Raw genomic sequence first — 133,456 nt, forward strand, 5'->3', positions numbered from 1 at the left:
CTCCTAATCTTTCTCAATTTGCTCCAGAGTTTAATCAAAACTGGGTAAATAGAAGCAAGCTTATCAACCCTAAAATGTTAATTTGTTCTCTCCGCCTGGTGCTGCCAGATCTGCTGAATATTTCTAGCATATTTTGTTTTTATTATCAGCAAAAAGGACAATCAAGAAAATATAACACAAGCTGTCCCCTATCACAAGTAATCACTTACTGCCTGGCGTGAGTCAGCACTTGGAGTTGTGCACACGTACAAAGAATTATTTAATATTAACTGCCCTCATTTTGCATTCCTTAAAAAAAAGGTTCTCAAGAGTTGTACTTGAACAAGTCATTGCTGGAGATTGTGGCCCATGACCAACATCTGATGAGTAATTGGAAAGATTTTTGATCTTTCTGCATTCATCTACCAGTAAACATTTCCTCAAATCCATCTTGTTCTCTATAGCCCACTTTTCCTTATCCTCATTTATAATGTTGTCGTTTGTCCTTAACTGACCGTTCACTGCAGCACTGAGAATGCTGCAATATTTGGAGGAGTTGCGATAAAATACCAAAATCTAGTACCTGTGATTTATTAAAATTTCACATTTTAATTTATTAACATTTAAAAACAAGTATAAAAACATATTTGGATTGAACAAATTGACAATAAATTATTCATTAGTCTTACTCGGTATTGATGGCAATTTACCAGAAACTATGTTCTTTTTAACCTTAATTCGGGGAGTCAGCTCCCTGGATTTAAACAAACTGTTTTTTGAGGGTGAGCCAGCCGCCAGTTTGGATCCAGTTAAGTTTGCAAACAGCCTTTTAGCTGTTTGCACTGGCTTTTCAGCTCGAGGTGGCTTTGTAGAGAGAGCAAGTTCTTCCTGGAGCTTGGATACCACGTTTTGTAGTTGCTGGATTTGGTCAACATGCTGTTCTTTAATTTCCTTAAGCATTTTCTCCTTAAGTGTGTGGACAGCACAAAAGAAAGTGTTTTAAAAAATACAGTATAATTCAAAAGAATTTGGTACCTTAACAGTTCTCGGCTGATGCAGAATACAGACAGAACTCCCAATTTTCAAATCTTTTGTATGGAATTATTACTCAAAATAATTGCTGATTTGTGATTAAAATACCAGAAGCAAGCAAATTATATATCTGCACTTCTCCTCCAAACAGCAGCTTTTAAAAAAGAAAGCATGCAAAAAAGAGATTTGTTTAATTTGTAACTGCAGCATCTCATCAAAATGAATCAATCTTATTTAAAGAATAGAAATCTTGGCAAGCAAGCTACTAAACATGAACTCAAGTCGAATGCTGTTCATTCAGAGACTACACCAACTGGACACGTTGAAATTTCTGAATACACATCTACTAGAGTGACAAATACTGCCCTAACCATCCACATTCTTCAAAAGTAACTTTCCCCAAATACAGTACTCCACAACTCTGGAATAATTATTACATTTTATCATTGCATCATTGATGTAGCCTGATTTACATTTAACTCAAAATAGTACTGTCCAGAGAAACACAAGATACTATTGGAGGTATTCCTGACATACTTCCTGTAGCTGAAGAAATCCTCCCAGGTCTTTAGACCTTCCAGAGGAACCTATGGATGTTCAAAAAGCTTAATCACAATCCTGCATCTATTTCATGATGACATCCACTGCAATTGTCATGAATGGAAGATCTGAAACAGACACTGCAAAATCTAGACCAGGGTCAAGCAAGGCTGTGTGACAACTCTCATATAATTTACAATCTAACTCAGCAGTGGTCATTTATCTCACAACTGTCCTCTGGAGTTTAGATGGAAAACGGTAACTTTTGCAGCAAAATTAAACTGATCACTTTGGATAGGCGTGATCTGCAGTTTGCAAATGACTGCAATCAATTGCCCAGGCTGCAGCAGATTTTCAACTCATTCAATCTCTTCAATTCTGCACACAGGAAACACCAACTGCCTTCAAGATGTTGCTAAACCAAACCACAGCTGGTCAGCTCATGTACATCATCATCTGGACTGAGAATGTGGGGGGAGGGTGGAAAGTGAAGAGGGAAAAATGATCCTGGAATATATTGTGAGCACTTCAACCACCTCTCAGAAAATGTCATCCTTGACAAGAATGATCAGCCACAGCAACAGAATTTAACAACCGTTGCAAGTCAACCAAATCCTACTGTAGAGCAATTGCCATCACCACATAGAGCTGCAATGATGGCCTGGACTGTGGATCAGCAACATGAGGGGGCTAGAGAAATTCTATCAGCAATATGAATGGGAGGACTTCCGAACAAACGCTAGTTCCCTTCTTAAAGCCAGCTCCACAAGCATGCATCGAAACTCCCATTAAAAGAAATGGGCTGGACAGTCTCCCCCACCAGGTCCTGGTTCCCAACGCGAAGGACCAATGTTCCATGGGAGACAAATAAAATGCTTCAATGACACGGAGTATTAATAACTGGAAAGATCTTGCTACTAATTGTATGGAATGGCGACAATTTGTCCAACAGGCCAAGGCATTATATTCCAGATCCCACCACCACTTCGGACATTCTGCCTCATGCTCCCAAAAGTATGTGGATTAAGAATAGGCTACTTGTTCAGTCACAAGACCAGCCTCGGTGGAAAATTGCATGGGGCCTATTGTAGCTCATAGCTTCTTTCTCCTTTGTTTCTGCGCCAGCTTTAAACGTTTGTCCATCTTTCCATTAAATTTAATCTGCCATCTCTTTGCCTTTTACCAAATCTGTCACTATCCTCCTTTTTGTTTTCTGAATTGGTTTCATGGCATCAGCAAACTTTAATTCGAGAAATAAAGTATTTAAAAGTATACCTGCATCATTATCTTCCGATTAAGTTTCTTCACCTCTTCATTTCTCTCTTGACAATTTTTCTCTGCCTGCTGCAAAGCTATATGCATCTCCTTCATCTCCCTCATCAAGTTCGTGGTCACCTAACAGTGAACGAAGGGCAGTTTCAAATTAAAGGCATTGTGTATTTCTTTTTAATAAAAAAGGTTAGATAAAATAGATACATAATCAAATAAAATATTTAGGTCTAGTTATGATTCTACATGACTTTTTCTCCTGAATATTACTATTATGAATCTTGGTCCTTCATATCATGTCATTTGAAATTGAATGGAAAACATGGTACACAATACCTTATCTTTTTCTTCCAGCAATCTTGCAGACCGTTCTTCAGATAAGACTTTATTCCCATATAATTCTTTATATTGGTTTACCTCTGCAGAGAAATATACTTTTAGTTCTGTCTTGTAAAATCAATAATTCATTAATGATGTATCCAACTCTGGATGTATATTATTAAGTGATTTAAAAAGTCTAATTGCAAAACATCAGCTGCCGGAAAAGGAAGCGCTCATTTAAGACTATTAGAGGAAGAATTCTTTCTCTCAACAATGTGGTGAATCTTTGGAAGTCTTTATCCCGGGAAGCTGTACAGGAAGAGTCCTTGAACATTTGTAATGCTTAGATCAATAGGTTTTTTTAAAACCAGTAAAGAATTAGGGGTCACAGAGATAAGTCAGGAAAGTAGACTCGAGTGTGAGATCAGCCAGGATCTTATCAAATGGTGGAGCTGAAGGGCTGATGGCCTATTCCTGTTTCTTATGGTCTTATAAAAAATACATTTTAAATCACAGAAAATTGTTCATCTTCATTGGCCTGACATTCTGCAAGAATGGGTGTTTTCCATACTCTATCCCGGAGAAGGGTTCATGCAAAGACTCTGGTTGCGGCTGTTCCTGGAAAAGGCGGCATTTTACAAGAGAAAGTAATTAAGCAGTTTTTAAAAAGCTGGAAACATCCTGACCCTGATGAACTGTTTAAAAAATAAAAGGGTGATTTATGGCTATGGAAAAAAAAAAATCATGCCTGAAAAACATAACGTTTTACTGTTTGGGTAAAGAACATACCAGCTCCTCAAGTTCCAGACTCAGCCGCAGCCCCTTCCTCAAAGCAAGAGTGAATGCAAGTTACTCCGAAACCTTTACTGACTCAGCTAATCCTGCTTCCGCCTAAAAAATGGTTCAAGAGTCATCAATTGTTTCGAAGACCAGTGCTGAGAAACCAACCATATAATACGGATGCCATTTCGAGGACTCCACCATCTATACTTTTCCCATGAACCATTGATTTTTAACCTTTTGGCTCAGAATTCTCTACTTTTATTGGTGTGAGATTGTGAATGGGGCGCTTGCTTCATCCTCAGGATCTCACTTGAATCAGGGTCAAAGGAGAAGAGGGCAATGCACATATCAGTTGCAGACTTCAGCCAGTGCCTTTGTGCCATCTTCATATAAACTGAGAATCCAACCTCACACATGTAGGTCATCGTGAATGGCAATACAACAAAATATTTGTTTCTCTCAGCACTGGATACTGGGAGAGTCGACTCCAGAATGCAGACTGTGTATCACATGTAAGCTACAGCAATGTAGAGTCAGATCCAAGTTGATAACTGACTCTGGGAACCTCATGTTCACTCAATGTGCCAGCATATAACAAACATGGGCTTTGTATCCTTATTTGCATTAGCACAATTGACAAAACTGTACCTTAAGAAATCATCTTTCCTGAATTAAATTTCTTCTTTGTAGGCCGTTAACCAGAGGCCCTGGAGCTCTGCACAGAGATAACACTAGCAATGCTTGACCCTGCCTTGGACTCTCCTGGCAGCTCTCTCCAACAGATTCTGTTGTGAGATCCTGTCCAGTAGGTACACTGCCTCTCTGGCTGTCTCTTTCTTGTAAGAAAACAATCCATCTTTCTCTTGCCAGTAGCTGTAAAATGGAAGCAACACCACTCTGATTTGATGGTAAATGTACATACAAGGCGTTCAATATTAGGTGTACCGTTCGCTGCTGCTACTTCTGGCTGGTAGACTCCACACAGCCTGATTTCTTTGCATTATAAGGTGGCAGCGAACCACCATTCTCAATGTAAAAGCAGGTCACGACCATTGGGTGCTTCTCCCACAGTCAGGACCACCGCGCGAACAGCACAATTCATTGCTCTGACAAATACCCACGGGTCAGGACCCGTACTTTGAAAAAACCTTGTGAGGGCATTTGTAAAGAGTAATTATTGCAATTTCATGTTGTATATCAATAAGCTATACTTTTCTTTTTAACATGTCCAATTTTACAATAAACTAATAACTTGGTTTATTGAAGAAACTCGAGCATTCTGATTCATAGATAAAGCACATATTTGGCCAGATAGTTAGCTGGAAAAAAAAAAGAACCTCATCTTTTAACAAACGTGCCACATTTTTGTTCATTCTAACTGGGTGTGTCCCTGAATGGTCTCATGCACTGGATGTCCCTAATTTGGAATGCTCAGTAAACGTTCACAATGCCCTCTCTGAAAATATGGAGAATTGATCCATATCTGGTCAATCTAAACATCTATTTATTCTAACACATATCTATGCTGTATCAGTCTCAAACAGTCCAGCAAATACCATTGTGATTTTGAAACAGAGTAATAGTCCACCTATGGCAGGGGTGGGCAAACTTTTCCGTGCAAGGGCCGCATTCAGAAATTCACAATTCACAAAGGGCCGCATAGTATATTAAGTAAAAGAATTACTTCACCCGGTTATGATTCTGGGCGCCTCATATAGAACATAGAACAGTACAGCACAGAACAGGCCCTTCGGCCCTCGACGTTGGGCCAAGCAATGATCACCCTACTCAAGTCAACGTATCCACCCTATGCCAGTAAGTAATCCAACAGCCCCCCCACCCATTAACCTTTAAAAAAAAAATTAAAAAAAAAAAAATTTTTTTTTTTTTAGAAAATTTTTTTTTTTTTTTTTTTTTTTAATGACTTGGTGGGCCGCAGAAATACCTTTGGCGGGCCGCATGCGGCCCGCGGGCCGTAGTTTGCCCACCCCTGACCTATGGCATTCCCTTCACCCATGGGCCAGATGTTTCCCGTCATTCATAGCACCGAGAAAGACCCCCCCTATCTAACAGGACCCTATTTCTTTGCGACCTCAGCAGAGAACACCCTGCACTTCGCCTCAATTTCCTGCACTGAGGAGCTTTGCTCGTCGGTGCTGAAGAGATCGTGGCACCCCAAACGAGACCCCCCTCCCCCGTGACGCCTAGATGCCCCCGCCCCCCAAACACACCTAAAAAGGAGGTCATGGAGTCCTCCACACCCAATCTAATAACGGCAGAGCATCCCCAGCACCCAATTCCTAGCTCAAGCAAAATGCAAGTTGGGCATCTTGGCACTGCCAGATTCCTGGCATCAGGGACGCCAGGGTATCACCAAGGGACCCCCCCCCCCCCCCCCCCCCCCGCACCACCAAGGGACCCCCTGATCCCCCGAGAGACCCTGCAGCACTTTAATATTCAGATTATCCCGATCTGAATCCAGATCGTGACGTATCGTTAGATCTGGAGGTGTTAGGAGCTGGGTAATCTCACAAAAGACTTCTCGTGAGATTTACCTGCCCCACCACGGCATTAGATTTTGCCCCGTATATGTTCAACAATCTAGCCCACTAGAACCTTAAACAAATCTGTGTTGACCACCTATCTCAAGCCCAAGTGCTCACAATCGTCCGCGAGTTAAAGTCTGTGGCATTGCATACAAAATGATCGCCAATGAAAAATAATTTGCAGTACATGGAGCCTTAAGATTAGACAAGATGCTCATCAATTAAACCCTTTGAGCAGTTCACCTATTACTGTCAAGGCTAATTGGTAATAATTTATGTAGCGCAAGTATGCCCAATGCAGAAAAAAGTACAAGGTTTGTGAATCAAGATTGGAAAATTTGTTTGTAATAAAATATTAGGTTTTGTACAACGCAATATATTTCTCTACAAGATGTTTTAGATCAGATATGCATTGTTTACCGTTGCCATTTATAGCAGCTTCTAGCTGAAGACTCTGCAGCTGAGATTCCTTTTTTGATACTTCCTCTTTGAACCATGCTAACTCCTCCAGCAGTTCATCAGAATGTGCAGCAGCCGCAGGTTTGCTTTGGTTTTCATCAAACATGGTTTCCAGCTCCTCATTCAGCGCCGCCACCTTGGAAAAAAATGTTCACAAGCTATTTGCTGCGAAGCATGTATGCTCACAATTTATAGTGTAATAGAGACTTCACATCCAGATGACTAGTATACCTCAAACTTGGTATGGAGGGAGCACCAAGTTCAAAACTCATCTACTGTACCGTTTGGTGCTGTGTTCAAAGCCCTGCTCAGGTTAAAGATGGTACTAAATACTATACCTCAAAAAAAAGTGCATCACTTCCCGATATAATACAGGCTCTCAATTTTATTCACTCTGAAATTCTTTCAGCTAGCCTCTTCAATGTTCTTCCCTTTTTGTTCAACTTGAATTTAATCATCATGAATACGTAGCATTGATTTTAATCGAAAGATTTTTAAAAACATTTCCCTCCAAAGAATTAGAGTAAGCGTGGCCATAAAAGGAGAGTGATGAGACTGCTCTGACATTGCATTTTCAATTACCCGCATGATTTAACCACCGCGTCGCACCCAGTGCAGATTTGGGCGCACAGATTAAATAGTGGTAAAGGCATGATTTACGCTGGGCACGAATCAGTTTGCTATCTGACCAGCCCGCTCCAGATGGAGAGTTCTGGATCACGCCCAAATGTGACGAAGCATATCAATTAACCCTCATTTGCATTAATCTCCATTTCATTAGCAAGATTGAAGTCGAATGCAGCAGCCTCCTGAGAATTAACCAGCTCTCCAGTGAGAAATCACGCAGGTGTTGTTTAGTACTCCTTTCTAAGAACGTGAAGCTGGTGCAATGGCTGGTGAGGGAATTGGAGGTGGTGACTAGCCATTTCCAATATGCAACTCAAGGGGCAGTGTGTCTTGTGAGGCCTTCAGGCCATTTGTAGATATTGTGGGGACCCATAGCAGGGGGCAACCACAGCTGCTGCCTGTCCTACCAAACAGTCCCAGGACAGAGCCCTGCTCTTGGTTCTATGCTGAAGGTCACTTTAGGTTACTGTTGTTCTTTCCTTCCTTTTCTGTAACCAGAAAGAAAGACAATTTTTTCTAAGATACCTGGGTCCTGGAATACCGGGCTCAGGGAGAGCCCAGGAGGCAATCTGATTTGAAGCAAGGTGACGCTGCGGGACCTGTTGCGCAACATTGATCTAAATGGGCCAACTGATGATGCCATTGAAGAAAAAAAGTGTGGGGATTTGGATCAGGAAAGGCACCGGAGCACAGTCTCCCTAATGTTCCCGGCAGGGGTCTGGGGTCTAGGGGCTCCTGCTGTGGCTGAGGGAGAGTGTGCAGAGCGAGGTTCTACGCCATAACTGATCTGGTGGATGGCATGCAAGGGTGGGGGTAGGCTTGGGGTCCCCATTGGATGCCCAACTGATTGTCAGGTTTCTCTCCTTCTCCAATGTCTTACATATATATGTCTGGTGTTGCCAGTCCTGCAGAGGCTGCCCTTGCGGTATTGGTTGCAGCTCAGGTGGCCAGATACTGGAGAAGGCGGCAGCAGCGTTGACACAGCCTAGAGGCAGCACACCATGTGCAGGAAAATCTCAGCAGGTCTGGCAGCATCTGTAAGGGAAGAAAATAACTAACGCTTTGAGTCCAGATGACCTTTTGTAAGCTAAAAGACAGAGAAAGTGGGAGATATTTATGCTGCAGGGCGAGGGAATGAAAGATTTAATTTTACAAAAATAAATTTAGAGCACCCATTTCATTTTTTCCAATTAAGGGGCAATTAGTGTGGCCAATCCACCTCTCATGAACATCTTTGGGTTGTGGGGGAAAAACCCACATAAACATGGGGAGAATGTGCAAACGCGACACAGACAGTAACAAAGAGCCGGGATCGAACCTGGGACCTCAGCGCAGTGAGGCAGCAGTGCTAACCACTGCATCACCGTGCTGCCCAAGGGAATGAAAGATGAGTCATAACCACAGAAACCAAGGGAAGAGAGTGCTAATGGCAGACCCTAGAGAATAAAAGGTGTGAAAGGCCAACAGCAGAGAAACTAAAATCAGAGATAAGCTGCAACAGATGTAGATGTGGGGGGAGGGGGACATGGATGGCAGAGGGGCAAAAATGAGGAGGGGGGGGGGGGGGGGGAGGAAGGGGAAGCAAAGGGGAGAAAAGGTAAGGAAAGGGGGGGGATAAGTTAGGGGAAAGAGTGGGGGGTGGGAATATATATATATAATATATATATATATATATATATATATATAAAGAAAGACATGAAAGAAATAACATGTAAAAGATAGTTAAAATGAAATGGAATGAAAACAAGGAGTCAAGGTGGGGTAGAGCTAATCGTCTGAAGTTGTTGAATTTGATGTTGAGACCAGAAAGCTGTAGCATGCCTAACCGGAAAATGAGATGCTGTTCCTCCAGCTTGCATTGAGCTTCACTGGAACATTGAAGCAGGCCAAGGACTGACATGTGGGCATGGTAGCAGGGTCGTGTGTTAAAATGGGAGAAGGTCAGGGTCCTGAATGCACACAGACCGAAGGTGCTCAGCAAAGCAGTCACCCAGTCTACGTTTGGTCTCTCTCTTATAAAGGAGACCACACTGGGAGCAGCAAATACAATAGACCAAATTGAAAGAGATGCAAGTGAAACGCTGCTTAACCTGGAATAAGTGTTTTGGGCCTGGGATGTTAAGCATGGAAGAGGTAAAGGGGCAGTGTTACACCTTCTGCAATTGCATGGGAAGGTGCCATGGTTGATGGGAGAGGTGTTGGATACAGTGGAGTGGACTAGATTATCCTGGAGACAGAGGGAGTGGAGGGAAGGTGTTTGGTGGTGGCATCACGCTGGAGATGGCAAAAATGGTGGAGGATTATGTTTTGCATACGGAGGCTGGTGGGGTGAAATGCGAGAACGAGGACTCTATCCTCGTTTTGGGCGGGAGATAGACCGCAATGTGTAGAGGGCCCAGTCAACAACTGTAGGTGGTGGGAAATCACAGTCGAGGAAGAAGGAACACATATTCAAAGCACCACTTCGGAAAGTGCCAGCATCGGAACAAATGCGACGGAGGTAAGGAGCTGAGAGAAAGGGATGGAGTCCTTACCGAATGTTCCATACACCCCATAAAAAGGCAAGCGTAGCCCAAGACCCATGCTGGTATCCATAGCTACACCTTTGATTTGGAGACAGTGGGATGAGTTAAAGGAGAAGTTGAGAGCTCAGCCGGGCATAGGAGCGTGGTGGAGGATGGGAATTGTTCAAGCCTCCTTTTGAGAAAGAAGCGGAGATCCCAGGCCATCCTAGTATGGAAGCACAGAGAGATTGCACATCCATGGTGAATAGGAGGCAGTTGGGGCCTGCTAACTGGAAGCTGTCAATATGATGCAGGGCATCAGAGGAATCCAGGATGCAGTTGGGACCAGAGGAGCCAAGATAAGATGAAGTAAGTTTGGCAAGGCAGGAGCATGCTGACACAATGGACCTACTGGGACAGTCCTTTTTGTGGATTTTGGGAAGTAGGTAAAAGCAGGCTGTCCGGGGTTGGGAGACTATGAAGCCGGTGGGGGGGAAACATCCGGGGGAAAAGAGGTCAGTGGAGATAATGACTTGATGTTCAGTGATCTGGTCATGGTCCAGAAGGAGGTAGGATCTGAGAGTTGGCACTCAGCCTCTGCGAGGTAGAGGTCAGTACACCAGACAATACCAGCACCCCCTTTGGCGGCAGGTTTGATGACAAAGTCAGGGTTGGATATGACAGAAAGAAGAGTGGAAAGTTCAGAAGGAGAGAGGCAGAAAAATTAAGATGGCCAATGTCTTGTCGACAGTTCTCAATGAAAAGATCAAGGCCAAGTAATTGTCCAGGCGGGTGTCTAATTGGAGGCAGAATGTTGGAGGCGCATGAAAGGATCTGTGGGGAAGGGGGGGGGGGGGGGGGGGGGGGGGGGAAGAGAGAAGAAAGAGGTGGGCACGGACGTGCATGGAGATTTAGTTTCTCTGCCGTTTGGCCTTTCACACCTTATTTATTTTCTGACATTAGCACTCTCTTCGCTTGGTTTCTGTGGCTATGACTCATCTTTCATTCCCTAATCCTACAGTATAAATATCTCCCACTTTCTATATCTTTTAGCTTTGACAATGGGTCATCTGGACTCAAAACGTGAACTTTTTTCCTCTCCCTACAGATGCTTCCAGACCGGAGATTTTCCAGCATTTTCTCCTTTGGTTTCAGATTCCAGCATCCGCAGTAATTTGCTTCTTGTGCAGGGATCCGCCACACACCCTGAAGACCAAAGCACCCAACAATCAGAGGAACTACTCCGAGGGGGATGCCAGCATCAGCCCAGGGCGTCGAGGCATCGTAGAGATGACGCGCAGCTGGTGCCCACACTGACAGCGGCTGCCACTGCCTCCCAGGCAGTATTGAAATGAAATGAAATGAAAATTGCTTATTGTCAGAAGTAGGCTTCAATGAAGTTACTGTGAAAAGCCCCTAGTCGCCACACTCCGGCGCCTGTCCGGGGAGGCTGGTACGGGAATTGAACCGTGCTGTTGGCCTGCCTTGGTCTGCCTTCAAAGCCAGCAATTTAGCCCTGTGCTAAACAGCACCTGCTGCTGGTCCTCCGATCCCTTTGGAGGAACAGGTTGTCCGGTCTCGAGAAGCCTGGCCAGGTTGGCATCCCCAAAGTGAGAAGCAGGTCTGCGGGCTACCATGAAGGTGTGTTGACTGGGAGCCAGTTGTGAGGCAAAGTTTAAAAGCAGCTCGCTCCCCCTCGTTAGCAGTGAGACGCTGAGGCACGAGTCTGGCAGATCAGACGGCAAGATAGCCAGTAACAGAGAGAAGCTATTGGGGGCTCATTTCCAGCACCGAGACTCGCTGGCTATGGGCCACGATCTCGCCAATGCAGCCTGCCATTTGCACCCAGAACATTTTCCATTAAATCAGGTTCTAAATTCATGTCCAGGCTGCAGGCAACATGTATTATTCATCCACGATTGCCCAAAGTGATTATAGATCTTTTGAACTGTCAACGCTCACTAGCAATTGGTGCAACTGTGCAGTTGCTGAAAGGGCAGTTAAGATTCAATCATATTGTTTCGTAGGACTGAAGTGACATATAGACTGCAAGATGAGCAGATGTTCTGCACTGAAGACCTAGTGAACCAGCTGGGTTCAAAGACAATCCAGTACTAAAAACAGTTTTTATTTCCAGATATGTAAACGGATAGTGGAGTGGGAATTGCACCAAATTCAAGAACTTAAGGTTCAAGAACTCATGTGAGAACATGGCCACACATGGTTTAGTGATAACTCATAGTTAAGGAAGAATCTTGTAAATATTGACCGTAATGGGTTTCCTCCTTTCAAATTTGATATCCAATACAAGATTTAGAAAACAAGGTAAAATTTTATAGAGATGAACAATAATGTATCACAGTAAGCTTCTAATATAGAACTACTTCCTTCTCTTTGACTCTGACTAGGCAAAAGCTATGCCTATGCTTCCAGAATATATATTTTCCTCAACCAGATGATCCGCTTTCCAGGTGAAATAATTTACTCTTTTGATTAAGCACCCTTATCGCCTTCCAGTTTTATTGAGTGAACAATATCAGATCATAACCTCTGCACCCATTGCTGGATGGCATCCTTGGTAATTATTCTGCATCTTCCCTTGTTACTGCTCCTCCAGACAGTCTCTTCCCCCCCATCCCCACAATCCTGCCTCTGCAATAGGTTTATTTCTAAGTCTCAGTACTGAAGCAAGGCAATTGACCCAAAACATTATCACCACAGATGGAGCCAGACCTGCAGTATATTTCCAACATTTCAGCCTGTTTGTTTTTATATCTTGCAGTGAACAGTGTGCAAAACAAGCCAACTATCGTCCAGTTGCTTTAAATATACCTTCACTTTGTGTCGCACAGAGGCAAACTCGTCTTTTGCAAGATATTTCTCTTGAACGTCTACCAAAGCACATTTATATGCATGTCGCCGGATTGATTCTTTGTACATGTGGAGTTTACTTTCCAATTGTTCTTCATAGATCTCCTTTAGTTCTTCAAATCGCTCACTGTAATGGGCAGATAAAACATGCAAAGTTTTATACTGACAAACATAGAATTTGGCATATAGAATTCAGCACAAATCCAAGGCTCATGGACGGCAAAAGGTCAGGGAGCTATACTGAACCCAAATAAATAGTGCAGCTCCAGCTTGAGTACACTATCCATTTTGTGGCAGCACCATATTTTAAGAGGGACACAATGGAAAGAGTATGGTTTCAGGTCAGAGAGATTAGTTACATGGATGGACAGGAGAAGCTGGGGTTGTAATCCTTAAAAGTCCAAATGGTGAACAGCAAATTTGACGGAGCCATTTAAAAACAAGGGATTACATAATAGTAAATAGAGAGAGAAACTGAAAGACAAAGAACCGACGGAATGTGGATCATACAGACCAATTTCTCTGCTCAATGTGAATGCGACAATACTTGAAAAATTCCTTGCCAAGAGAGAACTGTGTACCTACCAGAGGTGGTCACAGAGGACCAGACAGGCTTTGTCAAGGGCAGACACCTAACTACAGGCGGCTGCCGAATCGGATACTGACCCCCATCCAGGGCGAAACAGCAAAGATGATAGTCTCCCTGGACGCAGAAAAGGCCTTCGACAGTGGAAGTACCGCATTGAGGTACTGGAGTGGTTTGGGCTCGGGACAGGGTTTACCTAATAGGTGAAGCTCCTGTACAACACCCCCAAGGCGAGCGTTTGGACCAACACCACCAGCTTTGAATATTTCCAGTTGCAGAGGTACATGGCAGGGAAGCCCGCTGTCCCCGTTCCAGTTTTCCCTGGCAAACACCCTGCAATATGCGAAGGGCTGGAGGTGAATCTGAAGAGGAGTTGTAAAGAGGCACAAGGCAGGGATGCCTGCTGTCCTTGGTCCTGTTTGCCCTGGCAATTGAGCTGCCGGCGATCGCCCTGCAAGACACGAGAGGCTGGAGGGGAATCTGAAGAGGGGGCAGAGAGCACAGAGTCTCGCTCTATGCAGATGATCTGCTTCTCTACATCTGGGACCTGAAAAACAGCATGAACAAAATCAAGCATCTGGGTGGGTGCGGAGCCTTCACAGGCTACAAACCTGAGCAAAAGCAAAGTTCCTAGTGAACCCCAAAGAGGAGAAAGGGCAGAGCTGGCTACCATTTAAAATAGCTCGAAACAAATTCCACTGCCTGGGGATCCAGAGAGCCCACAACTTGACATGGATCCAAAAAATGGAATCTGGCGGAGAAAGTTGAAAAGGATTGACAGAGATGGGATGCACTCCCACTTTCCCTGGCGGGGAGGGTGCAGACGAACAAGATGAACATACTGCCAAGGTTCCTCTGCCTGTTCAGATCCATACTGATCTACATCCCCAAGGCTTTTTTCCAAGCAGTAGATAAAATGATTATGGCGTTTGTGTGTGGGGTTGGGAGAATCCAAGAACCCCTAAAACAACACTGCAAAGGAGAAGACGCATGGGAGGCCTGGCCCTCCTGATCTTGCAATATTACCACTGGGCAGCCATGGCCAAGAGAGTGAGGGGATGGGTGAAGGAACCAAACTTGGGTAATGGGTAAGGATGGAGTCATCGTCCTGCCCAGTATTGACCCTCCAAACCCTTGCCATGACAGCACTCCCAATCCCGCCAGCAAAACACTCAACTAGCCCAGTGCCAGTAGCAACACAGAACCTGGAACCAGATGATGCAGCACTTCGGTCTAACCGAGGTGCCCATCATGGCCACCCCAGCTGCAGCAACCCTGCAAGGAGATGATAAAGGTACCCCAAGGCCCCGAGAGACAGTGATAGAGGGGTTACTGGACACAGACAGTCTGGGAAAGGGGATCTTCGTGGTCATTTATGGGCAACTTTTAGAAAGGTCACTCTCCCCACTGTACGAAACAAGGGAACAATGGGAGAAAGAGGTAGGGACGGAAGTAGGGTGGGGACTCTGAAGCAAAGCACTGAACAGGGCCAATTCTATCTCTTCCTGCACAGGGCTAAGCCTCATGCAGTTAAAAATAGTGCACAGAGCCCGAATGAGCAGGTTCTTCCTGGGAGGTGAAAATGAAATGATATGGAAATCGCTTATTGTCACGAGTAGGCTTCAATTAAGTTACTTTGAAAAACTGGAGGGAAGCCTGGCTATGTTCTGGGCTTGCCCCAGACTTCTTGGGTTCTGGACAGCCTTTGAGGCAATGTCCAAGGTTGTGGGGGTGAGGGTGGAGCAGTGCCAGAGAGAGAGTGGTAGTCTTCGGGGTTGTGGTGAATGTATTGCTGTAACAATTCACCATATGATTATCTGTATTACGCTGTTGCCCATGTGGGCTCCACCTATGGACCATAGGTATTACCTATAATGTAGCATGCTGGGGCCTGTGTGGGCTCCGCCCCTGGCTCCACCCCTTGAGGGGAGGTATAAAGAGCAGTCACCCTGTAGGCGGCTCCCACTAACAGACAAGTCGCAGGCAGGCACGGTTCTAGTTGATTAAAGCCAAGGCTTCTACTCCTGGTTGTGTGAATTGATGGTCGCATCAATTTAATCAACTGCAACGCCACTATGGAATCGGCCTTCAAACCTGGCCGACTGGAACTCGATCCGCAGGCCGCGGAGGCGAAAGGGATTTTTTTCGTACTGGCTCCGCTGTTTCAAGGCCTACCTCCGACGACGAACAGAGGCTGAGTCTCCTCCACGCACGGGTGAGCCATCAAATCTCTGTTCAACGTGAGGAGGCCTCCACCTACGCAGATGCCCTCATGATGCTAGAGCACTTCTATGTAAGGCCCGTGAACGAAGTATACGCGCGGCACCTCCTCACCACTAGTGTCCTGGGGAAAAAAATAATAAAATCACTGGAAGAGTACCTACGCGACCTCAAAGTCCTTGCACAAAGCTGCAATTACCAGGCCATTGCGGCCACTCAACATATGGACCTTGCCATCTGGGACACCTACGTGGCTGGAGTCAGGTCCAACTAAGCGAGACAGCACCTGCTCGAAAAAGGTGTCCTAAACCTGGAAGAGACGGTGAAATTAGCCTCCTCTCTGGAAGCAGCGTTCCAAAGCCTTAACGCATTACCGTCTGATCACGCAACCCCTTTGGGGACCCCCAACCAAAGAATACCCCAGGCCTGTGCCGCACAGCAGCCCACTCACCATGGGGGGGGTGGGGGGGGGGGGGGCTACCCTGTTATTTCTGAGGCCAGCCTCAACACCCCAGGCAACGCTGCCCGGCCCGGAACGCGAACTGCAGCGACTGCGGGAGAAAAGGACATTTTGCTAAAGTTTGCCGAGCCAGTCCAAAAACTCTAAATCGCAGGCCCAACCCTCGGACCTACAGAGAGTGTCTGCCGGCTCCGCCCCCCCCGGACACGTCATCGGCCGCGTGTTGTCCATGGGGGCAGCCATCTCCAAGCCCGCACAACACGTGCGACTCACGGGGGCCACCATCTTGGCTGCCCACGCGGCCCACCACGTGCGATTCATGGGGGCCGCCATTTGCAACGCCGCCCGACACGTGCGACCAACGGGACCACCCCAGCACCTTCGACCACGTCGGCTACCCGCAACTACCCGGTCACCCTTGACCAGTCGCGACCCAAACACCTCCGGAGCTCTATGATGACCGCCCAGGTAAACGGACACGAAAAGCCCTGCCTCTTCCGACTCCGGGAGTACAGAGCTTCATTCATCCGGATATGGTAAGACGCTGCTCGCTCCCAATCTTCCTGGTGCATCAAACCATCTTCCACTTCCTTTGGCGTCACAAACGGGGTCTCGGTTTTCCAAAGAACGATGGACCGAATGGTGGACCAGTACGGGCTGCGGGCCACATTTCTATACTTGGACAACGTCACCATCTGCGGCCATGATCAGCAGGACCACGATGCCAACCTCCAGAGATTTCTCCAAACTGCCCGAACCCTTAACCTCACTTACAACAAGGAGAAATGAGTCTTCCGCATGACCATACTAGCCATCCTCAGCTATGTCGTGGAAAACGGGTTCCTAGGACCCGACCCCGACCATATGCGCCCCCTCCTGCAGCTCCCCCTTCCCCAAGGCCCTGAAAAGGTGCCTTGGGTTCTTTTCATATTACGCCCAGTGGGTCCCCAACTATGCGGACAAAGCCCGCCCACTAATCAAGGCCACCATCTACCCGCTGGCGGCTGAGGCACGCCAGGCCTTCAGCTGCATCAAGGCAGATATTGCCAAAGCCGCTATGCACGTGGCGGACAGGTCCGTCCTCTTCCAGGTGGAAAGCGACACATCAGAGGTCTATGAACCCTCACCACGTCCGAAATTCGACACTCCTCAGTCGAAAAGGAGGCCCAAACCAACGTGGAAGCCTTGCGGCACTGGAGGCACTACCTCGCTCGTAGGAGATTTACCCTCGTCACCGACCAACAATCGGTAGCCTTCATCTTCGACATTACGCAGCGGGGCAAAATCAAGAATGAGAAGGTATTGAGGTGGAGGATCGAACTCTCCACCTATAACTACAATTATAGAATTTACAGTGCAAAAGGAGGCCATTCGGCCTGTCGAGACTGCACCGGCTCTTGGAAAGAGCACCCTACCCAAGGTCAACACCTCCACCCTATTCCCATAACCCACTAACCCCACCGAACACTAAGGGCAATTTTGGACACCAAGGGCAATTTATCATGGCCAATCCACCTAACCTGCACATCTTTGGACTGTGGGAGGAAACCGGAGCACCCGGAGGAAACCCACGCACACACAGGGAGGATGTGCAGACTCCGCACAGACAGTGACCCAAGCTGGAATCGAACCTGGGACCTGGAGCTGTGAAGCATTTGTGCTATCCACAATGCTACCGTGCTGCCAAAATTAAAGCCCTACATCGCGTCTTCACCCGGTTTGGTTTCCCCACATACGTCCACAGTGACCGGGGCTCGTCGTTCATGAGCGACAAACTGCATCAGTACCTGCTCAGCAAAGGCATCACCCCGAGCAGTACTACCAGTTATAACCCCAGGGGAAACGGGCGACAGACCCATCCCCACCAGTATTGTACCCCAGTGTTATAGTGACAGACCAGTCCCCAAGAGTAATGTGCCCTGGTATTATACAGTGACAGACCCATCCCCACCAGTACTGTACCCAGTGTTATACATTGACCCGCGACTTCATGACCGATGCCAGCACGGATGAGTTTGACGCCCGGGCCAGCAGCGACACCAGAGTTTCGACATTCACAGCGCACAATCTGTGCGCCGGACTGGCTGAACTTATGAACCCGTCACCCCCGCCAGACTTCATCTTTTTAAAATCAGTGGGTGAATGTGGTCAATGTATTGCTGTAACAATTCACCATATGATTATTTGTATCACGTTGTTGCCCATGTGGGCTCCACCTATGGACCATTGTATGGTACTGCCTATAATGTAGCATGCTGGAGCCTGTGTGGGCTCCACCCCTTGAGGGGAGGTATAAAGAGCAGTAGCCCTGTATGCGGCTCCCACTAACAGACCAGTCGCAGGCAGGCACTGTTCTAGTTGATTAAAGCCACAGTTTACTTCTACTCCTGGTTTCGTGTGAATTGATGGTCGCATCAGGGGTATTGGACCAGCTAGAACTTCATATGGGCAAAAGAGGGCATATGTCCTTGCCTTTGCTTCCCTAGACCGCCTTCTGGAGAATCCTGCTCGACTGGCGATCAGCAGCACCACCCATAGCTGCAGACTGGCTGGCAGACCCATCGGAATTTCTCCACCTGGAGAAGATCAAATACACCATCCGAGGTTCTGAAGATGGTTTCCACAAAGCGTGGGGGCCATTCATAACCTGTTTGAAACCAACAACTGATAGAGCTGGGGCGGGAGGGGGGAGAGGAGGCTGAAGGTTAGAGACTGAGGAAACACCAAGGGGAAGGCCAGAGAGAGACCGACACGGGGACCAGAGGGCCCAACACAAGGCCACATGAAAAAGAAGCCCCAAAGATAAGCAGCCAACAGATGGGGGAAGAGCAGAAAAGGAGGGGAGGGAAGCCAAGCGACAGGGAGAGGGAAGGTAGAAGGAAGGCACTGTCCATAGACAAGACCAAATAACCATCCTTGGTGAAATAAAGTACCTCGGATATGACCAGAAACAGCAGAAAGGGTCTGAAAGGAACATGTAAACTGTAATTGTCTCATCTATTTTTATGTAAAAATGTAAAGTTTAAATCAAAATATTTTTAAAGAGAAACTACACCCCAAAGACTGAAGGGTCATAATGAGAAGGCATAGATTTAAAGGTGACCGAGAAAACATTTAGTATCCTTAAAAAAAAAGGATGGAGAATAATGCTTTGCCCGATATATATTCATGCATTAAACTTGGGCATACAGGGCACAATTTCAAAAGTTACAGAACTTGCAAGCACTGTAAAACAATGGGGATAAACTTAGAAAAGGACAGAGAGAGAGGCAATATGAACAGACACATTGCAATGAAATTTAATGCAGTAAAGTGTGAAGTGATACAGGTGAAGCAACAAAAATATTAAGGGTGAACAGGAACAGAGAGACCTGGGCATATACAAACACAGGTTAAAGGTTGAGAAAATAATGGTAGAAGAAATCCTGAATTTTATACAGTGTCATCAAGTTTCTGATTAATCTTTTTTTTTTTAAATACTACGGCGGCCTCAACTGGAAGGTTTGTGTGTCCATTTTAGGATGATGTGAAGGATTCCTGAAAATGATATCAGGGTGAGGGATTTCAGGAACATGGAGTGGAGAACAAGAGAAAGTTAGGGTTTAGACTGATTACATAGAAAAACTGTTCCTTTAGTGGAAGGGTCAAGAACCAGAGGACACCAATTCAAAAGAACGGCAAAGAACCAATGGCAATCAGTTAGGATTTGGAATGCAGCAAAGTGCACCAAATTGGCAGAAAAAAGCAAATTTCAAGGAAAAGCCAAACCAGGTAAAATGTAAGCAAACACAGTCAGACAAAAAAAAGGGAAACTATTGCAGGACACACTAAATATTCCCAAGAAAACGCAGTAAAAGCAGGCATTCGTTGAAAGAAGCTGAAGCATGATGTAATGGATGGGGCCTATGAGGAAAGAGGTGCTACAAAGAGAGTTTGAGGAGCTAGGCACTCTAATGATATGTATATAGGAATACAAGTAAAGGGTTAATTATTACATCTCAGTGTAATACAAACACTAGAGGGCACCACCAGTTCCCAGTATAAATATAAAAACTCAGGGAATCTTGGGTAGTTAAGTGTTAGCAGGGGAGAGAGATTGATCACAGCTCAACGACTAGTTAAGATTAGATAGAAGTGGCATGCAGTGTTCATTAGTTATTACTTAAATCATAGATTACTATTTAACAGACTCAGTCTTACTTTATTAACAGTTACAGCTCCGTAGAGTGTGCAAACTCAATTTAATTTAATCATTATGCAATAAATCAGTTTTGCTTTAAGTTCGAGATTGATGGTATCTTTATAATCACACCATCAGACCATTCTGGATTACCAAGCAAAGAGTAATGACATATTACCACAAAGTGTAATATAACAGGCACTAAAGTAAAGAATAGAACCTCCAATGTTATTATCATCGATTATTACCAGAGCCTTGTGCAAATTGTCATAGGGTACATAAAATTAGAAAAATGAATACATGGCTCAAAGACTGGTGTCGGAGAAGTAGGTTTTGGTTCACGGGGCAGTAGCATCAGTACTGTAAAGGATAAAGTGGGGGGCTGTGCTGTGAGGACAGCCTACATCAGAACAGTGTTGTGGCCAGTGTTCTTGTAAATTGCATAACTAGGGAACCAGGGTGGGTTTGAAATGGGGGGGGGGTCAGTTCTGTAAAGGGGTTATGTAGGCTTACAAGAAAAGGGATAAGGATATTTTCAGGATGGCAACTAGTGGAGTGCCACAGGGATCAGTGCTGGGGCCACAATTATTTACAATATATTTTAATGACTTGGACGAAGGAAGTGAATGTACTGTTGCCAATAGTTTTCAAACAACATAGCACACAATAGTGGGAATGATTGCCTGCCAAACAGATTTAGTCTTTTATTTTACAGAAATAAGCAGCACCAGCTAGACCCATTTTACTCAAAACTTTGAACCAATATTTGTCAAAAATTGATCAGGTGAACCCAAGTCCCTTCAAAGAGCTTAATCAATAACATTGAGGAGAAATTTATTCACTTTCTAATAACTGGACGTCTCAAAATTACATATGCAGCCCCAGCCCCATCAATCCATCAAGTACATGCTCAATATTTTCCAGGTTTCCCGATATTGCTTCAGCCCTGTGGCATCCATGTGAAACAACAGCCAATTCAAAATAGTTCATCCATGTACATGCTCATAAGAATCTTTTTTGTAGTTAATCTTATCCTAACCATCAATTACCTCCACACCTCTTCTGTACGTAGTAGTTGATTAAACATAGCTTCTCCCATCTCTTTACGAACCCAAATTTCCAAAACCATTTTGTGCTGTCTTTCAGCAACTAGTTTTTGTTTTAGGTTTTCCATCAAGGCCAATAATTCCTAATCAAATTGAGAGAAAAATATGGCATCAAGCAGTGACAAGGTGAAGATCAACACACAACAGACTCATTAAGCTAATGCTTTCCAGCTTCTACATAATTCTCAAAAAGTAATGCATTCATTTGAAAACATCCCAAATACCTGATCAGGCTTCTCAACTCTTTCAGAATCCTGTGCTTCTCATTCCCCTCCAATCTAGGATCTATTTGCTCGAATAAAATTTCCCCAATAAAATGGAAATGTTCTTCAATTATACAAAATATCTATTATTGATGCTCTTTACCCATCTAAGCATGCATTTAAATTTTAATGACCAATTACTAAAGTGCATCTTCAAACAATACTACCTTCCCTCTTCTTCAGGTTTAATTTTCACCTTATTTGGGTCTTGCCCTTTATGCATTTAATTCAATTCTGATGCCTGGTTGAATATGCCTGTTGAAAGCTCAAAGCAGTGACTATTCCTCAAAGTGCTTAATTGGTTGCAAATGCATTTGGACATCCTGAAGTTGTGAAAGGCGCTAGCAATACAAAAAAAAACTTAACTGCTTGGTTGCTTTTCTCAACTAAATCAAGTACATGCTCAATTTTTTCCAGGTTTCCTGATGTTGTAGGCAGCATTTGCCTGCAATCTTCAATATATTTTAAGTGCTGGATAATTTCAAAAAAGTTGACTACAGCAGATGCACAAGCTCAAGTTAAATAGAGAACATTTTTGTAAGGTTACTTCATAGCCCAAGGTGGCAGCATCCAGCTCTTCATTCTCTTGCTCCTCTTCACCTTTGGAAAATAAATTTTCAGCAGACAGTGTTTCAGAGAGATCAGTGCATACCATCATACTGGCATCACTCCCCTTCATTGGATCAAAAGGTTGCAGATCTACTTTTGGGCGAATTATTTGAACTATCTAAAAAAAGAGAGTGTATTTATAAACAGCTTATATCGATATGTATATAGTAACTAACCCTCAACTTTTCTTGGCAAAAAATGATCAGAAGTATCATCACAGGACGATAAAACAGCCAAAATTAGGAATACAGCAGAACATTACAGCTTTTAAGAGTATATAAAGATTTAAATAGTGCGACTTTGTCAGTGAGTTTTGAAATAGGTTGGAAAGGGGAGGGTTTTGTTGTAAAAGCCAACTGTGGCAACAGATATTTGTGAGTATGTATATATTCAAAGTGCCTTCAATAAAATGTATTTTTTTAAATAATTGAAATGTCATGCATGTGTGCAAAGCTTTCAAGCTTTCAAGAACATTTTCAAAATAAAACAAACATTTCCCCCTTTTAAAATGCAAGATACCAGCAAGATTTAACTGAATGGGAACTATGACCCATAGTGAGCCCATTTAGCTGTGCGTTTCCCAGCAATTGCAGCGCTGAAAAACATAACGCAATGTAACGCAACTCCAGTTAGGTACGGGGCCTTAGCAGGGATGGTGCAGCTGAGGCGTTTCCTGCACTAAGGAGCCTCGCTCACCGAAACACAGAACACAGAACAGTACAGCACAGAACAGGCCCTTCGGCCCTCAATGTTGTGCCGAGCCATGATCACCCTACTCAAACCCACGTATTCACCCTATACCCGTAACCCAACAACACCCCCTTAACCTTACTTTCATTAGGACACTACGGGCAATTTAGCATGGCCAATCCACCTAACCCGCACATCTTTGGACTTGGTCCAGGAGTGGTGCAGGAGTGGAGTGCCAATCTCTTAAGCCTCAACGTGACCCCCAAACCTTAACTGACTGTAATGGGGTCCCCAGGACCTCACCCCACGATCACCTCAAAATGTCAGCATGGCACCCTGGATGTGCGCCTGCCAATCCCACTTGGGCACCTTGGCATTGCCAGGCTGACACCCAGCCGGCACTTCCAGGTTGCCAGTGCTAGCATGCCTAGGTGGCACCAGTGCCAGGGTCCCATCCCACCAAGAGGGCATGCACCTGGGGGCCTCCAATCCCCTTGTAGATGCTCTTCCATTTGTGGTAACCAGTACTGAACGACGCTCACCAAGGCGAAGGGGATAGATCCAAATGCCTTGGTTACCTCAGGGAACTGCATATTAAAGTGAGATAGTGTCTCGCTCTAATATGCAGACTTGCCAAAAGTGATCCTGCCCATAATGGCAGGCTTCACATCTCTACATCTCACGAGATCGCGCTAGATCTCATGGCGAGCCGATTGATCCCGGGAGTGGGTCATTCACGGGCCATGTTGTGTCATGGTGCACTGCATTTCAGGCCACAGCATGGCTGGTAGATTGCACCCAACATCTTCAAAGTCAAGTCAAAAAGCAATGAATGACACCTTACCTGCTTAGCAATTGCTGAAAATTTCAGAACATGGAGAGTCTCATCATATATGGAAGCACACTGGTTTATATTAACAATCATACAAGCTTTGCCTTTGCCGCAGAAGAAAGCTTGAAAGAGACGTGTCAGCTTGCTCTCTCGGAAAGGGACAATAATTGATTTCAATCTAGGTGGCAAAGGATAGGTTGTTTAAAAAAGTACACAATGGAGATTTCAGAATTCAAATACTTGCTCTGCAAGTAGAAGGACTTCTCCAAAATAAAAACCAGAAATTAAAAATAACGTAGCATTACTTTGCCGTTTACTGCCTATTGAATCCAATCTTGGAATTTAGGAAGTCTTTCACTGGGAAAAGTAAGCATTCACTTTTGGAAGCATGCAAGTTTTCTGGGTAACACTATTTCGTCCTACTAAATCAACATCTTCAGATGGTGAACTTCACAACTGGAAATTATCTATTTTTGCCAATGTTTCAGAAACAAATGTCAAAAAAAGGAACAGAGACAAATCTTTACCTACACAAATTAGAACATAGCTATAAACAAATTAGAAATTTACAGCATGGAGAACATAGCAAGGCTAATTTTGTTCAATAATCAAATACTTACCAGACTTTATTTAACCTGATTTTGTGAAGGAGACAATTTCCTTCCAAAAGACCCAAGTGCTATGTATTTATTGGCTTACTGCCACATGACATTGCTGTAAGCAAATGAAAAATCACCACCTTTGTGCTGTGCAAGTATAATCAAAACATTTCATGAATTAGATGCAATCCCCATGTGGGATTGCTTATAAAAAATATGTAGAGTCATAAGGAATCACATTGCCTGTTTAAAAACAAGCCACTTGCCTTAAATTGGTGCCTTCTGGTTATTAATCCATTCACCACTGGAAACGGTTCATGTTTTCAAAATACTTCAGAATTGTGAACACCTCTAGAAGCTTAGAATAATGAGGAGGGATCTGATCGAGGTACATAAAAAAATACTAAAACAGATTGATAAAGTAGCGCAGGCCAAATGTTCCCCCTTGTGGGGCAATCTAGAACAAGAGGTCACACATATAGATTGAGAAGCGGTAGATTTAAAACTGAGATGAGGAGGAACTACTTCTCGCAGAGGGTGGCAAATTTATGGAACTCGCTGCCCCATAGTGCGATGGAGTCTGAATCATTAAATAGTTTCAAGAGGGAGACATATATATTGTATTTTATTTTAAGAAAAAAAAGTGTTAAAGGGATTATGGATCAGGCAGGGAGGTGGATTTGAGTCCAGTGATCGGTCATGACCCGATTGAATGGTGGAGCAGGCTCAAAAAGAGCTGAATTGCCTACTTCGGCTCCTAATTCCTATGTTGCTATCAAATCTCCCCTTAACCTTCTCTACTCAAGGACCTACACAAATGTCAAGTCTTTCATCCCTGTAAATGTTCAGAGTATCCTCTAACGCCTAAGCTTGGATCACAAAATTAACAATAATATTAAAAAAGAAACCATGGTCAGTGGTCAGTAACTTTTTTGCTTGGGGACAGAATTAAAATTGTGGTCCAGAAGAGGAAGGGAGTGCTACATCAGTTCCCTTGCTGATTCCCATACTGGGAAGCACATGAAATCTTCCCCACTGCGTGATTGCCAGTGGTGAAACCCACCATTAGCTGACAATGCAGCAGGTATAGCTGAGCCCAAGGGCCTCTGGGATGAGGCTCTGCTACACAGCCACAACTTGCCTGTCTAACTCAATGCCATTAACAGAAGACTGATGAGCGCACAAAGGTGCCATGGGTTGTTTTCCAAATTTACATTTTGCACATTGTGTAGGTTGCACTTTATTTATGGGTACATCATAGTCATTTGTAAAGACTAGCTTAGTCAGAGTGCTAAATACTGGCATGCCTCATGGTTGGTGCACAGATGGTTACAGGGAGAGTTGGACACATTTCTTTACTGTGGAATAAATGTGGTGTTCAGTCTTCATTCACAGTCCAGTTTAGCTCCATTGGTTGGACAGTTGGTTTGTTTTGCATTGAATTTACAGTGTAGGAGGCCATTCGGCCCATCATCATGTCTGCCTCAGCCCTTGGAAAGAGCCCACACCTCCACCCCATCCTCACATCTCCCCTATTCCGACCTAACCTTTTTTGGACACCAAGGGCAATTTAGCATGGCCAATCCACCTAACGTGCACATCTTTGGACTGTGGAAGGAAACCAGAGCACCCGGAGGAAACCCATGCAGACACGGGGAGAATCGCACAGACAGTGACCCAAGCCAGGAATCGACCCTGGGACCCTGGAGCTGTGAAGCAACTGTGCCACCTTGCTGCCCCAAAATAGCAGAAGAGGCAGAGCAAGGCCAACTGGATAGGTTCAATCCCTGTTGCTCACAAAGGTACGCATTCGCGACCTTGGCCTTCGCCCGAGGCGTGGTGATCCTCCGGTTAAAATCACCAACAGTCAGACCTTGTCCCTCGCCTGATGCATGGTGATCCTCTGGTTAAAATCACCACCACCCAGCCCGCCCCTTCAAAAAGGGGAAAGCAGCCTCTGGTCATCTGAGACTATGGTGACTTTACTTCATGCAAAAGAGTAGTGTTAAACTCACCACTCTGGCTGAACTTCAGGCTCCGACCCTCCCTTCCAATTGTCATTGCCCTATAGCACCCTCAAACGGGATAATAGAAATGTTAGAGGAACTCCAAGCCCTGCAAGGACCCTGCGCCAGCTGACATCCTGAGATGGACCGACATGTGGGCAGTATGGACACCATCTTGATGTGCCCTCAGTTAAAACTCTTATCCACGAGGCCTCTTATTTTTTTATTTAAAAAAAATCTTATATTACTACACCCATCACCCACAACATGCCGAGGATAGCAGAATTTTTCCCATTTCACAACCTCCTCACCATGACTTGGAAATGGAACTGTTGCTTGGTCAAAATCCTGGAATTCCCTCCCAAACAGCACTGGGGGTGTACCTACACCACAGGGGCCGCAGCAGTTCAAGATGGCAGCTCACTACCACCTTCTCAAGGGAAAGTAGGGACGGGTTGGAAAAGCTGGCCTAGCCAGTGGCACTCACATCCCATGAATGAATTTTTAAAACTGATTCGCCATTGCCAGCCCCGAGGCTCCACACAATCTGCCACTGCCCAATTCCCCTCCATTATGCTGCAGATTAAGAAATCCATTAAGGTGGCATACATGAACCACATGCCACAAGGTTCACATATGCCATGGATTTTATCTTGAAGGATGGACACAATTTTATAAAGTTTTACGTTAATGAGTACTCATGGCAGGCAAATGCATTACATGTAGGAAAGAGATCCGACAAACCAAACATTTGCATCACAAGCCACCTTCAGGAATTAAAACAGTAGTTCCCTCTTAATTCAGTCACCTCACATGTCACATTCTGATCTTGCAGACTCCATAAATCCACTTTCCTATGGCTTAAGTCTTGGATTTCATTAACCTTAGTTATGGTTAATCACGTGGATTCAAAACTGCTGGAGTTTCATCGATTGTGATTATATTTGTTCTAGCTCTGCACGTGACTGATGGTAGATTGTGCATCCAGGGTACTACATCTTACTGCAGTCAGGTGCTGAGCAACATTCTCATCAGATTTCTTTTTATTCATAATGTCTCCAACTTTTAAATAAACTGAACACTTTTCCTAATTCTATACCTTTTTATTTTTGTTCATGTTGTCAGGTGTTCCTTCATCTTCTAGATTGGACATTAATAGCAGCACGATGAGTTGACATGTGTGCTACTTCTATGTGTAGTAGGAGTTGGGTTTGATGTTGTGGCACTCGTTGGGTACAATGTTCTCTCCCTGGTTTGTGAAGTTACTGGCATCGTTGATTATCTTTTCTGCTTAAGTGTAGGTCTAATATGGACTCCAGAGACCAAAATCAGTTAGCATTTCAGAAGGAACAAGAAACTCTGCTTCAACAACTTTGCTTGGTTTCACTGCTGCTTTGCCTTTACATTTAACACCACTGCAAACAATTTCATGTCAGCCTTGAGAGGTGCAGATCAGAGTGCCAATCGGGCATCGTTTGGGTCTTTTTTCAATCAATATATTACATAGAACATAGAAAAGTACCACACAGAACAGGCCCTTCGGCCTACGATGTTGTGCTGAACTTTTGTCCTAGATTAAGAACAAATTAATCCACACCCCATCATTCTACCATAATCCATGTACCTATCCAATAGCCGCTTGAAGGTCCCTAATGTGTCCGACTCAACTACTTACACAGGCAGTACATTCCATGCCCCCACTACTCTCTGGGTAAAGAACCTACCTCTGACATTCCCCCTATATCTTCCACCATTCACCTTCAATTTATGTCCCCTTGTAATGGTCTGTTCCACCTGGGAAAAAGTCTCCAACAGTCTACTCTATCTATTCCCCTGATCATCTTATAAACCTCGATCAAGTCGCCCCTCATTCTTCTCTGTTCTAATGAGGAAAGGCCTAGCACCCTCAACCTTTCCTCGCAAGACCTACTTTCCATTCCAGGCAACATCCTGGTAAATCTCCTTTGCACCTTTTCCAAAGCTTCCACATCCTTCCTAAAATGAGGCGACCAGAACTGCACACAGTATTCCAAATGTGGCCTTACCAAGGTTTGTACAGCTGCATCATCACCTCACAGCTCTTAAATTAAATCCCTCTGCTAATGAACACTAACACACCATAGGCCTTCTTCACAGCTCTACCCACGACTGGCAACTTTCAAAGATCTATGAACATAGACCCCAAGATCTCTCTGCTCCTCTACATTGCCAAGAACCCAACTGTTAACCCTGTATTCCGCATTCATATTTGTCCTTCCAAAATGGACAACCTCACACTTTTCAGGGTTAAACTCCATCTGCCACTTCTCAGCCCAGTTCTGCATCTTATCCATGTCTCTTTGCAGACGACAACAGCCGTCCTCACTATCCACAACTCCACCAATCTTCGTATCATCTGTAAATTTACTGACCAAAATCTTCAAAGCATCCAACATCTTAATCATTCAACGTATCAAAAAACATTGGCATAAATCCAATTTTCCATGCTTCTGATTGAATGGTGTTTTTCAATGTGTTTACTGTCTTCAACCCTCTGTCACAGCATGAACATCATGGTTTAGAGATCAGCTGTAGCCCTTCATAACTAGGTCAACCCCAGCAGGACCATCTGTTTCAGTGATGCAGAGCATACATTGTATATATCTTTTCACTCACTTTTATTCCTTGGATTGGGTTGTTTTGAGCTACAGAATCTCCATTGCCCCATGTGTCATTTGTTCGGTTTCAGTTCCAGAGCATCTTGGGTAGCTGTTAACATCAAGTTTTCAGAAAAAAATCATGTGGTATTGGATGTTGTTACTCTGTACTCTCAAGCTTCTGACTTTTGGTTGTGGGCTTATTTCCCATCTTCTCACTGATCGGAAAGTTGCACATTTTTTTCTTCTGGGAACATCCAGTCATTGCAGGCAGTTGCATGGTTCAAGTGCCTAGTGTTCTCAAAATGTCATCCTCCTAGGTATGGAGATTTTGGTTTCTTTGTTTTTAATATATTCAATGCCAAACATAACAAAATTACATATCCATCCAAAAAAAAGCTAAAGTACAAACAGTTCATCATTTCTCCCTTTTCAACCATTGCCCAACTTAACCCCCCTCAGAAAACCTCCCCCACCTCCCCCCCAAACTTACTCGCCAGTGACCACGATCTTCAAAATGTCTCAACGATTGATGTTCAAAACTCTACTAGTTTTGGGCAAGACCGGAACACGTGCACATGATTCGCCAGCATTCGCTAGCACTCCCCCCCCCCCCCCCCCCCCCACCCCCTCCTCCTCCTCCTCCTCCTCCCCTCCCCCCCACCCCCACCCCCTCCTCCTCCTCCTCCTCCCCATTTTAGTTTCTTTTTAACCTCATTTGCCTTGCTGCTGTCAACCATTGCTCGTGTACTTTACTTTGTTCAGCGCAATTTTTCCCCAGTGATTGGGCATTCCCCAAATTCGACAATTTGAATCACTTGCAAGACATTTCATTCTGCAAACAGTTCCTTGCACAAATTTCTCTCCATCTGGTGTGCATCCTTTGTTGCTGTTTCACTGCATCGACCCGCTTACAGAGTTTGGCTAGTCAGCACCTTTCACCAATCTACTCATTGCTTCATGTGCTCTGACAGCATCTACAGTCTTCATAGGAGAGTCTGACCCTTCAAATTAAATCTTTGAACTTCAGGGGGTCCAGAGCCCCAAATGTGCTGATTCAACAGCCTTTCATCAGTGTCCTCGAATTTATATTCTGTCAGGAAACAGTCAATAGATGCAGCTGGTTTCTGCTTCAGGCCATGAAACTCATTGGTAGATCCAATTATTTGATTTTGGCTGGATATGTTCATTGAATTTTTCCAAATATGAATTTTGTTTGGATTTTTTGCTGACATTCTCACTCACCCAGCTGTTAACCCTTTCTCTCCTGCACACTAAAGGATGCAGATGATAGGCACTGGGGCCTTTTTGAAAGCTGTTCAGTCCACATTATGGATTAAACTTCCCAAATGCCTCGGACATCATCAGCCTCAGAAACCATCGGCTGGAACAGAGCATGTGTTGCTAGAGAGGCCCTTGTTTCCCACACTATTCAGTTTCTCTCTGGCACAAATTAAAGCTGATTTTTTTCAATGTAATTCAGAATTAAGTCAGTTTAAAATGTATGGATTTTAACTCAGCCATATTACATCTTCGGTTTCCCATGAGTAAGAAATTTGAAACTCGGGCATTTTGGATTCCATCAATTGTATGTCTTTTTTTTTTTAAATTTAGAGTATCCAATTCATTTTTTCCAATTAAGGGGAAATTTAGCGTGGCCAATCCACCTACCTGCACATCTTTAGGTTGTGGGGCGAAACCCATGCAAACACGGGGAGAATGTGCAAACTCCATACGGACAGCGACCCAGAGCCGGGATCGAATCTGCTAACCACACTGCCACCATGCTGCCCCTCACCAATTGTATTTCTTACAGCTCTGCCATGTGGCTAGCGATTCAGCACCTGCCTGAATCCAGCAGTAATGTTGCACTCCAGATGTACATCCTCATAATAACTAGTTCTTATGCTAATATAAAACAATTCTTCTCAACTTGCTTTGCCACATTGCAAGACATCCAAATACCCGTTTCTGCTTCCCTTTTAAAATGGTAACATTTTATTCATAGTCACTCTTCCCCTTTCTCCCAATAGGAATTCACTATTTGGTCTACATCCTCCTGATGCTTGCTGCCATCTTCTTCACGGTTATGACAATGTAAAGTAGTTTCAGCATTGATCCCGAGGACCACTCCATAGTCAGAAAAATGACCACTATTATTCTGCTTTCTTCCCTCAGCCAACATATCATCCATAGTCATTGCCCTTTTAATGTCAGCAGTTGTGATTCTGCTGATAAGTCGATTACATTTGTAAGAAATGCCTCTTGTAAGTCAATATATGCGCGTACAGTAATACCCTTGCCAATCCCCATTGTTACTTGGTCTATAACTTAAATCCATGCAGTCTTTTTTCCAAATACCAATTAATTTTATTCCAAGGTTTTCCCCACATTAGGATGTTTGGCTGGCCTTTGCTGGGCAGGATTCTCCCTTTGGGAGACTGGGGGTGGGTTTCTCCGTCCCGCCAAACCAGATTTCTGAGATTCTCCTTCTTGCCGGCTGGTCAATGGAGTTTGCCATTGTGGGGTCACCCCACGCCGTCAGGAAACCTCCAGGCTGCCAGCAAAATTGAGCATCCCGACGACAGCCCTGGGTGTTCCTGCTAATTGATGTTCCCATTGGGGGAGCTATTTGGTAAGCTACTCAGGACATGCAAGCGGGCCAGCACGGCCGGAGTGAATTCAGAGCAATTCCCAGCCCAGTTGGCATTGTAACCTCTGGGGCTGGAGTTAACAGGAGCCTGCTTAAGCACTCCACCTACCACATGCTACAGCCATGGTGACCCCCTCTAGAGGTCACAGGTCAGAGGTGGACCCACAGCTCCATGCAGTGAGGAGCAGAGGGACATCCTCCCAGCTGCAAACTAAAGCCTGCCCTCCTGAACAGTGCATGGGAGAGGCAGTCAGCACTGCCAGCCTCACCAGCAGCAGAGAGCTGTGATGTAGAGGGATGGGGTTCACCTCTGCCCCAAGAGGGGCACAGAACCAGGAAGGATTCCAAAGGGCACAGTGCAGGTGGGCGCTGGCTGGGCTGAGGTCTGCTGATCCCCTGTTTCTTCTGCAGTGGAGCAGCACTTCCAAAACCTGTTGGGCTCCTGATGCACTTGGCCACACCCATCCCCCTTGAAAATACAGCTGGGTATGAGGGCATCCAGAGGGGCAGCCTGGACAGGCTCCCAGATGACCACAGGCTCCCTGAGCATTCAAAGGACAGAGCAGCACACAGCTGTGAGAGTAGCCTGGAGCCCAAGTAGCTCAAAAGAGACTGCAGCAATGGTAGTCTACGCTATGCTACCCTGATCCCAAGAGGGACACCCAGAGTTCACAGACTTGGCACCAAGATGCTCCCCACTACTACTCCCAGCCCAGGCTGCTACTCCCCAACAAGCTCAACGATGTAGGTTCTGACTATTTGTTTAGACTTTCGCTCCCCATCCATAGCACCAAGGCCCCACTGGTCAATACTTGCACTAATTTGTGCCTGTAAGATCTCCATGCAAGAGGGGTGGAGCAATTAGGAATGGGCAACAAATGCTGGCCTAGCCACCAAAGCCCACATCCCGTAAAAATCTATTTGGGTGGAGCATGAAGTGTCCAACCCTCTAATGATAATGCAAATGACAGTTTTGCATGGATCTGCTGTGCAGGTCGCAACACATACCACAGCCAGTGATGGACCGGAGTTTGGAGTCACAATTGGCACTGGGCACAAAGCTCTGCCCGATCGCAATCCCGGAGTTGCAAAGAGAGGAATCCTGCCTGCTAAGTTTAACCACTTTTTTTGTAACAGCAGTGTAACATCCTCCAGTTTTCTGGCCTTGTTCCTGCATCCAAGGCGGCTTGGAAGATTGTGGTCAAAACCTTTTCAATCTCCATTCATGTAGCCCTCAACAACCCTCAACACCTGAGGCCTGGTGATTTTTCAACTTTTGAACACGGACTACCTTTTCCAAAAAGAAAAGCTGTTTGTTTATCCTATTCAATTCCTTTACATACATAATTAGCATCCTCATTATACTGACCACAGATTCATTTAGATATGCCCTGCATCATGACAAGATAGCCTTTTTGCTCCAGATCAGTCCCAGCATATTATTTGCTTTCTGTGCCCACACGTTATTCTCATACTTTGTAATTTTGGTGTTTCCCTTTTCCAATCTCCTCTGTACTTTGTATTCTGCTTGGTTTTCTAAAATTGTGCAAATATCACAAGTCAAAAGGAAAAGAGACAAGAAATGCTGGAAATACTGAGCAAGATGGGCAACATCCACGAAGAGAGAAACCTTTTTTTTGACCATTTCAGCTCAATGAATAATGTTCAAAATGTTCCCTGGCCCAAAATGTCAACTTTTTGCTTTTTCCACAGATGTGGACTATGTCCAGCATTTTCTGTATTTGCCCTCCAGTTTTGGTTTTATTTCAATCTCGATTGGATTTGTTATTGTCACGTGTACCGAGGTACAGTGAAAAGTATTTCTGCGATCAGGTCAAACAGATCATTAAGAGATCGCGTTGGAGCGCAGTCGGGGGAGGGGGAAGGGGAGGGGATGGCGCTGCCAAACTTTTGCAACCACTACTGGGCGGCCAATATAGCTATGATTAGAAAGTGGGAAATTGGGGGGGGGGGGGGGGGGGGGGGGCAGCGTGGGAGCGGCAGCAGTGGAGGCAGCGTCATGTGAAGGTACTAGTCTGGGATAACAGCTCCTTTGCCGTTCGCGCTGAACCGTTACTCCACAAGCCCGGTGGGTGGCGACACTGTAGATCTGGGGACAGTGGAGGTGGTACAAGAAGGTGGAGGGAGCTTTGGTGTGGACCCCAATATGCAACAATCACAGGTTTGCCCCGGGTAGGATGGATGGTGGGTTCCAGAGCTGGCAGAGGGCAGGCATCAGAAGGATGGGAGATCTGTTCATAGACAGAAGCTTTCCCAGTTTGAAGGCGCTAGAGGACAAATTTAATCTGCCGCCGGGAAATGCCTTTAAATATCTGCAAGTACGAGCCTTCCTTAAAAAAAAACCAGGTAGTGGCCTTTCCGACACTGCCGCCACTGAGGATACAGGACTCGGTGGTCTCCAGCACCTGGGGGGGGTGGGTGTCGGATATCTACCGGGAACTACAGGACGCGGAGGAAACCCCAGTGGAGGAGCTCAAGGGCAAGTGGGAGAAGGAGCTAGGCGAGGAGTTGGAAGTGGATCTGTGGGCAGAGGTCCTGGGCAGGGTTAATTCCTCATCATGTGCCAGACTCAGTCTAAGTCAATTTAAGGTGACGGCAGTGAGAATGAACAAGTTTTTTGGGGTAGAAGACAGTTGTACGAGGTGCAAGGGCAGCTCTGCAAACCGTGTCCACATGTTTTGGGCACGCCCGGAGCTTAAGTGTGTTCTGGCAAGGGTTTGCGAGGGCAATGTCCAAGGTGCTTAACACACGGGAGGTGCAGAGTTCAGAGATAGCGATCCTTGGAGTGTCAGAAGCCCCCCCCCCCCACCACCGAGTGTAGAGACTTGGGTTAACGATATGGCTGGGTTTCTCAGCCTCGAGAAAATAAAGTTTGCCGAAGAGGGTCTACGATAGGGTTCTCTCGGAGGTGGCAGCCGTTCGTCACTTTCTCGGGCAAAATTAAAATGTCAGCAGCAGCAATCCGTCGGGGGTGGGGGTGCTTCACTGGGATGGTGTGGGAAGACTGAGTTGCGTGGGGTAATGTCTATTTCATTGTTATTGTATATTCTCTTTTTGCACCATGTTAATGTTCACTCGTTTGTTTTATTATCACTACTGTTTTGTGAAAAATTCTGCAAAACCTTAATAAAAATACTTTTTAAACAAAGAACAGATCATTAAGTACATGAAAAGAAAAGAGAAAGTTTGGTTATCCAGGAATATGCACTTTTTTATGGCAATAGGACAACTGTTTCAAGAAGAAGTTTCAAGTGATCTCTAGTGTTAGAAATAATTAGAGATGTAAACTTGGTTTAATTTAGTGCTTCAATAGTGCTGAGAGAGTTTACGACAAGTACATAAAAAAGCAGAGAAAAAAAAAAAGTGAGCCATTGCTTGGCAACCAGGGCCACTTTTAGGGAAGACCTTTTTTTAAAGTTTAGTTTTAACTGCGACCAGAGTAGAAGGAGCTTCATGACAAGAGTGGGAGCATCAATTTTGCTAGAAGAAAAGCCATACAATGGAGTAATAGGTAAGAGCCAGAAATCTAAAGAGTTAAAGAAATTAAGTTTCCAGGAAGTCTGAAGTTAAAAGGAGAGGGGTAACTGGAACAGGGTACTGTTCATTGAAGTCACAGAGCCTAAGAAGTTGGCTAGTGAGAAGCCAACAAGATATCTAAAGGTTTGAGATATTTTACCACAGCCTGTGAAACGGTAGTTAAAGTTGTAATTGTGGGGACATCGGTGGCTCGATTTTATAAAGCATTCAAGACGAAAGGACTACTGAGAAGAATTGGAAAAACTGGAGGCAGATCCTCGATGGAAAAACTGGAGGCAGATCCTCGATGGAGTCAGCTGAGGGAAAGCATTGTTTAAAAATATTTTAAAACAAGTCTTGGAGGCGAGAGTTTGGAAACACCCGTGAATCATCTGGGGGAAATCCATAGAGAATCGATTGACAGTTATAGGGACTGCGTTTACTGAAAATCTTATAGAAGACATATTTTGTAACCTCTGCTAGATCGGTGTACATTTGTGAAGCTAAGTAGTAAAGGTGTGTGTTTTATTTTAGTCAAACTTTTAATGTTTAATAAATTGCTTTTGCTGTTAAAGCCAATTGATTATCCTGTGACTCTTCATCCATGTGTTCTAAAATGTAAGCGTTATGGTCTTGAGCCAGGGTTCCATTCTGAGATCTTCCTGCCAATAGTATCAACTGGGATCATAACATCAGTACCTGTACCTTTTTTGAAAGTCTCCCACCTCAGATTAGGAAATTAGTAGATAAACTGAATCCTCCAGTTTTTCCAGAAGTATGCATCTTCAATTTAAAATATATATATATATTTAATGAGGCAAATAACTAAATTGGTTTTAAAATGACTTGCAAGAAAAGTCAGAATCGGGTTCTTAAGAATTTGAATGCAAGCTGCAGTGTATTCATTTTGCTCTACATAATAATTAGCCCACTGTTTTGATGAGGAATAAAAAGTTATAACCAGGTTTCAAAACACAATAATAACTTGTCTATTGATTCCACTTACAAAATTCATTCAAGAGAGCCACTTTACTTTCATACTTACTTATTCTGCTGCTTCTGCCTGAGCGCAGAAATACATTTACCAAGAATAAGGAGAGAAGTATTAATGTTTCCTGCTTCTTTCAGTCGATCACCAAAAGATTCTGCCTTGTCACATCGTTCTGACCCGGCCAAATCGCATAAGGAAAGCCTATGTTCAGTAAAATAGAAATTCTTAGCCATTGACAGAAGTTCATTTCTCCTTCAAAGCCAAATATTGTCAAAGCTATGAACTCATTTACTCTGTGTCAGCCACAGCTGTGTCAAGATTCTTGCAGAAACTTGTAGTTTCAAGCCTCAGCCTGCTGTACAAAGTTCACACAATAACGTAGGAATGCAGCACTGCTGGAGATGCCACCTTCTTGATGGAGACATGAAGTGTGCAAAGGGGTGTGTTGTTTAAGTGGGTTTCAAAATATCCCATGCTTTGATTTTGAAGGAATAGGGCAATTTCCACCTGCATCTTGACCACTATTTATTCCTCGACCAACATCATATACAGATAGTGATCATTCAGCTGCTTGTAATGTTTTTATATAAATTTAGTGTACCCAATTATTTTTTTCCAATTAAGGGGCAATTTAAACATGGCCAATCAACCTAGCCTGTACATCTTTGGGTTGTGGGGGCGAAACCCATGCAAACATGGGGAGAACGTGCAAGCTCCACATGGACAGTGACCCAGAGCCGAGATCGAACCTGGACCTCGGCGCCGAGACTGCAGGGCTAACCCACTATGCCACCATGCAGCCCTGCTGCTTGTAATGTTGCACACGTGACTAGATTTCAGAAGTACTTTGCAGCTTTTTGAAAATTGTATCATGCATTTTGTCCATTAAGGCAACTGTGCCCATATACCAGCAGAGGGAATCGAAGGAGAAAACAAACAGTTGGTGCAGCTCTGATTCTTAGTTTCTTAATTGTGTAGAAGAGGATGAAATATGGGAAACATATGGAAATTTTTGGAAGCAGTTTGTCTACTTTCTGCAGACAGCATTTTAGTTGCAGATTTTGAGAACACCGAGGTTGCAGGCTTTTGGTAAATAAAAATTGAGGTACTCCAGCTCATGAACAGCAAGAGGAAGGTCTGCACAGTGTGGACACACCCTGCAAAAATACATTTAAAAAATCAAATCTATGATCATTGCGGATCCTTGGTCATGCATCTGCATTGTTCAGAGAAGTTGGAATTTGACCCCAACATCCCAGAGGGTTGAGATCTAGAACATACTAACTGAAAAGTGTAGTGTAGTTTTTAATTATTCATTTTACGGGATGTGGGCATCGCTGATTAGGCTGGCATTGGTGAGCTGCATTCTTGAATCACTGCAGTCGCAGAGGTGGAGGTACACCCACTGTGCTGTTACGGAGGGAGATCCAGGATTTTGACCAAGTGACAATGAAGGAACATTGGATATTTCCACATTAGGATGGCAAGTGACTTGGAGAGGAATCTCCAGGTGGTGGAGTTCCCAGGTATCGCCTGCTCTTGTCCTTTATGATGGTAGTGGTTGTGGGTTTGGAAGCGGTGAAGGAACCTTGGTGAGTTACTGCCCTGCATCGTGTAGATGGTACACATGGCTGACATTGTTCGGTGGTGGAGGGCATGAATGTTTGTGGAAGGTGGAGCAATCAGGAGGACTGCTTTGTTCTGGCTGGGTGTGGAGCTTCACGAGTGTTGTTGGAGCAGCACTCATCCAGGCAAGTAGAGAGTATCCCATTACACTCCTGACTGGAGCCTTGTACATGGTGGACAGGCTTTGGGTGGGGGAAAATCGGGAGGCAAGTTACTTGCCGCAGGATTCCTAGCCTTTGACCTACTCTGGTAGCCACAGTATGAAGGCTAGCCCAGTTCAGTTTCTGATCAATGGTAACCTCCAGGATGTTGATTATGGGGGATTCAGCGATGGTAATGCCATTGAATGTCATTGGGTGATGGTTAGATCCTCTCTTGTAGATGGTCATTGCCTGGTCCTTGTGGTGCAAACATAACTTGCCACTTGTCAGCCCAAGCCTGGAAATTGTCCAGGTTTTCCTGCATTTGGACACAACTGCTCCCCTATCTGTGGACTCACGAATGGTGCTGAACATCATGTAGTCACCTGCTGTGCAGTCATTGAATAGAAACATAGAATCCCTACAGTGCAGAACGAGGCCATTCGGACCATCGAATCTGCATGGATGCTCTTAAAGAGCACATTTATCAAGGCCCACTCCCTGCCCTATCGCGGAACCTCACCTAACCTGCGTGTCTTCAGAGGAAACCAGAGCACCAGGAGGAAACCCACGCAGAGAGAAAGTGCAAATTCCACAGTCACCCAAGGCCGGAATTGAACCCAGATCATGGCACTGAGGCAGCAGTGCTGACCACTATCATCCCATCTGCAAACATTCCCACTTCCGACTTTATGATGGGAGGTCATTGATGAAACAGTGAAGATGGTTGGGCCGAGGACACTACCCGGAGGAACTTCTGCAGTGATGTCCTAGAGCCGAGATGTTTGACCTCCAACCACCACAACCATCTTCCTTTGTGGCAGGCATGACTCCAAACAGCTAAGTTTTCCCCAACTCCCATTGACGGTTTTGCTAAAGCTCCTTGATGCCATACTCAGTCAAATGCTGCCTTGACGTCAAGGGCAGTCATTCTCACCTCAGGCATTCAGCTCTTTTGTTCATGTTTGAATCAAGGCTGTAATGAGGTCAGGAGCTAAGTGACCTTGGCAGAACCAAAACTGAGCGTCTGTGAACAGGTTATTGCTGAGCAAGTGCTGTTTGATAGCGCTGTTGATGACTCCTATCACTTTGCTGATGAAGAGTAGACAGATAGGACAGGAAGAGTAGACGGATAGGGCGGTAATTGGCTGGATTGGATTTGTCCTGTTTCAGTGTACAGGATACACATGGGAAATTTTCCACATTGCCAGGTAGATGCCAGTATTGTAGCTGTACTGGAACAACTTGGCTACAGGTGCAAGTTCTGGAGCACATGTCTTCAGTACTATTGCCAGAACAATGGTCAGGGCACATAATCTTTGCAGTATCCAGTGCCTTCAGCCGTTTCTTGATTTCATGAGTGCATCATATTGGCTGAAGACTGACATCTGTGATACTAGGGACCTCAGGAGACCGAGATGGATCATCCACTCGGGATTTCTGGTTGAAGATTGTTCAGAATGCCTCAGCCCTGTCTTTTGCACAGATGTTAGGCTCCTCAATTATTGATGATAGTAATATTTGTGGAGCCTTCTCCTTCAGTGAGTTGTTTAAATGTCCACCACCATTCATGGCTGGATGTGCAGGATTGCAGAGCTTAGATTCTGATGTGTTTATTGTGGAATTGCTTAGGTTTATTACTTGCTGCTTATGCTGTTTGGCACACATGTAGTCCTGTGTCGTAGCTTCACCAGGTTGACACCTTATTTTTAGATGTGCATGGTGTTGTTCCTGGCATGCTCACCTGCACTCTTCGAACCAGTGTTGAATCCTTTGCTTGGTGGTAGGGGGAAACATGCTGGGCCTGAGGTTGCAGATTGTGGTGGAGTACAATTCTGCTGATGTTGATGGCCCACAGCACCTCCTGATGCCCTTAGATCAGTCTTAGATCGGTTTGAAGTCTATCCCATTTAGCACGATGGTAGTGCTACACAACACAATGGAGAGTATCCTCAATGTGACTTGTCCCCAAAAGGACTGAGCGGTGGTCACTTCCAAGGATATGGTCATGGACAGATGCATCTGCAGCAGAGAGGTTGGCCAGGATGAGGTTAAGTTTGTTTTTCCCTCGTTGGTTCACTCACCATCCGCTGCAGTCCTCCCAGAGTAGACTCCTTAGGGATCGTCATAAGACAATTGCAAATGTGGTGGTGTGTCACAGATAACTCTAGGGTCTGGGTCTCTGGGGTAATACATACCTGGATGCATTTTGTCAGGAGCCATAATAGTGGCAGAGACTCCAATATTCTTTCCATCACATGGCTGAACAGGATTCTCTCCCACTCTGCCATTGGCATGTTGGAAGGATTTGCAGGCTAATAATTCACCTGTTCGGCTAGGTTACAAACGCACCTTCCTTTGGCCATTAGGTTGCTGGGTGGAATTTAAACTCAAGAGCTTCAGACTCAGGGAGGTAGGACCATTACCCACAAGACTTCCACAATTAGACATATACTCGGAGATAATTATTTTGCCAGGCTATGAGGCAATAGCATGGAAGTAACAGCTCTTTCAAAGCCAGCAAAAGCACGAAAGGCTAAATGGCTTCCTGCCGAATGGCTTCCTTTGGTGCCAAGATTTCAATTGCTACATTCCTAAATTACCTGTTGACAGAGAAACATCCTAATATGATGTCCTGCTACAGAAGCATACAGATTCAATTGCACCCTTTGTTTCAGCTTCAATATACAAAGAAAGTCCAAAGGCAAAATGATGTGGAAATTGAATAATTATGATTTTTTTAAAATAACTCACTCCGAAGTCCTTATTACATGGGGCTTGTCTTCACCAATTATTTCCATCAGTCGAATGGAAAATATACTGTGACTGGAAGAAGAAAAATTACCAAGTGATTTTAAGATCCCCAATTTTTCTTGACAAATTCCCATTTTAATTTTTCATTCGTTAAGCAATTCTTCAATTTCAAGTAGCAACATTCATACGTATACCTTCTGCTGGATTGTTGGTTTATTTTGGTGCAAGCCAAACTTCGATTTTTATTTCCTATTTTTAGGAATTTGAAAGCTTCATCCAAACATGTAATGTTGATCCACTTTAGATCTAAAATTTCAAACAATTAAAAATTAGATTTCCGCCACAATACAACAATTAGTTGCTGGAAACTGTTAGAAATGCATACATTTTGAATTGAAATCAGCTCATTGAAAGAGCAGTTTTTCAAAGCCCCCTACCCTTGATTAACCAGGTTCCCAGAATTCCAACAAATTGATTTTTATTTTACTTATGGCCCAGATAACCCTACCGATGTCAGTAAACTACAAAGAACATTTGTACCCTTTCTAACAAAAATCAAATAATAATCCTGAACAAGAAGTCTGTCCAATTTCTCCCAATCCTAATGGTCATGTTGAATTAGCCAATAGCATTATCAATTGTGTCGAGGACTACTTTTTAAAAAATCCTGGGTGTCTCGTGAGGACCAGAGATGGCGTTGGTGCGAGACAAAAGGCCCCATTCTGCTGGTTCAAATTATTTGAAGAAAACTAATTTCTCCTAATGTTTCAATCAACATCCACATCAAGCAGTACTACCATAAACAGATCATTCATACCAAAAAGCAAAATTTTGCAGATTACTATAAATAAAACTTTAAAGAACTGCTACTCAGCAGGTCAGGAAGCATGGGGTGGGTGGGGAAGAGAGAGAAGTAAAACCAAGTTAACATCCTTTCATCAAAAAAAAAACAATCCAATCGATTTTAGCCAGTTGATGCCATATAATATGGTCCTGATACATGTGCTAATTTTAGATGGGAGGCGAAGTACTACTTGCATCAGTTAAGTTAAATCAGAACCACATGCATGGATGAATTATGTGCTCAGGAGATGCTATGTCAAGACTATGATTCATGGTCACAATTGACGAGTTATTAATGCAAACTCTGTTTGTCTGCGTGGTTTCACCCCACAAAGATATGTAGATTAGGTGTTTGGCCACGTTAAATCGCCACTTAATTGGAAAAAATAATATGGGTACTCTAACTTTATCTGCCAGTCAATAAATAACAAAACACAGGAAGAATTCCCAGTTACAGAGGATAAAATGAATGGACTGAAGTTTGTTGCACCAATTTGAAGATGGCATCAGAAGAGACAAGAGAGAAAGCATCATGAATACACTAAAGTCAATGGGAACCCAGAACCATCAGAACTAGATTGTTTTTTGTTTAAGATGATGGAGTCAGAGGTTTCAACCTAAAGTTATTGAACCTTGAAGTACAGAATCAAAAGTGAAGGCGCTGTTCATCAGGTTTGCATTGAACCTCACTGGAACACTAGCAGACCATGGGCAGAAAAAGGTCAGAGAGCAAAATGGAGAAAAAAATGACAAGCGACAGGAAGCTTGAGCATACTTCCCATTACTGGCTATTTCAATTCTCTATCTTGCTCCCACTCTGACCTCTGTCCATAGCCTACTTTGGCATTCCAGTGAGATTCAACACAAAAACTTGGTGAAAAGCATCACTCAGCATTCTTACAAGCTTTTGGACTCAACATTAAACTTCAGAACCTCTTTTTTTCATTTTTAAGTCTTCATCCCTTTACCTTTCATGTAGCCATTCACATCTCATCTGGAATCATCTTTTTTCTCTTTACTACATCCACCCCCATTTCCTTTGAAGTTTATTTACATTCGTGTCTCTTCCACCCGATGACAGAGATTCCCATTTGTTCTTCCTGCCCCCTCCTTCCCTTGGCTTTGACACTCAAACTCTTTCTTCAGTTCTAATGAAAGGACATCTTGACCTGAAATGACAACTGTTTCTCTTCACAAACCCTGCCTAACCCTATAAAAAAAACTTATTCACATTAAATGCCATTTTCAGGACCGAACAAAACTTGTCCGCCTTTCGTTAATTAGTAACCCTAGGAAATGGGGACTTTTTATTTGTATGATTTACTACTGTATTTAATGGACTTTACACAACATATCCTAAGATAATTTAAATGCATTTTATGTTGACATTTGCTTTTGTGTATACAATAAATGATTAGGATATACCTTTAACATAGCTATTTCCTTTTTGATCTTCACAAACTCGCAAGTTTTGACGTTTCTGGCTTTTCAAAGTTGGTATTGCATCTAATAGGTCATACACATATTCATTGTAAATCTCACAAAAAGAAACCCATACTGAATATTTCAGTGGTCTTTGATCAGCGAGACCTGCATTGGATGCTGTCAAGAGGAATTTAGAGTGATTAGTCATAAAACAAGTTTCAAACATTTAAAATCGGCTACAACAGTAAATTAGACATTTACCACCAATAACCTTATAGTAAAGGAGTGTCATGGCTGTATCCTTCAAAGTCAGTCAAAAATAATGCAGGATAGTGTGTTGTTCATCTTTCTACAGCATGGTGGAAGATAAAGTATCAATTTATTGTAATCTGCTCACCCAAATATCAAAATATCTCTTTTGATTTCTCAGCCATGATTTTAGTTCAAGACCTATGGATGGCATTGTACAGAAGTGCAACATCACTCGGGCAATTGGAACATTTCCAATACAGTGAAAAAGATGCATTAGCACAGGAATAAAAGCAAACATTCAATTCTGGCCCGTCCTGTCTAATGCTGAATTACCCTTATATTTTTGCGTTCTCGTCCAAATAACGCAATTAATCGAGCATTAAAATCAATACTTGTGAACAGCATATCAAAAACTGAGTGTTTATTCTAATCTTAGTGTTGATTACAGTCTTTTGTTCTTAAATTCCTACCAATTTGTATTTGTCCATTCCTTTATAAATTTTGAAAATGTCTCAAATTTTCTCAGTTCAAGAAAAAAAAAGAGAATAACAGCCTTAGCTTTTCCTCATAGCCTTTAGATCCTCACCTCTGGAATCACCCTGGTAAATTGCAACTCCAGGGCTATTTTTACTGTATGTATGGAAAAATTGGAAATAACAGACAATATTTAAAATGCCTTTGCATTATGCAGTCATCTCGAGATACAATTACTCACCTTACATCCATTTGCATCCTTCATACATTTTTAGGGCTAACATTGTTGGATACCCCTTTATTTAAAAAAAAAAACCCCACAAATCCTTTACTGCACTCACCACCACTAGCCCACCCCTTTTTTCAGATTTCCGATCATAATGCTTGTTCTCCAAATTGCATTTTGTTTTAATTAATTAGAAGTAAATATTGCAGAAAGGCCGGTGTTCATTATTTATCTCCCATGAGAAAATGGAGTGATTGCGGAGTTTCTCCTCATTCTCCTGTAATATTCAGTATTCTTTTGGCAGTTTTCAGTTCAGAGTTGGTACAACAACAACCTTTCTTACCCAAGAAGCATTCATTTAATGCAAACTTATTAAACAACCACTTGCCCCTTTATGCTAGTCCCCTTTTTTCAACCAATATCTTTAAAGGGACTCTGTTAGGACAAACTGTATTTTTTCAGTCCTTATGTGCCATAAGGTTCTATCAGGTTATTCAAACATGATCTAGGTGGAATGAGAAAATCACACACTTATTCCTCTGTCTTTTCCATATCCTATTCATTATTCATTTAAACCATAAAGCCAAATTTTCTTTTAAAAGCCATTATGGATTTATTTCCCCACTATGGCTTTTGTAGGCACTGCACTAATAACTAGCGAAGACATTCGCACTTATTATTCGTGCAAGGCAGCGCAGTGGTTAGCGCCGCTGCCTCATGGCACCGAGGGCCCGGGTTCGATCCTGGCCCACTGTCTGTGTGGAGTTTTCACATCTTCCCAGCGTTTGCGTGGGTCTCACCCCCACAGCCTTAAGTGTGCTTCTCGGAGAAGCATTCAACTTCCTGCAGTAATTCTTCATAATTAAAATGGTTATATTCCTGGTACTCGATTATTCAATCAGCACCCTCGGTGACATCTTTCCTAACTTTTAATAGCAGCATAACTGGCAATAACATAAGAGTAACTATGTTAAGGAGACCATGATGGAAGAGTGGCATCAGGAGTCAGATGACCAGGTGCGAACTAGGTGCGGTATAGCCTGCGTCCCTAATACCATGTGCTTACCCAGATCTTTTAAATTGTTCTAAATAAATAGTTTAAGTTAAATTATCCCAACTATCACAAGTCTGTTATAGGAGAAGCAAAGCCTAATTGATCAAGGTATAGTGAAACAAAAGGGTAACAGTAAAACCTCACTAAAGCTGGGTAACAACACAAAGAATGGTGGCAATACTGAAAGCCACAGTAACCCACAAGTGACAAACGGTACTTTGTAGCAACAAAGATCAAAACAGAAATGTACCATGGCGCATCACAGGAGGAGATTATAGGGGCCTTCGATAAATACTTTGGCCCCAAGGTGAATGATTATAGAAAGACTAAAAGTCAGCCAGAGGCCAGGTAAATCCATACAAATTCCTTTGTGATTACATTGTTGACATCATGCTCGACAACTCTATCAGATTTAATTCAAATAAAATTTGCCCGAGAGAAAACCAAGGCTTGCAAAGCAGGTGGATTTGTGATGATAGAATCATGGTGCAATTCAGGACAACTTGAGGGGCTCATCCACTACAAATCAGGAGCCCCATCCAGCTCTGCTCAAATGCTCCAGATGCAGTGCCAATGGACAACAACATCACAGACTACCCAGCAGGGGGAGCAGAATGCTTTCTATGCAGCAGGGCTGGTCATTTAAAAACACTTCTGTTTAAAACCGAGGACGTGGTTTTATACCCGGGTTGGCCACAAAGTGGATGCAAAATATCACCAATAATCAGAAATGAAGAATCTTGTAGGCAAGATTTAGTTTCGATTTTCCTCTCGCCATGCTAATGATGCAACGACAGGAACCTCATTGCAATACTGTACATCAGTGGGCTTCCCGGCATATCTCACCACCAACCCCAAACAAAAGGTCACGACAGCAATGTTTACAACAGGATTTGCAGAGCGTGAACCAGGTGAAGGGAACCCACCCGGGGCACAAACCCCCACGCATGTCTGATCAGCACCCTGGCACTGTCCCCAGTGCTGGGAAGAGGGGGGCATCTCAGCAGGGTGGAGGTCCTTTTATTAAATTTAAGAGATCAGGGCACTATTTAGAAATAGCACCCCGATTTCAGGATTCCCAGTTTTGCTTTTTCCTGGTCCCACCATGCCAGTGAGATGGCCATGCCTCCAGCAATTCATTCTTTCTTTCCCCCACCTTCCCCAAAATTACAATGCTTGCTTTTCCCCCCGTTGTAATTTCAAACACTTTATTGGCCGGAGTGGAATTGCAAGTCCAAGACTACAGAATGGATTTGCAACATCATGCTTCAGACAGATTGGTTTGACTTCAAAATTGGTTTAAAAGTCAAAACCCAACCATCTGATTAAAATCTACAAGGGTATGGAGGCACAGATCACTGCAACCTTTAGGCATGAAGAAATGAGCAAAACCCACTAGATATCGTAGAATTTGCGTGCAGAAGGAGGCCATTTGGCCCATCAAGTCTGCACCGGCTCTTGGAAAGAGCACCCTACCCAAGCCCACATCCCCACCCTAGCCCCGTAACCCCACCCAACACCAAGGGCAATTTTGGACACCAAGTGCAGTTTAGCATGGCCAATCCACCTAACCTGCACATCTTTGGACTGTGGCAGGAAACCGGAGCACCCGGAGGAAACCCACGCACACACGGGGAGAACATGCAGACTCCGCACAGACAGCGGCCCAAGCCGCAAATTGAACCTGGGACTCTGGAGCTGTGAAGCAGTTGTGCTAACTACTATGCTACTGTGCTGCCCAAATCTTATGGAACCAACTAACTGCTCTGCTGCGCAGGTCAATATGTTTAAGACTTGACCAAAAACTGGTTGATGAGGCATCAATAGAGGACAGCAAAGCAACATCGGAGGATGAATTTCCAGAGTTGATTAAAGGGACGACAGTTCAATACAGCAGCAATTTGTTCACTCTCTAAGTGATATTCTTTAATATAGAAACATGACAGGGGGAGACTGCATCTCATTTCCTTTTTAAAATAATCTTTATTGTCACAAGTAGGCTTACATTAACACTTCAATAAGTTACTGTGAAAATCCCCTAGTCGCCACATTCCGCTGCCTGTTTGGGTACACAGGGGGAGAATTCAGAATGTTCAATTCACCTAACAGCATGTCTTTCGGGACTTGTGGGAGGAAACCGGAGCACCCTGAGGGAAGCCACGCAGATACAGGAAACCCGCACAGACACAGGGAGAATGTGCAGACTCCGCACAGACAGTGACCCAAGCCAGGAATCGAACCTGGGACCCTGGTGCTATGAAGCAACAGTGCTAACCACTGTGCTACAATGCTGTCCCTCACAGGCAAGCTGGAAGGTATGGAAATAGAAGGCATTATAAAAGATGGTTACTATCCACTAGGAGAAATTCTATCTTGACAGGTGTTCATGAGAATGTACCATTACAGAAGCAGGTAATCCATCAGAAAACACATCCTAGATTGTTATACCGACTCCACTGCCAACGCAGTTGGAAATCGGTCTTTTGTGAAATGAGCACGATTCAAAGAAGTGAATCATCCAATTTCTGGCAGTTTGGGCGAGTAAGGGAGTCTCTTCTGAAAATTGTGTCTGTGTTTAGTATTTCACTAAAAATTTACTGTCCAGGGGGTTTCGACATAGGGACTTTGGGGTGGGTGCACATGTAGGGTCGGTCTGGGTCTTTAAAATAGTTACAATGTTAGAAATGTTTTTCTTCCTTTGAACTCTTTCAGGAGTATCTATCAGTGAAACACTAACCACCTGAAGTTAGTAATTTGAAGAGTAATTATCCAGGGAAAGTTAGCACTTCTGGACAATTGCTGCGCAAATCCTTAGCTGGGAACGTCCCAGAGGGATTTCCCAGCACATCTTTGGGATACCCCCCAAAATCCAACGCTGGGGCATCAGGAAGTTATACAATAAGCACAACAGGGCAGATGATGTATCAAGGCAGCATGTGGGAGCTCCTGGATGCCAGCATGACACAGAGCAAACACCTGTAGCAAGTGTTTGTGGCTCGAGGAACTTTTGTCTGCAGCTCATCCACCAGCTCAAGCCAATGAGACACAGAGGGGGGCAAAAAAGAATGCAGTAATAGGGGACAGTAGTGATGGAGATTGATACAATGCTCTGCAGAAAAGCGAGAGTCCAGATGGATGTGTTGTCTGCCTAGTGCCAGGGTATATCTGCTCAGGGCTAGAGAAGAACTTGCAATCATGCTCCATGCAAGTGCTAATGGCATAAATAGAACTAAGAAAAGAGGTAAAGAGGTTCTGCATAAAAGTAAGATTAGCTTAGCAGTAAATCACTAGGTCTTTACCCAAGCCCCAAGATATAGGGCAAATAAGATTAGAAAAATGAACTTGGTGACGCAAAGGCAGGTATGGGAGAAGTGGGTTCTGGTTCCACGAGTCAGTGGCACCAGTAATGGTGAAAGTAGGATTTTACCGTTGGAACAGTCTACTTCTGAATTGTGCTCGGATTGGTGTTCCAGTGAGTGCATAACTAGGGAGGTAGAGAGGGTTTGAAACTAATGAGTGGGGGGGGGGGGGGGGGGGGGTCAAAAGATGTTCAAAAGTGCTAACTTCCCCTGGATAATTGTGCTTCTAATCACTAACTTCAGATGTGCTAAACCAAAGAAAGTAGAGAAAAGGCATTAATATGGGAAGTGACAAACACAACATGATAGGAAGGGATAGAGAGTACAAATACAAGAGTAAAATGGCAGTCAAGACTAATGGTTATAGAAATAACAAAAACAAAAACTAAAGGCTCTGTATCTGAATGAAAGTAGCATTTGAAGCAGATAAACTGAGAACCAAATTAAACTATACCAACTATCTCAAGTCGGTTATAGAAGCAGCAGTTCCAGTGACGGGGATGTGCTGAGCAGACACAGAAAAGGTGGCTCTCCTCAGAGGGACTCCTAGGTTCTTTTATCCAAAATAACCTACAAGAACCGGGGAAAAAGCATCCCCTTAACCTCTCCAATAGAAGCACAAGGAGCGATGCCGAACAACAGCAGTTCCAGAGACTGAAAGGAGGCAAAAAACAGACGTCAGAAGATGAGAGTGAACAAGACAGCAGATCCACGAGGCGAAAAAAACACCGGCCACATCCGAACAAGAGGGACCAACAAGCTGCACACAGAGCTCCTCCTCACAGGATGGATGGAAGATTTTCCTCACCAGGAAGCACAAAGATGACATCAAGGCTGCAGTCAGGTTGGTGGTCGCAGAGGCCCTGGCCATCATGCAGATGGCCCTGGACAAGGCAGAATGGCAACTGGAAGCCATGGGGAACACCAAAGAACTGGAAAGGGTCTCAATAGACCAGAGCAACTGGATCGCTGCCCTGGAGATGGTGAGGCTGGTGTAGACACAGGGAAGCCTAAAGAGGACCAGGAGAACTGGTCGCAGTGCCAAAATCTGAGGTGAGCCTGCCGGAGGGAACCAAAAGCAGGAACCCCATGGACCAGATGCTGGGAACCTGGTGGGAAGGGACAGCTAATCCAACCGGCCGGAGATAGACAAAGCCCACAGGTCGCTCTGGCCGAAACCCAGGGAGCAGCCGAGGGCCATAATGATGCACTAGTACTCGGACTGGGAATGAATCCTGCACTGGGCCAGATTGAAAGACCTGCAACTGAGGACATCAGATTAGGGTTTAAGATGACATTGGAGCCAATCTGGCCAAGTGCCAAGCAGGGTTTAATAGAGCAAAGGCCCTTAACAAAAGTGGGGTGACATTTGGGCTGCTGTACCCTGCCAAACTATGAGTAACTTTCCAGAACAGGGAGCATTACTTTAAGGCCCCTTTGGACACAGACAAACTCGCCCAAGAGAAAGGGCTGGGAAGACAGCAACAGAAGGCAGAGAAAAAAGGTCACCCGGAGAGACTAAAGCACTAAAAGACAATTTGCATGGGACTTTGCTGCCTCGCTCTAAACCTGGGAGCCAAAACACAGGAAGGAAGGGGCGAGGGCAAGGAGGAGGAAGAGGGGGAAGTAGTTGCTGAAGGGTAGGTTTAGACAGACTCCTGGAGAGGGGCCACCACACTAGCGCCATGAGGTACAAGTGAAGTGGGCACCCAGTTGGGTATCCCCTGGGCAAAGGGAAACCCCAGAACACAGGGGCTCAGCGAGTACAGTGACCCTGACCATTTTGTATGGCCCCCTAACAAAAAGGAAACCCTGGAGTGCAGGGGCGCACGGTAGCAAAAGGGTTATCACTGCTGCATCACAGCGCCAGGGATCCGGGTGCAATTCCCACCTTGGGCCACCGTCAGTGTTGAATTTGTACGTTCTCCCAGTGTATCAGGTGTCCTCAGTCCAAAGATCTACAGGCTAGGCGAATTTCTATGATAAATTGCCCCTCCCTTAGCATCCAGGCATGTGCACATTGGGTTATTGAGTTGCAGGGATGGGGGGCTTGGACATGGGTGGAATGCTCATTTAAATGGTCAGTGCAAACTTGATGGGCCAATTCCATGATTCTTTCTTTCTATGATCATCAAGGCAAGTATGGTTGATCCAAGAGGGCTTAAAAAACATCCAGTGAAAAGATCCAGAATCTTCACCCACCTGTGAAGTAAGAAAGCCAACATAGGGAGAAAGACCAATGGTACGGGTAAGAAAAGGGTTGGGTGGGACAGATGTACCATTGTTGCTATACAGTCCCAGAGGGATGGTTCGTCATGGTCAGCAGTGTCCTGAAAAGGGCACCAGTGGTTCTGGTAAACATGCATGCCCCCAACTGGGGTGACACAGAGTTCATGAAGAAGAGGGTGGCTAAGCAACAGCTGGTCAACTCCATACTGGAGATGGACCAACAATACTCCCAAGACCCCGATCGTAGAGCTTCTGGCTGAGTGAATAAAGCTACAAATGGACTTTTTGACCTGCTCCCCACTAGGAAGGCAGTGCGCCAACTCCACCAGACACGGGAGACTTTTTTGAACCCAAAGACAAGTCATGGGAGAGCCTGCTGAAGAAGTGGACAGCCATGGGGGAAATAGAACAGATTAGGGACAAACACAGTCTAGTAACAGAGCCAGTAAAGATCAAGAAAGCATTCAAGGCTTTCTACCGGGAGCTGTACGCCTCCAAGCCCCACCCCCCAAAGGAGACGCACGAATGAAGTAGCTCCTCGATGGATTGGACATATGTCATAGAATAGCTAAAGAATACCTACAGTGCAGAAGTCCCACTGAGCCTGCACTGACCCTCTGAAAGAGCCCAAATGTCCCCACCTTATCCCCATAAACGAGTAACCTCACCCAATCTTTTGGACACTAGGGGTAATTTAGCATGGCCAATCCACCAGACCTACACATCTTTAGACTGTGAGGAAAGCAGAGCACCTGGTGGAAACCCATGCAGACACGGGGAGAACGTGCAAACTCCACACAGTCACCCAATGGTCAGCATTGAACCCTGGTCCCTGGCACTGTGAAGCAGCAATGCCAACCACGGTGCCATCATAGGGGAGGATAGAAAACAGGGGCTGGAAGCACCAATGGATAAGTCATGAGAGAGCATTAACTCCATGCATCAGGGAAGACACTGGGACCAGATGGAGTCTTCATGTTCAGATCCATACTGATCCATGTGCCGAAGGCCATTTTTAACAGTAAACAAAATGATCATGGCGTTTGTCTGGGGGTGGGCAAACCTGAAATAGTACTACAGGGCCACCACAGCAGAAAGTGAGGGGGGCTGGGCAAGGGAGCCAGAAACAAAATGGGTTAGGATGAAGGAGAACTCCTGCATATGGTCATCCCTTGGCGCCCTTGCCACAGCAACACTGCCTTCCCCATCTGCCAAGCACTCTACAAGGCCAGTGGTAATAGCCACACTTCGGACATGGAACCAGCGAAGGAAACACTTGACTGAAATGTCCAGCATGGCCCCCATCTGCAACAACCGCAGATTCGCACCAACCACAATGGACGCACAGCACCTTTAAAAAAGGTGGAGACGACAGTTAGGGACCTGTACTTGGATGATACACTAGCAACACTGGACAAGCAGCCAGAGGTTCCAAATGTCCAATGGGAACAAACAAATATCTTCTTCCATAAAGAAACAACAATATACCCACGGACGACAGGACACTTCACTGATATGATCCATTGGACGCAGGCTACTTAGGAAAGGGGAACTGGATGGGCGATCGTTAGGGGAGGAATGCTCCCTGCTGGACAAGACCAGGGAAAATGGAAGAAAGAACTAGGGATTGAATAGGGTGGACACTCTGGAGCAAAGCACTGAACAGCGTAAACTCCACCTCCACATGCACAAGGCTCAGCCAAATGCAACTGAAAGTGATGCAGAGTGCACCTAGCGAGAACCTGAATGAGCAGGTTCTTCCCGGAGGTGAAAGACAAAAGTGAAAGTGCCAAGGGGACCCGGCTAATCACACTCTCATGCTCTGGGCCTGCTTCAGGCTTTTTTAAGGCAATGTCCAAGGCTGTGGGGGTGAGAGTGCAGCCAAGGCAATCTTAGGGGTATGGACCAGCCAGAACTCAGAGGGGTGGGGGCAATGCCCTAGCCTCCCGAATGACCCGCCGAAGAATCCTGCTCGGCTGGTGATTGACAGCACCACCCAAGCTGCAGACTGGCTGTCCGACCGGTAGGGGACAAGTCCTTAAGGGCAAATAGAGGACCAGAGGGAGCAGTATTATGTGGGGAAACACATGTCAAGGTCAACAATAGGCAGGGCAATTCAGGCAATTTTGCCCCCAGCCACAGAATGGGGGCAAAACAACCAAATGTAAATATGCACAGTGATCCTAGTCTATTTGTTTTTATTTTCTCTCGTGTAATTCTAACTTTGCATTGATTGCTTTTGTAAGATATATGTGGATATGTCACATGTAATTCTATGTTCAAACTGAAATTTCTAACATAAAAGTGCGAAAACCATGGGTGGCACTGTGGGTTAGCACTGCTCTCTCACGGCACTGAGGACCCAGGTTCGATCCTGGCACTGTCCGTGTGGAGTTTGCACATTCTCCCCGTGGGGTCTCACCCCCAAAACCCAAAGATGTACAGGATAGGTGGATTGGACACACTAAATTGCCCCTTAAAATTGGGAAAATAACAGGGTACTCTAAATTAATTTCAAAAAAATGAGAACCAATACATTTTTTTTTATAAAAGCCTCAAGGTATAGCAAGACAAGAAGTCATGGGAACTCTAAAGCTTCACTGAAGCTTAGCAACAACACAAAACGGTGTGGTTAGCCTAATCTTTTCCTTTACATATGTTCCTAATTGTAATAATCTCACAGCTACTTTTGCACTTTGTACAATTTTATCAACATATCATCCATTTGGTGCAGCTGAACACCATCGTCCTTTATTATTCAAGTCCTATGCTTTACCAATCCTGTTGAACCATCTCTATTCTATCTATTCCCTTTTAGCAGTTGTTTATTATTTCTCCAATTATGATATCTACTCATTACCTACAACTAACATAAGATTACATCAAGAAAATAAAATCATTTAGTTCATCTTCTTATCCCGTTTCAAAGACTGATACCTTCCAGCCCTGTGGCATCATTCCTGCCCCTAATGATTCTTCTTTTAAAATAATAATTCCAGAATTCTAGAGCATGTACGATTTTGTACTGATTTAATTATTTTGATTTTTAATTTTTAACGCCTTTAATAATATTTCTACACATTCACATCAATTGATTAACTTCTACTACCTCACATCCAGACTTATTCCTCGTCCCAAAATAACCAGCAATACTCACCTTACATGAGGTTTAAAAAACCATAATAACATTAAATTTAATGAATCCTTTCATAGAATCTACAGTGCAGAAGGAGGCCATTCGGCCCATCGGGTCTGCACCAGTCCATGGAAAGTGCACCCTACTCAAGCCCACACCTTCACCCTATCCCCGTAACCCAGTAACCCCACCTTTTTGGACACCAAGGGCAATTTAGCATGGCTAATCCACCTAACCTGCACATCTTTGGACTGTGGGAGAAAATCAGAGCACCTGGAGGAAATCCCCCGCTAACATGGAGAACGTGCAGACGCCACACAGTCACCCAAGCCCAGAATCAAACCCAGGTGCTGACAAAAACTTGTACGAATATATATCAAAACCTTGCAAATAGATAAAAGGAGGTAATGGGAAGGTACCTAAATGATTAGAGGCTACAGGGACTGCCGGAGTGATGGAACTAGGCTGTGCCAGGTCCTTTTGGCTGCTCTTGCTGATTGGCATCTTCAAAGGACGATATTCTGTCTCCTAGACGAAGAGGAGATGTTAAACTCTTGACAATATCATTCCGATATCCATTCTTGTTCCTGTTCCGAAATATGCAATGCCTCTGGCATTCAATCAATATAATGGTTCTATCCAATAATCATGACTAACCTGGTAAATCTATCCTATATTCCTACAATGTGAATCTTGTAATCAACTGGAAATTTAACCCAATTGGATAATCATTACAGGACGAGTACAGTATTAAATAAATTTTGTTGAACTTCTTCAAAAAGAAGAAAAAGTGGCCTTGAAAGCTCATGCTCACCCCGTTCTATACAACTTTGACACTTGGGTTTTCAAATAGTTCCAGAAATTTTGCCCCCGTGAAGGAAAGATGGAATATTTCCATGTCAGGGTGGTGAGCGACTGGAGGGGAACTTCCAGGGGGAGGGGCTCCCAGGTATCTGCTGCTAGTGTCCTAAAGATGGTAGTGGTTATGGGATGCCCGGAACCTGGGTGTGTTACTGCAATGCATATGGCTGCCACTGTTTGGTGGTCAAGGGTTTGAATGTTTGTGGAAGGAGGAGCAATCAAGCTGGCTTCTTTGTGCTGGATGGTAATGAGCTCGTGTTGTTGGAGCTGCACTCATCCAGGCAAGCGGAGCGTATTCCATTACAGTTTGACATGTGCCTTGTAGATGGTGGACAGGCTTTGGAACCCCCTTCCAAAGCCTGTCCACCATCTACAAGGCATCTCAAGGGGCAATGGTTAGATCCTCTCTTGTAGGAGATGGTCATTTGAGTGGCGTGAATGTAACTTGCCATGCCAAGCCTGGATATTTCCCAGGTCTTGCTGCAATTGGACATGGACTGCTTCATTATCTGAGGAGCCATGAAGGTGTTGAATATTGTGCAGTCATCCACAAACATCCCCACTTCTGACCTTATGATGGAAGGGAGGTCATTGATGAAGCAGCTGAAAATAGTTGGGCCAAGGAAACTACCCTGAGGAACTCCTGCAGTGATGTCGTGGAGCTGAGATGATGGACCTCCAACCACCACAACCATCTTCCTTTGGAATCATACCAGCAGAGAGTTTTCCCTCCCCGATTTCCACTGACTCCAGTTTAGCTAGCTCCTTGCGCCATACTCAGTCAAATGCTGCCTTGATAAGGGCAGTCACTCTCACCGCTGGCATTCAGCTCTTTGTCCATGTTTGAACCATGGCTGTAATGAGGTCAGGGGCCAAGTGAGCCTGGCAGACCTAAGCTGAGCGGTGAGCAGGTTATTGCTGAGTAGGTGCCGCTTGATAGCACTGCTGATGACTCCATCATCAGCAAAGTGATGGAAGGAGAGTAGACGGATAGGGCGGTAATTAGTTGTGTTGAATTTGTCCTGTTTCTTGTGTACAGCACACACCTTGGCAATTTTCCACATAGCCAGGTAGATGCCAGTGTTGTAGTTGTACTAGAACAGCACGAGATCTATAGTTATATCTGTTAATGGAATGTAAATGCTACATTATAGGTTTTATAATGTCCAAATTAGAATTTCAGCCCATCCCAATAAAGTATTTGAAGAGTACTACAAGAAGTTATATAGGTCCGAGCCACAGAGAGAAGCAAGAGATGAGGAAGATCCTGATATGTTGGAGTACCTGAGGTTGGGTGAAGAAAAGAGGGCAGGCTTGGAGGGGAGGATGCAGCCAGGGAAGGCAGCAGGACCAAACTGGTTCCCAGTGGAATACCTTAAAGAGATTTAAAGATAAGTTGGCACCACGGATGGTGGGAATATTTGAAGATGCGATAGGTAGGGGTGTCTTGCCACAGACGTTGAGACAGGATTCGATTTCCCTGCTGTTAAAGGACAAGGAATCAGTGGAGTCTGGGTTGTATAGGTCCATACCCCTGATGAATGTGGATGCCAAAATATTGACAAGGGCTTTTGCAGCAAGGCTGGAGGGGTGTCTCCCAAAAGTGATGAGAGAATCACAATAATAATCTTTGTTAGTGTCACAAGTAGGCTTACGTTACACTGCAATGAAGTTACTGTGAAAATCCCCGAGTCTCCATACCCAGGCACCTGTTCAGTGAATTTAGAATGTCCAATTCACCTAACAAGCAAGTGTTTCAGGACTTTTGGGAGGAGACTGGAGCATCCAGAGAAACCCACAGGCACGATGAGAACATGCAGACTCTGCATGGACAATGACCCAAGCCGGGAATCAACCTGGCATTGTGAGGCAACAATGCTAACCACGGTGCTAACATGCTGCTCAGACGGGGTTCGTGAAGAGAGGTCAGCTGTTTTCAGAATGCGAGGTGGTGCTAAATGTGATCCTGCCTCCGGTGGAGGGAAAGGAGATGGAGATGGTGGCAGCACTGAATGCAGAGAAGGCGTTTGACCGGGTAGAGTGCAGGTATTTGATGGCAGCATTGAAAAGATTTAGAATTGGGCAGAGGGCCACGGTGTGGGTACGGCTATTGTGCAAAGAAACGATCGACGGTGAGCATTCACACTAGTTTGATACTTTTCTCCACCCTGCTGTTTGCACTGGCTAAAGCCTTAGACCGTCAGACCAATGAGCTCAGGATTGTGGAAGGAGATAGTGAGGGGGGGGGGCTGTAATTTTGTCTGACGGCAACGCACTTCAGGTACTTGGGGGTGCATGTGGCTTGGGACTGGGGTGGGCTCCGAAGGTATTGGGATAACCTCATTGTGGTTGACGGGCCAGGCAATTAAAATGAATGCGCTACCGCAATTTTTGTTCCTTTTTCAGTGCCTGCCGGTCTTTCTACCAAAATCCTTCTTCAAGGGGGTGGAGAAATGGATTTCCTTGTTTATTTGGGGGATAACCAGGTTTAGGAGGATGATCTTGTGAGGTGAGTGACAGGTGGTTGGAGGGGCAGACCCAATAGGTTAAGATGGAGGAGGATTCATGTAGGGGATTGGGTTTGCGACTGCTGGCAATGCGCCACTCCCAATAGTTCCGGGTAAATATGCTGAGAGTCCAGTGGTGGTGGCCACTTAGAAGATCTGGTGGCAGTTTAGGCAACACTCAAGCTGGGAGCGGGGTGAGGGGGACGCCAAATTTCAGAGCTGGGATTAAGGATTTGTTTCTTGGGGGATGATTCACGAGCTTGGAGGTGTTGGCAGGGAAGCAAGGGTTGACAGGTTTAGATACCTGCAGGTTTGAGAATTAGCAAGGAAAGCTTTCCTGACCTTCCCGATGGCGCTGACCTCCTCGTCGCTGCTGTCAGCTTGGGGGGGGGGGGGGGGACCTTGGGAGGACAGGGTGTATGTGGAGGGGATTAAGGGGAAGCAGAAGGAAGAGCTTGGGGAGAGGGACACGATGGAATATGGACTGTGATGCAAGGTGTTGCAGAGGGTAAATGCCCCAACCTCATGTGCAAAGCTGGGGCTGATACAGTTGAAGGTTGTGCATAGGGTGGACCTCAAAATCAAAGATGAGCCGGCTGTTTGAGGGTTGGAGGATGTCCGGGAGTAATGTGGGAGCGGCCCCACAAATCACATTCACATGTTTGTCCTACCCAAAGTTGGAAAGGTATTGGAGGGAGGTATTTAGCACTATCTCAGGGGTTCGGCATACGGACATGGAGCCCGGTCCCCATGAAACCATTTTTTGGGGTCAGACCGGCCCGAGGTGCAGACGTTTTAGCCTTCGCCTCGTTGATCATTCATAGGCAGGTGCGTTGCAGCGGAGGTCAGTCTCTCCGTCCCATGCCTCATCTTGTGTGGGGGGGGGGGGGGGGGGGGGGGGGGGGGGGGGGGGGGGGAAGAGAGAGAGCCTGCTGGAGAAGGTGAAGAGTCGAGGGGGACGAATGAAGGGTTCTTTCGAGAGTTGGTCGCCATTGAATGCTAAGGGGGAGTGGACTGCTTTTTTCTGTTCTATATTGTTGGAGTTGTTCTGTTTCTGGCGAAAATGTAAATATGGCGAATAAAAATATTTTAAAAAATAAATTTCAGACCATCTGAGAAAAAGACCCAAATTTCATTGAATTTGGGTTAATTAAGATTCCGAGCTATTGTGCTTTAAATTCATGAACATTTCCATGGGGCACAATATCAAAACTTTTGATTTGGAAGGTAACTATGAATGCTACTTCCTTTTCAGGTAGCAATCTCGATTAATGAAGGGCCATCAAATAACAGTTTATGGCATGATGTTACTGCAGGGCAGGTCCCAAGTCTACTTCAGCCAGAATGGGGATTTAGTGCCAAGCTGTTGGTTTAAGTCTAGCCAGCTCCCCATCCCCAAACAAATAGTACAGATTTCACAAACAGCAATCAGATATAATTTCCAGAATCAGTCACCTCTCTCAGCATGGAAAAAACTGCAGCCTTGATGGTTTCTTCTTGCCAGGTTTGGTACCTGTCCAGCTTTAACACCTCACCACCAATATGTGGCTTTAAATCCATCTTTCGATATTGTCTGCCTTCTACATGATCAAAGAGCATGCCCAGTGCTCTTGGCAAGATACCAGCATCTTTAGCAGTACCTGTGGTTGACCAAGAGGATAAGTATCTGAAGGAGGCAACAATATCTACATTTTACAGAGATGGGCAAGTCAAAACACCAGTTTCTGAAAATCTTTGGCAAAGAAACTTAATTTTTGAATATCAAATTACTGGTTTCAGAAACTAGGGGCTTCAGTATTCTAGTTTTCATAGATGGACATCAATCTCATCTCCTGCAGTTTACCACTTGTGCTTATTGAAAGCGAAGTAGAGAATGTTGCAGCACTTTCTGGTAAACAAATTCTAGATTATGAGGACACAAAGTCTGTTTACAGACATGGCGAGTGATGTTGAAGCAGCATAGAAAATGTGATTGCAACTTAATTCAACAAAAAGAGCTCCAAATTTCAATACTAAAGTCTTTAAAGGCCAGAGGAAATCTTTGATTGCAATCTACATGCAACATAATCTTTGCACTACAATAGTCATGGAGGAATTCAAACTTTATCCTCAAAGATTTACTCAGTAAATCAATAGGGAGGGAGGCAGAATGTGGGAAATTACTGTTAGTAGGAAATTGTTAGAATAAATTGTCCAGAACATAATACATCAGGACATTTGAAAAGCCAAAAGCACTACCCATCAGAGTCATCATGGTTTTATGAAGGGCAAATTATGTTAGACTCATTTGCCAAGTTCTTCAAAGATGTAACAAGCAAAGTGGATAATCAGGTTCCTGTAGATTAGTATGTCTGGACTTCTGGAAGGTGTTTGATAAGGTGCCGCACAGAAGTCAATTTGCATGGGATTTCGGGTAATTTATTAGTTTGGATAGAAGACTGGCTGACAGACAGGAGACAGAGTAGGGATAAATGTGTTTTTCTGGATGGCAAGATGGAACAATGGGGTGCCACTTGATCCTTGGTCCCAGCTATTTATAATCTATATTTACAAACAAGATGATTAAAAAAGGTATGGGTAAAGTAGATGTGGTAGAGTAGACATGGAGTGGATGCTGCCTCTTATGGGACATTCTAGAAATAGGAAGTCATAGACTTAGGGTAAGACAGGTCAGGAGAAACTACTTTTCCCAAAAGGTTGTGAATCTGTGGAATTCACTATCCAAGAGGGTAAGGAACAGTTAGACAGATTTTTATTTGGTAACGGGTTGAAGGGTTATGGTGAACAGGCAGGACGGTGGAGTTTAAGACCAGGATAAGATCAGCCATGAGAATGGTGGAGCAGACTCAATGGCCAAATGATATTCTGCTCCTATATCTTGTGAACAGGGCAAATAGTGTATGGCCTTCTGAATATAACCAGCTCAAAACAATTGAGTTTTAGCCCCTCTCTCTAATCCCCATACCTTGAATCGTGTAAGTCTTTCCAGCATTGGTAACTCCATAGGTAAACACCAGACCATTTTGCCCTTCGAGATATTGTTCAACCAGGTTCTTTACTGTGCCGTCAAATAACTCTTTTTGACTTGTTTCCTGCCCAAAAATCTACAAGAGATGACAAAAAGAATTGGGAAGGAATGCAACACTGTACTGTAAACATAATCCAAAATGTCAAAAGAAATCTGGAAAATAGGATCAGAATTCAGTCCCTCAAGCCAACTCCATATACGTTTTGTTCATCATCCTTTAATAAAATTTGCACAAATTATCAAAGTTAGATCTCAGTTTTTTTAGACTTTGTTATAGTACCAATGTGTTAGCAGAAGAGTTCCAAATTTCTACCACCCTCCTGTGTATATGTATGAGGTGTTGCCCATTTTACTCATGAAAACGACTCCTCCCCCAAAGTCCTGGATGCTAACCAACAGAAATAGTTTTGCTCTTCTCTTCCTGTTGGTACATTGTAAACATCAATTCAAAATCATCCATCAATCTTGTTTTCTAGGAAAACACAATTAATCATGATAAATTAAGATACCTTTCTTCCATAGAAAAGAGCAGATTATCGAGAACTTGGTACCATAAATACTAGGTAGTCACCTTTCTTCCATAGAAAAGAGCAGATTATCGAGATCTTGGTACCATAAATACTACGTAGTCATTAACAAATTGACTATAGGAATTCAAAAGAAACTTACTCTGGAAAATACATGAAACTTGTTGCCACATGGGAATGATAAGTGAAGTGCATAGGTCCATTTGTTTTCTGCCTGAAGACCAGTCCTTGGTGATTATTCACTAAACCACAGTAAACAACTGCGATTTTTACCACAGATTGGGCAAGGCAAGGGGAGGGGGGCAAATCTATCTTGGCCAAAAGGGAAAACTACATGTGACATGCACTAATCTGACAAACATGCCAGTCATCTAGCCAACTGGCCCCCCTATGGATACCCAAGTAAAACAAATGGATGCTGGAAATACTCAGCAGGTCAAGCAGCATCAATGGAGAAAAAAATATGTTTCAGGTCTGTGGCCGTTCCATGGTTTTAAAAACTTAAATACTAGTAGTACATGAAAAGGGTTGATGGAGCTAGATGAAGCAAGGAGGCAGCTTATTTGGAGCATAAAACCAGTGTCGACCCATAAGAATAAGTGGTTTGTTGCTGCATAACATTTTTGTTAAAGAATTTTATTCTCCACCATTTTATGCAATGGCACCAATTTAAAACCAAAGTATATGTGGTGCTTGAACAAAATACAAAGCAAAATAAAAAGTAAACAAATTTTAGTTATAAAACTCCACATGGACAATGACCCAGAGCCGGGATTGAACCTGGGACCTTGGCACTGTGAGGCAGCAATGCTAACCACTGCCACCGTGCTGTCCTTGTTATCCACTAAGTGTTGAAGGGGTTAAAACTCTTCTGTATTACACACACAAGCTGTTTAGCTGAAGCTGCCAATTGTAAGACACACCCAAGGACACAATCTGCCTGGGCCAGTTCTTAAGCAGGAACAAGACAGGTGGTAGCTCTCCAAGGCATGTAATAACAATGTAGGATATTCTATCATTTACTCGAGTCTGGAGATAATGGAAGAGAGGATCACAAGAGATGTTAGTCTATTGTAGCATCTATACCAAGAGGAGCATTAAACAGCAGGGATTCCCAGCAGGTTGAGCAATTGGTGGACAAAAAAAGATAATGGACCACCAACATTAGGAGACAGAATGTCCGTGTCTTTGCACTGATTAGATACTATAATTAAGAAAGTATATGCTTGTTTACACATGTAAACCTAATCGATAGTCATGATTAGACACAGATGACTAGTGACATTGATAGCTCATTTCTTGTAACCAAATCACAAAAGTATATCTGTCTTGCTAAGACACACTGGGCTAATGCAGAGTCAATTCCAGCCACTTGGACCCTGGAGTCCCAACACAAGTTAATCAACCAATAATTTGCTTAAAGTTTGCAAAACAAGGGCAGCACAGTTACGCAGTGGGGTAGCCCCACTGCCTCACAGCGCTGAAGTCCCAGGTTCGATCCAGGCCCAGGTCTCTCTCAGTGTGGAGTTGGCACATTCGCCCCATGTTTGCATGTGTTTCGCCCCAATCCCCAAAGATGTGCAGGCTCAGTGGATTGGACACACCAAATTGCCCCTTAATTGGAAAAAATGAATTGGGACTATTTAAATATTTTTTTCCCCAAGTTTGCTGAATATTTGGCCCTTCGATTGTTCAATAAGCTACAGCCACCAGGTTTTTTAAAGTTGAAAACAATAACTTGACAGGAACAAAGTTAAACTATGCAATGATCATACCAAAATAGTGGCCAGCTAATCCAATCCCCCCCCCCCCCACTCCCCTATTTTACCATCCAACCCTCTACCCAAGCACACACAAGACAGACAGATAGGAATCAAAATGAAATGATTGAGGAGTGTCCTTGTGTCCAACGCCAAGGTAGTTGCTGCAGGCTGTCCTCCCAGGATGCTTAGCGATCAAAGCCACTGGTAGACTGCTAGTGAAGTCCTCTGGCAGGAACATTCAGAACTCACAGGCTGCAGCATTCCCCTCTGGGGAGTCACCTTTAATACCTGGAACACTCAAAAGTATCCTACTGAGATAAGCACAGAGTTCCCACACAAGATGTTTATTTTATTTTATAAAACGTTTTACAACAACTGGCCCAGCCTTCTGCTGGTGGCTGAACTGGATTTCCCTGCAGTTCAATTTGGCTGGGGAAGAGAGAGAAAAAAAAAGTCTTTACTTTGGTTCTTCAGAAAGAATCCATTAGACGAGAGAGAAATCAGCTGTGACACTCCAGCTTCGGACCAAAACAAAAGTAAAACAAGTCAAAGGAAGGATTCCAGAGAAAACCCAGGACTATCAGCAGCAGCCATTAAGGCTCAGCAATTCAAAACAGTCTATTGGCCAACAGCCCAAGTTCATCATGGTTTGTCAGCACTGATCTCCCTTGAATCTGATCAGAACAGCTCTTTGCATCCTGCCTTGCCTGAGGTCACAAGTCAATCCTTAGTTTACCAGCCACTTAAAGTGAAGTCCATCTTCACAGGCATATTAATGGTCCAGGTACAAAAATTGAAATAGCAGAATAGAAATTGAAGGAATAAAAACAGGGGAAAAAAAACAAGAGGGATTAACAGGACAATCCTAACACTCTGTACTTGAGTCAGGTGTCTCTGGCATGCCATTTGGAAACTTGTTGGTATGGCTGCAATAAAAGGCCATGTTCATAACTCCAAGAGTCTTTATGTGGTCTCTCGTGAGTGAAGTTTGCTATAGTGAAATAGCTGTATAATTACCCCTCAGCAGTAAGGCACGTTACAGAATTTGTTTATAAAGTCAAGTAAATTTTGTAAGTTGACAATCATTTTAGAAATGAAATGAGAAAGATGCAAACATCAGCTAATGCTCAGAACTGGTCAGGAGCAGTTTCCAGCAAACACCATTACCCAAATACAATACAGAAAGGGTAAAATACAGAAAGGGTTTTACCTGAGAAAATGTAAACTTATGTACAGCTTGTCCAATGCCTCTTTCACTATTCTTCATAGTGGATGAATGCTTAGGTGCTTCCAACACAAGAGTTTCCGAATCTTCTATAATTACACAGTCCTATACCACACAAGGATTGCAAAGTCAATAAAACTTATGTCAAGCTCATCAGCCAAAAGAGCATCAACATCAAGACATGTCAGAAATGATCTCAGTTCAAGAAATAGAAACACAGGTAGCTTGAATTCAATCATCTGGACTTTGTTGTGATGTAGTTTAAAGTGGGCTAATGAAAAAAAATTCATTAGAACTGCTAAAGATGCAAACATAAACAGTGGAATATTCCTGCTCATTAATACCTAATGACAATAGGTAGTGTCCCTTTTTATTTCCATACACAAATGAAATGGCTAGTATCCAGTGCATTTCCTTTACACAGTTGAAAGTGTAATCTGCATACCCATCTCTGATGCATGCTGATTTGAAACAGGAATGAATATTTACATGGGAAGGATCCGGTCTTTAAAACTATTGTTTGAATGCAAAGATTCAATTTGTATCTTTAGTATATTTTTGAACGTTTAGGAAATTACATTATTTTACAGTCTCTACAATCTTCTCAGACGTCAATGGGATTCCTATATTTCCAAAACTTACTGATTTCCTCCAAACTTACGACAATTCTTTCTGTATGATCAATTTGAAGAATGATGAATGCTGGAATTTCAGATGTATGTTGTGAATTAAGGGTTAAAAGCGCACGTGTGTGCGCGCTGCAGTCGTGTTGTAAAAAGAAATCCTAGTTTGAAAGACAATTTTTTTGGGAGACGGGTGCAACTAAGCTTGGGCTAATGCAGTTTTGTTTGGATTAAGGGGACTCCCTGTGGAGTTAATGAGATTTCAGCTAAAACAATGGTCATTACTGGGTGGGGCTACGTTATCAGGAATTTTTCAGAAAGCAGTTGGAAGTTAAATGAAGTGGTGAACAGAAGTTACGCAGTTTGCTCTATACAGTTCAATTAAAAGATATACCTGTAGATAGAAGAGTAGTGTGGTTGGAAAGGTGAACAAACCAGCTGAAACAGCTTCTGAAGAAATGCAGCCAGAGTTTCATGGTTCTGACCGGATTCAGGTTTTTTTTCCTTTAAAACAGCGTTGAAAGATCTTTCTTCTTCAAAAGAACATATCTGTACTGCAATTCCAATGTACTACTGGTATTTAGTAGATTGCGAGCAGAGGTGGCATTGTTTGTTGTTCGAGTGGAATAGTAAGGGTATTGTATTCAGTGTCGTGTAGCATTGTTTAAAGTGTAATTTTCTGGTGCGATTCCTTTGTGAAATCACCCCGGATTCCTTTCCTCACTGTCTTACAAATGTTTTTAAATATTGTGTTGATTTGTTTGTTGTCAAATAAACAAATTCAATATTTTTCTTTCCAGTATCCAAATTGTTGGGGATCTAGAATCTTAATAACAGTTAGGGATAATTTGGAGGTCCAGAAAATACATGTTATTGAGGAAAGTAAACATCAATTGGATCCATTTTCTTTTGTCAGACCGAAGTGTTTTTTTTTATGTTATTGTTAATGAGGTGCAGAAGCTTTTGGTTAAATTGGGATCGTAAGCTACTATGAATGAATGGATAAAATGGTAACTTTGGATACCATTTGAACTGGAACATTGGGCAGTGAAACTAATTTACAAGAAAGCATTCAGTATTTTAGAAAATACAGGTCAACATACTTACAAAAGATTTAGCACAATACATTTTCATAGATAAATTCACCACCGAGGTCATTGCTCAGTTTGAAGCCAGCAGACAGCCTGATGAGAACAAAACACTACATGGAAAGAACTAAACACATCTTTCAAGTTTGTATAAATCCTAAAAAAAGTTCGCTCAGGGAAACAAAGTCCACTATTAAGATAAATGATGTACTGTTCATTTACTTGTTTTATGTTAGGCAAATTGGAGCAGAAATGCTGAAAACAAGCTGCCTGAAGCAGGTCCAAAAGTAGGGTCATTGCCTAATAGTGGCCTTGGGCAACTCCCATTACTGGGGTTGGGAAAACGCACAAGAGGGAGTGTGACAGCACTCATTAGACCACATCGAGGCCACCAAAGCACACCAAGCAAAACATTTCCCAAAAGGGGCTCTAAACAGGTATATGTCAATGAGCCCCAATACAAGGGTTTAAACATATTTAACACCGCTTCCCAAAAGCCATAGAGGACAATGCTTTTCCAGTATCTTCAGGGCCCAAAGCATAACCCCACTGTTGTGTTAAACTGCTTCGGATAACTCAGGCTGCTACTTGATACAGTCTTAACTAAGGATGCTCCAGACTCTGAAATGAGTTCAACATGTTTATTGAACTAGTCACACAGTTCTCAAATGAGGTTGACTCTCTGCTAATCTAACTGTAGTAACTCAGTCTAACTGGTACCAGCTTGCTCTAAACCATGTGCTGGGGTGTGATGCTGCTCATCAACCCTGTCTACCTCTCTAGATGCCCGTCTGTGGAAAGAGGCAGGGTGTGTGTGTGCCTCATCCCTTTTACAGTGTTTATGTCATGCCCCCTGTGGTGATGCTACCTAGAGTGTCCTGACTGCCCATTGGTTGTGTCCTATTCTGAATGTTCATTGGTTGCATGTTTGCTTATCATGCAACCATAACTAATTTTCTGCCCCATTGTGCACTTGTTTATTTCTGAGCTTGGTGCATACTTCATTTGAAGTACAAAAAAAATGAAGGACAATGAAAAATCAGATGATTCACCAACCCAGTTTCATCTGGTCATGGGGCAACTTATGCAGACTATGGCACAAGTGCATCACTACACTGGTTAGAAGACCCACCTTCTCAACTTTGTCCCTTGACTGAGGTATGGTGATCCTCAGGTTAAACCACCACCAGTCAGATCTTCCCCTCAAAACAAGAAACAGGATAAGGAGCCCATGGTTATCTCGGACTTTACACTTACATCGGTACCCAGTTAAGCAGGGCTGAGATTCAAAACATTCTCACCCGTCTCACCCCTTTCGAATCTTCTTTGACCCCCAAATGTTCCACTTTAATACTAACTTCTCCCAGGTTTAAATTGTTCGACCATTCGCAATCATGCCTTCAGCTGTCAAAACCCAAAGGCTCAGAAATTCCCTTCCCAAACCTCTGAACACTCACTAAAATCTACTTCTGTGAAAAACTATTGATCATTTTAATATCTCCTTACATGGGAACGTGCCCAATTGTATTTTATGATGCATATTGAAACATTTCACTGATAGGTTGTAGACAGACAAATCCTGTAACTGTATTCTGCCATTTTAATTACCACTTCCAGAAAAAGAAAATCTATGTCTTCCTAAAATGGTTCAATCCAATCATAACCCATGCTATTAGGATATTTAGGGATTTATAAAAAGTAGGAAGAATTAAATGACATTTAAATTTAGGTTTGACAAAGAGTCATCCAAACTCGAAACGTTAGCTCCCTTCTCTCTCTCCACAGATACTGTCAGACCTGCTGGGATTGTCCAGCATATTCTGTTTGTTTTAAATTTAGGGAATTGAAAAACAATTTGTCGCACTTATTTTTCCAATTAAGGGACAATTTAGTGTGGCCAATCCATCAACCCTGCGCATCTGGTAACGGTGGCTAGACCCACGCAGGGGAGAATGTGCAAACTCCATACGGACAAACTGCGCGCAGACAGTGATCTGGGGCCAGGATGGAACCCCATGGTCCTCGGCGTCATGAGGCAGCAATGTTAATCACTGCACCACCGTGCTGCAACTTCTTGTAGCACCTTTAACATATTAAATATCTTCAAGCACTTCACAGAAACAGTATAAAATATTCAAAATATCAACCAATACAGAACACAAACCGCAAGGCAGGTCAGATCACTATAGCTTGGTGAAGAGGTAGGGTTTAAGGAGTGTCTTACAAGGAAGAAAGCCAGAGAGTAGCTTTCATGAAGCTTTTAAAAAATATTCAATTTGCCATGCATTATCAGATGAAAGACATTTTTTTAATGTAATCCTGGTTTTGCAGGCAAAGACAACAGTTAATTTAGCACAAACAACATTGAGGCAGGTGCAATGGGATCTTATTGGAGCAGGGAGGAGGAATCCACGACATTCTAATCAGGAGGCAATTTGTAAAAAGAAGAGCTAAAATGACCTCTTGCTATGTCATTTCTAGAGTAAAAAAGATTTTTTTTTTAAAAAAAAGGTATCGGCCAGAAGTTGTTCTTATGGGTCCATACTCAAAAACAATTCCAAAGTTGTTCATCTGAACAGTTTTAAAATGCAGTTAACATTAACTTCAGAATACTTGGATAGCTCCACTTTCTCTTCCACCCAAATGAACGAGTCGCCAACATCAAGGCTGACTGAGATGAATTATATTTCAACTAAAAAAAAACATTAAAAATGACTATCTACACCATGGAAACGTTACGTCACGTATCTAGCCCGTCTGCTAACCTTGCATTCGTTATTTGCCACTTCTGCTTTTAAAAACGGCCTTACTCTCAGATACACCTTCAGATGTTGATCGTCAGCAGCGGGTAAACCGCTTTTCACCGGACTGTTGGCCTGAATGGATAGAGCACAAGACCAGGACAGGAGATCAGATAACAACAGGCGGCACTTCAGGTTGAACAAAGATCCGAAACCAAAACGGTGAATGACCAACCTTCAAACACTGCGGTGTAGAAAACTCGTCCAATACACCACATGGCAGCTGCTCTCCAAATTCGGCATCTTGTAGTTCAGAAAACATGGGACTTGGCCCTTCGGGCTGAGGGAACATGATGTCTGTAATCTGGGGGGGGGGGGGGGGGGGAAGAAATGTTAAACAAGTAAAACCCAAGTACAGTTCTGTTTAGGGTGGGTTTAATTCAAACCACAGTGTAGACACCCGAATTTCCCCACCCTAACATGTATAAAGTTGACTTACAAAGCCTTCCTTCATGTCCCTGGTTCCTATCAGAAATGCAAAAAAAATATAGGGTCCAAATAAAGCGTTAATCGAGAGCAATGTAATTTTGTGACACAAATTGAGCGCCTGTTTTGCCAATGAAGTGGTGCCGCCTCAGGCTGGATGAAGGGTTTAGTACTGGGCGCGGATCAAATACATTCATTGATTTGTGGCTGTGTTTGAAGCATCCTAGTTGAGGTTTATACTCACAGTGTCTTCACACCAAAATCGATGGCGGGTCACAGGCAGCGAAATTAATCTGTCAAAAGGGATGAAGCTCCGGAAGTTTAACAATTGAATAGCAAGATTCAGAAAGGTAATTATTTACCGCAGCCCAAAGAAAAAGACGCTTTAACTTGGGAGACGATTTCCCTCAAGGACACAGAGAGGGAGAAAGAAAACACACACACAATCAGCCTGTAGTCACTGCACAGAAACAATTCCAACATATACTGCTATCTGTCTTCATGCAAAGTTGGCTTCTTTTGGGGAAAAAAAACTTTTCTCTTTAAATGGAAAATCAATGCCACCTGTTGTTGATGTCCCATTAATTTATTCTTAAAGGGGGCGTTCTTCTTCTAGAAACTTTAAGATCCTTCGTCACAATTACGGATCAAAATAGACCAATTAAGCCAAAACAAATTTAGAATATAGATTAATTTATCATAGAATTTACTGTGCAGTAGGAGGCCATTCAGCCCATCGAGTCTGTACAGCCCTTGGAAGGAGCACCCTACCCAAGCCCACACCTCCACCCTATCCCCATAACCCTGTAACCTCACGCCACCTTTTTGGACACTAAAGGCAATTTAGAAAATAGGGAACACAAATTAGGAGATGTGGTGGAACTTGAAGGGCCATTAATCTGCAATAATATGCATAGCCCCTTATTTAATTTAAATTACTATAATATTAAAATATTGAATTTCTTGGTGTTTGAATATGTGTGTCTGTTGACTCTTCTCTATTCTGTGTGTTGCACACCAAGCCTGGGTGTGGTTACAAAGAGAGAATGGGTGCGATTTTGACCCACGTTAACCATGAGCGATCACCGAATGGGTGCAAAATCTGTAGAGAATCAGAAAGTCCAAATCTCACTCGTGAGGTCGCGATTTCCAATTTTCAACACCCCTCACAGGTGGAGTAACGTGAAAAGTGCCATAGGAGCCCAAGAATATAATTTTAATACATTAGCATATCATTAGCACTCACTCCGGGATACCCCCCCTCACTGAATATAATAATAATAATATTTATTAGTTTCACAAGTAGGCTTACATTAACACTGCAATGACATTACTGTGAAAATCCCCCAGTCGCCATACTACGGCGTCTGTCCTGAGGGAAATTCAGAATGCCCAATTCATCTAACTAGCATGGCTTTTGGGACTTAATGCTGATGTAACACACTTATTCAAAAAGGGAGTGAGGCAGAATGTAGGAAATTACAGACCAGTTAGTTCAACATCTATTGTTCGGAAATTGTTAGAATCCATTATTAAGGAAGTAATATCAGGACATTTGGAAAATTAAAACACAATCCATCAGAGTTAGTATGGTTTTATGATGGGTAAATCATGTTTGACTAATTTGTTAAAATACTTCGAAGATGGATCAAGCCAAGTGGATAATGGGGAACCTGCAGATGTAGTATATCTTGACTTCGAGAAGGTGTTTGATAAGACACTCTGGTGCCTGTTCAGGTACACAGAGGGAGAATTCAGAATGTCCAATTCAACTAACAAGCATGTTTTTCGGGACTTGTGGGAGGAAACCGGAGGATCCGGAGAAAACCCACGCAGATATGGGGAGAACGTGTAGACTCCGCACAGACAGTGACCCAAGCGGGACTCGAACCTGGGACCATGGTGTTGTGAAGCCACAGTGCTAACCACTGTGCAGGCACTGGTGTGATGTCAAACCAGTGCCATTTACAATAGCTTTATAAAAACATAAACCTGGTAACCTCACGTCCAAAGGGGATATTGGAGGTAAGTGTTCAGGTCACTCTCATGTCTTGGTTCTAGTCGCAGGGGGGAGGGCAACTGAGAGGATGTGAGGGACTGAAAAGTTCAACTCAGGGATAGAGGGCTTTCGAACCGTCATCTCAGGGGGAGGGGTCGTTCGCAGGCCTTCCCTTCCCTTCATGTCAGGGCAATCCTTAATTTAAAGGGGTGGCAGATGGTATGCAATCAGTGCTTCCCATATCCATGTTACTGGGCTTATATGGATATTACCGCTGAGGACGTGCCCTTCCTGAGTGGGAGTTGGAAAGTGGTAGGAAGCAGGTGATTATAACCGGTCAGCACTAGGGCGACTGCGAGGTTCTTGGGGCGACCTCCCATGAGAGGCTGAGTGGGGGACTCAGTAAAGAGGTGCTCCCCTGCCTCAGGAGACCGGAAGACCTCTCAATAGGGAGAGGGTGGTTGCTCTGAGATTTGAATCACACACTCCGGCTTTGTGAGGACAAAGAGGATAAACTGCATTGAAGGTGAAGCCCACTAGTTATGGAGGTTTGACTGTCAGGGATTAGTATCAGGATAGAAGGCTGTTACGATGGATGGATTTTAAAATTTAATATTCAGGGATATATGATCCTTTGGAAAGACAGGAGGGAAGGGAAAGGTGGTGGGGTGGCAGTGTCAATAGGAGATGAAAGGAGGACAGTTATGAGGGATGATCTAGATTCAGATGAGTCCATTTGGGTGGAGGTAAAAAAGAGCAAGGGAAAGAAGACATTGGTAGAAGTAGTATATAGACCCCCGAACAGTAGCACACTGTAGAAAGGGTATAAATAACAAATAATAGGAGCATGTAAAAAGAATAGAGCAATAATTATGGGTGACTTTAATCTTCATGTTGATTGGGTTAATCGAGTTGGAAAGATAGCTATGGCAACAAATTCATACAGTGCATTAGGGATAGTTTCTGAGAGCAATATGTCATGGAGCCAAGCAGGGAACAGGCTATCTTGGATCTGGTAATGGGTAATGAGGCAGTTTTAATAAATAGCCTCAGGGTAAAAAATCCCCAAGGAAGTAGTGATCATAACATGATAGAATTTAATATTCAGTTTGAAAGTGAGAAACGTGGGTTGGCAACAACTACGTTTAACTTAAATAAAGGGAATTACAATGAAATGAGGACAGATTTAGCTAAAGTAGATTGGACGAAAGATAAGCAGTAAAGGCAGCAAACAAGCAATGGCAGAATTTAAGGAGGTAATTCATGACTCTCAGGTAAGATACATTCTAGTAAGGAGGGAGGATTCTAATAAGAGGGATACATCAATCATGGATAACCAAGGAAGTTAAGGAGAGAATTAACTTGAAAGAAAAAGCATATAATTTATTTTCGAAATGGGGATATGCTTAGGAAATAAGAAGCACAAAGGGACTTGGGAGTCCTTGTTCAAGATTAACGTGCAGGTTCAGTCAGCAGTTAGGAAGGTAAATGCAATGTAAGCATTCATGTCAAGTGAGCTAGAATACAAGACCAGGGATGTACTTCTGAGAATGTATAAGGCTCTGGTCAGACCCAATTTGGCGTATTAGAACATATAGAACATAGAACAGTACAGCACAGAACAGGCCCTTCAGCCCTCGATGTTGTGCCGAGCAATGATCACCCTACTCAAACCCACGTATCCACCCTGAGAGAGGTTAAAGTAGGCCCCTGAAAAAATGGATCCAGGAGATAATTATAGGGAACAAGGAAATGGCAGAAGAGTTGAACAGATATTTTGCATTGGTCTTAATGGTGGAAGATACTTCAAACATCCCATTAATACTAAAGAATATGGGGGAGGAATTAAATACCATCACCATCATGAGAGACGCAGTATTAGAGTATTAGACAAACTCATCGGGCTAAAGGTTCCCCTGGCCCTGATGGCTTGCATCCTAGGATCCTAAAATAAGTAGCTGCAAATATAGTGCATGCATTCGTTGTTACTTTCCAAAATTCCTTGGATTCTGGATAAGTAACTGGGGGTTGGAAAACTGCCACTGTGACACCCTTATTCAAAAAGGAGGGATGTGAAGAGTGGGTAACTATAGGCCGATAGGCCTAACATCTATTGTTGGAAAAATGTTGGCATTAATTATTAAGAAAGTAATGGCTGCACAGTTTGAAAATAATAATCTAATCAAGCAGAGTCAGCATGGCTTCAGGAAAGGGAAATCATGCCTGACTAATTTACTGGAATTTTTCGAGGAAGTCTCAACCAGGGTGAATAGACGGGAACCAGTTAACATGTTGTATTTTGACTTCCAGAAGGCATTTGACAAGGTACCCCACAAAAGGCTAAGTCATAAGATAAGGGCCGACTTCCAGTGGCGGCCATGGAGGAGTAGGTCGCATATTTGATAGCTCCCGCCTGTAACGGACTTTAGGACCTTTTCCCCCCGTTTTTTTGGGGATTTTATGGGATAAAGCAGTGAAGAGTGAGAGTAAGGAGAAATCTCCCTCCGGTGTATAGAGAATTGGAACAGAAGTGGCCGTGTGAGATGACAAAGTCCTGTAAGGGAGACACAAGCAGAGCTGGTAACAAGGGACAGCATGGCTGAGGGCTAGGGCCTCGAGAAGATGGCACAATGGTCGAAGGAGCAGCTGGTGAAGCTTTTCGAGGATTGCTGCACCAAGCTGAAGAAGGACACGCTGGACCCGATTAAGGCTTCGATTGATCAAGTGATTCAGAATTAGGAAACCCACGGGACAGCGATCCAGGAGGTCGAACAAAAGTTGTCCGAGCACGAGGAGTATATAACCATGCTGGAAAGCAAGGTGGGGATGATGAACGACCGCCAGAAAAGAATGCAGGAGAAGCTGGAGGACCTGAAGAATAGGTCCAGGAGGCAAAATTGTTGGCCACCCTGAAGGTAGTGAGGGATCGGATGTGAGGGCCTATGACGGACATGTTGGAGAAGTTGAGGGGGCTGGGGCTTTCCCTCAGCCCCTGGAATTGGGCAGAGCGCACAGAGCCTTCATGAGGAAGCCCAGAGCGAACGAGTCGCCGAGGGGCATGGTGGTACGGTTTCACCGTTTCATGGGCAAGGAACGTGTTTTGCGGTGGGCCAAGAAAGAACGGAGCAGCAAGTGGGAGAACTGTGAGTTGAGCATCTATCAGGACCTGGGAGCGGATTTGGCCAAGAGGCGAGCTGGGTTCAATCGGGCAAAAATTACATAGATAGTTACATAGAATTTACAGTGCAGAAGGAGGCCATTCGGCCCATCGAGTCTGCACCGGCTCTTCGAAAGAGCATCCTACCCAAGGTCAACACCTCCACCCTATCCCCATAACCCAGTAACCCCACCCAACACTAAGGGCAATTTTGGACACTAAGGGCAATTTATCATGGCCAATCCACCTAACCTGCACATCTTTGGACTGTGGGAGGAAACCGGAGTACCCGGAGGAAACCCACGCACACACGGGGAGGATGTGCAGACTCCGCACAGACAGTGAGTCAAGCCGGAATCGAACCTGGGACCCTGGAGCTGTGAAACGATTGTGCTATCCACAATGCTACCGTGCTGACCCTCTTTAAGAAGGGGGTGAAGTTCGGGATGTTGTACCCAGCCCGCCTGTGGGTCACACATGAGGAACGGGACTTCTACTTTGAAATGCCAGACGAAGTATGGACCTTTATTAAAGAAATTAAGCTGGAGGCGAATTAAAAGGCACATAAGCCTTGGCGAAGTACTGTGGCAGCGACTTGTGGTGCTGGATTGTATACATTTAAGTAGCTCTGTGTGAAATAATGGGCTGTGTGGATGGTTGACGGTTGATCTGTCTTGCAGGGACCTTGTTAGAGGGGGGGATGGGCTTTGAATTTAGTTCTGCTTGTTGGGTGACTATTTTTCTGAGTGACTGTTTCTTCACTGTTTTTTCTGTTGTTTGTTTACTGGGAAATGTGATGCTTTTTCTTTAATAAACAATTTTAATGAGGTGTTTTTGGCATTACAAACAAACAAAGAACAAGAAACATAGTGCAGTCACCGACTCCCGTCCTGCCATGACCCGCCTAATTTACCCCTTATTCTGCACGACCCTACCCCCCTCCCCCCACTGACGAGTAATTATCCGCGACCCTACCCCCCTCCTCCCGCTGACGATTAATTCTCCGCGAAGAAATCGATAAATGGTTGCCACCTCTGGGCGAACCCTAACAGTGACCCTCTCAAGGCAAACTTAATCTTCTCTAGGCCTAGAAAGCTAGCCACGTCAGTAAACCAGGTCTCCGACTTCGGGGGCTTTGTGTCCTTCCAAGCTAATAGTATCCGTCTCCGGGCTACCAGGGAAGCAAAGGCCAGAAAGTCTGCCTCTTTCTCCTCCTGGATTCCTGGGTCTTCCGACACTCGAAAAATCGCCACCTCTGGACTCATTGCTACCCTTGTTTTCAAAACTCTGGACATGACATCCGCAAACACCTGCCAATATCCCCTAAGTTTTCGACATGCCCAGAACATGTGAACATGTTTCGCTGGTCCTCCCACACATTTTACACACCTGTCCTCCACCTCAAAGAATCTACTCATCCGGGCCACTGTCATGTGGACCCAGTGGACTACCTTGAATTGGATCAAGCTGAGCCTGGCGCATGTTGCAGTCGCGTTGACTCTGCTCAACGCGTCCACCCATAAGCCATCCTCCATCTCACCACCAAGCTCCTCCTCCCACTCACGCTTCAGCTCCTCGGTCTGCATCTCCTCCGCCCCCATGAGTTCTTTGTAGATGTCCGAGACGCTGCCCTCTCCCACCCATCCCTAGACACTAGCCGGTCAAGAGGGCTCACGTGTTTGTGCATTTGAGGGAACTGAAGGCAGATGTGGCAATGCTACAAGACACACACCTAAAGGTTACAGACCAGATGAGATTGAGGAAGGGCTGTGTTAGCTAAGTGTTCCACTCAGGACTGGACTCAACGACCAGAGAGGGTAGCAATCTTGATCAGAAAACGGATGGCATTCGAGGCAGGGAGAATCGTGTCAGACAAGAGGGGTAGGTACATAATGGTGAGTGGAAAGCTGGAGGAGGTGCGAGTGGTACTTGTGAATTTACATACTCCGAATTGGGACAACGTGGAATTTATAAGGCGGGTGTCGGGTAAGATCCTAGACTTAGAATCACGTAATCTGATCATGGGAGGGGACTTCAACACAGTCATTGATCTGGAATTGGACCGGTCAAAATCCAGGACAGGGAGGAGGCTGGCTGCGGGAAAGGAATTGAAGGGTTTTATGGAACAGATGGGAGGAGTAGACCCATGGAGGTTTGCACGGCCAAGGACAAAGGAGTTTTCCTTTTTTTTCACATGTCCACAAGGTATACTCTCGCATCGACTTTTTTGTTCTGAGCAGGGCGCAAGGTGGTGGATACTGAGTATTCGGCAATTGCAGTGTCAGATCATGCCCCGCACTGGGTGGAGAGAGGGCAACACCCGCTGTGGAAACTGGATATGGGGTTGCTAGCGGACGAGGCGGTCTGTGGGCGGGTTAACAAGTCCATCCAGAACTACCTGGAAACAAATGATACAAGGGAGGTCTCTGCAGGAATGGTCTGGGAAGCTTTGAAGTTAGTAGTCAGAGGGGATTAATCTCGATACGGGCCCACAGAGAAAAGGTGGAACGGGCTGAGAGGGATAGATTAGTGGAGATACTCCAGGTGGACAGGAGATACTCGGAGGCCCCGGACGCGGGGCTACTGAGGGAGCGGGGGAGGTTACAGGTGGTGTTTGTGCTGTTGACCACAGGGAAAGCAGTGGAACAGTTGAGGAAGGCAAGGGGGGCGATCTAGGAGTACGGGAAAAAGGCAAGCAGAATGTTGGCGCACCAGCTCAGGAAAAGAGAGGCGGCCAAGGAGATATGTAGAGTAAAGAGTAGAGACAGTAATACTGTCCTGGACCCAACGGGGGTGAACGAGGTGTTCAAGGACTTTTACAGTAAATTATATGAGTCAGAACCCCAGGCTAGGGTGGAGGGGATGAGGCAATTTCTGGGTAAGTTGAGGTTTCCGAAGCTGGAGGAGGACCTGGTGGAGGGGCTGGGAGCCCCAATTGAGATTGGGGAAATAATCAAGGGCCTGGAGAGCATGCAGTCGGGCAAGACCCCGGGGCCTGATGGCTATCCGGTGGAATTCTATAAGAGGTTTTCAGAGATATTGAGCCCACTGCTGCTGAGGACATTTAACGAAGCAAGAGAGAAGTTGAGGCCTCCCCCCAACAATGTTGCGGGCCTCGATTTCATCAAACCTGAAACGGGAGAAGGATCCAGAGCAATGCGGGTCAGACAGGCAGATTTCTCAACTGAATGTGGATGCCAAACTACTGGCTAAGATACTGGCCACAAGGATAGAGGACTGTGTCCCGGGGGGTGATAGGGGAAGACCAGGCGGGATTTGTTAAGGGCAGGCAACTCAAGGCCAATGTTTGAAGGCTTCTATATGATGCCCTCAGAAGGAGAGGAGGCAGAGGTGGTGGTAGCGATGGATGCGGAGAAGGCTTTTGATCGGGTGGAGTGGAATTACCTATGGGAGGCATTGGGAAGGTTTGGGTTTGGTGACGGCTTTATTAACTGGGTGCGGTTGCTCTATCAGGCACCAGTAGCGAGCGAGTGTGCCTAAAAACCGGCTGAGGTCGGGGTATTTTGAACTACACCGAGGGACGAGGTAAGGGTGCCCCCTCTCCCTGTTACTGTTTGTTCTGGCCATAGAACCACTGGCCATGGCGTTAAGAGCCTCTAGGAACTGGAAAGGGCTGGTTCTGGGGGGGGGGGGGGGGGGGGGGGGGGGAGCACCGGGTCTCGCTCTACGTAGATGACCTGCTCTTGTATATTTCAGACCCGTTCGAAGCGATGGGGGAAGTAATGCAAATCTTGGGGGAATTTGGCAATTTTTCAGAGTATAAATTGAACATGGAGGAAAAGCAAGATGTTTGAGATCCAGGCAAGATGGCAGGAGAAGAGTCTGGGAGAGCTGCCACTTAGAATGGTAGGGAAGAGCTTTCGATATCTGGGAATCCAGGTGGCCCGGAAATGGGAGGTACTACACAAGTTAATCCTATCCCGATTGGTAGAACAAATGGAAGGGGACTTTCAGAGATTGGACATGTTCCCGCTATCACTGGTGGGGAGGGTACAGACCGTGAAAATGATGGTCCTCCCCAGATTTCTGTTTGTCTTTCAATGCCTCCCCATCTTCATCCCTAAGGCCTTTTCAAGCGGGTGAATAAGATTATTTCAGGCTTTGTGTGGACAAGTAAAACCTCGCAAGTGAAGAAAGTGTTGCTGGAGCGCAGTCCGGGGAGGGCGGGTTGGTGCTGCCGAACTTCTGCAATTACTACTGGGTGGTTAATATAGCCATGATTAGGAAGTGGGTAGTGGAGGAGGGGTCGGTATGGGAGCAGATGGAGGCGGTGTCATGTAAAGACACCAGTCTGGGAGCATTGGTAACGGCACCTCTGCTGTTCTCGCCTGCCCGATACTCCACAAGTCCGGTGGTAGTGGCTCTCTGAGGATCTGGAGGCAATGGAGGAGATATAAGAGAGTGGAGGGAGCATCGATTTGGACCCCGATTTATAACAACCACAGGTTTGTACCAGGTAGGCTAGATGGCGGGTTCCGGAGTTGGCAGAGGGCAGGAATTGGAAGGATGGGGGATCTATTTGTAGATGGGAGCTTTCCCAGCTTGAAAGCTTTGGAGGATAAATTTAAATTGCCAGGAGGGAATGGTTTTAGGTATTTGCAAGTGCGAGACTTCCTGAGAAAACAGGTGACGGCCTTTCCGCTGCTGCCGCCACGGGGGATACAGGATAGAGTAGTTTCCAGTACCCAGGTGGGAGAGGGGAAGGTATCGGATATTTACCAGGAGCTTTCGGAGGCGGAGGAAACACCGGTGGAGGAGCTTAAGGGCAAGTGGGAGGACAAGCTAGGAGGAGAGATAGAGGCGGGGCTATGGACGGATGCCCTAAGCAGGGTTAATACCTCCTCATCATGCGCCAGGCTTAGCTGATAAAATATAAGGTAGGCCATCGGGCACACATGACAGTGGCTAGGATGAGCAAGCTCTTCGGGGTTGAGGATAGACGTGCAAGGTGCGCGTGAAGTCCAGCAAATCATGTCCACATGTTTTGGCATGCCCGAAGCTTTGAGGGTTTTGGCAGGATTTTGCTAAGGCAATGTCCACAGTGCTAAAAACACGGGTGTTGCTGAGTCCGGAGGTAGTGATCTTTGGAGTGTCTGTAGATCGGGGAGTTCAGGAGGCGAAAGAGGCCGACGTCTTGGCCTTTGCCTCCCTGGTAGCCCGGAGACGGATCTTGTTCATGTGGAGGGACTCAAAGCCCCCAAGTGTAGAGACCTGGATAAGTGACATGGCTGGGTTTCTCAGTCTTGAGAAAATAAAGTTTGCCTTAAGAGGGTCAATGTTAGGGTTCTCCTGGAGGTGGCAGCCGTTCGTTGACTTTCTCGGGGAAAATTAAAATGTCAGCAGATGCAGTATTCCAAAGGGGAGGGGGGAGTGGGGTGGGGAGGGGGGATTGTTGTTGTATGGTTGAGGTGCATGAAGATTGGGCTGGGGGGGAAATGTTTATTTTACCATGTTGATGTCATTGTTTATGTTACTGTCATAAAAAGTTTCAAATACCCTAATAAAATATTATTTAACAAAAAATAAGACAAGGGCCCATGATGTTGGAGGTAGTATATTGGTATGGACAGAGAATTGGCTAATGGGCAGGAAACAGCAAGTGGGGATAAGAAGTTATTTTTCAGGTTGCCGACCTGTAACCAGTGGGTTTCCACAGAGATCAGTATTGGGATTGCAACTATTTACAATTTATATTAATGACTTGGAGGAAGGAAATGAATGCACTGTAGCCAAATTTGCAGACAACACCAAAATAGGTGGAAAGGCAAATTGCCAGAGGAATACAAACAATTTGCAAAGAGATATTGAAAGGTTAAGAAGTGGGCAAAAAGTTGGCAAATGGAGTATAATGTGGGAAAATGTGAATTTGTTCATTTTGGAAGGGAGAACAAAAGACAAACGCTGCAGCGCAAAGAGACTTAGGGATACTTGTGCATGAAACACAGAAAGCTAGCACACGTATGCAGTAGGTAATCAGGAAGGCTAATGGAAAGTTGGCCCTAATTTCAAGGGGATTGGAGTATAAAAGTAGGGAAGTTATGCTTCAACTCTATAAGGTACTAGTGAAACCACACATCTGGAGTCATCTGATGCGATGGTCTGTCCCTCTATCGAGGCTACATTTGTAGCCGGGTGTCGAATGTCCTTAGAGAGGAAGCATGCAGTGTCAAGGCCTTCCGTGTTTGTTGGACATCACAGGGACTGGGGTGCTTTATTGACCCCTTTAATCACATTTTAGTTTGATCTTTTAAGATTCATTTGTGATTTATTTTTGTTTAAGACAGTATCTCTTTAAGGGACTGTCCCTTTAATTTGTTCCTCAATTTGTTTGATTTTGTTTAATTGTTTTATACATAACAGTTGGAAGTGTTTGCCTCAAGCATTGCACTTCAATGCTCCTACTAATGCCTACACTAGAGAGATCACACAAATGTGGACCTCAATGCAAGATGTTATGGTAAATCTCTCATCACTCACCCTGTTTAAGGTCATGATGGGGGATATTGTTGACGATCCTCATGAGGTAAAAACGCTGGTCCGGTGCATGCACTCTGCTGCCCTATTACCTAACACTTGGGATGTGTTCACGGGAGGAGGGGGTGCGGGAATGGTCAGGGGTTCAGTGTCACTCAAACTCTCTACGGTCAATGTAGTTCATCCAGGTGGAGTTGAGAGGAACAACTGTGGGGGAGTGGCTACTGTGTTAAAGGGAAGTGAGTTAGGCTTAGTGGAGAGGCACTAATTGAGGGGAAGTACCTGGGTGGATATCCCAAAAGCATAGAGGGCTGAGGGTCAGGGCACTGTCAGGAATCCTCATTGCCCACTTTGATGTTCTCTTCATTTCAGTTTATCATTCTGGAAAATCATGCAGCCAGTTAAGCTGGTAATTCTATTGATTGCGATCGACCAGCAGCAGGACATCGACGTGCCGCTACAGGGGCCAGGACCAACGCCCTGCTGATGAGGGGGAGGTTGGCCCCATTGTTCCTCTGGGAGCAGATCGTGGAGTCTCATAGGAGACACTACCAGCAAAAATCTTCCGATGTCCCACTTCCAGATGTCAGAGCTGCTGTGCCAGAGAAGATTGCATCTGTCCCGAGAACAGTGGACCACCTTTGCCATGTTACGCAAGAGCTGGCACCACGTGGATGGGAAGGTCACCCATTGCCTGTGGGCCTTAAAGTTACTGCCGCTCTGAACATCTATGCCAGCTGCTTTCAGGGCAGCAAGGGTGACGTGTGCGGCAAATCCCAGTCAGCCGTGCAGAAGTGAGGAACTCGTTAGCTGCTGGGGGGAACTTGTAGATTGATGGTGGGAGTAGAGGCCCACATGATTAGTGTTGCAAAGCCCTGAGATGGCTGGTTGAGGGATGACCTTGGAGGTATGAAGGGAGTAGGAAGGGGTACAGTAGGAGACTTCAGGAGGCAGATTTAACCTTGCCATGGCAAAAGGACATTCATCCTCTTGCGGCACTGTTGCCCCATCCTCTTCTGTAGTGAGCTGGCAACCACTAAGGTTGTCACTGCCTCTCAGGCGGTGTTAGTGACCTTGTGGAAGGACATCTGCAGGTATATGGGTATTGGACATCCTGCCTCTGCTGCACAATATCCAGGGTTTGGTCAGGGCTCCATCTGAGAATCTTGCTGCTGGCTTCCTTGGCAGCCATCCCCCTGAATGGATCTGGAACAAGTGCTGGGGAGGCATTTATATGGAGCGTGCCACTGATTGCACTGATCCCCAGGCGAACAAACCAATGGCAGGCTGCCATGAGCACAGCGTGATTCATGTGGGTTGAAAACCTTTCTTAAAGAGGCTCTATATTCTATGTGATTTCCCCCTGCTGGCGCCAGAGGGATTCTCTCCAGTTTTCTCAACGGAACGAACACTTTGAAAAAATATGGTTGGATTCCACCCAGAGAATCTGAAAGAAGACGGGAAGCTTTTACTGCAGGCATTTTAAAGCACCAGGAATAAAGCTCCTGTTCAGACATAGAAACTGATGTCATCTGTCCATATCTCTGAGGTACAAGAAACAACGGTTACAAATTGAGAGATTAAACTGTTCAACATATTGTTGTTCTTTACCATTTTTCTGTACTACGTGATGTGAATTTGACTCAATGTTACTGTTGCATGCAGTAAACACCTGTGGTGATTGACTTGCAGTTTATCCAGAACTGGATTTTAGGGCTGTAAGGGAGGAATAGAACCTCTCACAGGTGGGCTTGCCACACTATTTGGAGTGGCTCACTGTGTATCGATCCTCACCTGTGGGCTCCAAGTAGTTGTTCGAATGCGACAGCAGCCACAGCCCCAGGAAGATGGTTTGACAGATGAACCAAACCAGGTAAAGGTAGCTGTTGGGCCTTCTACCTTTGCCAACATAGGGATTTGTCTACCATGGCATGTGAGCTGGATTCTTGTGGACTGAGCAGATGAGGCCGCTTTGAAGTATCCTGGTTTTGAAGGTGGTCAGCACTGTGTCATGGAATGCATAGAGCTCGACAAGGCATAGCTGATGTCCTGGTCATTCACTGCATCCAGATCTATTTCCAGCAGGCTACTTTTTGGGGCACCCCCAGCATTAACTGCCATGCCTTCAACCGCCAAGTCCCTATTCTTTGCAATTCATTTCCTAAATCACCCTATATCGCTCTCCATGTTTAGGCCAAGTTTCTAGTCAAAGTTCCTGAACCTTCTTCTTTGGTAAGAAGTCTTTCAACACCAGGTTAAATCCCAACAGGCTTGTTTCGAATCACTAGCTTCCGGAGCACAGCTCCTTCCTCAGGTGCTTGATTCATCTGAGGAAGGAGCTGTGCTCCGAAAGCTAGTGATTCAAAAAAAAAAAAAAACCTGTTGGACTTTAACGTGGTGTTGTAAGACTTCTTACTGTGCTCATCCCAGTCCGATACCGGTATCTCCACATCATCTTCTTGTTTGACACATTGTTTGAATACACCACAGGTGCAGTTTGAATAATATATTAAAGGCCTATATGAAAAAAAGATTTACTTGTCAACCCGAGCCTGGATATTCTCCAGAATCATAGACTTGCATTTGGATTGCTTATTTACAAAGCAGCTGTGAATGGAACTGAGTTTTATAGGATCATTAATAAACTGTCCCACTCCTGATGAGTCAGGATGCTATCCTGAAGAATTCTGGCAGCCACATCCTGAACATGGTATTGCTTGATCTCCAAGAACAAGTGCTAGGAAGCAGAGGTAGTTTTAATATTTGTATTGCTGGATGTTAGAAATTAGGTATAGATTTAAGTGGCTTTAATTTAGTGTGTGTGTTTAGGAAAGGGCACAACTCTAGTTAGATTCATATTAGACAAAGATGTTTGCATGTATGGGGGAGTTTTGGATTCAGTTCGAGATGCCTATTGTTCGGAGTTTACGGTGTGAATTCAATCCCTCTGCTAATGAACGCTAACACACCATAGGCCTTCTTCACAGTTCTATCCACTTGAGTGGCAACTTTCAAAGATCTATGAGCATAGACCCCAAGATCTCTCTGCTCCTCCACACTGCCAAGAACTGTACCGGTAACCCTGTATTCCGCATTCATGTTTGTCCTTCCAAAATGGACCACCTCACACTTTTCAGGGTTAATCTCCACCTGCCACTTCTCAGCCCAGCTCTGCATCCTATCTATGTCTCTTTGCAGCCGGCAACAGCCATCCTTACTATCCACAACTCCACCAATCTTCGTATATCGTCTGCAAATTTACTGACCCACCCTTCAACTCCCTCATCCGAGTTATTAATGAAAATCACAAACAGCAGAGGACCCAGAACTGATCCCTGCGGTACGCCACTGGTAACTGGACTCCAGACCGAATATTTGCCATCCACCACCACTCTCTGACTTTTATCGGTTAGCCAGTTCGTTATCCAAGTGGCCAAATTTCCCACTGTCCCATGCCTCCTTACTTTCTGCATAAGCCTACCATGGGGAACCTTATCAAATGCCTTACTAAAATCCATGTACTCTACATCCACTGCTTTACCTTCATCCACGTGCTTGGTCACCTCCTCAAAGAATTCAATAAGACTTGAGGCAAGACCTCCCCCTCACAAATCTGTGCTGACTATCCCTAATCAAGCAGTGTCTTTCCAGATGCTCAGAAATCCTATCCCTCAGTATCCTCTCCATTACTTTGCCTACCACCAAAGTAAGACTAACTGGCCTGTAATTCCCAGGGTTATCCCTATTCCCTTTTTTGAACAGGGGCATGACATTCACCACCCTCCAATCCAAACAGTGGTACCACCCCTGTTGGCAGTGAGGACGAAAAGATCATTGCCAACAGCTCTACAATTTCATCTCTCGCTTCCCATAGAATCCTTGGATATATCCCGTCAGGCCCGGGGGACTTGTCTATTCAAGTTTTTCAAAATGCCCAACACATCTTCCTTCCTAACAAGTATCTCCTCGAGCTTACCAGTCTGTTTCACACTGTCCTCTCCAACAATATGGCCCCTCATTCGTAAATACTGAAGAAAAAGTACTCGTTCAAGACCTCTCCTATCTCTTCACACAATACACAATCTCCCACTACTGTCCTTGATCGGACCTACCCTCGCTCTAGTCATTCTCATATTTCTCACATGCGTAAAAGGCCTTGGGGTTTTCCTTGATCCTGTCCGCCAAAGATTTGTCATGCCCTCTCTTAGCTCTCTTAATCCCCTTCTTCAGTTCCCTCCTGGCTATCTTGTATCCCTGCAGCACCCTGTCTGAACCTCGTTTCCTCAGCCTTGCATAAGTATCCTTCTTCCTCTTAACAAAACATTAAACCTCTCTTGTGAACCATGGTTCCCTCACTTGACCATCCCTTCCTGACAGGGACATACATATCAAGGACACATAGTACCTGTTCCTTGAACAAGTTCCACATTTCAATTGTATCCTTCCCTGACAGCCTATGTTCCCAACTTATGCACTTCAATTCTTGTCTGACAGCATCGTATTTACCCTTCCCCCAATTGTAAACCTAGCCCTGTTGCACGCACCTAGCCCTCTCCATTACTAAAGTAAAAGTCACAGAATTGTGGTCACTATCTCCAAAATGCTCCCCCATTAACAAATCTATCACTTGCCCTGGTTCATTACCAAGTACCAAATTTAATATGGCCTCCCTCTGGTCAGACAATCTACATACTGTGTTAGAAATCTTCCTGGACACACTGCACAAACACTACCCCATCCAAACTATTTGATCTAAAAAGAGTTTCCACTCAATATTTGGGAAGTTGAAGTCACCCATGACCACTACCCTGTGACTACTGCATCTTTCCAAAATATGTTGTTCCACATTTCTGCTGCTATTGGGGGGCCTATAGAAAACTCCCAACAAGGTGACTGCTCCTTTCCTATTTCGGACTTCAACCCATACTACCTCAGTCAGCAGATCCTCCTCAAACTGCCTTTCTACAGCTGTTATACTATCTCTAATTAACAATGCAACCCCCCCTCCCACCTTTTACCACCCGCCCTAATCTTATTCCAAAGTCTATAACCAGGAACCTCCAACAACCATTTCTGGCCCACTTCTATCCAAGTTTTCGTGATAGCCACAGCGTAGTCCCAAGTACTGATCCATACCTTACGCCACCCACCTTATTCCTGATGCTTCTTGCGTTGAAGTATACACACTTCAACCCATCTCCGTGCCTTCAAGTACTCTCCTTCGTCAGTGTTACCTTCCCCACTGCCTCATTACATGCTTTGCTGATTGAACATCAGCTACCTTAGTTGTCGGGACTACAAATCCGGTTCCCATTCCCCTGCCAAATTAGTTTAAACCCTCTCAGGATATTGGTGCCCCTCTGGTTCGGATGCAACCCATCCCACCTTCCCCAGAATGCACTCCAATTATCCAAATACCTGAAGCCTCCCTCCTGCAGCCAGGTATTCAACTGCACTCTCTCCCAATTCCTCGCCTCGCTATCACGTGGCACTGGCAACAAACCAGAGATGACAGCTGTCTGTCCTGGCTTTTAACTTCCAGCCTAACTCCCTAAACTTGTTTAATACATCCACACCCCTTTTCCTACCTACGTCATTGGTACCAATGTGCACCACGACTTCTGGCTGCTCGCCCTCCCCCTTAAGGATCCTGAAGACACGATCCGAGACATCCCTGGTTCTGGCACCCGGGAGGCAACATACCTCTGGGAGTCACGCTCGCAACCACAGAATCTCCTATGTATTCCCCTAACCATTGAGTCTCTTATCACTATTGCTTTTTTATTCTCCCCCCCTTCCCGTCTGAGCCACAGAGTCAGACTCAGTGCCAGAGACATGGCCGCTAGGGCCTTCCCCCCGGTAGGTCATCCCCCCAACAGCATCCAAAACAGTATACTTGTTTTGAAGGAGAACGCCCATGAGGGATCCCTGCACTGTCTGTCCGTTCGTTTTCTTTCCCCGACTGTAACCCAGCTACTCTTGTCCTGTACCTTGGGTGTGGCTACCTCCCTGTAACTCTTCTCTATTATCCCCTCTGTCTCTTGGATGATCCGAAGTTCATCAAGCTCCAGCTCCCTAATATCGTCTCCGAGGAGCTGAAGTTGGGTGCACTTCCCACAGGTATAGTCAGTGGGGACACCGGTGGTATCCCTCACCACCCACATCCTACAGGAGGAGCATGCAACTGCCCTAGCCTCCATCCCCTTACCTAACAGAATATAGCAGCACTGTGGACCAACTGGAACTCCGCCCTCCAACTCTGTTCCCAGTCAGCTGCAGTCTGTAAACTCCCGGCTCCCTTCACGCTCTGAGGAAATGAAATGAAAGGAGCACCATACTCCCTCCTCACTTAACTCCCTCAGTCACCAAACTCTCACTATAATACTCAAATGCACCCAAATTCATCACAGTGCAAACAAAGTCTGAACTGCAGCTGGCTCACATTTATACCGTGACTCTAGCCTGTAAACTGGCCTAATCCAATTAACTAATGAACAAGCTCCAGCTGCAAGTAGCTACAAGTAGAACCTTTGTTTAAAGCCGATTGAAAATTCACCTTCTAAACCAAACAGCAACTTTTTAAGTTAATTAACTAAATAAAAAGACAGACTAGACTTTAGATAAAAATGAACCCTCAATATCCCTCAGTCACCACCAAACTCAGTGCAAAACCAGTTCAGTGAGAGAAATTGGCTTAAGGTATCATCTGGGGGGAATAGAGGAGAAATCCAGAGGTTCACTTGGTTTCAGGGTGGAGTGTGTGTTACCATCAGTTTATAGGCTTTAAGGGATTGGGTTTACTGAGACCATTATTGCAGAAGATACATTTTATAAGCGGTTATCTCTTAAATTTGTGTGCATTTGTGAAGATAAGTAGGGATGAAAGAATATTGTATTGTAGTCAAACTGTTCCTGTTTAATTCATTTTTGGTATTATGTAATTGGCAGTCCTGTGACTATTCATCTGTTTCTAAAATAAACATTTCAGCCAGGGTTCAATTCTGGGACCTTCCCAGATAATCCCTACAGTGCGGAATACAGCCATATGGCCCATGAAATCTGCAGACCCTCAAACAGCATCCATTTGCTGGTCCTATCCCCATAACCCCACCTAACCTGCACATCTTTCGACTGTGGGAGGAAACCAGAGCACTCGGGAAATCCGCACAGGTACGGGGAGAATGCACAAACTCCAGTGTCACCCAAGACTGGAATTGAACCAGGGTCCCTGGTGCTGTGAGGCATTAGTGCTAACCACCAGTACTAAAACCAACTAGGATCATATCACAAGCATGTTCCTACATCACTGGCCCGTTTTGCTAATACCCTTCATTCAAGTGCTGCCTCAAAGTTGAGAGCAACAAGCAATGCCCCCCTCCCCCACTCCCTGAAAGCTTCTCTGACAGTTAATTATAGAAGTCTTACAACACCAGGTTAAAGTCCAACATGTTTGTTTCAAACACGAGCTTTCGGAGCACTGCTCCTTCCTCAGGTGAATGAAGTGGTTCTTCACTCTCTTCATTCACCTGAGGAAGGAGCAGTGCTCCGAAAGCTCGTGTTTGAAACAAACATGTTGGATTTTAACCTGGTGTTGTAAGACTTCTTACTGTGCTCACCCCAGTCCAACGCCGGCATCTCCACATCAGTTAATTATGGAACTGGATATTGCTTAAGCATTAATTTATCAAGGGTCTGCTTGAAAGGAATGTCAAAGGTGACAAAGATAACTATTCAGTTAAATTATTACACCTAAACGATCCATGTCATGGCACATAGCACATGCAGTTAAGTCAGATTGGGTAGCAGATGCTAGTAAGTTAACATGAAGTCAAATCTTTTAATGACTGTAAATATCGATTGTGGATATAAAATCTTTACCATCTTTAGGCAGAGGCAAAATGCTCCCTTGAATCAAAGGATGAAGGGATCACACATTGTGTCAAAATGAATCAAATGGGAGGACAATGCACTATTACACGGAGTTTCACATATTTTCAGAGTAACGTCATTGCAGTGTTAATGTAAGACTACGTGTGACAATAAGATAATTAGATTATTTACCTGCTGTGCCCTATCATGAGCTGTTCCGTTTAGATTTCTTCTATTTAAAAGAGTATATAGGACAGTACGGCAGCACAGTGGTTAGCACTGCTGCCTCCTGGCACCACAGATCCATGTTTAATCCCAGCTCTGGGTCACTGACCATGAGGACTTTGCATTCTCCCCATGTCTGCGTGGGTCTCACCCCCACAACCCAAAAGATGTGCCGGATAGGTGGATCGGCCACACCAAATTTCCCCTTATTGGAATAAATAATTGGGTATTCCAAATTCATTTAAAAAAAATTAATAATAGCATAAATAGGCTTTGTGGGTGAGGATAGAGATGTGCTTGTATGGGGTTTGGGTTGCAGGCACTGGCAACAGCATTACTCCAGGGCGATTTTGGGAGTCCCTATGCTGAACCTATGGAGGCACTTTCAGTAGCATTTTAGGTTAGGGGTGGGGTCAAGGTTGATGCCAATCCGAGGGAATCATGGGTTTGAGCCAGGGAGGATGAATGAGGGGTTCTGGGGGAGGAAAGAGGTGTGAAAATGAAGGACTTGTTTTTGGAAGGGCTGTTTAAGTTGAAAAGAATGTTTTGTTCTGTGTGGGGTTTTAAGTAGCTTGCTGCGGCACTTTGCAAGGTCTTTCTGACGGCACCTTCGTTGCTGGAGGTGTTGTTGGTAATGGGGTTCGAGGGAGGGACCTGGAAGAGGTGCTCCTGGTCATGTGCGAGGTGTTTGGGATGGCACCTGAGGGATTGTGGTGTGAGGGTGCTCCTGAGGGCAAATACCTCAATACTGTGCAAGAGGCTGGGGTCGATACATCTAGGAGGTGGTACACAAGGCATATCTGACAAGGTCAAGGATATGCCATCCATTTGAGGGGGGGGGGGGGTAGAGGATAGTCGTGAGCGTTGTGGAAGGGGTACAGCTAATCATACACATATGTTCTGGTGCAGCCCAAAGTTGGAGAAACTGGAGGTCGTTCTTCAGCATCATGTTGGCAGTCTTGCATGTGTACCTGGGAGCCTGGCCCCCGGGGGTTGAATTCAGGACGAGACCTGTCAAAGAGTTGCAGGTGGGAGCAGATGCTTTAGCCTTTGCCTCACGGATCACTTCTGTTGGGGTTGAGGTCAGCTCCTCCACCCTGTGCCTCAGCATAGCTGGGTGATCTAATGGATTTCCTGCATTTAAAAGGTGAAGTTTACTCCAAGAGGTGCAAATTAGGGGTTACACAAGATAAGGCTTCAGGGCTTCTTTATCCTGCATTTCAGGGAGCTAGTTACCATCAACTATTTAGACAGATGGGGGGGGGGGGGGGGGGTTGTGCTGGATTCAGTTTATTTTTAGTGTTTTGTAAACGTTAAATACTTTTAAAATATTTTGAGTATAAATGGGGGATTCCCTGATCATTTATTCAATTGAAAGAGTACAACTACCTGTGTTGGCTGTAACTGCTAGTTAGGATCAGTTTCCACTTTAGCTGCAGTAACAATCTGCACAATAAAAATTGCAGAATAAACCAACACTATGGACCAATCCTTGACCAAATTCTGATCGCAATATTTTCCTCTAGAATTTAGGCTGTATTGGATTTGAAATCCAGTTAAGTCAAAATACTAATTGCCAATCCAAGAACAAACCAAAAATACATCCTATTCAGTCTTCAGAGTATAATTTGATCCGATTAATACATGGTTCTACTTGGGAGATTGAAATTATTGGAACCCAATTATCTAGTTTTGAATTGTTTACGATCTCCACAAAAACTGAGAACGCTGTTTTATCAAATGCAACTGTGACAATGAGCAGTGCTGATCTCACAGACAGCAAGGCCTTAAATTAAAATAGAGATGGTGACAGCAACACTGAGCTGCAGATTAGCACACCCCGCTGGTTGTGGCAGAAGAATGTTCAAGCAAAAATCTCATTGGTTTACCTTCATGCTATTGTCACAAGAGCAGGTTATAGTTAAGAATTGACAAGAAAAGTAATCATCCAACACAACTGAATTTTGTGTTAAACCCAACTACATTTAAGCTGGAAACGATTTGTATTTTTTAATCCCAACCAATTAAAATGATATAGGGAAGATGAAACATGGTTTCACAGTACTTGAAAAATGTTTTCTTTTATCTCAATTTCTGGAAGTAACCCACTGAATCTGGACTTCGTTCAAGGGAGTTTTTCCCTCACTATCAACATTTGGCAGTGGTGGGGGGGGGGGAAAGAAGGAGAGAGAGAAGAGAGAGAGAGAGAGAGAGAGAGAGAGAGAGAGAGAGAGAGAGAGAGAAAAAAAAGAGGAAAGAGAAAGCCACATCAGTGCAACCATTTAGGTCTTGAGGTTACAATGCATTTGACTTGGCATTTTGCAACAGTACACAAACAAATCTATTAGTTAGAATATTGTCACTTAATTAACCCTGTAGTTTTAACACTTACGGGGAGAGACTGTCCCCAGAAGTGGAGGCTTCACTGATTTACTTCAATGAAGAAAAGCCCATTTACAGAATCAGAATAGTAGGGCACTGAAGAAAGCCATTCAGTCCATCATGCAATTCAACTCTGCTGTAACTCCCCTACAGACTTTGCCCATTAGTCCTACAAATTCTCCACTCATCAACAAATTGCTATTGAATTTGAAATTCTCATTTAAGACCTGCTCCACCACTTAGACAGTGTATTCCAGATCACAACCATTTGCTGCATTAACAGATTTTCCTCATCATAAGTTTGCAAATTACCTGAATTTGGTTTTGAAGATCATTGCAAAGTTAATGAATTTCAATTAGAAAAAGCATCATAGGATTTTAAATTAATTTTATTGTACTTATTTCCATAGACATTTAAGCATCGGCAATTGTAACTTCCACTTCTACACCAGGCTCGATACTGATAGAGGTGATCTGTTTCACAATTTCAGATGGACTGTGTAAATCAATCAGACGCTTGTGGATCCTCATTTGGAAGCGATCCCAAGTTTTGGAACCTTCACCACAAGGAGTCTTTCTTGTTGTGATACGCAGAGTCTGAAATAAAGTATACAACAGATTATGCAGTGATTGAATCCTAGGGAATATTCAAATTAAGTGATGAACTATTTTCCGCAAATTCAGATAGCCCCAGACATCATCAGGCATTTCAACTTTATACTGACAACTTCCAGCAAAATGGCTAAATCAATCAGTACCAGAATAACTGCTGCTGAACTGGAAGGGTAGCTGTAGCAAGATTCCTGAATGTTAATGTCAATTAACAGCTAAATGCTATGGGTGCACGCATGCCATGGTTTGAATTCTCTATAGACACAGGCCAATGCAGTACTGGATGAAACAATCATTTTGAAACAATCCAGAGGCGAGTATAAGGGAGGGCTGATCCGTAACCACACTAATTCTGGGACATCATTGATAAGAATGGCTACCACTTCTGCCTATGACATTAATGCACCAAGACAGCATTGTCTCAACTGAATATTAGCAGTCAATTCCCATGGTGTCCAACAGTCATTTAACATCTCCCAATCCATTCAAATTGGAGGTGGGGATGGGATCCAATCCTCAATTGTGCATCCACACATTGCACCTCATTACACAAATATAGTTATGACCAACCCAATAGCACCTAACTACAGGACTTCCACGATAAAACCCCACACAGCATTTGAAAAATAGCTATGCCACCATGTTTTAATCACTCCCCTTGTAACACTTGAGAATATTCCAGAAACTAGACCCTGCCTTCAGTGTTTGCAGTAAGACACACTTAACAAATGAATTTCACCCAAACCCATATTCCTGGCTACCCAGATTTTAATAATAATCTTTTAGTGTCACAAGTAGGCTCTAACACTAACATTGCAATGATGTTAGTATGAAAATCTCCTTGGCACCACATTTCACATTAGGGGCCAAACAGCTGGCTTGTAATGCACAACAAGATCCAGCAGCACAGGTTCAATTCCTGTATTGGCCTCCCAAACAGGCACCGGAATGTGGCGACTAGGGGCTTTTCACCGTAACCTCATTGAAGCCTACTTGTGACAATAAGTGATTATTATTATTCCAGCACCTGTTCAGGTACACTTGAGGGAGAATTCAGAATGTCCAAATTACCTAACACCACATCTTTTGGGACTTGTGGGAGGAAACCGGAGCACCCGGAGGAAACCCACGCAGACACAGGGAGAACGTGCAGACTCTGCAGTGACCCAAACCGTGAATCGAACCCGGGCCCCCGACACTGAAGCAACAGTGTTAACCATTGCTATTAAGCAAATCTCAAGCTGATAGGTGACTATGAGCCTGGTCTATCAACCTTCCAGGTTCCACTTGATACGTTTCAGCTCCCACACCAAAACGGAAGAATGATTACATAACCCCTTCGCAGCCTTGGGATGTCTAAAGGATCATTAGTTAAATAGTGACTTGTAATATCACAATCATGGCATGTGGATCCCAGTTCTGCTCTTGCGAAGAAAGAAATGCACAGGCCACGAAGTCCCTCATTATCTTCATCAGTAAAACCACAACTGAACTTCAATTTCACTTTCTTGCCATATCCCTTTGGTGCCCAAAAATCATTCAATGTCTTGAACAGCCGAGTATTGTATAGCCCTCTGGGGTACAGAACTCAAAACTCTCTAGTGAGTAAACAGTTCATTTCAGTCTTAAATAGCCACATCTTTCTCCTGGGACTATAGCCCCAGCTCTAGACCTCTTAAGAGGCAATAGTCATAATCCTTTATCCTGTCAGCCATCCAAGAATAATGCTTTATCAAGATTGCTTATTATAAACTACAAAGTACAGGGTAATTCTACTCAATCTTCACAGTACAGTCCTCACCCCAGCCATCAATCTAGCAAGCCTTCATTGTACCATCTCCATGGCAAATGTACCCTTCCTTTGGAAAGGAAGTTGTACACAAAGGTGAGAACACATCAGGAGTACAAGGCCTTGTATAACTCCCTGTATCAGATTCCACCCTTCCTTTTTGTTTCAATAAATTTATAGAGTTCCCAATTCGTTTTTTTCTTCAATAAAGGGACAATTTAGCATGACCAACCCACCTAGCCGGCAGTTCTTTGGGCTGTGGGGGTGAGACCTGCGCAAACATTGAGAGAATGTGTAAACTCCACATGGACAGTGACCCACGGCCAGGACTGAACCCAGGTCCTTAGTGCCATGATGCAGCAGTGCTAACCATTGTGCCACCATGCTGCCCTACGATTCCTTGCTTTCCTAACTGCTTACTGCACCTGCATCTTTGATTTATAATTCCTCAATCTAGTAAACTTCCAATGCTTGGTAGAAGCATCCTGTTTTCCACAGCAAACAAACATTGCAGTTCCTTAAACTGTGAAGTCCAACCATCACCATACCCTTGAATGGCTCCACATACAATGCATACCCTTGCCACACCAGTTTTAAATAGAAGTCACATAATTTAATTGTGAAGATGTGCTTCCAAGAAACAGGGTTATCAAATAAGTTAAGACTGGAACCACCAAACCCAACCTATCAAAGACCACACATTTATATTTAGTATCTTTTAACACCATTAGCACCTGGGGAATAAGTATCATTACTTTCCCTTAACATTGCATTTACAGGGCAGCACGGTGGCACAGTGGTTAGCATTGCTGCCTACGGCGCCGAGGACCCGGGTTCGAATCCCGGCCCTGGGTCACTGTCCGTGTGGAGTTTGCACATTCTCCCCGTGTCTGCGTGGGTTTCGCCCCCACAACCCAAAGATGTGCAGGTTAGGTGAATTGGCCACGCTAAATTGCCCCTTAATTGGAAAAAATAATTGGGTACTCTAAATTTATAAAAAAAAACATTGCATTTACCCCGCGAAGTTACGAAATAAAATGTTGCTGAAAATACCAGACTTGCCATCATTTTTCCCCTGTATAAAGATATTACCTACCTTGGTGGGCATGCGAACAGGTCCCTTGACCTTCAGATTCTTCTCTTTGGCACCACGAATTAGATCAGCACAAACTGGAGAGAAGTAAAAGATATTAGCAAAGAAAGCATATCACCAATTTAAGTTGTCAATACCAAAACTGGCTCAGAATAGCGTATAAAGCAAATCATGTTGTTTCATTCACATTAATGTCCTCCTTGCCAGCAAATGCAAACCCAGTTGTTGTCAGTTAGAGGTTTAACCCTTGTGATTTAATTTCTATAATAACAGCCCCAAGCTGCATGACAAAAGTTGTGTTTCTTTTTATCTCTAATTCTTATGCTAATTTTCTCAAAGAAAAAGCATCTCCAGGACTAGTTCAGCACTTGAGTTGCACAAGTGAAGATAAATATATATTGCAAATTTAAGTTACATTTACCCTTCTCAAGTGATTTTACATTCCGGCTGGTCAAGGTAATTCTAATTCGGTGAATTGCGACCTCCTGTTCGACCGGTGCTTTGCCAGGATCTTTAAATGCCTGTTTAAAATAAAACAGTAGACTAAATAGAGTGCTCAGCCATTACGTAATTTAATTTTTCTTCCCAAATAACGCGCAAAGAAACCAGTTCAGAAGCACATTACCACCAGATTAAAGTTTAAAAACTTAAATGCCTATCTGAATTGTTTACAGGTTTGTAACTTCATAACCGGGAAAACTTCAGTAAACTGTGGGGAAGCCCTGAATACTCAACAAAAAAGGCCGACAAAAATCTGAAAGCGGAGCCATTTCATCAACACCTTGCATCAGCCAGGCAAGTTGCGATTTATTTAACAATTCGGCATTGGCGATATACCAGACCATGAATTTGCATTAGCGATGCTGTACCTCCCATGGGGAATAAAACGCGGCAAAACAAACTGGGGGAAAATTTGTTTAAATGGGCCAAATCTGCTCAAATAAAATATGACTCTTAAGCCGGCAAGGCAACCCAGAACGAGCACAATCAGCTACTGCAAAGATGGACTACAAACGTGCAGACTGGATCCGCTCAGCTACTGAATATTTACAACGTGTTGTTGATTTGTTTCAGTGCATCGCGATGGATCAGCGCCTGTTTGACCCTCCCTCAGATTCGCATGGGTGCCGTGTAGCCACCCCAAGGTAACGCCAGTTGGATTCAATACACCAGGGACTGAATTGGGCAGCTCACACGCTGCTGGAGCCGTAGCTCGGGGTGGCGGCAGCACGTGGGCGAACCCGGCGCGGGCCCCGGGCCGCCCGCCCGCACCGATCCCGCGCGCCGGCCGCCTGCCCGAACCCGCGCGCGCGCGTCCGTCCCTCTCACCATGGTAACTTCCTGACCGACTTATCCGTCGACTTCTTCGCTTGGGACTCTGAAAGTGAACGAACAGCGGTGAGCCAGGAGCGCGCGGAGCCTGCCAACCTTCACTCGGGCCGCAGTCACAGCTGGAAGAGGAAGCGGCGGGGCTTCGCCGGCCCTTAAATACAGAGCCGCACCTCCCGGATGGCGATGACTTCCCGGGGGAGGGGCGGCGGAGGTGGAGCCGCCACTGACAGGACGGAAAACCCGGAACGGAGTCTAAGTGAAGCAGTGCCGCACCTTCCCGGACTGCGAGTGATTTGTTCCAGTGCCGCATTCTCCTGGTGTCCGGGTGCACGTCGACTAAAGTTAGTGCGAGGAAGGGTGGCGCGCCCTCTGACAGTCGGAGGACCAATATGCACAGAATTACTTTCAGTCGTTGATCTTCACATTCTATTATTGACTGCTGCCCAAATTAGCAATTAACCGCCTCCTTCCTGCCCTGCACCGTCCTTTTCAGATAACAGTCTAATTCACTTTTTTTTAAAAACTTAGATTACCCAATTATTTTTTCCAATTAAGGAGCAATTTAGTGTGGCCTACTCTGCACATTTTTGGGTTGTGGGGGCGAAACCCACGCAGACACGGGGAGAATGTGCAAACTCCACACGGACAGTGACCCAGAGCCGGGATCGAACCTGGGACCTCAGCGCCGTGGGGCGGTTGTGCTAACCACTAGGCCACCGTACTGCCCTCTAATTCACTTTTGAATGCTTTAATTAAACCTACCTCCATCACATTCAAGCAACCGTGCATTCCCGACTTTAGCCAATCCTTTCATTTTTTTTTATAAATTTAGATTACCCAATTATTTTTTCCAATTAAGGGGCAATTTAGCATGGCCAAGCCACCTACTCTGCACATTTTTGGGTTGTGGGGGCGAAACCCACGCAGACACGGGGAGAATGTGCAAACTCCACACAGACAGTGACCCAGAGCCGGGATCGAATCTGGGACCTCAGCGCCGTGATGTGGTTGTGCTAACCACTAGGCCACCGTGCTGCCCGCCAATCCTTTCATGAGTGGGAACAGTTTCTCCCAACTATCATGTTCTGACCCCTCATGATTTTGTACACACCTGTCTTTTTCGCTAAGGAGAACAGTTAAAGCTTCTCCCATTTATCTTCATAACTGAAGTTCCTCGTCCATGAAACCATTCTCCTGAATCTTCTCTGCACATTCTCCAACTCCTTCACATTGGCCCATAACTTCCTTTTGGCCCCCAACATGAGTCGCTGGACCTCACACATACGCAATGCAACAACCCAGAAGTGCAGATGCACAGGCATGCATACTGGAAGCGCACGGCGTTCAAACTCCTGGCCCACTTTTTTTTTGACAGATTGAACTCATGCCCTGGACCTGCTAAATTAAAAATCCAGGGACAGCGCTAACTTGGTCGACATGCCTGATGTTTTTACTCCTTTTTATTTGCACTTTTAATTCTGGGTCCAGGATCATCGAGCAGAGGCAGGAGACAGTGGTAGCCATTTGTTTGGCAGGTTAATGTTTATATTATTAGTGTTTAGCGTTTATAAATAAGCATAAAATGCAAGTAAAGCGAAAGGAAGATATGTTTTTTAAAAACTTTGGCTTGTCATGAGGCTGTTAATTCCATTGAACGGTACTTCACTATATAAAATGAGCTTGGACTCAGAAAGTTAAAGATTTTAAAAAACTTTCGTTTGGCATGAGTATGTTATTCCATTAAAGGAACTATAATGGATAGAATACAGTGATCACTCGCTAACGAGTATGATTGTCCATGTTAATGGTCACAGGTTCTGTGGGTCCTTCTGTGGCTGATGATCCTGATCCTAGAGCCGCATCTTCAATCACTTACTTGGCAGGAGTTTCCAAAAGGTGGGATTGGTTCTTGGATGTTCTCAAAGAATTGTGTCCCTTCAATCAGGAGATTCCTCCAAGTTTGTCTCTTCTGAGCAAAGGACGCCCAGGCATTGACGTCTATGTTCTATTTCTTGAGGTAAGCCTTCAAGGAGTCTTTAAAGAGCTTCTATTGTTCTCCTTGTGTTTGGGGTCCTTCCTTGAGCTGGTTGGAGAAGATTTGCTTTGGCAGTCTGGACTCTGACATTCTAAGCATATGGGTGGCCCGTGGAGGTTATTATGGCCTCGGTACTGGTGCTATTGACTCCTTCAAGGACACTAATGTTAGCATGCATGTCCTCCCAGTTGATTCAGAGCTAAAGTACATTTGGATTTTGCAATGTATTTTAACCTATGTTGTTTAAGAGTCTTTCAGATGTAATTGCCCATCCTTACAAGTCTCAGTGATTACTTCAAATCTTTAACAAAGTTTAATGCCTTAGTCGACATATACAAGCCTCCAGAAAGCACTATCTCTCTGACAGGTATTGCAGATTCAAAATCTGTAGTCATGCTTCACCTCCAGTGGGGCATCACACTTATATCTTTGCTTCCTAAAGTCCTTGAACTTCTTTTGAGATGTTGACATATGCACTGTGATCATGAGAGAAGAGTCAGGCATCATCTCCTCCGGGTGACACAAGGGCCATTCAAGACCGCTTGGCAGCTGCTACCTTTCAGAAATTGAGCTTGTAAAATTAACAACTAATATGTCAAAGCCCTCCCTCCCTCCCCATGCCCCCTCTTCCCCTTCCTCCCCTTTACAAATACACAGACTCTTGTGTTTACGTGGAAAGGTATATTTTATTGACTGTTGTGTTTAAGTGAAAAATACATTTTAATGCAAGAAATTTGTAAAAGTTGAGGTAGTTTTATGTCATTGTTCCACTGATAAAGTTGGATTGGATTGCATTTGTTTATTGTCCCGTGTATCGAGGTACAGTGAAAAATATTTTCCTGCGTGCAGCTCAAACAGATCATTTAGTACATGAAACGAAAATACATGATAGGGTAACACAAGGTACACAATATAAATACATAGACAACGGCATCGGATGAAGCATACAGGAGTGTAGTATTAATCAGATCAATCCAAAAGAAGGTTGTTTAGGAGCCTGTGGGAAGAAGCTGTTTTGAACCTGTTTGTGCATGTTCACAGACTTTTGTATCTGGTTTCAAAGTTTTGTATTTTTGAAATTATTTTCTTTTTTAAATGTTTTCCATTAAACTTTACAATCTTTGACAAATGTCTTACAGAAATATCAAAACATAACTTTATTTATAGATAATTATAAATTGATAAGATAATTGAAGTAAACAAGGCAGAAACATACCAGGGGCAACACAGTGGCACACTGGCTAGCAGTGCTGCCTCACAACACCAGGGACCCATGTTCAATTCAGATCTTGGGTGACTGTGTGGTGTTTGCACATTTTCCCAGTGTCTGCATAGGTTTCCTGAAAATACAGAATAGAACCGTAGAATTCCTACAGAAAGAGGCTATTTGGCCCATTGAGTCTGCACCGCCTCTGAAAGAGGACTCTGCCTAGGCCCACTCCCCACCCTATCCCCAGAATCTAATCTGTACATCTTTGGACGCGAAGGGCAATATAGCAAGGAAAACCACCTAACCTGCACATCTTTGGACTGTGGGAGAACACCGGGAAAACCAGAGGAAACCCACACATATATGGGGAGAGCGTACAAAGTCCACACAGACAGTCATTTCAGACCTCCACCTTTCCCTGTCTACCCGTTTGGGGTCGCACAGTGGCACAATGGATGGCACTGCTGCCTCACAGCGCCAGTTTGATTCCGGCCTTGGGTGTTTTTACGTTCTCCCAGTATCTGCGTGGGTTTCCTCCGGGTGCTCTGCTGTTCTCCCACAGTCCAAAGATGTGGATTGGCCTTGCCAAATTGCCTCTTAGTGTCCAAAGGTTAGGTGGGGTCATAAGGGGATGGGGCTGCACTTCTGATGCTGGAGTCTGCGCACCACTAGCCAGAGGTTGCGGAGCAATGTTTCTAATGTGCGGTACTCAGAACTGGACACAATAGTCCAGCTGAGGACGAACTAGTGTCCTTTACAAATTCAACATAGGACAGCTCTGAAAAAAAGTCATAGAGGCTCAAAACTTTTGAGGAGATGTTCTCGGTCCTTTCACAGTGGGTGCAAAATACCATTTTGGCCACTAACTTTTACGAGAGGCTACAGTGGGATTTGAGCCGGCAGATCTCAAAATGATCTTCCCCACCCTCTGTTGGCATCATAATCAGGTTCACACACAGCCAGGGTCTTAAACTGATTACCATGAATTTGAAATCTTCATTTAAATATGCCTAACACCTTATCTTCCAGGGACATTTTATATACCTCCCACTGGCGTGATGTCACACTGGCAGGGATCACTACTTCTCTCCAGCCAGGGGCACAGAGTCCAATGCCGTAACCCCTGGGTGGCCAGGGACATGGCGGGGCTACTAGATTGGCAGTGCTGGGGGGCAGGGCCAGGGAATACCAGGGGTGCGGGGAGGAGGGATCCTGTTAAGCCCTGATGCCGGCAATGAGGGAGGGTGGGGGGACTTGACATCCACTTTGAGATCAAGGCACGCTTTCAAAATGGCACCCTGATCTCTAGAGCCGGGATTGCCAGCTCTATGAGGCCCTGCCAAAGTGATACCGCCAAACCCCCCCCCCCCCCCGACAAAGTGTCAGAAGATCTGGTGAGAAACCTGGCTGTTCGGGGAGAAATATAATAATAATCTTTATTATTGTCACAAGTTTTTTTTCAAGTAGGCTTACATTAACACTGCAATGAAGTTACTGTGAAAAGCCCCGAGTCACCACATTCTGGCACCGGTTCGGAAACAGGGAGGGAGAATTCAGAATGTCCAAATTACCTTGCTAGGTGAATTAGATATTCTGAATTCTCCCTCTGTGTACCTCATGCCATCGAAACCCTGCTGCATAGTGTGTGGTTTATCCTGAGAGTTCCCGATTTAGTTTGAAAATTTACAGCTATGCCTTAGAACATAGAACAGTACAGCACAGAACAGGCCCTTCGGCCCTCGATGTTGTGCCGAGCAATGATCACCCTACTTAAACCCATGTAACCTGTATACCCGTAACCCAACAATCCCCCCATTAACCTTACACTACGGGCAATTTTAGCATGGCCAATCCACCTAACCCGCACATCTTTGGACTGTGGGAGGAAACCGGAGCACCCGGAGGAAACCCACGCACACACGGGGAGGACGTGCAGACTCCACACAGACAGTGACCCAGCCGGGAATCGAACCTGGGACCCTGGAGCTGTGAAGCATTGATGCTAACCACCATGCTACCGTGAGGCCTTGTTGATCCAGATTGGAGGAGGGGTGAATCAGATTAAATTTGATAGAGGACAATCTATCTGATGCTCGAGGCCAGATGTAGGTTGGGCCCACCAATCACCAGTCCTATACCATCCTATTCTCAGTGCTGGTCATGAGGTGTTGGAGGTGGCCAAGGGGGTTGAACTACTTCCCTCGGCTGGGGCCTAGGCTGTGAACTGCCTAGGCATTGGCGAGATGACATGGTGGAAGTGGTGATGTCTTGTGCTTTGATTGTAGAAATCTTTGAGAGGATCCTGAGTGCTCGTTAATCCTCTCTTATCGTTTTCCTTCTTTTGCAATATGGATGATGTCTTTATTCTGGAATCTACCCTGCAATTCTTCTAAAATCCTGGATGATTCTCCCTGGTGATCATGTTGTTGACTATTTATAGTGTTTTCACCCGTCAGTGGGTATGAGATATGAGCATGAGGCTGTTCTGTCAAAATCATATTGAGTCAGTTATGTCAAATGTAGGCAGCACGGTGGCCTAGTGGTTAGCACAACCGCCTCACGGCGCTGAGGTCTCAGGTTCGATCCCGGCTCTGGGTCACTGTCCGTGTGGAGTTTGCACATTCTCCCCGTGTCTGCGTGGGTTTCGCCCCCACAACCCAAAAATGTGCAGAGTAGGTGGATTGGCCACGCTAAATTGCCCCTTAATTAGAAAAAATAATTGGCTAATCTAAATTTAAAAAAAAAAACAAAAAAAAATGTTATGTCAAATGTAATCTGTGTACAGCTTTACTATTTATTATGTCTTATAATCCTTGCAGTTGGAGGGGGGAGGGCTTTTTTAATCACCCCGTCTCATTCATAAAAGAGGATGAATGGAACCGGGGCGGGGTTGGTAGGGTTAGTTTAGTTTAGTGAGTTTATTTGTATGTAACAATCCACGTCTTTATCCTTTGATGGACTGGGAAGATCTTGTATCCAGGAGAGGATTGGTGTGGGGACTCTTATTTTTCTCTTCTAATAAGAATCGGCAGTCAGGGCAGCACGGTGCACAGTGGTTAGCATTGCTGCCTACGGCGCTGAGGACCTGGGTTTGAATCCCGGCCCTGGGTCACTGTCCGTGTGGAGTTTGTACGTTCTCCCCGTGTCTGCGTGGGTTTCGCCCCCACAACCCAAAGATGTGCAGGTTAGGTGAATTTGCCACGCTAAATTGCCCCTTAATTGGAAAAAATAATTAGGTACTCTAAATTTTAAAAAAAAGAATCGGCAGTCCGGTTGGTGGGAGGTATCAAAAATACGGCTTTATTGTTAGTTACTCACTGGTATACACTTGAACAGGAACTGAATAAAACTCAAACAGAATATCAAACAATACATGAAAGTCAAGCACGTGGCAAAAGCATTAAGCACAAAAGAAATCACTAAAATACAAACAAACAGATAGATAATTCAAGAGTTCAAGAACAAAGAACCTCGACCATGAGGTCCTATCTTTAAGGGAATTCTTATCTATAGTTTAACCCCTCATTTATGTTCATTAGCTTCTAATTCTCAGCTGGGTTGTTCAAATGAATGTCTGCTACTTAGAGGATAACTTGTTAATCTGCTTCTCGGCACTGAGGACCCGGGTTCGATCGCAGTCCTGGGTCACTGTCTGTGTGGAGTTTGCTAATTCTCCCAGTGTCTGCATGGGTTTCACCCCCACAACCCAAAGATGTGCAGGTTAGGGATTGGCCACGCCTTTGCCTGGGTCTCTCTCTTTACTCCCCATTTTAGCTTTTAGAACTCAAAGATAGGTACTGGTGCATGTTGATGCGGAATTAGCAATTGTGGCTGCTTTGTTGAGGAGCGGAACTGTTCTAGTTGCCCATTCTGCGATGGTGGTCACTGAGTTAGTTCAGGCGTCCTTTCCTTGGGGGTTTCTTCTCTGTTCTCTTTGCCTGGGTGAGCATTGTTCTCAATCTTAGTGTGAGTGGGAACGGTACATTTGCCCTGGATGGAGTTGGAGGGTGCTGGCACACCAGGGGTGCAGGTTTTGGGTTGTGTCAGAGGTCCTGGGATTTGGTTTCCTGAGTGTCAGGAGTCGCTGGACTAAGTCAGGGCTACTACTCTGTTGCACCCAGAGGCTTGGATGTCTCTTTTCGAAGGCACTTATTAGGGACATCCTGAGAGGTTTGATTTTGCTTCTTGGTGCACGGGTGCCTGGGGATGAGTCGAGTCCAGTACTTTGGTGACTATCCTGTTTCCCTAGGGGGTGGGATGCTTTTTTGTTCACTGAGAGGCCTGTTCTCTTCTGCATTGGGGCTCGGCCAATTGCCAGTCCTTGGATAAAGGCAAGTTACTGCGGATGCTGGAATCTGTATGACCAAACATTAAAAATGTTAGCTCCCTTCTCTCTGCACAGATTCTGTCAGACCTGCTGAGATTGTCCAATATTTTCTGTTTTTGGTCCGGATCCTTTGTTATCCAGTGGGTTAGTACTGGTAGTTCTCGTTCTTCCTTCAGGAAGCCCTAAAAGGTATGATCATAATCTGATCATGTTATTGGAGTCCTCTCTCCATTATTGTATGGAAGGGATTTGTTCTGCCCTGGACCTGGATTAAGTTGTTGTGTGATATTCCTTCCTCAAAAAGACATGCTTTAAACTATTCTTTCAATTAATGCTTTCCATTAGCTGTGATAATCAAGGATGTACCTCCAGCCATTCCAACTCTCCTTTTAAACATGGCTTTCTCTCAGCTATTTTCGGAAGGGTCTGCCTCCAGGATTTCCAAATCTCTTTTCAGTATTCTTTTGTCTTCAAATGCTTTTGAACAAACTGAGGTCCAGCCACCAACTGTCCCACAATTACTACTATCACTGCACAGGCTGTAGTAAGACATCACAACTGGGGAATCACTTCACATCTTTCTGGCTTCTCAGCTTGGTCTGTGGCTTCAATGGACAGTAACCATTACAGTTAAGGCTTTTTGGAAACTTTTCTTTTCTCAAACTAGCTGTTCTTCTGATTTATGGCACTTGCTTTCTTGCCCTTTACTCCATTTATGGTTTTTCTTCTAACACAACTGAGACATGTTCCCACTTGCTGCTGAGCTCCTTTTACTCTAGCTTCTAGTTAAAGTAAAACTCAAAAGGTAATTTCCCAAAAAGTGGCCCTGATTGTGAAACCACAACTCATTATTTCCCAAGCTTGTGTTTACTTTTCCCGCCTTCCCATCCTAAACTCTCTCTCGCTCATCACAATACAGTTTGAATTGAACCCAAAACCCTGCACATGCAAACATGAATCTAACCAATGTTGTACCCATTCTTACACAAAAGCATTAAATTAAACCCACTCAAATCTATACCTTACTCCTAATATTTAACAATACAAATCTACCTGTGTTTCAACCCAACACAAAGCATTAGGCAAAGCACAATGACCATCACACTTGCCATTACTGCACTGATGATTGTGATTATGAGGTAGCAATTGGTTATATTGGATTTGCCCTATATAGTGTGAATTAGGCATCAATTCTGTGTATTGTTGGGTAGATACCAGTGTTGTAGTTATACTGGAATATTTTGCCCTGATTACACCATTCTTTCAGCCATTTCTTGATGTCATATGGAGTGAATCGAATTGGCTGAAGACTGGCTTTTGTGATGGTTTGTGATAGTCATAGCTGAAGATAGTCACAAATATTTCAGCCCTATTTTTGTTTACATTCCCATGCTGGCCTCCATCATCATTGAAGATTGCAATCACACCTAACTGAGAGGTGCAATTAGTTGTGGGCATGGAAAAATGGGTAAAGGAACACGAGACATAGATTGATTGATTTAACAAAAATACAACAGCTTAAAAATACAACAGATCGAGTGTAATGTGTGGAAATTAGGTCATCCACTTCGAAGAGAAACACGTCAAACGGTTTCTAATAGCTTTGGGATGTCCACGAGTGAGGGATTGTCCATGTACACAAAACATCAAAAGCCAAGTCTGAAGCACAAAAATTAATGAAAGGATTAATTAAAAAATTTATCAAAGGGGCTAAAATTCAAAAGGGAGGATGGGGAAGATTTGTTTGCTCTGAGGCATGGTCATATTCCATTTGGGAAAACTAGTCAATTTTGTAAATCAAAGTTCAACAATAATATTAGCCTTGGAGGGAGTACAGTGAAGATTCAGAAATTAGTTATTATTTATGAGATCATGTTATAAAACATTCTTAGTCTCTGCAGTTTAGTTGGTGCAAGAGTGATCAACAGAGATGTCAAATGATAAATGGAATTCAATAAGGTGGATAAAAATAACTTTTCTCCTCTGTTGAGGAAATCCCGAGCAAGTAGGCAGAACCAGGAAGTCCTTTTCGACTGAAGAGGAATTGAAAACTCAACCGCCATCCGCAAAAGGCGGTGGAAGCTGGGCCAATTGAAGTTTAAGATAGATAAATAGATTTTTGTTGGTAAATGGTATACTCAAGGCATTTTGAGCAAAGGCAAATTTGAGGTGAGGTACAGAGTCGTCGTAATCTAATTGAATGGTTTGAGGGATCTAATGACCCATTTTCATATCCCAAAATGAGTCCTCTACTTTTTTTTTTTGTTTTCAATACCTTGTTATGGTCAAGGTTTTTAAAGAGAACCCCAAAGTGTATCATGGAGTTCACCTGACCCACAACTTTTAATACACTGTGGTATGGGGAGCACACGGGCCACTCTGCAGGTGCGGTACAGCAGAAATGGAAAAGTATGCTTAAAAGCAAAACAATTTATTCTACGAACTCAAGTTAACCTTTTTAAAACATAGTGAACAACTTAGCAACCATCAATTCAAATATAACCCCCAAAGAATACAACACTAAGTGATCCTTAATAAATTCCCAAACAATATCCAGAAGACAGAAGAAACACCTTTCAACAGAAGCACATTAGGTTTACATTCACTACTGAGAATATTTATAATTCAGAATCCACCATATGATCAAGAGATAGTCTTTTGATGGCAGAATGAACAGCAGTACACCTGCTTGGTCTGGCTACAGCTCCAACACTGAAAATGAAACTAAAATACATCCTGCAGCCTGCTCAATGAAAGTAAAAAGCTGACAGACAGCCCAGCTCCACCCACTGACATCACTGCAGTAATAAACACCCATTTCTTAAAAAGGTACTCTCACATGACAACCTCAACATTTTTTTAATTCCAAACTCTACATCCAAGTTGTCGCCACTATTTTAACCTATTTGTTTGTGGAACTTTCAAAATATCTTTTCAATTCCAAGGACACATCACAGTTCATCAGTCAATGAATTACCACTTCAAACAATCAAGATGGCTGGTCAGGCAAGATCATCCCACCTATAAGGAGTTGACTGCTGTTTATTGGTAGGCTATTGTGTGGATTCAAATGTATTGCTGATTTAATGCATAGAATTCTAGAGTAATGGAATCTGTAGTTTGATGGTATCTGTCCTTCACACTTCCAGGGCCATAAATAACCAACATGTCTGGCTTTTGTTAATAAACATGCAAAATAAGGACACTTCACAACCTCCATCTTAATTTTCATCAGTTACTGTTTGCACCTTTTGAATGTTACTGCTCCTGCTTTTGATTTTACTGCTCATGTCCCTTTTGACTTTAAAGTTCTTTTGTAATGTTAGCATGCCAAAGTTGTTTTTTTTTATATATAAAAGGAGGGCAATAGCACAACAATCTCCCCTCCAAATCCCCCTCTGCCTTTCAATTCAGACGACCATCTCTTTTGGTTCAGTTTTAATACTCTCGCCGGAGTCACAGGATTCCAGGTTCAAGTCCCATTCCAAAACTGGGGCACAAGCAATGACTGTCGTTCCATTTCAGTACTGAGTGAGTACTGCACAATAAAGGTGACACGTTAAGGATCTGCCCACTCAAGAGATAGAGATCATGAGACTATTTGAGTCGTCCTGGCCAATATTTATCCTTCCATTGATATCACAAATAGATTACCGGGATCATTTCCTAAATAGCTCTTAGCGGTTTCAATATGCACTGGGACGTCCAGTAGTCATGAAAATTGCTACAGAAATGTAATATTTTTGTTCAATCTAATGGGAGAAATTAAAAGCTGCATGGATCCAAAGGCATTTACTAATTTTATATCAACTTTTTTTGTTGCTTGTTGCAAGGAGCTCAATTCATTCATTGCTTCAGTTTCTTCCAAGAGACAGCAGTCAAGGATATTTGATTATCAGGGTTACACCAAACAGGCATATTTTACAGCAGGCATTCTCTACACCAAACAACAATCAAAATGAGCCTCATTTGCATGTAGTTCATTGCAATTTCTGATCACATTTGGCAATGAACCAATTCTCCATAATTTCATTGCAAGGTTTCTTTGTCGGACTAAGCAATTTTTCTCCCATTTCCCCTTTTCAGGCAGTATTCATCCAGCCCTTCAGATGATGGCAGACGGTTGTTAACTAATGCATCAAAAATACTCAGTAAGATCCTGATTAGCAACCCAGAAACAGAGATCCCACAGTCAATCAGAGAGCAGTCAGAATCGGAGAGCAGTCAGAATCCGAGCGCCTTCCTTCTCATTGACTCCATCTGATTATGCTTTAGAGCAATCCCTTTATCTTGCTCTTTTCCTGTAGCCCACAAATGTTCCTCCGTCCAATTTACTTACAAAATCATTGTCTCCACTCTGATTATTTCATGGGATGGTTGCAATTCTAGAAAGGCCAGCATTTGTTCTTCCTCAATTGCCCTCAGGTAAAGGTAGTGATGAGCCAACCTTTTGAATTACTGCAGTCCACCTTGTATAGGTGCACATATAGTGGGTTAGGGATTGACAATCAGCCTCTTCTGACAGTTCTAGGTCATTACTAAAAGGTCTCAGATTGTCCTGCATCTCTTTTGCCTCAAACCTTAAGTGTGCCTCCATTCATTAAATGATCAGCTATGTGGGAGGCATAGCTTAATTCCCCCCCCCCCCCCCCTCCTTTCCACCCCCACCACTTTGGAAATTATTATAAATGACCACAGTGTGAACCTTTGCTCAGAAGTGGAGACACAATCCTTCACTGCAGACTGGACATAGAAGTGCCCTGGAAGTTGGATTGATTTATTCAAATGTGGCTGGATATTTGTGTGTTGGGGCAGCTGACCCCAGAAACAACATGGAGGCCGTCAGGTGCAGAAGGCGGCTGGGCCTAAAGTCTACTTCAGTGTGAAAGACCATTAATCAAAAGCAAAATAAAAATCACTCCATCCACACCACAACAAACCTTGCTTCTTTGACCATTCTAGCCCCTATGCAAAACTTGAACCAACTCATGACAACAATGCCCAATCACCACTATTTGCTCTTAAATATGCCAATTCACCAAGTAATTGCCATAGGCAGACATCAAGACCCATGCTGAGATTATCAAAGTAAAGTTATTTGGCATCAACTGATGAATTCACTATTTCAAAATAAAACCGATCAAAATCCCTTCTCAGAAGAATTGAAAAGCCCCACTAAAAACTAAACGGCAGCCACCTTGGTGATAATGAAAGAAAGGTCCACAGCATTAATCCTGTAATGGTAACCCTGGGTCTTCTCAACAGAAAGTGAAAGAGCAAGCACTGCAGGCTGCTCTCCTCCCCCCCCCCCTCCTCCCCTCCCTTGAAGGGCAGCAATAGTCTTTCCTTGAAAACTTAAAACGAGCGAGTTTTTGCAAGTGCCACACATTCTCCAAAAAGCACAATACCCCACCCAATTGGGTCCAGAGACCATATTAAAATGGCTACCTCCCGACAGTTTTAGATCTTCTACCTGGTCTAAAAAGTACACATGGTATTCAAAAACGCCACTAGCAGAAATCTACAATCCGCCTCCAGCCACAGCAAAATTCAACGGCTGGACTGAGTGGTTTCCCATCTTAGAAATAAAGGCCTGCATTTCTACTCTGGTGCAGACCCTTTGTCCATTGATGCCACGTGTGTACTGCAGTCATATTTAGCAGTGTGAAGTACCGCGCAACGACTGTTGCACATGACTTCTGGGTGATCCCAGTCCACCCATGTACTTTCCCTACTCGATTCTATTTCGTTTCCAATTGAGACAATTTAGCGTGACCAATCCACCTACCTGCACTCTTTGGGTTTGGGGGTAAGACTCAGGGAGACAGTGACCCATGTCCTATCTGGAACTAGTCTGTGGGGTGAACAAGTCCAATAAAATACATTTGCATACTCCATGCTTCACACCTTTGAAATCCATAATCAATCCTACCTTCAAAACCGAACCCATTCATGCTCCACCAAATCTCTATTCCTCCTTAAAAAGGATCTAATTGCCATTGCGCTGGTTGTTGGCGTAACCAGCTGAGCTGCAAAATACAATACAGCAAGATTCCTGGTTTTAAGATTAAATCACTGCCCTAGTTTAGAGGGTGGAAAAACTATCCAGCAAACGCATCCTGCCCTGTAAAGTTTCCTGTTTTGTTTGAAGTGCATCGAAAGTCCCCAATTATTCCCCGTTTTTCTGTGCAGTTCCCAGCAACCAGGGAGAGGCAACATAACCAGCAGATATTGTGGGTTGGGAAAAAAAGAATAGGACGCTCAAGTCACTGAGGGTCCAAGTCTGCTCCCACTGTCCCACAAACAATGCTCTATCTGCGCACTTTGCTATGGTCACTACCGCCTTCTAGGTACCGGGTTCCCAGAATCCTCAGATCCATTCAACTATTTTGGTTCGTTTCCTCAACACTTGTCAAAAACAACAGGCCATATAGTTTACATTAAACTTCTTCATCATTATGCTCAAGACACGGGCAATAGCAGCCGCAAGGAACACAGGCAGAAATGTGTACAAACAACACAGCACAGGAACAGGTAGTACAAATATAAGTGCATTCTTTATTACAGCTTAGTTCAGACTTGGAGCAATTGGAAAAACACATTAGAGAATGGGCGAAAAGCCCCTACAGAAAGCGAAGACATTGTCAGTGTACACAGACTGCCTTTTCAATGGAATAGAAAACAAAAATTGAACAATACTTTATGCAATTGCCGTTACTCGAGCTAGTATAAAACATTAACAGTAATGAGTTAAGCAGAATGGGGCTTTAGGACTAGAGGCTTTTCTTTATTCAGACAATGCCATTTTTTAATTCCTTAAAACATCTCACGATAGTTACATTTTTAATTTTTTCTTTAAAATTTACATAGTTAGTTAACGCCATAGCTGTGCTGCCAGGCAATTAATACTGTCCAATAATTGTTTTGCACTAGGTCTATCGTTTGGTTCAACTTCCCAGCAGTTGTTAATGATAGCTCGAATCTGCCGGCCCATCGGGGTCTCATTGAAAATAGGTGAAAAGGACGGACGCCGGTTGTAAGCCACTACTGCATACACCACACACTGGCGATCGCCGGAATAAGGCTGATCTCTGCTCATCATCTGCCACAAAGTGATTGCAAAAGAGTAAATATCCGCCTTCAAAGTAGCATTGCAGCCTCGGAGCAGCTCGGGCGCCCGGTGAGTGTAGGTCCCAGCAAAGTGGTGCCACTGGACATTGGAAGTCAAGTCACTGCCGGTCGTCAGCTTGTGAGAACATCCGAAATCTCCAATTTTACACCGGCCCGCTTCCGTAATCAGCACGTTGGCGGGTTTTAAATCCAGATGAACAATGTGATGCGAATGGAGGAAAGCCAACCCGCTCATAATGTCATTGGAAAACTGCAAACACCCTCCGATGTCTAGTGGCTCTGCACAGTTATAAATCCGGTGGTCTAGGCTTGTTCCGCCCGCATATTCCATGATAATCGTGCCCACGCTATCCTCAATGGCCGGGTCGCTGGGGACAGATGTGGTGGCTGCGACAATTTTCACTATGTTCTCATGGACCAGGTGAGCGACGTTCAGCTCTGCCCAGAAACTTTGCCGAGCAGCCAGTCTGTTCTTAGTACATTTTCTCACTTTCTTTATTGCTACGGTTTGACCGTAATAAGTACCTCGATAAACCCACCCGAAACCTCCGGAACCCAAAAGATCAAGTAATTTAAGTTCATCCCAAATTACCGTGTACCAAGAGCGCCGCAGTAACGCCCGATGTGGCTTTGTGAAAGAGAATTGCGAGCCCTTTCCTGGGATCCGGTTGGGGCTGCTGCAAGGCCGCAGTGTTAGAGTCGGCGAAAAGCCTTTCGGTAAAAGCCGGTGAATTGGAATAGGTGACGGCATAATGTCGTGGTAGACGCTGGACGATGTTGACTGCACCATCCTTTATTGCTGATCATTAATTGATGTCAACGAGTTACATCTGCACCTTGTTAGCAAAGCCAGGCGCTCGCTGCTATTTCCAAACACACACGTCGAACTATCAGTTGCAATTAAACACTTTATTTCGAGCCAGGACCTTCGTTCAACTCTTTTGCGGGTTCAACCAATTAGCCGTCATGGCTCATTTCAACTCCGTTTAAAGCAAATTGCTGGTCAATTAACAACACACTTATATAACCGATAATCACAAATTGACTGACTAGAAAGGTGTTTAAAAGACGATATGTTTTAATCCATCATTAAACAATTGAAATGGTTAAAGCTCTCTGTCCCTCACTAATTACTCCGTGAAAGGACGGATTGGTCAAACTATACGTCAGAGCTGAATGCCTATATTATTTTCCCTTGTGTTGTTTGATTTTTGATCACGGTCGATCACATTTCCATCTTATTGTCCACTTTTTAAAGACTTTCTTTCTAAAACATAGTAAATAAACCGATACATTATTGATCATTCTTTATCATCACGAAGAGGATGCCCTAGTTTGCAGGAAAAGGAAACGAATTTGCATTTTGTGGTCCACTAGTTTGGAGTTCAAAATAAATCCCTGACAACTTTCTGCTATTTACGGAGTGATTCATTGCATCTCCAAACAGGACACCATATGGGTTTCACATTGGGCGTCCTCCCCACCTTTTAGTGTGTTGGAAGAAAGTGAGAAGGAACAGAGAGAGGGTGTCGGTAAGTTTTATTTTAACTTGGAGTGCCTTTTTTAAAAAAACCCACCTGAACTAAAACGATTGAGAAGCACCAGAGAAATTCGGCATTTCTAAACCAAATACTTAGCAAATTACGAAGTGTCTCTGGTAGAATACATAATTTGCATATTGAATAAAGTGCATGCACTGAATTTCTGTAAAATAGAAAAAAAAGACCTAACCCTGAATTATAATTTTTCTGGCGCTTTTTAAAAACTAGTTTTGGCAGTAACGTCACTTTTAAAACGCATTAAAGATGCGTGCGATTAAGACATTTTTTTCGCCTATTGATTCTCGTGATACAAAGAGCTTCTAACAACAGCACGTTCAAAATAATTTATCATCTCGCTGTGTTTAAAAACAATAATGGTTCTTAACCTTGAAACCTGCACCTCCAACCACAGGCATCAGCTGTAACCACGATGCAGTTACATCATTCGAACAGGTTGATTTAGAGCATGCCGATTTACGAAGTCAATTTGGGAAACCTATTCATGGCCGGAAGGCTTAATTGAGTCGCATTGAAAATGTCATATAACTAAAGAATGTGACAACCATGTAGTAGCAAGAATAGAGCAAGGTAACCGGGAAGTGGCAGATCGGCTCTTCAAATCTTGCCAATATCTGCGTGCACATCGTTCGAGACATGCATCAAGTGCCAATTGAAAATTCCACTTCGATGCCTGGTCGGCAGAAGGTTGTGAGGCAAATGGCTGCCTGATGTTGATATGAGCCTCTTGAGGTTGAAATGGCTCTTGCCTTGTAGCAGCCCTAACGTCTCCTGTTTGCTGCAAAGCGGATCTGGCCTTGCCTTCTTTCTGTGAGGGCTGGTAGAGTGTGTATGTGCAACTAATCTAAATGGCAATGCTACCGTCTGAAAACATTCCTACCATGTCATTCGTATTGGACATTGACTGGATTAATAATACATTCCTCCGCCCAATGTCGGTGTCTATATGTATTTACATTGTGTACATTGTGTTGTCCTATTACGTATTTTCTTTTCTTGTACTAAATGATCTGTTTGAGCTACTCGCAGAAAAATACTTTTCACTGTACCTCAGTACATGTGACAATAAACTAATCTAATCTACCTTTTTGTCTGTAGGAAATCAGTCTTAATAATAACAGTACCAGTGATCGAAGTCCTATAAAACATACTGGGTCTGTATCCCTGCACTGAGTTGGTGAATCTGCCTCTAGTTGCTGGCTGTTGGTTCTATACAGGGGATTGGTGAGTAACTGGTTAAGTTTTTTTCCACTTGTTCTAAATGTAATAAGTATGTTTTAAAGTTGTGGTATGGCACTGGGAAGGCAGTGGCACAGTGGTATTGTCACTGAACTAGTAATCAAGTGACCCAGGGTAATGGTCTGGGGACCAAGGTTTGAATTCAATAAAAATCTGGAATGAAAAGTCTAATGAGCATGAAGCCATTGTCAATTGTTGAAAAAACCCATCTGGTTCAAATGTCTTTTAGGTACAGAAATCATCGTTGCCTTACCTGGACTGGTCTTCATGCAACTCCAGACCCACAGTGATGTGGTTGACTCTTAAATGCGGTCAAGGATGGGCGATAAATGCTGGCCCAGCCAGAGATGCCACATCCCATTAACGAATAAAGAAAACAAAAATAACTTGTCAGCTCGCATCATGTATACTAACTAGCCAAACACATCTGCATAAATGTCATTGACTGCAGAAACTTGAGCTCCGGATTTTGGAACTTGAGTGGAGGTTGGAATCAGTTGTGCATCCAAGAGGCAGTGGACTACGTGTATATATAGAATATTTAGGGAGGTGGTCATGCCATAGTTGTCAGACCGTACAGACAAAGGGGGAATTGGTGACGGCTGGGCATTCGAAGAGAGCCAGTTTGTACTTTTGAGTCAATTTTACTTGCTAATCCATTTTGGACACTGGTGAAGGTGATAGAACTTCAGGGCAGTGCAGCCAGAGCAAAGTCCATTAGCATCACAGGTGGCTGAGCTGCACAGCAAGGGAGGAAAAATAGTGGAAGAGCAAAAGTGATGGGGATTTGTTCATCAGATAATCAGGCAAGCATTTCTGCAGCAGTAAACATGATCAGATTGGAAGACGGCAAATGTTACCCCACTAACTCCACTATTTAAGAAGGGAGGGGGAGAGAAAATGGGGAACTACATGTTAGCCATACATCTGTAGTAGGGACGGAACATAGAACAGTTCTGCACAGTACAGGGCCTTCAGCCCACAATGTTGTGCCGACCATTTATCCTAATCTAAGATCAACCTAACCGACATCCCTTCAATTTACTGCTGTGCATGCACCTGTCTAAGAGCCGGTTAAATGTCCCGAATGACTCTGACTCTACCACCTCTGCTGGCAGTGCTTTCCACACACCCACCACTCTTTGTGTGTAAAGAACCTATCTCTGACATCTCCCCTATGCCTTCCTCCAATCACCTTAAATTTATGTCCCTTCATGAGAGCCATTTCCACCCTGGGGAAAAGTCTCTGGCTATCCACTCTATCCAAGCCTCTCATCACCTTGTACACGTCTATCAAGTCACCTCTCTGCCTTCTTTGCTCCAGTGAGAAAAGCCCGAGCTCCCTCGACCTTTCTTCATAAGACATGCCCTCCAGTCCATGCAGCATCCTGGTAAATCTCCTCTGTACCCTCTCCAAAGCATCCACATCCTTACTATAATGAGGCGACCAGAACTAGACGCAATATTCCAAGTTGTTTTATGACTTCCGGTTGCGGCTATGGTCGCATGTTCGGTAGCTCCTGCTGTGAACTGACTTTTGGGCCCTTCTAAGGAGCCCCAGCGGCACTTGGACGATGATTCCCGGTGTGGGAAGATGGCAGTGAGGTTCCCCCAGCACTGTATGGAGTGGATCAGGCGCGGCGCGGTCAAAAAAGTGACATTAGAGAAGAGAGGAGAATGGCCGTGAAAAAGCAAGATGACGGCGGGCGGAGACCAGGCAGCGAGGGCTCAGTCGTCGCGAGAGCAGCAAGAGTTTTTGAGAAGCTGCTTTGCGGCATTGAAGGCGGAGATGTTGGCCCCTATGAAGGCGTAGATTGAAAGGCTGGTGGAGACCCAGAGAATGCAGGGGACAGTGGTTAAAGAGGTGCAGCAGAAGGCCTCATAACGAGGACGAAATCCTGGGCCTGGTGGTGAAAGTGCAGGCGCACGAGGCGCTACATAAAAAAAAATGGCAGGAGAAATTCGAGGATCTGGAGAACAGATCGAGGAGGAAGAACCTGCGGATTCTGTGTCTCCCTGAAGATGTGGAGGGGTCGGATGCTGGGGCGTATGTGGCTACGATGCTGAGTACGCTGATGGGAGCCTTCCCGAGGCCCCTGGAGCTGGATGCGGTGCACGTAGTCCTAGCGAGGAGGCCGAGGGCGAATAAGCCGCCGAGGGCTGTGGTGGTGAGGTTTCACCATTTCACCGACAGGGAGTGTGTCTTGAGCTGGGCGAAGAAGGAGCGGAGCAGCAGGTGGGAGAATGCTGAAATCCGCATTTACCAGGACTGGAGTGCAGAACTAGCCAAGAAGACGGCAGGATACAATCGGGCCAAGGCGGTTCCCCACGGAAAGGGGGTGAAGTTTGGGCTGTTGCAGCCAGCGCGGCTGTGGGTCACATATCAGGACCAACACCACTACTTTGATACGCCGGACGAGGCAGGGACCTTTATCAAAAATTAGAAGCTGGACTCAAATTAGTGGTTTGTAGCATGCTATGGGAGATGTTGGGGAGAGGACGGGGGCGATATTTGTGTTTTTTCTGTATGTGTGCTGGTTTACATAAGAACATAAGAACTAGGCCATCTGGTCCCTCGAGCCTGCTCCACCATTCAATGAGATCATGGCTGATCTTTTGTGGACTCGGCTCCACTTTCCGGCCCGAACACCGTAACCCTTAATCCCTTTATTCTTCAAAAAACTATCTATCTTTACCTTAAAAACATTTAATGAAGGAGCCTCAATGCTTCATTGGGCAAGGAATTCCATAGATTCACAACCCTTTGGGTGAAGAAGTTCCTCCTAAACTCAGTCCTAAATCTACTTCCCCTTATTTTGAGGCGATGCCCCCTAGTTCTGCTTTCACCCGCCAGTGGAAACAACCTGCCCGCATCTATCCTATCTGTTCCCTTCATAATTTTATATGTTTCTATAAGAGCCCCCCCCCCTCCCGCCCCCGCATCCTTCTAAATTCCAACGAGTCCACTCAACCTCTCCTCGTAATCCAATCCCTTCAGATCTGGGATTAACCTGGTGCATCTCTGCACACCCTCCAGTGCCAGTATGTCCTTTCTCAAGTAAGGAGACCAAAACGGAACACAATACTCCAGGTGTGGCCTCACTAACACCTTATACAATTGCATAACCTCCCTAGTCTTAAACTCCATCCCTCTAGCAATGAAGGACAAAAATCCATTTGCCTTCTTAATCACCTGTTGCACCAGTAAACCAACTTTCTGTGACTCGTGCACTAGCACACCCAGGTCTTTCTGCACAGCAGCATGCTTTAATATTTTATCATTTAAATAAAAATCCCGTTTGCTGTTATTCCTACCAAAATGGATAACCTCACATTTGTCAACATTGTATTCCATCTACCAGACCCTAGCCCATTCACTTAACCTATCAAAATCCCTCTGCAGATTTCCAGTATCCTCTGCACTGTTCGCTTTACCACTTATCTTAGTGTCATCTGCAAACTTCGACATATTGCCCTTGGTCCCCCAACTCCAAATCATCTATGTAAATTGTGAACAATTGTGGGCCCAACACTGATCCATGAGGGACACCACTAGTTACTGATTGCCAACCAGAGAAACACACATTAATCCCCACTCTTTGCTTTCTATTAATTAACCTATATCCTATATCCATGCTACTACCTTACCCTTAATGCCATGCATCTTTATCTTATGCAGCAACCTTTTGTGTGGCACCTTGTCAAAGGCTTTCTGGAAATCCAGACATACCACACCCATTGGCTCCCCGTTATCTACTGCACTGGTAATGTCCTCAAAAAATTCCACTAAATTAGTTAGGCATGACCTGCCCTTTATGAACCCATGCTGCGTCTGCCCAATGGGACAATTTCTATCCAGATGCCTCGCTATTTCTTCCTTGATGAGAGATTCCAGCATCTTCCCTACTACTGAAGTTAAGCTCACTGGCTTATTATTACCCGCTCTCAGCCTACCTCCTTTTTAAAACAGTGGTGTCACATTTGCTAATTTCCAATCCACCGGGACCTTCTCAGAGTCTCGTAAATTTTGGTAAATTATCACTAGTGCATTTGCAATTTCCCTAGCCATCTCTTTTAGCACTCTGGGATGTATTCCATCAGGGCCAGGAGACTTGTCCACCTTTAGCCCCATTAGCTTGCCCATCACTACCTCCTTAGTGACAACAATCATCTCAAGGTCCTCACCTGTCATAGCCTCATTTGTATCAGTCACTGGCATGTTATTGGTGTCTTCCACTGTGAAGACTGACCCAAAAAACCTGTTCAGTTCCTCAGTCATTTCCTCATCTCCCATTATTAAAACTCCCTTCTCATCCTCTAAAGGACCAATATTTACCTTAGCCACTCTTTTTTTGTTTTATATATTTGTAGAAACTTTTACTGTCTGTTTTTATATTCTGAGTAAGTTTACTCTCAATCTATCTCACTCTTTATAGCTTTTTTAGTAGCTTTCTGTTGCCCCCTAAAGATTTCCCAGTCCTCTAGTCTCTCACTAATCTTTGCCACTTTGTATGCTTTTTCCTTCAATTTGATACTCTCCCTTATTTCCTTAAGATATCCACAGTCGATTTTTCCTCTTTCTACCTTCCTTCCTTCCTTCCTTCCTTTTTGTTGGTATAAACTTTGCTGAGCACTGTGAAAAATCGCTTGGAAGGTTCTCCACTGTTCCTCAACTGTTCCAGCATAAAGTCTTTGCTCCCAGTCTACCTTAGCTAGTTCTTCTCTCATGCCATATTGTGATCGCTCCTTCCGAGAGGATCCCTAACAATGAGATCATGAATCAATCCTGTCTCATTACACAGGACAAGATCTAGGACCGCTTGTTCCCTCGTAGGTTCCATTACATACTGTTCTAGGAAACTATCGCGGATACATTCTATAAACTCCTCCTCAAGGCTGCCTTGACCGACCTGGTTAAACCAATCGACATGTAGATTAAAATCCCCCATGATAACTGCTGTACCATTTCTACATGCATCAGTTATTTCTTTGTTTATTGCCTGCCCCACCATATCGTTACTATTTGGTGGCCGATAGACTACTCCTATCAGTGACTTTTTCGCCTTACTATTCCTGATTTCCACCTATATAGATTCAACCTTATCCTCCATAGCACCGATGTCATCCCTTACTATTGCCCGGATATCATCCTTAAATAACAGAGCTACACCACCTCCCTTACCATCCACTCTGTCCTTCCGAATAGTTTGATACCCTCGGATATTTAACTCCCAGTCGTGGAGTCATGTTTTAGTAATGGCCACTAAATCATAGTCATTCACGATGATTTGCGCCATCAACTCATTTACTATATTCCGAATACTACGAGCATTCAGGTAAAGTACATTTATGTTGTTTTTTTATTACCTCTGTTTTGAATCTTAACATCTCCAGTTTTATTCCTTTTAGTATTACTGGGCCTATTCACTGAGCTCCCCTCAGTCACTGTACCTTGTAATGTTGCTCTTTTTGATTTTTGACTTTGGCTTCTCTGCCTTACACTTTCCCCCTTCCTTCCTTTTGCTTCTGTCCCTGTTTTACTACCTTCCAACTTCCTGCATCGGTTCCCATCCCCCTGCCACATTGTTTAAACCCTCCCCAACAACTCTAGTCCTGCCCAGGTGCAGACCGTCTGGTTTGTACTGGTCCCACCTCCTCCAGAACCGGTTCCAATGCCCCAGGAATTTGAATCCCTCCCTCTTGCACCATCTCTCGAGCCATGCATTCATCCTATCTATCCTGACATTCCTACTCTGACTAGCGCGTGTAGGACATTCATGCAATGAGGGGAGCAGGGGGGTTAAGCAATTGCTTGGCTGGGGGGGGGGGGAGCTGGAGATAAGAGGGAGAGTCGGGGCGGGGAGCCTCCTCCTGGTAGAAATCCTGAGATTCCGACGCCCCCCAGAATGTCCTGCAGCCGCTGCGAGACATCCTTGACCCTTTCACCAGGGTGGCAACATACCATCCTGGAGTCGCGATTGTGTCCGCAGAACCACCTGTCTGTTCCCCTTATGATTGAGTTCCCTATCATTATAGCCCTGCCATTCTTCTTCCTGCCCTTGCTGAACCTTGCTGCTGCTGCTGCCTTCCCCTGGTAGCCATCTCCCTCAACAGTATCCAAAACGGTATATCTGTTTTGCAGGGAGGTGACCGCAGGGGACACCTGCACTGCCTTCCTACTCTTTCTCTGTCTTTTGGTCACCCATTTTCTATCTCCCTCAGTAACTTTCACCTGCGGTGTGACCAACTCACTAAATGTGCTATCCATGACCACCTCAGCATCGCGGATGCTCCAAAGTGAGTCCATCTGCAGCTCCAGAGCCGTCAAGCGGTCTAACAGGAGCTGCAACTGAAAACACTTCTTGCATGTGAAGGAGCCAGGGACAGTGGACGTGTCCCTGAGCTCCCACATCGCACATGAGGAGCATGACACGGGTCTGGGAGGGGTTGTTCCCTGCGTTCGATGGGAGGAGAATGGGCCGGAGACCCTGGGCCTCTGGGGGTTGGGGAGAGGCTGCAGGAGAAAGGAGGTGTGCCATAGAGGGCGGGGTCGGCCCAGGCAGGGAGCGCGGGTTTTCATTTCCTGTGGAAAGGTGGGGGCGGGGCCTGATGCGGGGGACGGTACTGGATTGGAGTCCACATCGGTTTGTAGGGGGAGAGGTGGTGGGGACTCGTATCACCCCACTTTGGTGGGGAGAGGGTGGGGGACTTTGAGGGGGAATCCAACGGGGGGATCGGTGGCAGAGGTGGGAGCGGCCGGGGTCAGCAGGAGTCAGCTGACTTACGGGAGTGCAATGAGGGGAGCAGGGGGGTTAAGCAATTGCTTGGCTGGGGGCGGTAGGGATGGGGGGGGGGAGCTGGAGATAAGAGGGAGAGTCGGGGCGGGGAGCCTCCTCCTGGGGGGCTGGAGAGTGTTGGAGGCGTGTGCACTTGGCTGGCCTAAAAAAGGAGAGGGCAAGTCGGGGCGGGTAGTGCCCCGATCCGGCTGATCACGTGGAACGTGAGAGGCCTGAATGGGCTGGTTAAGAGGGCCTGGATATTTGCTCACTTAAAGGGACTGAAGGCAGACGTAGCCATGTTACAGGAGACTCACCTGAGGGTTGCGGATCAGACCAGGCTGAGGAAGGGATGGGTGGGGCAGGTCTTTCACTCTGGGCTGGATGTGAAGAATAGGGGGGTCACAACCTTGGTGAGCAAGCGGGTGACGTTCGAGGCGGCGGGTATTGTGGCGGATAAAAGGGGCCGATATGTGATGGTGAGTGGTAGGCTGCAGGGGGCCCGGGTGGTGTTGGTGAATGTATATGCCCCAAATTGGGATGATGCAGGATTCATGAAGCGGATGTTAAACCGGATCTGGAGGCAGGGAACCTGATAATAGAGGGGGGGACTTTAACACGGTACTGGACCCAGCACTGGATCGGTCTTGGTCGAGGTCGGGTACGAGGTCGGCTGCGGCCAAGGTCCTGAGGGGATTTATGGATCAGATGGGGGGAGTGGATCTGTGGAGGTTTGCTAGGCCAAGGGCGAGGGAGTTCTCTTTATTTTCCCACGTGCACAAGGCCTACTCACGGATAGACTTTTTCGTGGTGAGCAGGGCGCTGATCCCGAGAGTGGAGGGGACAGAGTATTGGGCCATTGCGATTTCGGATCACGCCCCGCATTGGGTGGTGCTGGAGTTACGCGAAGAGAGGGGCCAACGCCCGCTGTGGCGCATTGATGTGGGATTGTTGGCGGATGAGGAGGTCTGTGGGCGGGTCCGGGGGGTGCATTCAAAGGTATATGGAGGCCATTGACAACGGGGAGGTGCCGGTGAGTGTGGTCTGAGAGACGCTGAAGGCGGTGGTCAGAGGGGAACTAATTTCAATCAGGGCTCACAGAGAAAAGAGGGAGAGGACGGAAAGAGAGAGATTGGTGGGGGAGATACTGTGGGTGGATAGGAGATATTCGGAATCCCCCGAGGAGGGGCTGCTGAAGGAGCGCCGGAGCCTCCAAATGGAGTTTGACTTGTTGACTACAGGGAAAGCTGAAGCCCAGTGGAGGAAGGTACAAGGAGCAGCGTATGAATATGGGGAGAAGGCGAGTCGGATACTGGCGCATCAGCTGCAAGGAAAGAGGCGGCTAGGGAAATTGGGGGAATCAGGGACGGGGGGGGGGGGGGGGGGAACACGGTGCAGAGTTCAGCCAAAATAAATGACGTTTTTAGGGACTTCTATGGGAACTTGTTCAAATCAGAACCCCTAGAGGGAGGGGGGGGGGGGGGGGGAGAGGGGATGCGGCGGTTCCTGGACCAATTGAGGTTTCCGAGGGTGGAAGAGGAGCAGGTAGAGGGTGTGGGGGCCCCGATCGGGATGGAGGAGTTGGTTAAGGGGTTGGGGAGCATGCAGACGGGCAAGGCCCCGGGACCAGATGGGTTCCCGGTTGAGTTCTATAGGAAGTTCCCGTTGCTGTTGAGCCCGTTGCTGTTGAGAACCTTTAACGAGGCGAAAGAAAAAGGGAACTCTTCCCCCGACGATGTCGCAGGCTCTGATCTCGCTTATCCTCAAGCGGGACAAGGACTTGCTGCAGTGTGGCTCGTATAGGCAGATTTCAATCCTCAATGTGGATGCCAAGTTTTTGGCGAAGGTCCTGGCCACTAAGATTGAAGATTATAGAACATAGAACATTACAGCGCAGTACGGGCCCTTCGGCCCTCGATGTTGCGCCGACCTGTGAAACCATCTGAAGCCTATCTGACCTACACTATTCCATTTTCATCCATATGTCTATCCAGTGACCACTTAAATGCCCTTAAAGTTGGCGAGTCTACTACTGTTGCAGGCAGGGCGTTCCACACCCCTACTACTCTCTGAGTAAAGAAACTGCCTCTGACATCTGTCCTATATCTACTACCCCTCAATTTAAAGCTATGTCCCCTCGTGTTGGTCATCACCAGCCGAGGAAAGAGACTCTCACTGTCCACCCTATCTAACTCTCTGACTATCTTATATGTCTCTATTAAGTCACACCTCAGCCTTCTCCCCTCTAACGAAAACAACCTCAAGTCCCTAAGCCTTTCCTCGTAAGACCTTCCCTCCATACTAGGCAACATCCTAGTAAATCCCCTCTGAACCCTTTCCAAAGCTTCCACATCCTTCCTATAATGTGGTGACCAGAACTGCACACAGTACTCCAGGAGTGGCCGCACCAGAGTTATGTACAGCTGCAGCATGACCTTGTGGCTCCGAAACTCAATCCCCCTACTGATAAAGGCTAGCACACCAAATGCCTTCTTAACAGCCCTATTAACCTGGGTGGCAACTTTCAGGGATTTATGTACCTGGATACTGAGATCGCTCTGTTCATCTACACTACCAAGAATCTTGCCATTAGCCCAGTACTCTGCATTCCTGTTACTCCTTCCAAAGTGAACCACCTCACACTTTTCCGCATTAAACTCCATCTGCCACCTCTCAGCCCAGCTCTACAGCTTATCTGTGCCCCTCTGTATCCTATAACATCCTTCAGCACTATCCACAACTCCACCGACCTTCGTGTCATCTTCAAATTTACTAACCCATCCTTCTGCACCCTCTTCCAGGTCATTTATAAAAATGACAAACAGCAGTGGCCCCAAAACGGATCCTTGCGGTACACCACTAGTAACTGAACTCCAGGATGAACATTTGCCATCAACCACCACCCTCTGTCTTCTTTCAGCTAGCCAATTACTGATCCAAACCGCTAAATCACCTTCAATCCCATACTTCCTTATTTTCTGCAATAGCCTACCGTGTGGAACCTTATCAAACGCCTTACTGAAATCCATATACACCACATCAACAGCTTTACCCTCATCCACCTGTTTGGTCACCTTCTCAAAAAACTCAATAAGGTTTGTGAGGCATGACCTATCCTTCACAAAACCGTGTTGACTATCGCTAATCAACTTGTTCTTTTCAGGATGATTATAAACCCTATCTCTTATAACCTTTTCCAACATTTTACCCCCAACCGAAGTAAGGCTCACAGGTCTATAATTACCAGGGGTGTCTCTACTCCCCTTCTTGAACAAGGGGCAACATTTGCTATCCTCCAGTCTTCCGGCACTATTCCTGTCGACAAAGACGACATAAAGATCAAGGACAAAGGCTCTGCAATCTCCTCCCTGGCTTCCCAGAGAATCCTAGGATAAATCCCATCTGGCCCAGGGGACTCATCTATTTTTACACTTTCCAAAATTGCTAACACCTCCTCCTTGTGAACCTCAATTCCATCTAGCCTGGTCGACTGAACCTGAGTATTCTCCTCGACAACATTGTCTTTCTCCAGTGTAAACACTGTGCCAGGAGTGATACATGAGGACCAGACGGGATTTGTGAAGGGCAGGCGCTGAATGCAAATGTGCGGAGGCTCCTGAATGTGATTATGATGCCCTCGGAGGGAGGGGAGGCAGAAGTGGCGGCGGCAATGGACGCGGAGAAGGCCTTTGACCGGGTGGAGTGGGAGTACCTGTGGGAGGTGCTGGGCAGGTTTGGAGAGAGGTTCATAGGGCGGGTTAAATTGTTGTACCAGGCCCCGGTGGCGAGTGTATCAACGAACCGGCTGAGGTCAGAGTACTTTAGACTGTACCGTGGGACGAGGCAGGGGTGCCCCCTGTCCCCCCTGCTGTTTGCCCTGGCGATTGAGCCTCTGGCCATGGCGCTGAGGGAGTCCAGAAGCTGGAGGGGTTTGGTCCGGGGGCAGGAGCACCGTGTCTCACTATACGCGGATGACCTGCTTCTATACATCGCGGATCAGGTGGAGGGGATGGGGGAGGTCATGCAGACCCTTCGGGAGTTTGGAGACTTCTCGGGATATAAGCTGAACGTTGGGAAGAGCGAACTCTTTGTGGTGCATGCGAGGGGCCAGGAAAGAGGTTGGAGGAGCTGCCACTCAAGATGGTGGAGAGGAGTTTTTGGTATTTGGGTATCCAGGTGGCCAGGAGTTGGGGCTCTTGCATAAGCTCAATCTGGCGCGGTTGGTGGACCAGATGGAGGAGGACTTCCTCTCTCCCTGGCGGGCAGGGTGCAGTCAGTTAAGATGACGGTTCTCCCTAGGTTCTTGTTCGTGTTTCAGTGCCTGCCTATTCTCATCCCTAAGGCCTTTTTTCAAGTGAGTGAGCAAGAGTATTATGAGATTTGTGTGGCCAAATAAGACCCCGAGGGTCAAGCAATTGTTCTTGGAGCGCAGTCGGGAAGGGGGGAGGGGGGGGGGGGGGGGGGGCGTGGCCCTGCTGAACCTGTGCAGCTACTACTGGGCAGAAAACGTGTCGATGATTCAGAAATGGGTAATGGAGGGAGAGGGTCGGCGTGGAAAAGACTAGAGGTGGCGTCCTGTGTAGGTACTAGCCTGGGAGCACTGGTGATGGCACTGTTTCTGCTTCCGCCGGCGCGGTATACCACGAGCCCGGTGGTGGAGGCGACACTGAGGATTTGGGGGCAATGGAGACACCACAGGGGGGAGACGGGGGCCTCAGTCTGGTCCCCGATACGAAACAACCATAGGTTTGCTCCGGGCAGGATAGATAGTGGATTCCGTAGCTGGCACCGGGCGGGAATTAGAAGGATGGGGAATTTATTCATCGACAGGACTTTTGCCAGTCTGAGGGCGCTGGAGGAGAAATTTGGGTTACCCCCGGGAAATGCCTTCAGGTATATGCAGGTTTGGGCATTCGTGAGAAGGCAGGTAGGGGAATTCCTGCTGCTGCCTGCCCAAAGGATACAGGACCGGGTGATCTCAGGTGTGTGGGTCGGAGAGGGTAAGATCTCGGAGATATACCAGGAGCTGCAGGAGGCGGAGGAAGCCTCGGTGGAGGAGCTGAAGGGCAAGTGGGAAGAGGAGCTGGATGAGGGCCTGTGGGCTGATGCCCTGGGCAGGGTCAATTCCTCCTCATCTTACGCCAGGCTCAGCCTGATCCAGTTTATAGTGGTACACAGGGCACATATGACAGGGGCGAGGATGAGTACGTTTTTTGGGGAGGAGGATAGATGTGTGAGGTGTTCGGGGAGCCCAGAAAACCACGCCCATATGTTCTGGGCGTGCCTGGCGCTTGCGGAGTTTTGGAAGGGCTTTGCAAAGGCTATGTCTAAGGTCTTAGATACTCGGGCAAAACCGAGTTGGGGGATAGCGATATTTGGAGTATCGGACGATCTGGGAGTGCAGGAGTCGAAAGAGGCTGGAGTCCTGACCTTTGCCTCCTTGGTAGCCCGGAGAAGGCTTTTGTTAATGTGGAAGGACGCGAATCCTCCAAGCGTAGAGGCTTGGGTCAACGACATGGCTGGGTTTCTCAGGTTGGAGAAGATAAACTTTGTCTTGCGAGGGTCCTTGCAGGGGTTCTCCAGGCGGTAGCAACCATTCCTTGACTTTCTCGCGGAACGTTAGGTGGAGGTCAACAGCAGCAGCAACCTGGGGGGTGTAAGGGGCGCTTGCCCTATTTTGTTTTGAGTTGGGTGTTAATTTGTTAAACTGCTTATCGTTTAGAGGTTTAAGTTGTTTTGTTTTGTTGACCTGTTGCCCTTCTTTCTTTGTATTATTTGCCTTTTTGAAGTGTTTTGTAAACTTATTGAAAAACTTTGAATAAATACACGTTTTTTAGAACTAGAGTTTTATAAAGCTGCAGCAAAACCTTGTGGCTCTTAAACTCAATCCCCCTGATAATGAAAGCCAACACAGCATACGCCTTCTTCACAACCCTATCAACCTGGGTGGCAACTTTGAGGGCTCTATTTATATGGACCCCAAGATCCTTCTGTTCCTCCATACTTCCAAGAATCCTGCCTATAACCCTGTATTCAGCATTCAAATTCGACCTTCCAAAATGAATCACTTCACATTTATCAAGGTTGAACTCCATATGCCACTTCTCAGCCCAGCTCTGCATCCTGTCAATGTCCTGCTGTAACCTGCAACAACCCTCAACACTATCTAGAACTCCCCCAACCTTCGTGTCATTGGCAAATTTACCAACCCACCCTTGCATGTCCTCATCCAAGTCATTTATAAAAACCACAAAGAGCAGAGGTCCCAGAACAGATCCTTGTGGGACACCACTGGTCACCGACCTCCAGGCGGCATACTTTCCATCCACTACCACTCGCTGTCTTCGTTTCGCCAGCCAATTCTGTATCTAGATGCCAAATTTCCCTGCATCATATGCCCCCTAACTTTCTGAATGAGCCTACCATGGGGAACCATATCAAATGCCTTACTGAAATCCATATACACCACATCCACTGCCCGACCTTCATCAATGTGTCTCGTCATATCCTCAAATAATTCAATGAGTATGGTGAGGCATGACCTGCCCCTCACAAAGCCATGCTGACTATCTTTAATCAAACTATGTTTTTCTAAATAATCATAAATCCTATCTCTCAGAATCCTTTCCAATATTTTTGCTCACCACAGACGTAAGACTGATGGATCTGTAATTCCCAGGGATTTCCCTATTCCCCTTCTTGAATAGGGGAACAACATTTGCCTCCCTCCAATCATCTGGTACTACTCCAGTGGAGAGTGAGGACGCAAAGATCATCGCCAACGGTGCAGCAATCTCCTCCCTCACTTCCCATAGTAAGAAGTCTTACAACACCAGGTTAAAGTCCAACAGGTTTGTTTCAAACACGAGCTTTCGGAGCACTCCGAAAGCTCGTGTTTGAAACAAACCTGTTGGACTTTAACCTGGTGTTGTAAGACTTCTTACTGTGCTCACCCCAGTCCAACGCCGGCATCTCCACATCACGACTTCCCATAGTAACCTTGGGTATATCCTGTCAGGCCCAGGGGACTGATCTATCCTGATGCTTTTCAAAATTTCCAGCACATCCTCCTCCTTAATATCAACCAGTCAATTAATCTGGTTCACACTGTTCACATGAGCGACAAAGTCCCTCTCTCTAGTGAATACTGAAGCAAAGTATTCATTTGGAACCTCCCTCATCGCCTCAGACTCTAGGCACAAGTTTCCTCCACTATCCCTAATCGGCCCTACTCTCACTCTGATCATCCTCTTATTTCTTACATACGTGTAGAACGCCTTGGGGGTTTCCCTAATCCTTTCCACCAGGGCTTTTACATGCCCCCTTCTAGCTCTCCTCAGTCCATTTTTGAGTTCCTTCCTGGCTACCTTGTAACCCTCGAGAGCCGAGTCGGATCCTTGCTTCCTCAAAGTTACGTAAGCTTCCTTCTTCCTCTTGACGAGAAGCTCCACTTCTCCTCTTGTCATCCAAGGCTCCTTCACCTTACCATTCCTTCTTCATCTCAGTGGGACAAAACTATTCAGCACTCGCAGCAAGTGCTCCTTAAAACAATCCCCACATTACTGTTGTGCATTTCCCCAAGAACAATTGTTCCCACTTTATGCTTCTCAGCTCCTGTCTAATCGCAGTATAATTTCCCCTCCCTTAATTAAATACCTTCACATACTGTGTGTTCCTATCCCTCTCCATGACTATGGTAAAGGTCTAGGAGTTGTGGTCACTGTCACCAAAATGCTCTCCCACCGAGACATCTGACACCTGGCCTGGTTTGTTGCCGAGCACCAAGTCCAATATGGCCTCCCCCCTAGTCGGCCTATCTACATATTGAGTCAGAAATCCTTCCTGTACACACCTGACAAAATCTATTCCATCCAAGCCATTGCACTAAGGACATTCGAGTCAATATTAGGGAAGTTGATGTCACGAATGACAACAACTCTGTAACTTCTGCACTTTTCCAAAATCTGCTGTCCAATCTGTTCCTCTATCTCTGCTGCTATTGGGGGTCTATAGAAAACTCCCGATAAAGTGACTGCTCTTTTCTTGTTTCTGACTTCCACCCGTACTGACTCAGTAGACAAACCCTCCTCAACTAACTCCTTTTCTGCAGCTGCGATGCACTCCCTAATTAACAGTGCCACTCCCCCTCCTCTTTTACCTCCCTCCCTATTCTTCTGAAAACATCTAAACCCCGGAACATCCATTCCTGCCCTGTGAAATCCATGTCTCCGTAATGGCCACAACATCGTAGTCCCAAGTACTGATCCATGTAAATTCATCCCCCTTATTCCTGACACTCCTTGCATTGAAACAGACACACTTTTAACCCATTCCACTGAGTGCAGCTTTGCCCTATTAACTGTCTATCCTTCCTCACAGACTTGCTGTATACTATTTCTGCCTGTTCAACAGCTACCCTATCCTCTGATCCATAGCTCTGGTTACCAACCCCCATCCAAACTAGTTTAAACCCTCCCGAAGAGCTCTAGCAAACCACCCACCCAGGATATTGGTGCCCCTCCAGTTTGGGTGCAATCCGTCCTTCATGTACAGGTCCCACCTTCCCCAGAAGATATCCCAATGATCCACCTATCTGAAGCCTTCCCTCCTGCACCAGCCCTGTAGCCATGTGTTCAGCTGCACTCACTCTCTGTTCCTTGCTTCACATGCACTGGTAGCAACCCTGAGCTCCAGTTTGGGTGCAATCCGTCCTTCATGTACAGGTCCCAAGTCTAGATCTAGCTGTCCTGTGTTCTGGAAGCAAATATCTGGCAGAGGTTGAACTCTACATTGTTGAGCAGATCACTTCTGAGCACACTTAGCTTGATGGCACAATGGGTGTTTCTTTCCTTCACTCTGTTGATGATTGGGAGAAGGTTGACCCAAATTATGTGCATGTGATTCTGCACTGATGAAGATGTGCTGCATTTTTGACATGTTATACAAGTGCTTGGAGGTGTGCTAGTTCAGAAGACTATTTATTCCTGGACATGATTAAAGTTGCAACAAAAAATACCTGTTTTAGTTCATATCTTTTTAATATTGCAAACTAAACTTCAGTATTTAATATTTCTTGTTTGCCTGATTGCATTATGATTAATATTTTAATGACTTGTGTGTATACACTGAACCTTAGCGCCATAGGAAAGCTGTTGCTGCTTATACAGTCATTGCTAAAGTGACATGCAGGCAGGATGGGCTAATAAATTGAACACAGTAAGAAGTCTTACAACACCAGGTTAAAGTCCAACAGGTTTGTTTCAAACACGAGCTTTCGGAGCACGGCTCCTTCTTCAGGTGAATGGAAAGGCTTGTTCCAGAAATGTTTATATAGACACAGTCAGAGATGCCCCGGAATGCGAGCACCTGCAGGCAATCAAATCATCAAAGATGCAGAGAGAGAGGTAACTCCAGGTTAAAGAGGTGTGAATTGTCCCAAGCCAGTTCAGTCGGTAGGCCTCTGCAAGTCCAGGCTTGTTGGTGGGGGCCGAATGTAATGCGACATGAATCCCAGATCCCGGTTGAGTCCGCATTCATGCGTGCGGAACTTAGCTATAAGTTTTTGCTCAGCAATTTTGCGTTGTCGCGTCTCCTGAAGGCCTCCTTGTAGAATGCTGACCCGGAGATCAGAGGCTGAATGTCCTTGACTGCTGAAGTGTTCCCCAACTGGAAGGGAACAGTCCTGCCTGTTGATAGTCGCACGATGCCCGTTTATTCGTTGTCGCAGTGTCTGCATGGTCTCGCCAATGTACCACGCTTCGGGACATCCTTTCCTGCAGCGTATGAGGTAGACTACATTGGTCGAGTCGCACGAGTATGCGCCGCGTCACCATTACACGTGGAAACACCACCCACCAGGTACGCGGCGCATACTCGTGCGACTCGACCAATGTAGTCTACCTCATACGCTGCAGGAAAGGATGTCCCGAAGCGTGGTACATTGGCGAGACCATGCAGACACTGCGACAACGAACACCATTACACGTGGAAACACCACCCACCAGGTACGCGGCGCATACTCGTGCGACTCGACCAATGTAGTCTACCTCATACGGTGCAGGAAAGGATGTCCCGAAGCGTGGTACATTGGCGAGACCATGCAGACACTGCGACAACGAACACCATTACACGTGGAAACACCACCCACCAGGTACGCGGCGCATACTCGTGCGACTCGACCAATGTAGTCTACCTCATACGGTGCAGGAAAGGATGTCCCGAAGCGTGGTACATTGGCGAGACCATGCAGACACTGCGACAACGAACACCATTACACGTGGAAACACCACCCACCAGGTACGCGGCGCATACTCGTGCGACTCGACCAATGTAGTCTACCTCATACGCTGCAGGAAAGGATGTCCCGAAGCGTGGTACATTGGCGAGACCATGCAGACACTGCGACAACGAATAAACGGGCATCGTGCGACTATCAACAGGCAGGACTGTTCCCTTCCAGTTGGGGAACACTTCAGCAGTCAAGGACATTCAGCCTCTGATCTCCGGGTCAGCATTCTACAAGGAGGCCTTCAGGAGACGCGACAACGCAAAATTGCTGAGCAAAAACTTATAGCTAAGTTCCGCACGCATGAATGCGGACTCAACCGGGATCTGGGATTCATGTCGCATTACATTCGGCCCCCACCAACAAGCCTGGACTTGCAGAGGCCTACCGACTGAACTGGCTTGGGACAATTCACACCTCTTTAACCTGGAGTTACCTCTCTCTCTGCATCTTTGATGATTTGATTGCCTGCAGGTGCTCGCATTCCGGGGCATCTCTGACTGTGTCTATATAAACATTTCTGGAACAAGCCTTTCCATTCACCTGAAGAAGGAGCCGTGCTCCGAAAGCTCGTGTTTGAAACAAACCTGTTGGACTTTAACCTGGTGTTGTAAGACTTCTTACTGTGCTCACCCCAGTCCAACGCCGGCATCTCCACATCATAATAAATTGAAAACCTTAGTGCACAAGTAGATATGCATCACCGTTGGCTTTTGCATTGTTGATGTATAATTGTGTAATGAAGTGATGTTTCTGAAGTGTCAACATGTATAGTATATTCTAACCATTTTGATAAGTAATTGAAAACGATATTTGTACATGAGCAAAATTTTACTGAATTCCGCAGTAGACTTGTAGAAAGGATATGGTAAATGATAGAAATTTCAATAAAGATAAGTATGAGGTGGTGCATTTTGGTAAGTGGAATAGGGGGCCAGTGTTAAAAATCTAAATGGAGTTGAGGTGATAAGGGATCTATAGGTAGATTCACAAATCATTAAAAGTAGCAAAGAAGGCTAACACATTAATAAAATTGCAAATAAAGCATTGGGATTCATTTCTAGAGGAATATAATTCAAAAGCAGATAAATTGTTAAACATGTATACTGTGGATAAAATAAAAATATAGAAATTGAATTGAGAGGGTACAGCTATTAAAGACTGAACAGGCGGAGGCTCTTTTGAAAAGTGATTGAGAGGTGATCAATGATAACACGGTAGATGTAGAGAAAATATTTTGCTTGTGGGAGAGTCAAAAACCCAGGGCTGTAAGTATAAGATGGTCATTAATAAACCCAATAAGGAATTGAGAAGATAGTATTTACTCTGTGGGGATCTGGAACTTGCTACGACATGGAGTGGGTGAGGCAAATAGCAAACAAGTATTTAATGGGAAGGTAGATAACACAAGGGTGAAACCCACGCAGGCACAGGAAGAACGTGCAAACTCCACACGGACAGTGACCCAGGGCCGGGATTCGAATCAGGGTCCTCAGCGCCTTAGGCAGCAATGCTAACCACTGTGCCACCGTGCTGCCCCACAATGGATTTTTAATTCAATTTTTAAAATGTAAATCCAGTTTCTCTGTAGTAGTGGGATTTGAACCTGGGTCTTAAGAGCATTACTTTGGGGCTCTGCTTTACTAGTCCAGTGACAATGCCACTGCCTCCCCATAGGACTAGTCCCTAGTTGTTGAAAAGGAAGTCTTTGCAGGGCCAGATGAATTGAGATTCCAACTTTTGTCCTATTGGTGTTGACAGGTTAATCTGATTATTTTTTCTTTTTAAGAAAAAAAATACATTGATTACTACTGAGTGGTTCCTAGATCAACTACATATTAAGACAAGAGTGATAAAAGGAAGCAGGATTTCTTTCCACAAGGTGATATTTAGTTTAATTTTTAACAATTCTGCATGTTTTGAGGTTATTATTCTGATATTTAACCCATATTACCAGATTTCTTAAATTCAATCTCATAATTTACCATAGTGCACTCAAACGTTTGGCAACACAGCCATTATATTGGCCCAGATCCTCTGGCTCCAGATAGTCAGGCAGATCGCCCAAGGTGCACTACTAGACCCCCTTCTGAAGTCCATCACTCTCATGCCGTGGCAATTGCTTGAGAAGTTTCTGATGAGCAATTTCCCTTTGCTCTGTGCCCTCGTAAAAAGTCTCCAACTTTGAGTTAGAGTTGGAGACTTTGGATCGGGTCTGACATGTTTACCTGGATACGTAACCTGGAATTGTTAGACAGAAAAATGTAACTCTTGGGTAACTATACAACTGACCGACCAATCCCCCTGTCCCAACCTCTCCATCCGACTTCCTTGACGACTTTCTGCAGCTTTTCAAAGAGGCTTTGTGACACTTGGGGTATGATCGAATGCCCAATCTGTGCCCAAAACTAAGCTCGCTGCGGCACAACATGGCCAATAGAAGCCAGGAGGTCCCACTTCTGGGATCTACCTGGCTCGCAACACCTCCCGTGAGATCTAACGTAATCTCGCAAGATGTTGCAATGTAAATCCACCCATTGGGGCGGGATCACACTTCAGCAAATCTCCATATTAAAGCAAGATAGCTAGTCTCACTTTATATGCCGTTTCCCGAGGTACTCGAGGTATTGGGCTCTCTCCCCTTCGCCTCGGAGATCTTGGGTGAGTGCCGTTCAGTACTGGTCTTCACAAACTGGGATCAGATGGAATGGCACTCTTGGGGGGAGGGGGTACTGCCCAGGTGGCATTGCCAGCTGGCAGCATTGCCAGGTTGGCACTGCCAAGCTGGCACTTGCATGGTGGCAATCAGGCCGGGGGTGCCCCACGCGGGTGTTGACCTGGTTGGGTAGGGTGACCTGGCGACCCTCCCATAGAGCATTGTGGCTTGGAGTGGAGGTAGTTTTCGGGATCACTTAATGGGCACCAGAGATTGTCATGCCATTTTTAAATGCACGAGCGGAACCACTCGGTGCACAAAATGGGACTGTGTGCAGCCTTGGTCGGCGTTCCTAGGTGTCATTTTATAGCTTTGTGTTTCTTGGTATGTTCGCTATGGGACTTTGTTCCCATTTAGTTAAATCCCGCCCTTAAACTCTTCATTCACCAGAATATGGCAAGTAATGCTGTAAAATAGGGATTTGGCTTCTGCACTGATTCCCTTCACTGATGTCTCGGAGGTTTCCTGCGCTAGTTTGGAAGCATCCTCCACTGGAAGATTGCCCAGGAAAATTGCAGGAAGGCAAGTGTGTTTTTTTTTGGTCTAATCAGAGTCAGAA

At 44.9% G+C, this 133,456-nt stretch overlaps 3 protein-coding genes, 1 long non-coding RNA gene and 1 other non-coding gene across 9 annotated transcripts; 1 reads left to right on the forward strand and 4 right to left on the reverse strand.

Annotated features, from left to right (window-relative positions):
* Nucleotides 1-586: 586 nt before the first annotated feature.
* zgc:56231 (uncharacterized protein LOC406257 homolog) lies at nt 587-69,203 on the reverse strand. Of its 5 annotated transcripts, none has more exons than XM_038809385.1 (20): nt 69,029-69,203; nt 68,680-68,705; nt 68,416-68,544; nt 68,205-68,315; nt 63,714-63,833; nt 60,151-60,289; nt 58,641-58,825; nt 54,237-54,345; nt 43,088-43,264; nt 41,014-41,125; nt 40,820-40,891; nt 36,354-36,500; nt 23,890-24,055; nt 22,294-22,473; nt 21,427-21,566; nt 12,893-13,058; nt 6,891-7,065; nt 3,157-3,239; nt 2,827-2,946; nt 587-945 (listed from the first exon to the last, which is right to left on the reverse strand). In XM_038809385.1, exons 1-20 carry the CDS (start codon nt 69,147-69,149, stop codon nt 652-654), a joined length of 2,772 nt encoding a protein of 923 aa, XP_038665313.1. In that variant the 5' UTR covers nt 69,150-69,203; the 3' UTR covers nt 587-651. The 5 variants fall into 5 exon arrangements, with proteins under 5 accessions (XP_038665313.1, XP_038665315.1, XP_038665314.1 ...); XM_038809387.1 differs by having other exon boundaries at nt 68,911-69,182; XM_038809386.1 differs by lacking the exon at nt 40,820-40,891.
* A 21,961-nt stretch (nt 69,204-91,164) lies between these two features.
* On the reverse strand, nt 91,165-95,852 carry rps20 (ribosomal protein S20). Its single transcript, XM_038809390.1, has 4 exons — nt 95,617-95,852; nt 94,709-94,808; nt 94,291-94,364; nt 91,165-91,390 (listed from the first exon to the last, which is right to left on the reverse strand). Exons 1-4 carry the CDS (start codon nt 95,617-95,619, stop codon nt 91,208-91,210), a joined length of 360 nt encoding a protein of 119 aa, XP_038665318.1. The 5' UTR covers nt 95,620-95,852; the 3' UTR covers nt 91,165-91,207.
* On the reverse strand, nt 94,428-94,493 carry LOC119972998. Its single transcript, XR_005462220.1, has one exon. It is a non-coding gene; the product is annotated as a small nucleolar RNA U54 (small nucleolar RNA).
* A 13,874-nt stretch (nt 95,853-109,726) lies between the features above and the next one.
* mos (v-mos Moloney murine sarcoma viral oncogene homolog) lies at nt 109,727-111,216 on the reverse strand. Its single transcript, XM_038809395.1, has one exon. The coding sequence runs from the start codon at nt 111,110-111,112 to the stop codon at nt 110,066-110,068; it is 1,047 nt and encodes a 348-aa protein (XP_038665323.1). The 5' UTR covers nt 111,113-111,216; the 3' UTR covers nt 109,727-110,065.
* Nucleotides 111,217-111,433: 217 nt separating this feature from the next.
* On the forward strand, nt 111,434-113,449 carry LOC119972533. The gene is made up of 3 exons (XR_005462069.1): nt 111,434-111,854; nt 112,980-113,105; nt 113,350-113,449. It is a non-coding gene; the product is annotated as an uncharacterized LOC119972533 (long non-coding RNA).
* The last annotated feature ends 20,007 nt before the right edge of the window (nt 113,450-133,456 follow it).

Source organism: Scyliorhinus canicula, chromosome 10 (assembly GCF_902713615.1).
Source record: "Scyliorhinus canicula chromosome 10, sScyCan1.1, whole genome shotgun sequence".
Classification (NCBI taxonomy): domain Eukaryota; kingdom Metazoa; phylum Chordata; class Chondrichthyes; order Carcharhiniformes; family Scyliorhinidae; genus Scyliorhinus; species Scyliorhinus canicula.

What these genes read in the sequence shown, in the direction of transcription:
- zgc:56231 (XM_038809385.1), bottom strand. Translation starts at nt 69,149, where the DNA reads ATGTTGGAATTGTTTCTGTGCAGTGACTACAGGCTGATTGTGTGTGTG. An exon ending in GGGACATGAAGGAAGGCTTT is followed by an intron (nt 68,545 to 68,679) that starts GTAAGTCAACTT and finishes CCCCCCCCCCAG; the next exon opens with ATTACAGACATCATGTTCCC. An exon ending in CTGCCACCTTGGGCTATGAA is followed by an intron (nt 21,567 to 22,293) that starts GTAACCTTACAA and finishes CAATTTGATTAG; the next exon opens with GAATTATTGGCCTTGATGGA.
- rps20 (XM_038809390.1), bottom strand. An exon ending in TGTAAAATCACTTGAGAAGG is followed by an intron (nt 94,365 to 94,708) that starts GTAAATGTAACT and finishes ACTTCTCTCCAG; the next exon opens with TTTGTGCTGATCTAATTCGT. An exon ending in CTGTTCGCATGCCCACCAAG is followed by an intron (nt 91,391 to 94,290) that starts GTAGGTAATATC and finishes ACTTTATTTCAG; the next exon opens with ACTCTGCGTATCACAACAAG.
- mos (XM_038809395.1), bottom strand. Translation starts at nt 111,112, where the DNA reads ATGGTGCAGTCAACATCGTCCAGCGTCTACCACGACATTATGCCGTCA.